Source organism: Hypanus sabinus, chromosome 10 (genome assembly GCF_030144855.1).
Source record: "Hypanus sabinus isolate sHypSab1 chromosome 10, sHypSab1.hap1, whole genome shotgun sequence".
NCBI lineage: Eukaryota > Metazoa > Chordata > Chondrichthyes > Myliobatiformes > Dasyatidae > Hypanus > Hypanus sabinus.
Genome location: NC_082715.1, coordinates 80,391,292 through 80,522,333, shown reverse-complemented (window position 1 = coordinate 80,522,333; position 131,042 = coordinate 80,391,292). Strand labels below are relative to the sequence as shown.

At 43.2% G+C, this 131,042-nt stretch overlaps 1 protein-coding gene and 1 long non-coding RNA gene across 7 annotated transcripts; both read left to right on the top strand.

The window, feature by feature from the left end:
- Positions 1-9,858: 9,858 nt before the first annotated feature.
- Positions 9,859-75,269, top strand: spast (spastin). Of its 2 annotated transcripts, XM_059982198.1 has the most exons (17): positions 9,859-10,224; positions 15,607-15,690; positions 18,833-18,916; positions 36,698-36,888; positions 44,692-44,828; positions 47,607-47,700; positions 51,329-51,403; positions 60,820-60,906; positions 61,175-61,246; positions 61,793-61,868; positions 61,969-62,060; positions 66,444-66,523; positions 67,892-67,934; positions 69,132-69,211; positions 71,615-71,685; positions 72,463-72,503; positions 72,694-75,269. In XM_059982198.1, the coding sequence occupies exons 1-17, from the start codon at positions 9,903-9,905 to the stop codon at positions 72,820-72,822; spliced, it is 1,758 nt and encodes a 585-aa protein (XP_059838181.1). In that variant the 5' UTR covers positions 9,859-9,902; the 3' UTR covers positions 72,823-75,269. The 2 variants fall into 2 exon arrangements, with proteins under 2 accessions (XP_059838181.1, XP_059838182.1); XM_059982199.1 differs by lacking the exon at positions 60,820-60,906.
- An 18,392-nt stretch (positions 75,270-93,661) lies between these two features.
- LOC132400807 (uncharacterized) lies at positions 93,662-113,804 on the top strand. Of its 5 annotated transcripts, XR_009514384.1 has the most exons (5): positions 93,662-94,984; positions 96,482-96,538; positions 97,122-97,203; positions 106,607-106,776; positions 107,861-113,804. It is a non-coding gene; the product is annotated as an uncharacterized LOC132400807 (long non-coding RNA). The 5 variants fall into 5 exon arrangements; XR_009514383.1 differs by having other exon boundaries at positions 96,482-97,203; XR_009514381.1 differs by having other exon boundaries at positions 93,662-96,538.
- The last annotated feature ends 17,238 nt before the right edge of the window (positions 113,805-131,042 follow it).

Below are 131,042 nucleotides of genomic sequence, written 5' to 3'. Positions count from 1 at the left end.
AGCGTATAACTTGACTCAACTTCACTCGCCCCATCATTGAAATGTTCCCGCAACCTATGGACTCACTTTCAAGGACTTTTCATCTCACGTCCTTAATACTTGTTGCTTATTTATTTATATTATCATTTCTTTTTGCATTTGCAGAGTTTGTTATCTTCTGCGCTCTGGTTGAACGCCCTAGATGGGTGATCTTTCATTGATTCTATTACAGTTATTCTATAGATCACATCAAGCATTTTAGATATTATATCATTTATTAATCTAGTTAGTAACATCACCAACATTATTTTGTGAAATTACAGAATTACCCTTTTGCTGTAATCAATCAAGCAAGCAATTTCAAGGAGTGATCCTAGGAAAAGATTTTCCTCTGGTGGGAAGTCCAGAACATGGAAATACAACCTTACAAATGGAGTTAAGTTTTCGGAGGTAATGTCAAACAGGGGCAGAGGAAAGCCAGAACCACATGAAAACTGAAATAGTCAGATTCAAGGTGAATGAACCAAGGTAGATAAATGAAACCATTGTACAATTCAAATCTCTCCCTCTCCCAGTGTAGAGTGCCCTCCTGCTTCAAAACATCCACCATTGTTCCTGTAGTTAAAAAGACCAAGGTAACATGTCTGAACAACTGGTGTCCTGTCGTACTCACCTCAATAATAAGCAAATGCTCTGAGAGGCTGGTCAAGGACTACATCTGCAGCTTACTACCACCCAGAATGGACCTCCTACAATTCGCCTACCGACACAACCGATCAACAAATGACACATTAGCCACAGCTCTATACGCTGTCCTTACACATCAGGAGAAGAAGGATGCTTATGTGAGAATGCTGTTCTTGGACTACAGTTCAGCATTCAAAACTATAATTCCCTCCAGGCTCGACAAGAAGCTCACAGACCTGGGCCTTCACCCTGCCTTGTGTAGCTGGATCCTGTCAGGTCGCCGGCAGGTGGTAAGTGTGGGCTCCCCCACCTCTGCCCCTCTGACCCTAACACAGGTGTCCCTCAGGCTGTGTCCTTCACCCCCTCCTTTACTCTCTGTATACCCATGACTGTGTTGCCATCCAATCTGCTAGTTAAATTTGTTGATGACACTACACTAATTGGCCTAATCTTAAATAATAATGAGACAGCCTACAGAGAAGAAGTCATCACCTTGACACAGTGGCATCAAGAAAGCAACCTCTCCTTCAATGTCACAAAAACAAAGGAGCTGGTTGTGAACTACAGGAGGAATGGATTCAGGCTAGCCCCTATTGACAGACAGACAGACATACTTTATTGATCCTGAGAGAAATTGGGTTTCGTTACAGTCGCACCAACCAAGAATAGTGTAGAAATATAGCAATATAAAACCATAAATAATTAAATAATAATAAGTGAATTATTCCAAGTGGAAATAAGTCCAGGACCAGCCTATTGGCTCAGGGTGTCTGACACTCCGACATCAATGAATCTGGAGTTGAGAGGGTAAACAGCTTTAAATTCCTTGGCATAAACATCGCCGAGGATCTCACGTGATCTGTACATACCCGCTGTGTGGTGAAAAGGGCACAGCTGTACAGACGGTTGAAGAAGTTTGGTATGGGCCCCAAATCCCAAGAACTTTATATAGTGGCACAATTGAGAGCATCCTAACTGGCTGTATCACTGCCTGGTATGGGAACTGTACTTTCCTCAATCACAGGACTCTGCAGAGGGTGGTGGAGATAGTCCAGTGCATCTGTAGATGTGAACTTCCTACTATTCAGGACATTTAGAAAGACAGATGCGTAAAAAGGGCCCAAAGGATCTTTGGGGACCCAAGTCACCACAACAACAATCTGTTCCAGCTGCTACCATCTGGGAAACGGGATCACAGCATTAAAGCCAGGGACCAACAGGTTCTGGGACAGCTTCTTCCATCGGGCCATCAGACTGATTAATTCATGCTGACACAACTGTATTTCTATGTTATATTGACTATCCTGTTGTGCATAGTATTTATTATAAATTACTATAAATTGCATATTGCATTTTTAGATGGAGATGTAACAAAGATCTTTACTCCCCATATATATGAAGGGTGTAAGTAATAAAGTCAATTCAATACTTTCAAAATGAGGTATCAAGAAAGCACTGAATAATAGGGTAATGAAAGTGAATATATTACCAACAGTCCCATCAACCTGCACCTGGACCATAACCCTCCATACCCCACCCATCCACTAGCACAGTGCTTTCAGAGCCAGTAACCTGGGTTCAATTTCTGCTGTTGTTAGCAAAGAGTCCTACCTTCTCTCCATGACCATGCGGGTTTCCTCCAGACACTCTGATTTCTTCCCATGGTCCAAAGATGTGCCAGCTGGGAGGCTCATTGGTCACTGTAAATTGTCCCGTGATTAGGCTAGGGTTAAATCGGGGGGTTGCTGGGTGGCATAGCTGGAAGGGCCAGAAGAATCTATTCTGTGCTGTACCCCTATAGATAAATAAATAAGCAAACAAACTGGACAGGTACTTGATAAAGTATATTTATGGAACTGTTGGGAAAAGAAGCTTGACTCACAGAAGGATTCTTCGTGACTTTCAACAGTTACAGTAGTCGAAAGGGCTTTAATGAAATACCAACTACCCCACCTATCAGAAATTATTTTTTTTAAATGTTTAAAGAAATTTGTGAAGAATTGTTGTCTAATCTCATGTTTCTGTTATGTTCTGCTCCCCCCTCTTTCATTCATTCTCTTATTCTTAACCTCTAAATTCTCTTTATTTGCTCTCTTTATTTTTCATTGATTCTACTGTCCTTCTTCATTTTACTGTGAACACCTGCAATAAAATTAATCTCAGGGTAGTATTTGGTGATATATATGTACTTTGATAATAAATTTAATTTGAATTTTGATCTTTGAATCTGATTCATTTTAGTTCTTTCTTCACTCTATTTGCTGTATACATTTTTCCATCAACAAAACACGCAAGCAGAAGGCTTACATTCAAAATTTAAATTTGCTTTAAGATTTCTAATTAGGACAAGAAAACCTTTACACAGTCAATGAAATGACAATTCTTTAAATCAGTGTGCTTACCTTCTTATGTGTATTTACATTTTTGTGCAGTAATTTCGCGGTGGAGCAGACTCCAGGGGCAGAATGGTTTACTTCTATTTCTATCTTCCTCTAACAGCATGGGGAACATACTTCAAGTAAACACCCTACATAACAAGAACCTGTCCATTGGGATTAAAGAGCTGATATAACGTGGAGTCCTGCTGAATATCTGATACTGTATGGCTCTGATTAGGAAAATTAGTAATTCTGGCTATGTTTTGAATAATTATTTTATAACCATATAACAATCACAGCACGGAAACAGGCCATCTTGGCCCTCCTAGTCCGTGCCGAACCCTTAATCTCACCTAGTCCCACCTACCCGCACTCAGCCCATAACCCTCCACTCCTTTCCTGTCCATATACCTATCCAATTTTACCTTAAATGACACAACTGAACTGGCCTCTACTACTTCTACAGGAAGCTCATTCCACACAGCTATCACTCTTTGAGTAAAGAAATACCCCCTCGTGTTTCCCTTAAACTTCTGCCCCCTAACTCTCAAATCATGTCCTCTAGTTTGAATCTCCCCTACTCTCAATGGAAACAGCCTGTTCATGTCAACTCTATCTATCCCTCTCAAAATTTTAAATACCTCAATCAAATCCCCCCTCAACCTTCTACGCTCCAATGAATAGAGAATAGATTTTGCTTAATTAAGTGGTGCAATAGGAGAATATGTGTTGTAGCTGGAGAATGATTCGGTGTAAACATGCCAGAAATTAGTTGTGAGTTTTATGGATTAATGTTTTGTACCATTGCTGGTGATCTGAAATATTTTTCCCCACAGAAACCACATTTTCTTTATTTTTAATTTTATATTCACATCTGCAAGTATTTTTTTTTCATTTGTTTAAACTGGAGATTGACATCTACATCATTGACCAGGGAGTGGGTGCTTTAACAATAACTAGCTACAGTGCTTTGACCAATAGCTCTCTAACTGGAAATCCATCGAGTCAGATTTGTACAGCACAGAAACAGATCCTTCAGCCAAGGTGCCTACCTGAGCTAGTTCCGTTTGCCTGCATTTGTTTTATATCCTTATAAGCTTTTGCTATCTACAGATCTGTCCAAATGTCTTTTAACATAATTGTACTCACTTCTACCACTTTCTCTGACAGCTCATTTCCACCACTCTGTATAGGACAATTTTGCTGCTCAGCCCCTTTAAATCTTCCCTCTCTCACCTTGTACCTGGGAAAAAGACTGGGATAAATCTCCATTTATTCACTTTTCAGCCGCCAGCGCTGGAGAGAAGCCATCCAGCCATGCCTTATAACTCAAGACATCCGGTTTCAGCAACAGCCTCGTGAATCTTTTCTGCATCATCAGACATAGGAGCAGAATTAGGCCATTTGGCCCATCAAGCCTGCTCCACCGGTGATATTAAACCTGGTTTGGATTCTGATTCTCTTAATCCCATTTTCCTGCCTTCTCTCCATAACCTTTAACAACCTTACTAAACTGTTGAACCCCTGCTTTAAATATACTCAATGACTTGGCTTCCATAGCTGCCTGTGGCAATGAATTCACCGATTCACTACCCTCAGGAATTTCTTCATCATCTCTATTCTAAAGGGACATCCTTGTATTCTGAGGCTGTGCTCTCTGGTCCTAGACTCCCTCACTATTGGAAACATCCTCTCAATGTCCACTATATTTAGCTCTTTCAATATTCTTTAGGTTTCAAAAAGATCCCTCTCTTCTTCTTAACTCAAGGTGGGTCTCACCAACATCTTGTAAAACTGCAACATGACACCTCAGTGCCCTGAATGAGAAAGGTATGAGTGCCCTGTGTCTTTTCACCACCCTGTCTACCTCTGTCTCCAGTCTCTAGGCACTCTACACATGTGCTGTCTGACATCTCTTCTCCCACTGTGTATGTCCTGCCCTGGTTTAACTTCCCAAAATACATCACTTCATATCTGTCTGAGTTAAATCCTGTCAGGCATTTCCCTTGCACCCTTTCCCAGTTGATCCAGATCCTGTTGTCAACTTGGACAATCTTCTTCACTGTTCACTGAACCACCAATTTTGGTGTCATCTACAAACTTACTAAATCGTGCCAACCACATACATGCTCATCCAAACTGCAGTTTTTCAGAATGTAACCATATCTCTTCTCTCAATCTGTAGACTTAGGATGGGAATCCCAGCTAAATACATAATATTTTATTTTAAAAAAGGGGCCTGGTCAATAAACAATCTGTGCAAAATTGTACAATCGGAGCAGCACAGTCACATAACACTTTACAGCACCAGCAACCTGGGTTCAATTCTCCTGAGTTTTAGGGAGCGTGAAACCAGCTGAAGGGCTGTGATTCTGTATTGCTTGTCGTTACCTAAAAGAGAATCTTTATTTTAATGCATCATTGACAGATTGTAAACAGTAACTACAAGTAAAGATTAGCTTTATTTGTCACAAGTACATTGAAACATACAGTGAAATGTGCTGCTAGAGTCAACGACCGACACAGCCCAAGGATATGCTGAGGCTGAGCGCAAATGTCGCCTTGCTTCTGGTGCCAACATAGCATGCCCACGATTTACTAACCCAAACGTCTTTGGAAAGTGGGACGAGACCAGAGCATTCAGAGGAAACCCATATGGTCACAGGGAGATATAAACTCCTTACAGATAGTGGTGAAATTGAACGTGGGTTGCTGGTACTGTAAAGTGTTAGCGCACCATGCTACTCCAATTATGCACATTGTACAGATGATTTTATGTTGGGGGAGCAGTATCAGTCCTGGTGATGCAAAAGGACTAAATAAACTAATCAAAAAGGCTGGATCTGTGCTTGACTACCGTGGACAATCAGGCACATCCTCTCCATGAGCTACTGAGTAAGCAGCGGAGCACCTTTTCAAACAGACTCATTCAGCTCCGCTGTCACAAGGATCATTACAGAAAGTCTTTCCTATCAAATGCAATAAAGATATACAACAGTTCATCTCTGCACAACAGGAGAACACACTTCATAGTATAATAGTCTCTGTTTTATTATTTTGTACATTATTACTACACATTGGTAAATTATTGTGTATATTAATATTCTGTACTTTATTATTAGTCGAGTCTGCACATTGCTAAGTGTTTTTAAATGTTGCTGCTGTAATGAAAGAATTTCCCACTTGGGATCAATAAAGTACTTATTACTTCTACTTAAAGGCAATTTGTTTCTTTACTCAAACCTCAAACACTTGCCAACCTATATTATTCTTTCCCCATCTCTCTCCTCATTTGGCTCATTTTTAAAATGCTGGTGCCACTCTATAAATCTATCTTTGCAGTTCAGAAAAAGGGGAGGGGAATTGATTGATGCAATCAAAGTGAGGCATCTTGACAGCATGAATGTGATAGGATGTCTTTTCCTATGGGGAGAATGTAAAACTAGGGTGTCTGAAAATTAGGACTTGCCATTTAAGACAAAATTAAGTTGAATTTTAAGTAACAGGTCCTTCCAGCCCAATGAGCCTGAGCCACCCAATTATACCAATGACCAATTAACCCACTAACCCACACATCTATAGAATGTGGGAAGAAACAGAAGTACTTGGAAGAAACCCACATGGTCATGGAAGAATGTAGAAACTCCTGTTAGGCAGTGGTGGAAGTGAACCCAGGTCACTGGCACTGTAATAGTGTTACACTAACTACTACGCCACCATATCACCCACAAATCCAACGCAGTGTTTGTGACCCCGACATGATTCAAACATGCAGCCTTTTGATCTGGAGTCAGACCTACTCACATTATGTCAAAAGGTCTGGATTCACCTGTTGTAAGCCTTTGCGAATATGCTTTGTTCACATTTTGAGGAAGAGAGAACTTGAATTTTTAAAGGCAATGGGAGATAGATTCTTGATCATTACTCCAGGCTGTTCAGGAATGAGGAGTAGAGATGCTATGAGACCATCTATTGTCCTATTAAATGGCAAACTAGGCTCAGGAATTAAGAGGCAGATCCTAATTTGTATGTTCTTGAGATACCAAAATTCGGTGGACTCATTTAGATAACATTCAGGTTTCAGCTGATTTGTGGCATATGTATCATTTGCAGCTTAAGCACCAGGGTGTGAACATCCTCAAGAGTAAGAGAAATTTTGTCCACCTCCCATTCACATTAAAGATCTTTACCAAATTACAGGTATCTCACTGACAAAAGTTTCAGGCAACAAGAGAATCTAACTTTTTCTTGACAACCTATTCCTGTCCCTCAATAATGTCTTGGAGTCAGGATTCACTACAAACTAAAGTGGACTGGTCACAGGTATTGTAGCAAGACAACAAGAAAGAGTCTAGATATCCTGCTGTGTGTCTTGCCTCCTGAAATGGAGAGATCATTTCATCATCAATAAAACACAAGTCAGGGGAGTCACTTGCCTGGATGAACAGAACTTCAACATTATTCAAGAACCTCAAGACAGCCCAATGATTTGCAAAGTATCCACCACCCAGAATATTTACTCCCTCCACTAGCACGCTGAGTTCTACAGTTACTTTCCCAACTATTCCAGCATCACTTTGTAAACATGTGAGCTCTGACACCAGGAAGGACAAGAGCACCTAGCACATGGCACACCACTGCATGCAGGTTCTCCTCCTGGTAGGCATACCACTCTGATTTGGAAGTAATATCATCATTTCTCCACTGTGACAAGACCAAATCCTGAAATTTCCTACCTAAGCAGCATTTTGCAAGTTCCTTCATGTGGAGGAAAGGGGTTAAACTTGAGGACTGGGAGATTGACATCACTTCACTAAATAAGCAAAGCAACCCACCATTGACTTCTGCAATTAAGTTTGGGCCATTAATTCTGACTATGCTAAAAGAGTCCATATTCTCCTCCAAAGCACGGTAGTGCAGTGGTTAGCACAAAACTTTACAATACAGGTTCATTTCCCGCCACTGCCCGAGTTTCCTCTGGGTGTTCCTGTTTCCTCCCACAGACAAATTTATCAGTTGGTAGGTTAATTGGACATTGTAAATTGTTCCATGATTAAGCTAGGATTAAAGCGGGGCATTGCTGGATGGCACAACTCGAAGGGCCTGGATTAAACTGTACCCCAATAAATAAATGAATAAAATTGAAGCAACCAAACAAAACGCCTCATTATTGATCCAAAACAAAACTGAAAACCCACGTCAAGAACTATGGACACAAGACAAGTAAAGGAAGAAGTACTGCAGAAAATGACCTATCTTCTAAATATTTTCACCATTTATAACTGGATAAATGTCATGCTAACAACACTCATTAAGTCTGACTCCATTTGGTTAGAGCGGGTCTTCATTTCTTTCAAAAATTCTACAGTACAGTATTTGCTATCCACATGATGCATTACAGCCACTTGCTATGACTTCTTTGGAAACGCTTCCATTTTCACTACTTGAGACAGAATTAAAGACATTAGACGACTCAAGAAGGAGAATTTAAGATGGGATCTTAAATCGGACCAGTAACTCGTCCATTCCAGATGGAAGGTCTCGACCGGAAACGTCAACTGTCCATTTTCCTTTACAGATGCTGCCTTTCCTGCTGAGTGTTTCTTTTTATTCCGTGATGAGAACGTTACCTGACTTGATATTGCATTATCCTGCTGAAGGGTCTCAGCCCAAAACGTCGACTGTACTCTTTTCCTTAGATGCTGGGATCCTCCAGCAGTTTGTGCGTGTTGCTTGGATTTCCAACATCTGCAGATGTTCTCTTGTTTGCATTATCCTTTTCCGTTTGCCAGCACGTTAAACTTTGTCACCTTCAAGACAGAAGTTAATCATTAGACATTACACCTACGACTGCGCTGACACACACAGCTCCAATCTGCTGATGACACGACCTTATATCGAGCGGTGATAAGACAGCCTACAGGGGAAAGGTTAACACCCTGATACAGTAGCACCAAAATAACAACTTCTCCCTCAATGTCCGAAAACCGTAAGAGCTGATGGTGGATGACAGGAGAAACGGAGACAGGCTCGCCCCGATCAACATCAATGCCGTCGAGAGGACGAAGTTTCAAATTCCTCGCTATGCACATCACCGAAGATCTCACCTAGACTATACACACCGGCTGTGTGGCAAAAAAAAAGCACAACAGCGTCTCTTCTACCTCGGGCGACTGAAGTTCGGCATGAACCCCCAAATCCTCAAAGACATTCTACAGGGGCACCTCTGAGAGCATCCTGACTGGCTGTATCACTGTCTGGTATGGGAAATGCACCAACCTTGATCACTGGGCACTGTAGAGAGTAAACACAAAGTACACTGCAGATGCTGTGATCAAATCAAGACATACAAAAAAACTGGATGAACTCAGCAGGTCGGGCAGCATCCGTGGTACGGACAGCCCAGCACATCTGTGAATGTGAACTGCCCTTCACTGAGAGCATTGACAGCACCAGGTGCGTAAAGATGGCCTGGGAGATCATTGGGGACACCAGTCACCCCAACCAGAAACTGTTTCAGCTGCTTCCGTCTGGCAGCATTAAAGCCAGGACCAACAGGCTACGGGACAGCTTCTTTCTACAAGCCATAAGACTTATGAATTCACATGTCTGTACATTGCGTCGGAGTCATAACGCAAACACTTTTACTCCCGCAGGTTATGGGAGGGATGTAAGATTTAAATAAATTCAATTGTTTCTCCGAATGGCCAAGTCTTAGCTGGAGGACGCGGCCTCCTCCTGATTGGACAGCAGCATCGAGCCTGGGCTGTTGTGATTGGTGGGAGGCCGGACAATGCCGAGTTGGGTGTTGGCGCAAGCGCACTGCCTTGCTTGTGATGGCGGAGAGAGGGCGGGTGAATGAATTCTCCCGGAGGACGAGGCAGGAAGAAGAAGGGACCGGCCCGAGATCCGCCCGAAGGCAACAGCGACAGGCTCTCGCTGCACAAACGTAACCTCTACTACTTCTCCTACCCGCTGGTCGCTGTCTTCACCTTCCTGCGTTTCCTGGCCTTTCACCTCTGGCTCTTCTTTGCCTACGTCTGCCAGCGCCTGGCCGAGATGGCATCGCGCAAGAGCACCCCGACCGTGGCCACGGCCGAGCCCGAGCAGATCCGCCAGTCCCACCGGCTGGCCTTCGAGTACATCTCCACGGCTCTCGGCATCGACGAAGACGAAAGAGGTGAGGAAGAATCAGGAGGGGGTTGGCTTTTTGTTGGTCCATTGCAAGGGATGTTGGGTATGTCCACTGCCCCTTTAAAGATGAGTCAAAAGCACTGCATTTTGTTTTTAATTGGAGTGGGTCGGCATGGCATTGTAATGTTGTGCAATATACGCTGGATTGTAAAGTAGGCTGTGGTATTCGTTTGTCGCCGCGTTGCCAATGTTCCGCGTATTGTCGTTTTGCTGTGATGTACGTGTGGTATAAAACACTTTTTACTGTATTTTTTGTACTATACAATGTACATAAATTGTGAACAAGTGCACGCTTGTAAAAAGCTGATGCGTTGTCTTACATTTATTATGCACTGAAACTGAAGTTGGAGTAATAGTTTGCTTACTCCACTATCAGTTGGTCAAAGTCATGGTTAGTTTCCCTTAACACTTGATTCCCAAGATCCAAGATTGAGAAAAGACATAAGAATAGACTTGGGCTAGCCAGCCCATTGAGTCCAATCAATCATGGCTGAATTATTTATTTAATGGTACAGAGCAGCGTATTCCTTTCCAGGACAACCTATAATGACCGATTAACGTACCCAGTACATCCCTAGACGGTGGAAGGAAACTGGAGGGCCCGGAGCAAACTTGCGCATCCACAGGGAGACTCCTTGCGGATGGTGTCAGAATTGAACCCCGGAATGCCCCAAGATGACAGCTACACTACCGTGGCACCCAAAAGTCTCTGGTTGCCCACCCGATCTATTCCTCTTTTGTTTCGAGATAGTGTGGAACAGCCCGTCTGGCCCAATGGGCTCCACCACCCATCAACCCATCTATTTAACTCTCGCCCAATCGCAGGTCAATTTACGATGACCAATTAACCTACTAACTTGTACGTGGGAGGTGATTGGAGCATCTGGAGGAAACGCACGTGGTTACAGGGAGGAACATAAACATTTATTTTCCTTCTTAACCCGGTTCTCTTGCTTTCTCCTCTCTCTCCCCCCCCCCCCCATCACCTTTAATGCCCTTACAAATCAAGAACGTGTTAACCTTTAATTATACCCAGTGACTTGGCCTCCATTGCCATCTTTGGCAGTGAATTCCACAGATTCACCAGCCTTTGACTGAAGAAATTTCTCATCTCTGCAGTAAATGGACATTCTTGAATTCTGAGGCTGCCTTCTGGTCCTAGACTCTCCCACTGTTAGAAACATTCTACTTATCAGCACTTAATTCATAATATTCTATACCTTAGTCATTTATGTTCATGCCCAGGTAGAGCAGTTCAATAATTTGCCCTGCTTCAGCTGTACTGAGAAGAGATTCAGTTGGTGACCTGTGGTCTGAAACTGTCCCGTGGTTCTAGATTCCCACAACCAGTAAATACATACACTCATAATCTATCTTGTCAAGCTCCAGCAGAACCTTGTATATTCCATTAATATCAGTTCTCATTAACCAAAACACTAAGCACAGGGTGAACATACACAAAATGATGGAGGAGCTCAGCAAGTTTCAAAGGTACATCCTGAAATTCTTTTACTTCGCAACCATCCATGAAAACGGAGGAGTGCCCCGAAAGAATGTAAATGCTAGAACCCCAAAGCCCCCCCCCCACTCACACATAAGCAGCAGCAAAGCAATGACCCCACCAAGCACTCAAGCATGCAGCAAAGCCTCAATAAAGACAGAGGCTTGCAGTACCCAAAGACTACTCGCTCACTCGGTAGTTTGACACCCCACAGGCTCGGTCTTTATTAGGGAAAAAGAGGTGTTCCCCTTTCACAGCGAGAGGGGAGACATGACAGACAACTCGCTGGTTTACGATGTTAAAAGACCGTTGTGTCACTTTTTCTGAGCTCTGTGCTCAAAGAACTGGGGTCTCTGAGCACACAGCCAGCAACCAGCTCACTGCTTTTGACCTTCCGTGTACTCCCATGACACACCAGTTTTCTGCAGAGACACTGACCACGAAATCCTGGAACCCTGAAGGCGTGCTAGTCTTCTAGGCCACGTACTCGGTATTTCGAATAGCAGCCAGTCGTGAGACCCTGAGAGCCAGTCCCATTCCTGCAAAGAACCAAAGTCAGCATTTAACTCCAGGTCAGGGTCTTCAAAAGAACCCTGAAAGGGAAAAGTAGAGATATTAAAGATAGAAATAGAGCTGTTACCGAAGATGCAAGCAAAGGAGTTGCCGTTAGGTGTCATTGTCCTCCCAGCTTCTTACTTCATCTCCACCCCCCCCCCCCCCCACCCCCTTCCCTCTCACCTGGTCTCACCCGTCACCTCCCAGCTTGTATTCCTTCCCATCACCTTATTCTGGCTTCATCCCCCATCCTTTCTAGTCCTGATGTTATTTTCTCCATAGATGAGTTCCTCTAGCATTATGTGTGTGTTGCTCTTGAATTCCATCATCTTTGGAATCTTGTGTTTAAGTACAGGGGAATCTGTGGGACTTTCTCTCATTCTGTAGCTCTTCATTCCCAGGGATCAACCAAGTGAACTGTGCCTTCCTTCAATGTCATTATACCCCTCAAACTAAATCTATGCTCAGTACTCCCAGGAATTTGCCAATACTCAGCATAGTGCTAATAAGACTTTGTAATTGAAAAGGAAATCTGAACGAAAAGCATAAACTGGTGAGGAGTACTCAGTGGGGTCAAGTAGTGTCTGCGGCAAGACAGAAACGGTTAAGGTTTTGGGTCAATTACCCTTTTTCAGAATTGGTGAAGTAGCTGTTATCCAATTTTCAAAGGACCCATGTGGATCAGTCTGTTTATGACTATAACTACCAAACTTATTTGTATTGACTTTAAAACTCCTTGTACATGCTCTCCCTTATATTCTTCATTCTAATGATCTTATTATTCCTTGTACTTTGCAGTTTGCCTGTTAGTTTACATTTTTGCATCCTTTACTTGTGTATAGCTTTATCTTGGATTACTTTTCACTCAGTAAGAACACTTTTCATTCCTTGATGTATGAGTTGCTTCTGTATTACATTAAAATTCCTAAAGCTCTCCTATCAGTCTGTTGCTTGCCTATTATTATTGATCATTAAGGACCCTGATCATCTGGGACATGCCCTCATCTCATTACTAATGGGAGGAGGATTTGGATACATCCATTCAATTTGAAAATGTGCAGATTCCTAATAGGCAACTTTCCAAATCTGGCGTAGCAGCTCGCATAATGCTTTACAGCACTGGCTGTAAAATCAAGGTTCAATTCCCACCATAGTCTGTGAAGAGTTTGTATGTTCTCCCCATGATCGCATGGGTTTCTTCAACTTCCTCCCACATTCAGAGTTGGGATTAGTAAGTTATGGGCATGCTATGTTGGTGCCAGAAGAATGGTGACACTTGCGGACTGCCTCCAGCACATCCTCTGACTCTGTTGGTTGTAGCTGCATACAACACATTTCACTCTTTCAATGTACATGTGACAAATAAAGCTGATCTTCCTTTAATCTTTTTCGTTTCATTCTTTCCACACATCAATTGTTTGCCTGCTGACATTTCAGACGGCAACTCTGCCGTTATGTTGGCTGTGCAGAGTTACTGTCAAATGTATAAGGGGAGAAAGAAAATGTGTGTGTGGCAAAAAATTGCAGTTGTGCACTTTAACTTTTCTGCTTGTTGGGACCATCAAATCATGGAAGCACCTTTGCAACCTCCCACAGCCCCAGATGACCTTGTAATTTCAGTCTCTGAGGCCAATGTGAGTGTGTCCTTCAGAATGGTGAACCCACAGAAAGTGCTAGCCCAGACAGTAGCTGGTCAAATATTGTGGCTAGAATGTTCACCGATATCTTTAATTTTTCACTTTGGTGGTCTGAGGTATCCACTTGCTTCACACAGGCTTCAGTTATACCTGTGCCTAAGAACATGGTAACCTGCCTGAATGACTGCCATCCACTAGCATTTTCATGCAATGTGAAGTGCTTTGAGAGGTTGCTGATGAAACCTATCAACTCCTGACTGAGAAGCGATTAGAATCCTTTCCAGTTTGCCTACTGGCACAACAGGTCAACAGCAGGTGCCATTTCACTGGCTTTTCACTCAACTCTACAATATCTGGACAGCGAAGATGCATACATCAGGATGCTCTTTACTGAATACAGCTCAGCATTTAATGCCATCATTCCCTCAAAACTAATTAAATCGGTTTCATAACATTGGCTTCAATACCTCCTTGTGCAGTTGGATCCTTAATTTCCTCACTTGCAGACCCCAGTCATTTTGGATTGGCAACAACATCTCCATAATATCGCTCAGCGAGGGTGCACCACAAGGTTGTGTGCTTGGCCTCTGCTCTATTCACTCGACACCTATGACTGTGAGGCTAAGCACAGCTCAATTACCCATTTTAAGTTTGTTGATGACAGCACTGTCGTTGGCTGGATCAAGAGTTGTGACGAATCAGCATCTAGAAGCCACACCAAGAACCTCTCACAATGTCAGCAAGACCAAGGAGATGATTGTTGACTTCAAGAGGAGGAAACTAGAGGTCCATGAGCGACTCATTGGGGAATCAGAAATAGAGAGGGTCAGCAGGTTTAAATTCCTCAGTGCTTTAGTTTCAGAGGATCTCTGTTCAGGGTCCAGAATGTAAGTGCAATTACAAAGAAAGCACAGCAGTGCCTCTAGATTCAGCATGTCATCTCAAACTTTGACAAGTTTCTATGTCAGGAACATAACATGCTGTGATAAAAGTTGGAATGTTTGCCGTAAAGTCTACAAAGAGTAGTAGATATGGCCCAGTCCATCACAAGTAAAGCCCTCCCCACCATTGAGCACAGCTATACGGAGCACTGTTGCAGGAAGGCAGCATCCATCATCAAGGGCCCCCGCTATCCAGACCCATGCTCTCTTCTTGCCGTTGCTGTCAGGAAGAAGGTGATACAGGAGCCTCAGGACCCACACCACCAGGTTCATGAACATTTATTACCCCCCAGCCATCAGGCTCTTGAACCAGAGGGGATAATTTAACTCAACTTCACTCACTGAATTGTTCCTATTGAACTGGGCTCACTTTCAAGGATTCTTCATCTTGTTCTCAATATTTATTGCTTATTTATTATTTTTTATTTTTGTATTTGCACAGTTTGTGGGTTTTTTGCACATTGGTTCCTGTTGGGTGTGGTCTTTCATTGATTCTGTTTCATTTATTTACTGTAATTGCCACAAGAAAATGCACCTCAGGGTTCTATATGGAAACACATACCTTTCTTCAGTAATAAATTTACTTTGAACTTAAACTGCAAGTAGGCTTCTGTTTCTAACGGCATGGCTCGTGGGTAGTCAGTAGTGGGGGGGGGGGGGAGGAGGTGTATAATCGGCAGGTTATGTTCATTGCTCCAAAGGGCTGATATAAATGTTTTCCTCTGTTTGAATAGGACAGAAGAAAAAAGCTGTGGAGTGGTACAAGAAAGGGATTGCAGAACTCGAGCATGGGATTGCAGTCCAGATCTCTGGAACAGGTAAGATCTTAATGAATGAAAACTTGTTCCTGTTGATGCCAGTGCAGTGTTTTTTCCATTCAGGTGGTTAAGAGAAATTTAGCATAATAAGTGGATTTAAAATGGATTTGGTTGGGGAATGGATGGTATTCAGAGAAGAGTGTCACAATAAATTGTGATCTAGAAAAGAAATACAAGTTACTTATAGGAATGAAAATCATAATGGCCATTTAGATAGCACTTCACAATCAAGATATTGCAGAGGATGACTCACAACTGTACAGTACATCATTTTCCTCTTAGCTGGGTTATATTGCACCACATCCAATGTGCTATTATGTTTTCTGCCACTTGCTTTATTCTTGCCCTGCAGGTGAAGTTCTGGAACATGCATTTGAATCTCACAATGGCAGCTGAGAAAGTTGAATTCAAATAATCACTTTTTTTTGCAAAATCAAGTCCGTTTTGTAAAATGCTGTTTGTAAAGACTCATCAAATATCCGATCTGGATGGAAAGTGAGACCCAATAAAAGCAATTGTGAATTAAGGGGTGAACGATAAACACTGGTCTTTTTCCAGAGTTCTGTCTGTTGCATGAATGAAATTTAGAAGTCATGAGGATTGCAAACAACAAAGAGCAGTTAGTGGTGTTGATGGGCAGGCTTAGTCAGTAATATTTCTGCAGCACTGTGGTATGCAACAACCATCGAGTACAACCATCTACTGTTGGTGGCCTGTGATATTGCCAGGACCAAATCTCCCACCATGAATATTTTGGATGGGCCATTTAAATACTAGAAGAGGCGATCAGAGGCTGGGCAATCTGTGGCCCAATATTTAGTGCAGTTACTCCCAGCTCAGAGGACCTAGATCTAACCCTGACCTTAGTTGCAATGCATGTCCTCCCTAGGGAGGCCACTGCTGTGGTTTCCTCTCATCTCAAGTGTGTGTTGACATGTTAATTGGTTACTGTAAATTAAACTATTATGTAGTTAAGTGCTAGGAGTACCAAAGGGTACCTAAGGATATTTTCTCATGATAGTCATAAGACAGAGAGAAAGTTGCTGGATTACAGGAGAAGAGAGTGGGTCTGGAGATTACTTTGAGCTGGTGTGCATCGAGGTTCTTCAGTCAAGATGGCTACTGTGCTGAACTGCAAGGTTCATTGGAGTCGTGGCTCGGACTCAGTTGTTTTTGTGTGGTCTGCTATATCTTCTGTCCAATGGGAGGCGGGAGAGGAGGGAATGACTGGGGTGCGTAGGATCTTTGAATATGCTGGCTGCTTTACTAAGACAAGGAGAAGTATAGACAGTCCATGGAGGGAGGCTTGTTTCCGTGATGAGTTGAGCTGAATCCATAACTCTGCAGTTTCTGGTGGTCACAGGCAGAGCAGTTGCCATACCAAGTTGTGATACATCTGGATTTGGATGCTTTCCAGGGGCATATGAAAGTTAGTGAGGGTTAAAGTGGATATGCCAAATTTCTCCAGCCTCCTGGGAGAATGGAGGCTGAGTAATGTTTTGGGGCACCAGTGTTGAGGGTAGTTGGGTCTGTTGGTCAGGAAGTCAGGGATCCAGTTTCAAAAGGAGGTGTTGAGTCCCAGTTCTAGGAGCTTGGAGATGAGTTTGCTTGGAATTACAGTATTGAAGGCCCAGCTGTAGTCAATAAACAGTCTTCTAATGTAGGTGTCTTTACTGTCCAAATGCTCCAGGGATGATTGTAGAGTTAGGAAGTCTGCCATAGAAGGCAAATGAATTACAGTGGGTTGAGGTTGGCTGGAGGTTGGAGTTGGTGTGTCATGAAGCACTTCACGGTGATGGAAGTCATTAAGGCACTTTGTTATTTTAGGTACTGGGAAGATGGTGATTTTCTTTAAAAAGTTGGGATCCTCAGATTGAAACAGGGAGGTGTAAAATATTTGCAAGTCCCCTGACAGTTGATTTGTGCAGGACCTATGAATGTGGCCAGGGATACTTGAGGCTAAATTCCTTTTGCAGTTCACTGATCTTGCATCCATGACAGTAATTGTGGGTACAGATGCATTGGATGCTAATTGGATAGTGGTAACATTCTAATCTCTTATCGACATTTTGAACAAAGTACACTAAGCTCGTCTGGAAAGGATGCACTGCTGCCTGACTTGTAGTTCGATATGGCTTATCAACCCTGTTGCAGCTGATGGCTGGTCTGGGACTTGATTTTTGGATTAGTATTGTCTCTTGATATCCTTGATGGTTTGACAGGGATCATATTGCAATTTCTTGTAAAGGTCAGGATCACCTGATTTGAATGCTGCGCTCCTCGACTTCAGGAAGGAGTGGATAGTGGATCACTGAGTTCATCCATGCTTCCCTTTTCGGGAACACTCGGATTGACTGGTTTGAGATACTCTGCAGATCTGCTGATGAAATCTGTGACAATGGTGACATGCTCATTTCTGTTGGCTGCTGAGTCTTTGAACGTAGACCAGTCTTCTGACTCAAAGCAATCATGTAGAAGCTCATCTGTTTCCTCAGATCAGCAGTGTATGACTTTCTGTATTGAATCTTCATATTTCAGCTTCTGTTTGTAGGCAGAGAGGAGTACAGCCTGGTGGACTGATTTACCTAATTGTGGGTGAAGAGTGACTTATTAAGCATTATTGATAGTCATACCTTATTGAATGGTGGAACAGGCTCGATGGTCTACGCCTGCTCCTATTCCTTGTGTTCTTGCATACCAATTGTCAAAGATATTTCGGCCCCTGCTGAGACGAGATAAGTTAACAAAATACTACCAGCTCATTTTTTTTTTGAAGGTGGCCTGGTTGAAGTAACTAAGATACAGGAGCAGAAGTAGGCCATTTGGCCCATTGAGTGTGCTCTGTCATTGCATCTCGACTGATTTTATTATTTGTCTCAACCCCAGTCACCTGCCTTCTCCCTGTGACCATTGACTCCTGTCCTAATCAAGAAGCTATCAATCTCCACTTTAAATGCACCCGATGACTTGATCCCTATAGCAGTTTGTGGCTGTGATTTCCACAGGTTCACCAGCTATAATGAAGAGTATCTTCTGCATCCTGTCACAACTGGTGACTGATCTGAATCTGCATGCTACATAATTAGATCTTTAGTAGGCTTGCTTTTGTTGCTAAATATTCACTAACCTCCCATCTTGCCAGGTGAGCAAGTTGAGCGAGCCAAGCGACTGCAGAGCAAAATGACAACCAATTTGATCATGGCTAAGGATCGTCTAGAGCAGCTAGGTAGGTACTGCAAATGCTGGCCACTGATTAATGGGATTATTGCATATGACTGTGCTGTTGTGGGCAGTTTGCCAAGGTCAGGTGTTTTACTGTTGAGCATAGAAGATGAGAAGGCTCGTAAGCTCAAAACTGTTCCAGCAATCAAGGTGAGTTATGATCAAGCTCTACCCACACAGTTCCCTCATCCTCTTTCCCTTTCCCTGCTTCTAAATGTACTTCAATAAGTTTTGAACAAAATTTGTCTTGGATTTAAATTTTTAACAGCATTGGTTGCCTTTTTTTCCTAAATTTCTGCATTGTTTACATAGAAATAATACTTTGTCGTACTCCAGTCTTGAAAATGTTTGCTTTGAGTGTTTTGAGGATTAATCCTTGACTCCTCAGTCAAAGGAAATACTTAATTTTTGCTGCCTCCTATCAGTTTACATTTTAAGCAATCAACTTAAACTCATCACCCCTACTGGGACATTATGCTCTATTTGTCAGATCCTCGACTACTTGTTTAATCCTTTCTATGTTTTGTTATGGTGTCCATATGTCCTTTTCAGCTCTATTTCAATCTCTCCTTCCTCTAGAGAGACAGCTGGGGTATGTAATCTGCGGGTGTACTTTCATAATGTAATGATTGGTTAGAGTCCTGAAGCATAGCAATGGACCCTTCAGCCCACTGTCTGTGCCAGCTGTTAATTACCTAATTGCATTTATGGCCTGAGTAAATGCCTTCTGTGCCATGGTTCATATCTAAATATGTAAATGTTCTGCGGCTACCAGGTTCTACCTCAGAGAGGGTTTTCCAGAAATCAGCTGCCCTCTTGATGGACATACTTTTCCTTCAAATCTTCCTCGAAATTTCCTACCCATGAAACCAATGCCATGCGTTAATGGGTAAAGTTTCTTGCTGATGACCCTATATGTGCTCCTGCATAACCATATATTTATTTTATTTATTAATGGGTCTTTCTGGCCCAATGCAGCCGTGCTACCCTTGTAACCACTTAACCTAGTAACCAAAGCGCCCTTGGAATGCGTAGGGAAATTGGAGCACCCAGAGAAACCCGCGCGTCACAAGGAGAATGTACAAGCTCTCTACAGGCTGTGGTGGGAAATGAACCGGAGTTGCTGGTGCAGTAATACCTGACACTAATCGTTATGCTACTGTGCTGTGCCAAACATGAACTTCAACCAAGTTTCCCCCTTCTGCCTTCTTTACTCCAAGGAAACAAACCCAGCCTGTCTAGACTTTTCTCACAGCTGGAACATTCCATCCTAGCCAATACCCTGGTGAATCTCCTTTGCAATCTTTTTAGTGATTAACGCAAGCATAAGCTAAATGCCAGGAATGATACAGTTATTTAAGTAGGTGTGCATGCCTTTCTGTGCTTTCTGAGATACTTGAACAAAACAAAAAGGAAACAAAAGTGGTCTCTTCAATGCTGTTACAACTCGGGGTGCTGGAGTTCTAAGTTCAATTCCAGCGTCGTCTGTAAGAAAGTTTGTACGTCCTTCCCATGTGCGAATAGTGGATTTCATCAGTCTATGGTTTCCTTCCGTAGTACCAGTTAGTTGGGTGATTGGTCATTGTAAATTTTCCTGTGATTAGACTAGGGTTAAATCGGTGGGTTACTGGGTGGTGTGGCTCAGTGGGCTGGAAGGACCTATTCTGCGCTGGTATCTCTTTCATATAAAAAAGTTTATATTTTTCTGCTTTGTATAATATTAAAAGTTAAATATTCATTGTCTATTATGGAAGCCCTAGATTCTAAGCTTATGTAATGCTCCAGTGTTTATATTTTGAATTATTAATATTAAAAATACAAATCCCTTTTCACAAGGGAATTAATTAGATGTCTTAATACTGTAGTAAAATATTGATATCTGGACCTCTGTTTTTAAAATGCATACTTCCTGGTATAAAACTAACACTTAATGTTGTATAATACAATATTCTGTAAAATTGTTTTCTAATGAATTAACAGCGTCAACTGGATTGTTATTCCTATGGGGCATTCCTGTTGTAATAACACAGTGAGGTAGCAGTTGGCTGTGTTCGTGCAATGAGGCGATTAGTGGCTGCCTTCACTGAAAGGTAGTTCCTGAGGTTCTGGAAGAAATCCACATTGTCCAGGTTTTATTTTTGCAGGCTTTCTTATAATGAGGGAGGTTGGGTGTGTTGTGTAGAACATTAAAGCACAATGCAGGCTCTTCAGCCCACAATATTGTGCTGACTTTTTGACCTACTCAAGATTAATCGGAACTTTCTCTTCAATGTAGCTCTCAATTTTCTATCATCCAAGCCCCTATCTAAATATTTCTTAAATGCCCCTAATGTATCTGCCTCTACTGCCACCACTGGCAGGGCTTTCCTCACACGTACCCTCTGTGTGTAATGTGAACCTGTGACAACGCCACTTCACTATCTACCAATTACCTTATGCCCCCTTGTATTAGCCATTTTCACCCAGGGGTAAGGTCTTTGGATATCCACTCATCTGTGCCTCTTGTACACCTTGTTCAGAAGAAACATTTTGCAAAGGTATTTTGTTTAGTGGAACTTGAGTGCGAGGCTCCTTCTGTTGTGTCTCTTGGTGAATGAATTGATGCTGGTGTGGAGCTTGGTCTTTAAATGGCTGAGGTGACTTTGATTGTGGACTTGAGTTAACTTAGGTTAAATAGTTTCCTTATTGTTATTTAAATTGGATGCACTTCAGTATGAAACTTGAAGTTAATGCACATCATTAAGGTGAGGAAAAAGTGAGATGACACAGCCTTGTTTGACACTGGTCTCCCACATCTTGTGACTGGAGAAAATAATTTGGACCTCACGGAATTGGAGGGGAACCAAGTCGATCAGGTTGCTTCTTAATGGCTCTCCGCATGACTTTAGACCACCTGGACAACGCAGATACCTATGTCAGGATGCTGTTCTTCGATTATAGCTCAGCATTTAATACCATCATTCCCACAATCCAGATTGAGAAGTTGCAGAACCTTGCTCTCTGTACCTCCCTCTGCAATTGGATCCTCGACTTCCTAACAGAAAGACCACAAGCTGTGCAGATTAGTGATAACATCCCCTCCTCGCTGACGATCAACACTGGTGCACTTTAGGGGTGTGTGTTTAGCCCACTGCTTTACTGTCTATATACGCATTACTCTGTGGCTAGGTGTAGCTCAAATGCCATCTATAAATTTACCGATGATACAACAGTTGTTAGTAGAATCTCAGGTGGTGATGAGAAGGTGTACAGGAGTGAGATATGCCAACTAGTGGAGTGGTGTCACAGCAACAACCTGGCACTCAATGTCAGTAAGATGAAAGAGCTGATTGTGGACTTCAGGAAGGATAAGACGAAGGAGCGCACATCAATCCACAGAAGTGGAGAGAGTGAGCAGTTTCAAGTTCCTGGGTGTCAAGATCTCCTAAGGATCTAACCTGGTCCCAAAATATCAATGTATTATAAAGAAGGCAAGACAGTGACTGTACAGGTAGTCCCCGAGTTACGAACATCTGACTTATGGACAACTCATACTTACGAACTGAGGAAGGAGAACGCAGTCTACCATTTAAAGTCGGATGGTGACGCTGTCTGCCATTTTAAGTCGTTGCCATTGACACTGAGTGTTTAACTTTGTATTTGGCTTAAATTTTTCTCAGTAAGATTCACCCCTGACCATGCCCCCCCCCCCCCCCCCAGTTCCGGTCAGCTGGTGGCGCAGTCAGATCAGTGCCAGGCTAGAGAACGGAGGGTCCTGAGTTCGATTTAGTGACAGACCACCCCCGTGCTGGGTTGATGTCGATCCAGTGACTGCTGTACCATCTGTGCCGGGTTGATGTTGAGCTTGCAACTTGACCTCGTTTTAAAAAAAAACACAGTTTAAATTCCCACGTGGAATATTGTGGAGCATCAAATACCCAAACCCAGCACAGCCCCCACTTTCCCACTTAACCTGTCTCAGTGCGGTGCAGTTTAGGACCCAGGGAAATCAGTGCGGTGGTCCTTGGGACCCGGTGGACCTCAGGAGCCGGCGCACGTCAGGACCTGCTGCCCGCAGTGTTTCTGTTTCATCAACGGGAAGCAATCGCGATTCAAAACAAAGTGGAAATACTAAAGCGTTTGGAAAGAGGTGAAACGCCATCAGTCATTGGAAAAGCGTTAGGCTACAGTCGGTCAACGATCGGAACAATATTAAAGGATAACGGATAAAGTGAGAATAATGGAGCATGTGAAAGGCCCTGCCCTGATGAAAGCTACAGTTATTACTAAGCAACACTAATTACTGGAATACATGTGTTTCTGAAGTGTTTAAATGCATAGAAAGGTAAAATATATACTAAGACAAATGTTTGACTACCTGACGCTAAATAATACCGGATGTACTTGTTCTGACTTCCATACAAATCCGACTTAAAGACAGACTCAGGAACGGAACTCGTACTTAATCTGGGGACTGCCTATACTTTATTAGGAGTTTGAAGAGATTTGGCATGTCAACAGATACACTCAAAACCTTCTATAGATGCACCGTGGAGAGCATTCTGACAGGCTGCATCGCTGTCTGGTATGGAGGGGCTACTGCAGAAGGTTGTAAATCTAGTCACCTCCATCTTGGGCTCTAGCCTACAAAGTACGCAGGGCATCTTTAGGGAGCGGTGTCTCAGAAAGGCAGCGTTCATTGTTAAGGACCTCCAGCACCCAGGGCATGCCCTTTTCTCATTGTTACCATCAGGTGGGAGGTACAGAAAAGCCTGAAGGCACACTCAGTGATTCAGAAACAGCTTCTTCCCCTCTACCATCCAATTCCTGAATGGACACTGAACCCTTGGACACTACCTCACTTTTTTTAATGTACAGTATTTCTGTTGTTTGCACTTTTTAAAATCTATTCAATATACGTATAATGTAATTGATTTACTTTTTTTTCCTCTTCTATATTATGTACTGCATTGAACTGCTGCTGCTAAGTTAACACATTTCACATCACATGCTGGTGATAATAAACCCGATTCTGATTCTTCTCGCCTCCAACCTGTCCCCCAATCTCTGAGGAGCTGCCTGAGAGTAAGATCCTGACATTGAAATGTCCAGCTCAGTTTGCTTTATTGTTACTGGGTCTAAGGATAACAGCAGTCTGGTGCAGCAATCAGTCAGCTTTTTGTAGGCAATAAATGGTGCCATCGCCATGACGCCCATGTTCCTGAGTACTAATAAACAATAGTTTTAAGTTGCAAGCTTTTGTATGTCGTATGTGAAGCAGATAAGGCACAAGAACTTCCACAGATGTTGGAAATCCAGAACAACTCACTCAAGAATGCTGAAGGAACTCAGCAGGTCAGACAGCATCTATGGAAATGAATACACAGTTGATGTTTTGGGCTATGATCCTTCATCAGGATTGGAAAGGACACGACTTGAGATTTTGTCTTCTAAGGACCATCAATAAGATTACAAGTTTGTGGGTTATTATAAGCTGGTTCAGGAACAGGATGGATTTTTGAGGGCAGCCAAATTTGAGAGTCAAAGGGCTTTGTGCCTCTGGAAAATTGAGGGCTAAGTAGGAAGGAATAGTAAGATTGCTCTTAGTAGGTTAAAAGGGCAGTACAACATCTGAAGATGGGCTTTCCTTGTTTGTAAGGTTGTTCGCTGAGCTTGGAGGTTACCACCAGTCGAGGTGACGTAATTGGAGTATTGTTAATGCCGAGTGCTGGAGTTTATATTGTTCTAACTCATTCTTATTGGTTCAGTAGTCTCTGGGGCCTGGCCATCCGGATAGCCGAGTGATCTCTGCTGGCGCATGTTACTGGTTATTGATCTTGGTTTCCTCCCACATTTGAAAAATGTACAGGGTAAAGATCTTTTTTTTAAAAAAAGCTTTATTTGTTACATGTACATTGAAAAATACAGTGAAATGTTGTTTTGTATTAACAATCAATGCACATGTTGAGACTGTCTTGGTTGTTGGTACAAAACAATGCATTTTGCCATGCTTCTGATGCCAGCATAGCATGCCTACAACTTACTAATCCATGTGTCTGGAAGATGGGAGGAAACCCATGCAGTCACAGGGTACGTACAAAACTCCTTACAGAGGGCAGTGGGAATCAAACCTGGATTGGCATTGTAAAGCGATTGCACTAACCTATGGTGCCGCCCATTATGAGTATTATGACCATCAGGGAGGAGGCTACATGGCATCCATGCCAGGACCACTAGACTCAAACAGTTACTTTCCCCAAGCAGCAAGGTTGATCAACACCTCCACCCACTAACTCACTCCTCCACAACCCCAGCTACTACTGCGTTATCACTTCCTGTCAGTCACCTGATGTACAGATACTCCTTTGCCTAGCATTGCTTTATGGACATACCATTACTCTATGTATATAAGCTATCTTATGTACTTGTTTTTCAAAGTACATTTATTACCAAAGCATGTGTACTATATACAACCTTGAGATTTGTTTCCTTACAGGTAACCACAAAACAAACAAAAGCGATAGAACCCATTAAAAAAGACTGTAAAACATTCAAAGTGCAAAAAACCCCAAATCATACAAACAATAAAAGAAACAAACAACATTCAGAACTAAAGTTCATGAAAATTAGTCTTCAGCCATGAGGCCAGTTCATCGCTGCAGCCAGTCCAGGAGCCCATTAGTTGCAGGCTACAGCTTCAGTTCAGCACAGAGATGAGTAAACCTTGCCGAACGACGAGCCCATACCTTTCCTCTGCCCTGACACCGTGGCCTTTTCAATCTTTTCTGGCACTTAAATTTATCAAGCACGAGCTCATTCCTGGCTCTTAGGCCTGGGTCTACCGTCTTGCCTTGGATGTGCTGCTTTGAATTGGCTCCAAATCTGCTGCAGCGATTTCCAAACATTGGCTCATTCCTCGCTCTTGGGCCCAGGCCTCGCCATCTCCATTCGGCTCGTACATTATATGCCACAACTGTCCTGAACCTTTTGAAGCTTTCAGTTCACACTCAAAAATGCCAGGTTGTTCAGGCAGTTCAGAGGCTCACTCTGAAAGGGAAGTTGCAGGCTATTGATTGTGGTGATTGTTGTCCAGAAAGTGATTAATAGTATAGTTAAGTTTGATTTGCTGCCAGTAAGGTGTCACAGTATTTCTTAAGTGCCATCTTAAACTGGAAGTTCTTTATCTTACTGTTTTTTTTTGTTGCATTGGATGCAGGGTAATAATTATTTTATTCTCCTTTACACTTGTGTACTGGAAATGAATCAAACAGTTTTGAATCTTGTCGTGTGAAGGACCCACCAGAAATCATATCTTGCATCCCTTCCAAGCTAGGATGATCAGTTTGTTTCTGTTTGATATGCAGACGAAGATTCCATTCAGGGTTAACGTAGAAAACCTCTGCACTTGGAGCTTGCGTTCTAATGACTATAGCCTATTTGTTCTGTGTTAGTCAGCCAAATGGTCCTAATATGCTCTTTATTTCGGCATACAGTTTGCCGAATTATTATTGCATGAGGCTGAGCTAACCGGCTTTTTGTTAATTTAATTTGTGGTGTGGTATTGGGCCGAAGATCCTTTGCTATCTGTTAATGAGAATTTGAAGTCATAGTTGTGTGGAAAGCACTGGCAGAATGGCCAGCGGCAATGTTTGAGTGGAGGCTTCGGCTGTTAAGGGAAATTGAAAACTTTTTTTAAATTTAGAGTTACAGCACCAATGAGCCCACACCACCCAACCACCCAATTACACCCATGTGACCAATTAATCTACTAACTCCTATGTCTTACTGTCTTAGGAATGTGGGAGGTAATCAGAACACCCGGAGGAGATCCATGCAGTCATGGGGAGAACAGGGAAAACTCCTTGCAGACAGCAGTGAAAATTGAACCCCAATCTTTTGTGCTTTAAAGCATTGTGCTAACTGCTACGCTAAAATACCACAATTAAACCATCAGAATGTTGAGCTAAGTGGCATACTATTTGTGCAAAATTCCTGCCAGAGTGAATTTTGCAACTAAACCTGCCCCCAAAATCTGCAATTTATTATTTGCAACTGCACAATACATGGCTCCATACTCCTGTCTGTATATGTGGATGTTTCTGGTGTCTTTTTTTCCCAGCCCAAGCATTGCAAAGTATCTTGTGCTTCAGATTTCCTCTCTTGGGTTTGTGGGAGGGACGGTTTTGCAGTTGATATTTTTTGCTGCTTGTGTTCTGAGTTGTTCTGCTGAGCATTGTGGGCATGCAGTGTTTGGTGCCAGAATGTGTGGTGACCCTTGCAGGCGAACTCCAGCACAACCTCCGGTGTGTTGATTGACACATTTCACTGTTTCGACGTGCACGTGATAAATGTACATATTAGAATGTAAACAGCATTGCTAACAGTGGATTGAAGTGTTTACAGTGCAGTGTGTGACTGAGGTTTTAGATAGAAGGGGATAGGTTTTTTAACCAAAGGGAAAGAAATAACTTTTTACATGTATATCCGAACACCCTCAGCTGATACCGTGTTTCATTGAGCAATGAGCACTGGGTGTCTTGCCTAAGATATTAAAATATGATTGCGACCCCTATGCAGGAGAAAAAGAGTTGGATTTGAATGCTGCTTCCCATCACCATGGAATCTTGCGAGTCTTTAAATTTAGCCGTTGTGGAAAGAAACATGACAACATGGTTTACTAAGTGTTTTATTCGCAGTGGAAGAGGCAGCAATGAATAAGAATAGAAAAATTTCCTTTATTTGAAGAATCTTAGATCTTTTGCATCCACTTGATATGATAGTGCAGTAGCTCTGACATTACAATACCTTATCTGACCCATCTTGTGTATTGTATTGGCATCTGTAAGTTAGTTTTGTCCTGATTATGCAGTTGTTATAAACAATGATCCTGTCTGCCTGTGCAGGTGGCCAATGATCGTTCAAGGCACAGAATGAGGTTTGGGTGGCCAGGACCTCAAAACTTCCCAAAAAAAAGGATTGGATCACAAGTCCAGTCATCTGCTTTGTTGACTGCAGGATTGCATCTGTTACAGTTTTCCTACATAACATCACTAAATGTAAAATGCCTTGAGCCATCATGAGGAGGTGCCATATATAATGTGGCCTTTCATGATTTGTATTTCTAAAGACTGTTTTCCACAGTCCAGAGTGTCCTTTGTTATTCTTGTACAGAATGTGAGTGTTGTTGGTTAAACCACATTCATCATTCATTGCTATTGCTTCTGAGCTGAATGGATTGTTCATCCATTTCAGAGAGTAGTGATCACTGTGAACCTGGGATCGCAACTCTGCCAGAGCAGATGTGGATACCGTATTTCCCTTCCTGAAGGACCCGAGTGGGAGCTTCACAATCACCATAAGTAAATGCTCAGATTTAATTAATTCCTTACGTATAAATTTCACAGTTACATTGATGGATCAGGACTCCAGACAACTGGATGTGAGTGCAGTAGCTTGATTAATTCTCTTAAAATTCTCAGCCATGGGTTATTAATCCATGCACTCTTCTCATTACTTCCAATAGAGAGGAGGTGCAGGAGCCTGAAGACCCACACTCAGTGTTTTAGGAGCAGCTTCAATGCCTCTGGCATCAGATTTATGAATAAGCCATGAACGCAACCTCATTATTTTGCTCTTTTTGTGTTATTTATTTATTTTTATATACACCCAGTGTCACTTTATTATGTATCTCTGTACCTAATAAAGTGGCCTCTGAGTATTCATGGCTGCTGAGGTCCATCCACTTCAAGGTTTGACATGTGTTTTCAGAGATGCTCTTCTGCACACCACTTGTAACGTGTAGTTATTTGAGTTACTGTCACCTTCCTGTCAGTTTGAACCAGTCTGGCTACTCTCCTCTGACCTCTCTCATTAACATAGCATTTTTGCCCACAGAACTGCCACTCACAGGATGGTTTTTTTTGGACCATCTCTGCAAACTCGAGACTGTCATGTGTGAAAATCCCAGGCAATCAGCAGTTTCTGAGATATTCAAGCCACGCTGTCTGGCACCAACAATCATTCCAGAGTCAAAGTCACTCAGATCACATTTCTTCCCCATTCTAATGTTTGGTCCGAACAGCAACCAAACCTCTTGACCGTGTCTACATGCTCTTGTGCATTTAGTCACTGCCACATGATTGGCTGATTAGATAATTGTATTAATGAGCAAATGCACCTAATAAAGTGGTCATTGAGTGTACATCAGTGATAATAACCAGATTCTGATTCCATGGTGCAGTTGACTTTGTCAAACGTTTGTGGGTTTAAACCCACTAAGGTATTCAAGTTCAACTGAAGCGGTTTTATTAGCTCGGTATTTGAATGCCATTTGCAGGAAACGTGCTCATACCATATCATTGCAGATGCTGTATTACCACACTACTAATCTGGTTAATCTTGCAGTCTTTTTAGAGTCTCCCTTAACCAATGACTTCTAGTTGTAGCCTTGCCCAATCTGAAGGGAGAAAGCCTGCTTGAGTTTACATTATCTCTCATTATTTTGTATACTTCTATCATTCTCCTACACTTCAGCCTCTATTAAATTCCATCTGCAATTTCTCTAACTGACTTTGTAAGCAAATATTAATGATAACCTACTACCATCGGACCGGTCAACATCTGCAATTTCTCAATCCACTTTTCAGACTTTTTGTGTTCGGACTTTCCACGTAGGGAGAATTTCTCTCAGAAAGGAAGTTCTGATTAAAGTATCAGACACTGTCTTTATAGTTCATAAGGTAGAATCCTTCTTTGATATTTCTCAGTCACAGTCATACAGTAGAGAAACTTGCCCTTTGGGCCACTAAATCCACATCAAACATCAAGCTCTACATACACCAAGTCCATTTTATTCATCCCATATTCAAAGGAGGTTCATGAAAATTATTCCAGGATTGAATGGCTTGTCATATGAAGAGTGTTCGATGGCTCTGGGTCTGTATTCACTAGAATGCCTGTATTCAACTATGAGGAACCCAGGGCATATTCAAAATCTGGATTCCAGCACCATCACCGCATGTTCCAACGGCCATGGATTGGCCTCGGCCGTCGCTCTCGGCTGCCCCAGCGACCCAGGGCATATTGAAAACCTGGACTCCAGCACCATCACCCCGGGTTCCAACGGCCATGGATTGGCCTCGGCCGTCGCTCTCGGCTGCCCCAGCGACCCAGGGCATATTGAAAACCTGGACTCCAGCACCATCACCCCGGGTTCCAACGGCCATGGATTGGCCTCGGCCGTCGCTCTCGGCTGCCCCAGCGACCCAGGGCATATTGAAAACCTGGACTCCAGCACCATCACCCCGGGTTCCAATGGCCATGGATTGGCCTCGGCCATCAATCTCGGCTGCCCCAGCGACCCAGGGCATATTGGAAATCCAGATTCCAGCACCATCACCGTGGGTTCCAACGGCCATGGACAGCTTCAAAGCGATTGCGCAACCACCAACTGCGGCTCCAGCCTTGAACTCCAGGCCGGGTCTTCACATGCTGCGATTGTGACTCCCGTCTCCCCTTCCCCCACCACCACTCTGCAATCCCCTCTCCCCCAGATCCCATCGTCAGCTCCTGGGCCCTGAGGCTCCATCTTCCTCTCACCCCAACCCTCCCCTCTCCACTGACACCACCAGCCTCCCTCCCCCCTCTGATCCCATCTCTCGTCTGTGCTGGGTCTTTACCATTCCCTCTGACCTTCAACTCTGAGGCAGTCCTCAGTAAGGGCCTCAGCTTTGTCCCCCTTCGCCCACACCTCAGCGAGTTCCGCATACGCCATGATGCTGAACTCTTCTTCCGCTGGCTCTGTCTCCGAGCTTACTTCTTTGACAAGGACTCTCCTATACCCACCGATGACCCCTTCTCCCGTCTTCAACCCCCCTCCTCTTCATGGACACCCTGCTCTGGTCTTTTGCCTGCTCTGAATCTCTTTATTGCCAATTGCCGACGGGACATCAACCATCTTGACTTCACTACACCCTGTTCCAATTCCAACCTCACTCCTTCCGAACGCTTTGCTCTCCGCTCCCTCCACACCAATCCCAACCCCACTATAAAACCTGCTGATAAGGGAGGAGCTGTTGTTGTCCGGCGTACTGACCTCTACCTGGCTGAGGCACAGCGACAACTCTCTGATACCTCCTCTTATTTACCCCTTGATCATGACCTCACTAAGGAGCATCAGCTCATTGTCTCCTATACCATCACCAACCTTATCAGCTCTGGGGATCTCCCATCCACTGCCACCAACCTCATAGTTCCCACACTTCCCATTTCTACCTCCTACCCAAGATCCACAAACCTGCCTGTCCAGGTAGACCTATTGTCTCAGCTTGTTCCTGCCCCACTGAACTCATTTCTGCATACCTTGACACTGTCTTATCCCCCCACTTGTTCAATCTCTTCCCACCTATGTTCGTGACACTTCTCATGCTTCGAATTTTTTCAATGATTTTAAGTTCCCTGGCCCCCACCGTCTTATTTTCACCATGGACGTCCTGTCCCTATATACCTCCATCCCCCACCGAGATGGTCTCGAAGCTCTTCATTTTTTTTGGATTCCAGACCTAACCAATTCCCCTCTACCACTACTCTCCTCCGTCTAGCAGAATTAGTTCTTACTCTCAATAATTTCTCCTTTGGCTCCTCCCACTTCCTCCAAACCAAGGGTGTAGCCATGGGTACCCGTATGGGTCCCAGTTATGCCTGCCTTTTTGTTGGCTTTGTGGAACAGTCCATGTTCCAAGTCTATACGGGTATCCGTTCCCCTCTTTTCCTTCGTTACATCGATGACTGCATTGGTGCTGCCTCCTGCACGCATGCTGAGCTCGTCGACTTCATTAACTCTGCCTCCAACTTTCACCCTGTGCTCAAATTTACCTGGTCCATTTCTGTCTTTCTGTCTCCATCTTTGGAGATGGCCTATCTACTGATATCTACTATAAGCCTACAGACTCTCACAGCTACCTGGACTATTTCTCTTCCCACCCTGTCTCTTGCAAAAATGCTATCCCCTTCTCACAATTCCTCTGTCTCTGCCACATCTGCTCTCAGGATGAGGCTTTTCATTCCAGGACAAAGGAGATATCTTCCTTTTTTAAATAAAGGGGCTTCGCTTCGTCCACCATCAACTCTGCTGTCAAATGCATCTCTCCTATTTCCCGCTCATCTGCCCTCACCCCATCCATCCGCCACCCCACTCGGGATAGGGTTCCCCTTGTCCTTATCTACCACCCCACCAGCCTCCATGTCCAACGTATAATTCTCCGTAATGTCTGCCACCTCCAACGGGATCCCACTATCAAGCACATTTTTCCCAACACCCCCCCCCCCCCCCACGGTTTTCTCACGGATCGCACCCTACGCAACTCCCTTGTCCACTCGTCCCCCCCATCCCTTCCCACCGATCTCCCTCCTGGCACTTATCCTTGTAAGCGGAACAAGTGCTACACCTGCCCTTACACTTCCTCCCTCACCACCATTCAGGGCCCCAGACAGTCCTTCCGGGTGAGGTGACACTTCACCTGTGAGTCGGCTGGTGTGGTATACTGCGTCCGGTGCTCCCGGTGTGGCCTTTTATATATTGGTGAGACCCGACGCAGACTGGGAGACCGTTTCGCTGAACACCTACGCTCAGTCTGCCAGAAAAAGCAGGATCTCCCAGTGGCCACACATTTTAATTCCACGTCCCATTCCCATTCTGATATGTCAGTCCATGGCCTCCTCTACTGTCAAAATGAATCCAAGCTAAGATTGGAGAAACAACACCTTATATACTGGCTGGGTAGCCTCCAACCTGACGGCATGAACATTAACTCCTCTAACTTCAGTTAATGCCCCTCCTCCCCTTCTTACCCAATCCCTGATATATTTAGTTTTTTTCGCCCTCCCTTTTTTTCTTTCTCTCTCTGCCCATCACTCTGCCTGTTCTCCATCTCCCTCTGGTGCTCCCCTCCCCCTTTCTCCCTAGGCCTCCCATCCCATGATCCTTTCCCTTCTCCAGCTCTGTATCACTTTCGCCAATCACCTTTCCAGCTCTCAGCTTCACCCACCCCCTCCGGTCTTCTTCTATCATTTCGCATTTTCCTCCTCCCCCACTACTTTCAAATCTCTTACTATCTTTCCTTTCGGTTAGTCCTGACGAAGGGTCTAGGCCCGAAACATCGACAGCGCTTCTTCCTATAGATGCTGCTGGCCTGCTGTGTTCCACCAGCATTTTGTGTGTGTTGTTGTTTGAATTTCCAGCATCTGCAGATTTCCTCGTGTTTGCGCTTTTCCAGAAAAACCCCATTTCCAGAAAAGTTGGGATATTTTCCAAAATGCAATAAAAACAAAATCTGTGATATGTTAATTCACGTGAACCTTTATTTAACTGACAAAAGTACAAAGAAAAGATTTTCAATAGTTTTACTGACCAACTCAACTGTATTTTGTAAATATACACAAATTTAGAGTTTGATGGCAGCAACACACTCAATGAAAGTTGGGACAGAGGCATGTTTACCATTGTGTTACATCACCTTTCCTTTTAATAACATTTTTTAATAGTTTTGGAACTGAGGATACTAATTGTAGTAGATTTGCAATTGGAAGTTTTGTCCATTCTTGCTTGATATAAGACTTCAGCTGCTCAACAGTCCGTGGTCTCCGTTGTCTGATTCTCCTTTTCATGATGTGCCATACATTTTCAATAGGAGATAGATCTGGACTGGCAGCAGGCCAGTCAAGCACACGCACTCTGCGTCTACAAAGCCACGCTGTTGTAGCCCGTGCAGAATGTGGTCTGGCATTGTCCTGCTGAAATAAGCATGGACGTCCCGGGAAGAGACATCGCCTTGATGGCAACATATGTCTCTCTAAAATCCTAATATACGCCTCAGAGTCAATGGTACCTTCACATACATGCAACTCACCCATGCCGTGGGCACTGATGCACCCCCATACCATCACAGATGCTGGCTTTTGCACCTTTTGCTAATAACAATCAGGATGGTCGTTTTCATCTTTGGCACGGAGAACTCGACGCCCATTTTTTCCAAAAAACTAGCTGAAATGTGGACTCATCTGACCACAGCACATGGTTCCACAGTCTTTTGGTCCATCTGAGATGAGCTCGGGCCCAGAGAACTCGCTGGTGTTTCTGCATAGAGTTGATGTATGGCTTCCTCCTTGCGTAATACAATTTCAAGTTGCATTTCTGGATGTAGCGACGGACTGTGTTAAGTGACAATGGTTTTCCGAAGTACTCCCGAGCCCAGGTGGCTATAATTGTCACAGTAGCATGACGGTTTCTTAGGCAGTGCCGCCTGAGACCTCGAAGATCATACACATTCAACAGTGGTTTCCGACCTTGCCCTTTACGCACTGAGATGTCCCTGAATTCTCTGAATCTTTTCACAATTGTTATGTACTGTAGATGTTGAAAGACCTAAATTCTCTGCAATCTTGCGTTGAGAAATGTTCCTTTTGAACTGACTAACAATTCTCTCACGAATTTTGGCACAAAGGGGTGAGCCACGACCCATCCTTGCTTGCAAAGACTGAGCCTTTGATGGACACTACTTTTATACCCAGTCATGATACCTCACCTGCTACCAATTAGCCTGCTTAATGTGGAGTCTTCCAAAATGGTGTTATTTGAATATTCTGTGCACTTTTCAATCTTATTTTAACTCTGTCCCAACTTTTGTTGATTGTGTTGCGGCCATTAAATTCTAAGTGTGTGTGTATTTACAAAATACAATTAAGTTGGTCAGTAAAACTATTGAAAATCTTTTCTTTGTACTTTTGTCAGTTAAATAAAGGTTCACGTGAATTAACATATCACAGATTTTTGTTTTTATTGCATTTGGGAAAATATCCCAACTTTTCTGGAAATGGGGTTTGTATATATTTAAGGTAGATGTTGATAGATTATTGATTGGCCAGGGCATGAAGGGACACGGGAGGAGGCAGGAGATCGGGGTTGAGAGGAAAATTGGATCAGCCATGATGAAATGGAGCAGACTCAATGGGTCAAATGGCCTGATTCTGCTTCTATATCTGGTGATCTAAATGAAAACTCCATGATCAGGAGTGATTTGCTTTGCTGGAGTTGAGGCAGCAGCTCTGTAGCTGCACCACAGTGCCACCCAGAGATTTCCTCCAGTTTTCACTGCCTTGGCTGGCTTCAGAAGATAGCAACGATTAACTTTATTTGCCATATACATTCACATGTACATTCTGGTTAATTCAGCCATCAGTTAGTCGGGGCAGCCGTTTATTTGGGGCAACACAAATGACAAAAACTAACTCAAGAAAATAGCCAGGATTCCCTTAGTTTACTTAGGCACTCATGCTGCTTAATTGGGACAGGAGACTGCTGCTGAACAGTTTCTAACTAATGTCAGTCGCCTGTAGCTGCATGACTATTAGACACTACTGTATGCTGGGAGCAATCAGTTTGTAAATATCACCAGGTGCTTGTGTTTGTGTTCAAAAAGCGGTGATTTTATTTTAGTAGTTGGTGGAAAAATAAGCAGCAAGACAGTTCAGCACTGTTTTGCTCAGTGTCGTTTCAAGCATTCAGGTTTGGAGCTACCAGAAATGGCCAGGAGTTAAAGTGAAATGATTTCACTACTTAACATTAGGAGTTATGAAGATTTTTCAGCCATCATCTTGAACAAAAATGAAGATTTGGAGGATGCAGTTGTCTAAAACATTGTGTGAAGGCAGTCCACTAGGTACCTCAGAATCAGGTTTATTATCACCGGCATGTGACGTGAAATTTGTTAACTTACAGCAGCAGTTCAATGCAATACATAATCTAGCAGAGAGAAAAAAATAATAAATAAAATAAAACGTAATAAACAAGCAAATCAATTACGTACATTGAATAGATTAAATGTGCAAAAACAGAAATACTGTATATTTTAAAAAGTGAGGTACTGAAAGCTTCAAAATCCATTTAGGAATCGGATGGCAGAGGGGAAGAGGCTGTTCCTGAATCACTGAGGGTGTGCCTTCAGGCTTCTATACCTCCTACCTGATGGTAACAGTGAGAAAAGGGCATGCCCTGGGTGCTGGAGGTCCTTAATAGTGAACACTGCCTTTCTGAGACACCGCTCCCTGAAGATGTCCTGGGTGCCTTGTAGGCTAGTACCCAAGATGGAGCTGACTAGATTTACAACCTTCTGCAGCTTCTTTTGGTCCTGTGCAGTAGCCCCTCCATACCAGACAGTGATGCAGCCTGTGCTGATTTTGTTCATTTACAGTCAGTCAAAAGACATGACAGATGAATTCCTCTATTTGTAAATCTTAGGAGCTAATGCATAGTTTCATAGCATTGGAATAAAGAGCTGACATTTCAAGAGACCCTTTATCAGTTGCCTCTTTATTCCTCGCCATAGATGCGGCTTGACCTGCTGAGTTGCTCCAAGCACTTTGCGTGTTACTGAGAATTTTAACAGTGAGTCTCACCTTGGTTTTCAAATTTCAAGCTCACACTGATGAGCATACAGAACTTGGTTGGTATGGGTAAAGTTAGGCCAAAGTCTAGTTTCCAAGTTGTACAATTCTATGACTCTATCGAAATTTAGAACCGAGCAACACAGTACAGGCCCTTTGGCCCACAATGTCGTGCTGACCCTTTAATCTACTTCCAGATCAATCTAACCCTTCCCTCCCACACAGCCTTCAATTTTTCTTTCAACCATGTGTTAGATTGGACGTGGATGGACAACCAGTGTTGTGGAGCATTGTTTAATATGTTGCTGGTTAAGTAGTCTGTTCTGACACTAGTTCTCTCTTGACACCAGTTCTGTTTTAACTATAGAAAGTGGAGCTGTTCCAAAGAAAAAGGATCCTTTGACACACACAAGCAATTCTCTGCCCCGTTCTAAGTGTCCAACGAAAGCTGCTTCGCCGGGACAGGGTGGTCATCACAGGGCCCAGAGCTACAGTGGAATCTCCAATGTCACTGGTGCATCCCGAGCACCTGCTCAACCCAGTACCTCAACTGCCAAGGTATCATTATCTTTATCATGTGCTGTGTTTACCACTACAAGTGATCTCATGTTACAGTGCTGATGCATTGCATAGCATCCCTCCCATCTACCCCACAACCTTTGACTCTTTACCATCAGGTAAGAGTTACCATAGCACTAGGACAAGGACTGTTAGGATGGGAAGCAGCTTCCTCCCCCAGGTCGTGGAGCTTCTAAGCTCCCTGCCATCATCCAGGTCTCATCACATATGAAATGCCAGTACAGTAATGTTGTACTTTTAACCTGTGTCGTATATAGACCTTTTGTTAAATATTGATCTTCTGGAATAAATGTTATTATGTTAATTTACTTTTAATATTACTTTGTGTGTGAGTTATATGTACTGTGTTGTACACCTTGGCCCAGAGGAATGTTGTTTCGTTTGGCGATACCATTGAATGACAATATGATATATGCCATGATATTATTCCATTTCAAGATTTTGGCCTGTGATTCCTAAACTGTGTAAGATTCTATTTTTGTAGTCTAAACAGCCATAATGTGGGTGTTGCTTGTATTGTTGATTCACTAATGAGGCATTGGAAGGTAGTAGAAATCCATATGTTTTGGCCTTTTTTGTGAAGCCCTATAAATAACCATGTGTTCACAGATGGAGAAGTACCTGTTGGCTTAATGTATTTTGGTAAGCCTCTAAGAGAAGTTGCTGTGAAAGCAGGGTGGTGGTACTTTCTAAAATTTAATTTGGATCAAAGGGGATTAAATAATTTTGGGCATCTATAAGTTCAAGTTATTGAAATGTCATTATTTTAATATAGTTCCTGAGATCCTGATGAAGAATTGAGATAAGTGGAATCAGTGTGTTTAAATGTGACAGTAAAATAAAATGGCAGTGCAGGTTGCTGCTTGTGGGTGATGGTGCTGGCCAGCAGGAAACTGGTTAAAAGCCAGGAGACTTCATTCATGATAGAGGTTAAAGGAAGAACACCAAGAAGAGGCATGGGTTTGAAACCTGCCTCAGAGTGTGAGCAAGGCAGGGCCGAGTGCCCCGGGCAGGGCAGAGCCGCGCGCCCCGAGCAGCGAGGGCAGGGCAGAGCCGAATGCCCCGGGCAGGGCAGAGCCGAATGCCCCGGGCAGGGCAGAGCAGCGCACCCCGAGCAGCGAGGGCAGGGCAGAGCCGAGTGCCCCGGGCAGGGCAGAGCAGCGCACCCCGAGCAGCGAGGGCAGGGCAGAGCCGAGTGCCCCGGGCAGGGCAGAGCCGAATGCCCCGGGCAGGGCAGAGCAGCGCACCCCGAGCAGCGAGGGCAGGGCAGAGCCGAGTGCCCCGGGCAGGGCAGAGCCGAATGCCCCGGGCAGGGCAGAGCAGCGCACCCCGAGCAGCGAGGGCAGGGCAGAGCCGAGTGCCCCGGGCAGGGCAGAGCCGAATGCCCCGGGCAGGGCAGAGCAGCGCACCCCGAGCAGCGAGGGCAGGGCAGAGCCGAGTGCCCCGAGCAGGACAGAGCAGCGCGCCCCGGGCAGCGAGGGCAGGGCCGAGCCGCGCGCCCCGGGCAGCGAGGGCAGGGCCGAGCCGCGCGCCCCGGGCAGGGAGGGCAGGGCAGAGCCGCGCGCCCCGGGCAGCGAGGGCAGGGCAGAGCCGAGTGCCCCGAGCAGGACAGAGCAGCGCGCCCCGGGCAGCGAGGGCAGGGCCGAGCCGCGCACCCCGAGCAGCGAGGGCAGGGCAGAGCCGAATGCCCCGGGCAGGGCAGAGCCGAATGCCCCGGGCAGGGCAGAGCAGCGCACCCCGAGCAGCGAGGGCAGGGCAGAGCCGAGTGCCCCGAGCAGGGCAGAGCAGCGCACCCCGAGCAGCGAGGGCAGGGCAGAGCAGCGCACCCCGAGCAGCGAGGGCAGGGCAGAGCCGAGTGCCCCGAGCAGGGCAGAGCCGCGCACCCCGAGCAGCGAGGGCAGGGCAGAGCCGAGTGCCCCGAGCAGGGCAGAGCAGCGCACCCCGAGCAGCGAGGGCAGGGCAGAGCCGAGTGCCCCGAGCAGGGCAGAGCGGTGCGCCTCAAGCGGGGCAGAGCCGACTGCCCCGGGCTGAGCAGAGCAGCGGGACATAATTCAGCGTTTTGATCGTGGTGAACAAAGTAAAGATACTGTGCATGTGTTGAATTTGCCTTTGTTAGTGTAACTACACTGTACATACATTATTTCTACTTTATATAGGCTGGGTATTTATCATATCATTCCTGCTTGTACTATATGTTAGTGTTACTTTAGGTTTTATGTGTTTTGGTATGATTTGGTAGGTTATTTTTTGGGTCTGGGAACGTTCACAAATTTTTCCCATATAAGTTAATAGTAATTGCTGCTTCACTTTACGCCATTTCGGCTTACGAAAGGCTCTACTTCTGGATAGCGGGGGAAACCTGTATTTCTCTTTGGAGAGGAGGATGAGAGCTGACTTGATAGAGGTGTACAGGATGATAAGAACCATCGATTGAGTGGACAGCAGGAGACTTTTCACATAGGGAAAATGTCTGATATGAGGGGCACAATTTTTAGATGATTGTAGGAAAATGGAGGAGTTATTGGCGGTCACAAACAAGTGAAATTCTGCAGATGCTGGAAATCTGAGCAACACATACAAAATGCTGGAGAAACTCAGCAGGCCAGGCATCATCTATGGGAAAGAAAGCCCAGTCAACATTTTGGGCCAAGACCCTTTGGCAGGACAAGAGAAAAAATGCTGAGGAGTAGATTTGAAATGTGGGTGGAGGGGAGAGAAAAACGCCAGACGATAGGTGAAACTTGGAGGGAAGGGATGAAGCAAAGAGCTAGGAAGTTGATTGGTGAAAGAGACAGAAGGCCATGGAAGAGAGAAAGGTGGGGGGAGCACCAGAGGGAGGCGATGGGCGGGCAAGGAGATAACATGAGAGAGGGGCAAGGGGATGTGAAGGGGGGGGTTGGGGGAGGCAACTGGAAGTTTGAGAAATCAACGTTTATGCCGACTACTTACGTTTAAGCCACTCAAATGGAATATAAGGTACTCTTCCTCCAATCTAAGTGTGGCCTCATCATGACAGTGGTGGAGGCCATGGATGGACATATGGGAAGTGGAATTAAAATTGGTAGCCACTGGGAGATCCCGCTTGTTTTGGCAGATGGAGCGTAGATGCTCAGCGAAGTGGTCTCCCAATCTACGTCGGGTCTCACTGATATACCAGAGGCCACACTGGGAGCACCAAACACAGTATATGGCCCTAACAGACTCACAGGTGAAGTGTCCCCTCACCTGGAAGGACTGTTTAGGGCCCTGATTGGTAGTGAGGGAGGAGGTGCAGGGACAGGTGTAGCACGTCTGCTTGCAAGGATAAGTGTCAGGACGGAGATCAGTGGGGGGAGGGAACGAATGGACAAGGGAGTCAGGTAGGAAGCGATCCCTGTGGAAAGCAGAAAGTGGGGTGGGGGGGTGGGGAAGATGTGTTTGGAGGTGGTGGAAGTTCGGAGAAGTACGTGCTGGACATGGAGGCAGGAGGAGTGGTAGGTGAGGATAAGAATAACCCTATCACTGGTAGGGTGGTGGGAAGATGGGGTAAGAGCAGACGTGCATAAAATGGAAGATGTGGTTGAGGGCAGTGTTGATGGTGGAGGAAGGGAAGCCTCTTTCTTTGCAAAAGGAGGACATCTCCTTTGCTCTAGAATGAAAAGCCTCATCCTGAGAGCAGATGTGGCAGAGATGGAGGAATTGAGAGAAGGGGATGGTGTTTTTTTTACAAGTAGCAGAGTGGGAAGAGGTATAGTCCAGATAGCTGTGAGCTACTCCTCAGCTTTTCTTTCTCCAGTCCTGCCAAGGGATTCAACCCTAAATGTCGACTGTGTTTTTCCAAAGATGCTGCCTGGCCTGCTGAGTTGCTCCAGCATTTTGTGTGTGTTGCTTGAGTTATTGGAGGTAGCGTTTTTTTTTACGCAGTGGTGGGTGCAGAATGTGCTTTCAGGAGTGGTGGTAGAGGCACGGACATTAAAGACATTTAAGAGACTCCTAGCTACTTTATTGATCCCAAAGGAAATTAGTGTTACAGTGGCATTACAAGTGCTCAGATATACAAATATTAGACAGGTAAGGAAGAATAAAAAGTTACCTTAAGGACTGATGTACAGAGATATTATGCAATAGTGGGTGCACATTCACACCTGTAAGTTCATGGATGATAGAAAAATAATGGAGGATGATGTAGGAGAGAGTACTTGTAAATCTGCACTATGTTCCCTGAAGGCCAGTAAATATATACACATGCATGTGTCCAGAACTTCTCTCACTAATGTAGATATGGCCTCACCATGGTTTGTAACGCTCATGGTATTCCTATCAAACAGATCAGCTTGCTTGTTTTTTTTTGTTCATAATATTTTAACATTAAGGTTACCATATATTCTGGAGTATAAGCCGACCCCCCCATTTTCAAGGTTGAAAAAGTGACTTTTTCATGTTACCTTTGTATAAGCTGACCCCTTTTGTACAGATTTTTGATTTAACCAGAAACAATCACAAGATCTCACACGTCGGGTACTCAGCTTTGTCGGACCAGGACCCTGGAAATTTTGTGAACCAGTACCTGCTAAGAAAACAGGTCTACATATTGTGTAGAGCCTTATAGGCGAATTCTTAGTAAATAAATCAGGGAGAGAAATTTTGGATTAGGTTTCCAATGGAAAAGAATCCTCTGAAATGTAACCCCCGTGAAACCATTCAGAGCCCATCGTAATCTTGTTAAAACATAACACGGGGTGGCGGAATCAGTACGAGTTTGTGACCACCACATACAAAAGATTAAAACAAATGCGATATGATGCTGGCTTCAAGCTGAAGGTTGTTGATTTTGCTAAAGGAACAAATAATTCTGCAGCTGCTAAGAAGTTTAGTGTAAACGAGAAACAAGTGAGGGAGTGGAGAAAGGCAGAGGACACGCTGAGGGAAATACCAAAGACGAAGTGTGCAAACTGCGGGAAAACATACCAGTGGCCAGAACTGGAAGAAAAAGTTTTAGAGTGGGTGAATCACCAGCGATCATCTGGATATACTGCTACCAGAGAAATAATTTGAGTTCAAGTGTTGAAATGGGACGAAAAACACCGTAAGGTCAGCGAAAATTTCAAAGCTATGCGAAGTTGGTACACCTGATTTAAGAATAGACGTGATCTTGTGTTGAGACAAAAAACAAAGATTGCTCAGAAAATTCCCGCGGGGTGGTGTTGTTTATGTTCAAGAGCGCTGCTGGATGGATGAAGTGGGCTATAAAGGTGTGGCGTTGACGTCCTGAAGGTTTCAGGAAGGAAAAGTCGCTACTGGTCTGGGACATGTTCAAAGCGCACTTGTCAGGTGAGACAAAAGCAGCTCTGAAAGCTGAAAATACAGACATTGCAGTCATCCCCGGTGGTTTGATGTCCGTGCTCCAGCCACTAGATGTGAGTTTAAACAAACCAAAGAATTCAAGTGTCGACAGTGGAACCAATTTGAATCAAAAACAGCCAATAAATGCGACCTGTCTTCCGTGTATTCGTTTTCCCAAAGTTGGCACCCTCTGTACAAGCTGACTCCCTAATTTTAGGACCAAAATTTAGGGCCAAATTCTCGGCTTATACACCGGAAATTACGGTACATGGATCCCTGACTCTCTTGGATTTCCATATTTACTAACCAGCATTTAAAGCATGGAATTCGCATTTGTTTTGCTATCAAGTGTCACTTTGGTATTAAGACCGTAAAGCATAGTGGAATTAGGCCATTTGGCCCATTGAGTTTCTCTGCCATTTAATCATGGCTGATTTATTAACTCTCTCAATCCCATTCTCCTGCCCTCTCCCTGTAACCCTTGATGCCTGTACTAATCAAGAACCTATCAACCTCTGCTTTAAATATACACAATGAGTCGTCTTCCACAACTGTCTGTGGCAGTAAATTACACAGATTCAAAATAAATTCCTGCTTGTCCCTGTTTTAAAGGGAATCTTGAAGTGAGTTTCCACCCCTGATCCTAGTCTACCCCACGTTTGAAAACATCCTCTTCATGAATTATTTTTGTTTCAGCAACCTAATTTTAACTTTGAGGATGTTAGTGTATTAAGGAGGAGAGTGAAATTAAGAACTAGGAACTAGATGAACAGTTTCGTTTTAACTGTTTAACTTCTGCAAATGAATGTGTGGAATCAGAGCATGTGAGGAGACAATTTGATGCATACACTTGTGACTGCTTCCTGAAAGACCTGTTAGTATTGCAACTGTACTATTTCAGAACAGCTCTGAAAATGTTTCCTTTAAAGTATTGTCCAAAACGGTCAATCTTTTTGAGGATTTTGAACTTGCTGCTGCTGCTGGCCTGAAACATGCAGACATGTTAATTTTTAAATTGACCAAATAAGTAACAGATGCAGTTTGTTCACTAAGCGGACTAATAAACTGAAAAACCAATCTTTAGAGGCAATAGTTAAGCTACCATCCATGTCCAGGATCCTTCTGAAACATCTGTCACTGGAAATGTCAGTCTCCTTGCTGTTTGCTGAGAATTCCAAGGCACTGTGGCATACGGAACAGACTGTTAATGGCAAGGAATCCTGCAAAGATCACCACCATGTTGTTGTGGAGAAGCTTGAGGGTTCCTGAGATCCAAAGAGCAGTGTCTTCTGTAGCCTAGCCCCTAGTAGTGTCACCCATGGCGGTAAGGTCAAGGGGGAGGTTCCAGACAAAAGTGATCCAATGAAGACCTCAGCAGTGGCGCTTGCAAAAGATCACAATGGCAGTGTAGGTGGAAGAAGGCAGTCATCTTGTATTCCATGCCTCTGGGCTCTGACCTCAATCTGTCAAGGACCATCTGTATATCAGCCTCATCATGTGTGTGACTTTGTTTAACAAGGGTTCTTCATTAAGGGAACAGCCCTTGAGAAGAACATCATACTTGACTTGTGGTTGCACTGTACCTACTATAATTTGTTCTGTACATGTAATACGTACCGCATTGCAGTTAATTGGCTTTGGCTTTGATTTTTTTTCTGCCTCTTTCTGAGCTGATTTCTAATGTTTCTAGAAGCTGGAAAGGATTACCTTTTGAGAGAACTCTTTTCTTCAAACCCTAGATATCATCGTGAGGTTCTGCAGAAGCGGGAGGAACTCAGCAGGCCAGGCAGCATCGCAGTAGAGAAATAAACAGTGAACCTTTTGGCTGAGTCCTTTTATCAGCTCTGATGATGGGTCTCGGCCCAAAATGTTGACTCTGAATGATGTGGAAGTTGGCTACTATATTTCTCACATCAGAATATTGCCCACATTATAACTAATTGGCTTTAACTATTATATTTCAGGTGACATGAGGCTGTATTTAAAAATAAGACTGCTGTGGAATTCCAAGTCTTTCTTTAGGTCATTAGAGATTTAATGGCAAGAGAGGGAGAAAGGGCCTCATGGGCAGTCTGCATGGATGACATTTACTCCAGTGCCTATTGACTGATCTATACTGGTAATGCAAGTCTTTAGATTCTGACCTGTTCAGAAAGACTTTCCCAGTGTCTTGCATGCCATGCACACACCAATATATGTATGTTATAGACTCCTTTTAAAGAACATAAACCATTCAGCAGAGTACGTGCCCTTCAGCTCACAGTATTGTGCCATGGAAGCTGCCTGACCCAGTGGGTTCCTCCAGCATATTGTGTGTAGTGATTCGTAAGTGTTAGAATTTGAAGACTTAGGAGATAGCAAGAGGTTACAGATTTAAAAAAAAGATTGGCAAGATGGTAGAGAGTTTTTAATATATTTTGATTTGAAGGTTTATTTGATATGTTTTCTTTTTTAAAACAGGCCACAAGTTCAAAGCATAACAGACCGAACAAATCCACAACCCCTGCTGGAACTCCCCAGAAGAAGAAAGACTTGAAAAATTTCCGTAATGTTGACAGCAAGTTGGCAAACCTAATCCTGAATGAAGTGGTGGACAGGTAAATGTGAACATGTGGCGTAGATTTCAGTTGGATTGGGCATCCGGTTTAAAAACAAAACCTACAATCTTCATTATTGTTAGAGATAGTATTTTCTTCCCTGAAGCTCATTAATGACCCATTTGGAAGTTTTGTAAAATCCCACAGCTTTATTGTTACAGGTGTTGATTTTTTTCCCCCCAGAGCTTCGAAGCTGAATTTGAATTTGTTGACTGAGCTATGAATTTTCTTAATTGTTACTCTAGTCAGACGTATTAGTCTAGCCCAGTGCAGTTATGGTAGTAGATGGTACTGTATTAATATCATGGAGTCGTATCAGGAGAGTGCTTCTGTTTCATTTCCAAGTGACTAGAAAGGTGTTGTTTGGTATCAAAATGGTACTGACTTAGGCAGCTGTGTGTTTCAGCAGTGTTCGGTATTCCTGCAACTACAGAAAGTAAATATTCCTATGTTCAAAGTAAATTTATTATCAAAGTATGTATATGTTAACCATAACAGCCCTGAGATTCAGTTTCTTGAAGGCAATCACAGTAAATACAAGAAGCACAATGGAATCATTAAAAGGCAACACCCAATAGGGAGGATAACAACTAATGTGGGGGGGTGGGGAGACAATGGTCTATGCAAATACAAAAAGAAAGGGGAAACAAGTAATAATAATAAATAATAAGATTAAATTTACTTGTCATTCACCCATACACGACAAACCATAATACAGCCAAATGAAACAGTTTTTCTCCGGGGCCAAGGTGTAAACTACAATACCAATTGTCAAACACAGCACAAAGCACATTGCACACATAAGATGGCAGTAAAATAGTCACACAAAAAATATAGTCCAAATCCTTGAGTCCATGAATGTTGCAGCAGTCTGCAAACACAATACAGCTCGTCTTCTGCTGAGCAAACACTGGAGGGCAGCACCAACATGGCTGTTACACCACACTGCCTCTGGCACAAACTCCAGCGCCCCTTCCTGGGTGGCTGCAAACGAGCAACACTGTGGCTCGAGGCCTGGTCCTGGCTTTGACCAAGGCCATGCAACTGCTCTGTTGTGTGCCCGCTGTTTATCAGTGAACCGGACTTGCAGCATTCCACTAAGACAAACACTCACTGTTAGACTTCACACTGTCTTCATGCCTCTTTCAGTTTCTCTGCCAATGCACAACTCTCAGATGGGGTGGACCTGCAGTACTTTAAGTTCTTAATGTCCAGCAAGGTCTTGCAATCATAAAAAATCTTTAAAGGAAGATAATAGGCAATAAATATTGAGGAAATGAGTCCTTGAAAGTGAGTCCAGTTTAGAGGTGATGGTCAAGTAAAGTTAAGTGAAGCTATTCCCTGTAGTTCAAGAGCACAATAGTTGAGGGGTAATAACTGCACCTGAACATGGTGGTGCAGGTACTGAGACTCCAGTATCACCTTCCTGATAGCAGAGGTGAGAAGAGAGCATGGCCTGGGTTGCGGGGATCCTTGATGATGGATGCTGCTTTCCTGTGACAGTGCTCGAAGTAGATGTGCTCATAGTTAGGGAGGGCTTTACCTGTGATGATTAGGGCTGTATCACTGGTTTTTGTAGGCTTTATTGCAAACATCCACCCTTTTATCACAGTATGTCATGTTCCTGTCTTTTCCTTCAAATGGACAAAGGATTGTAATCAGGAACAGAAATAATATTTCAAAGTGCCTTGTCTCCCCTTATCCACTCATACCAATTCCCACATTGCTTGAGTTCGAATTGTTGGCTGGCTTTGACATCAGTTGTTGCTTCAGAAGTAATCTTTGGCTGAACAGTATCAGAATCAAGTTTATTATTGCTGATGTATGTCATGAAATTAGATGTTTTGCAGTAGCAGCACATTGCAATATGTAAAGGAAAACTATAAATTATAATAAATATATTTTTAAAAGTTTAAAATATAGTGCAAAAAGACAGCAAAAATAGTAAGGTAGTGTCATGGGTTGGTGCATTGTCCAATCAGATATCTGATGGAGGAGGGGAAGAAACTGCTCCTAAAATGTTCAGCATGTGTCGTCAAGTTCCTTTACCTTTTTTCTGATGGTAACAATGAGAAGAGGGCATGTCCTGGCTGGTAGGGGTCCTGAACGATGGATGCCACCCTTTCAAGATGTCCTTGATGCTGTGGCGGCTAGAACCCATGATGAAGCAGGCAAAGTTTGCAACCCTCTGCAAATTATTCTGATCCTGTGTAGTGCCCTCTCCGTACCAGTATATCATTAATGCATTCTCCCAACAACCTCCCATGGACATGGTGGAACATGGGAGAGAATTCTAGGTTTTTTTTTTAAAGAGGAGGGCTTTTGTTTATTAACAATATTTATTGTTCTAGTAGTTGTTCCTGTCCTACAGGCGTTGACAATGTGGGTAAAAGGGAACCAGGCACAGTAAACCTCCATTTAATCTGGTACCTATGGGACTTAAGATTTTACAGTCTGCTGGGTGTTACTCCTATTGATATCCCAAAACATGTTTATTAATTTTTTGTAATATGTTATATACAATAAAATTTTCAGTGAACCTGGTAAGCCTAAAGTTGGAGCAGGAAACAAGGTCCCAGTCAGTTTAAAGAGACCAGGGTTAAGGTCAGTTAAAATATCATCTTGTGGGTCACATCCAAATGGTGGGATTTCCAGCTGGTGGATTATTGGAGTCTTGCTGTAATTGGGTGTGTGGTTGTAAAGCAGTCGATTTTAAAGAGTCTGTATGGTCCTGGATGGCGTTGTAAGTAATGTTTATTAATGTCTCCCTTTCTGCAGTGCACCATCTGTCCGTTTTGATGATATTGCTGGGCAGGAGCTGGCAAAGCAGGCCCTGCAGGAGATCGTCATTCTTCCGACTGTCAGGCCTGAAGTAAGCAACGCTCGCATTGTGGCATGTTCCTTTCGCCTTGTGTATGCTAGTGTTGGACCAGAACGCTGAGTTTTTTTTACAGGGATCTGCATCAGGGTGGTGAGAAGTACTGAGGGAGTATGTTAATTATGAGAGTAATCTAGCAAGTAATATAAACACAAACAGCCAGAGTTGCCAAGGGTACACGTAAAGGAAGAGGATAGCTGAGGACATGTGTCACTTCTAGAGTGGGAGATCAGAGAGTTAGTAGTCTAAATTCAAAGTGACTTCATTATCAAAGAATGAGATTCATTTCCTTGGTGAAGTATACAGGAAAATAAAGAAATACAATAGAATTTATCAAAAGCTATAAATAACAAAGACTGGCAAACAACCAAAGTGCAAAAGAAGACAAATGTTGCAAATAATAATTTAAAAAAGTAAGTAAATAATGCTGAGTTGTGGAGTCCTTGAAAGCAAGTCCATTGATTGTAGTCATTTCAGCGTGGAAGTGAGTGAAGTTATTCATGCTGCTTCAGGTGCCCGATGGTTGTAAAGTAATAACTGTTCCTGAACCTGATGGTATGTACCTCCTGCCAGCTGGTAGTGGCATGAAAAGACCATGGCCTGGATGGCGGGGTCTTTGATGGATGCTGTTTCTTGTGGCAATGTACTCAGTGGTGGGAAAGGCTTTGCCTGTGATGGACTGGGCAATATCCACCACTTTTTAGTGAAATTGTGAATACATTTTTACACTCACTTGAGTAGCCTACTGTAAGAAAGGGTTCATATTATCTAATAAACTGGGCTCCCTGCCTATTGCCCTCGCCTTGAGTTGTCAACATTGCCGGGCTGTTTGTTTTCTCTACCAGTGAACGAAGAGCTCGTAAGAAGAGTGACTTCTCATCATTGAACTTGGCAGAGAATACAAAGTCATCTCGTAAAGATCAATTAATAAAGAGTGGCTTTTACAGTTAAGTGCTGGATGCAATTCAGATATCCTGCTGAATTTATCAATAATAACATCAAGGAAAAGATGGGAAGTCATTTTGCAAGAGAACTCCAAAGGAGGCAAAAGAAAATTTGAGCATGGGTCCAAGTAGTACTAAGATGGGGCCTCCATTTTTTTTATACTGAAAGCATTCTAAAATGCAGAGCAACCCACTCAAAAAGCTGGATGAACTCAGCAGATCAGGCAGAAGGAATAAACAGTCAGCGCTTCAGGCCAAGACCCTTCATCAGGTCTGGAAAAGAAGGGGCCAGAAGCCAGAACAAGAAAGAGGGGAGGGGGAGGAGGACCTGCTGGCAGCTGATAGGTGAGGTTAGGGGAGGTGGGGGATGAAGTAAGAAGCTGGAAGGTGATTAGTGGAGGAGGTGAAGAAGAAGGGTTCTAATAGGAGAGGATAATAGACCATGGATGAAAGTGAAGGAGGAAGGGAACAAGAGGGAAGTGATGAGCTCATGAAGAGAAGAGGTGAGAGGGGAACCAGAATGGGGAGTAGAAAGAGGTGGGGGGGGGGGGGAGAAATTTCCAGAAGATAAAATAATTCATGCCATTAGGTTGCAGTCTATTCAGATGGAATATGTGTTACTGCTCTAACCTGAGCAGTGAGGTATTAACCTGAAATGTTCACAATTCCTCATCCTCCACATATGCCACTCAACCTGTTGAGTTGCCCCAGCAGATTGTTTGTTCCAATTCCAGCATGTACATAACTTCCACCATATTGAATGTTAAGTTCCCTAATTCCCAGTTGCTTACTCTAGATTTACACATTAAACCTGGCTCTTTCTGCTTCAGTCTCTCTCTCCCCCTCTCCCCCTCTCCCCTCTCCCCTCTCCCTTCTCTCCCCCCCCCCCCCCCTCTCTCCTCCTTTTTGAGACCAGTATAAACCTGGCAAAGCCAAAGGATATTGCTCAGGTCCAAAGTTGGCAGGCTTTCTGGTGAAGATACGCCCACTGTTCTGTTTGTGAGGGTCTAGGATCTAGGCCCAGATATACCTTTTCAAATCAGGACAGTGTGCAGCTTGGAGAGGATCTTTAATCTGTTAATGTTTCTACTTTTGTTATTCTTGATGAATCTCAGTCCACTGGAGATGTCGGGGCTCTGTATCTATGAATCCACAAGTCTGCTGAAGGTGCCCTGTCCTGGGGTTGGAGGACTATGTGGATGGGTGAGAGGGAGGGAAGAGCAGGGCTGTGGTGTTGTTGCTTGGTATGTTCTGTTTTGCTGTGTTCTGCTGAGTTTTATCAGCATGCTGTGTTGGCACTGGAACATGTGGAACCAATTCCAGGCTTATGGTGTGCTGGTTGTTAACACAAATGATACACTTCACTGTTTTAATGTGCATGTGACCAATAAATCTGAATCTTAGATCTGGTTGGTGAAGTTGTGGGCAAGGGCAGTGCTGTCACCTGATCTATGAATTGCTTTGTATATTGTATGGTGTATTTTGTATCTTGTGCTGGAGCGAACAAATACTCAGGTCAATTAGGCCTTCATTCAGGTACGTTGATTTTCTTTGAAGATGTTGAGCTTGCTCAGTTATTGGAGCTGCTGTCATCCAGTAGTCCATCGATACCAGGCCCAAGATGGGAAGAATCTGTGATTGCATTAGTGCATCAGGAGGTGAATGTCCAGCTGCAGAATACCCAGCTTCTGATCTTATCTAGCCATGTTGTTAATGTAGTTGGTTGAGTTGAGTTTCTGGCTGATGATGACTCTCATTCCCAGGGTGGTGATGGTGGTGAATTTAGCAACAGTGATGTTGAAGGTAGACAGATCCACACTGGCCCTAAACAAAATAAGATTTTAAAAGTGTGAGTTTAAACTGTGTTGTCTGCCAATTGGGAGTGGGTAACAAGTTAAACCCCGGCAGTGACACTCGCATCCTGCAAAAAAGAAAAATCATTCATTTGTCTCAACTGCATATTATCCTGTAGCAACTCAGTTAGCCTTGTGTGGGAGCTATTTTCCCCCAAAGCCAAGCCTTCCTCAATAAATTTTGCCATAGGGTTCTGTGGGATGGAGCTTTATGGACCTTGCTATGCAGAGACTGGCTGCAGTATTTACTTGCATCGAGTCAGTGTCTTCAGGGAATGCTGGCACAAGAAAGCAGCGTTGATCATCCAGGACCACCACCATCCAAGCCATGTTCTGTTGCAGCTGTCATCAGGACAACTTCACTCACCCCAACATTGAAATGATCACTGCACACAACCTGAGGACTCACTTTCAAGGACTCTACAACTCAAGGTCTCAATATTAATTTTTTTGCACAGTTTGTCTTTTGCACATTGTTTTTTTTGTCATTCTTTGTGTATAGTTCATAAATTCTATTGTCTTTTTGTTCTACAGTGAATGTCTGCAAGAGAATGAATCTGAAGGTAGTATTTGATGACGGATATGCTCTTGGATAATAAATTTATTTTGAACTTTGAGTACATATATTTCTTTGTGTGCTTGCTATTTTGAACGTGCTGTGTGTATTTGCACCTTGACCCCAGAGAAACAGTTTCATTTGGCTGTATTCACATATGGCTGAATAATAATAAAAATTGTATTTGATACAGATGCTATTTAATGGCATTTTCCTGGCTTTGGGCATGATCCGATCTTTAATTTATTTTTCCTCTTTCTTTTCTCAAGTTGTTCACAGGGCTAAGAGCTCCAGCTCGAGGATTGCTTCTGTTTGGCCCACCTGGAAATGGGAAAACAATGTTGGTATGTAAATAGCAAATGCACCTGGGCAACCATTTTAAAACAAAACCAAAGCTATGATGCTTCAACATTAAGTCCTGACGAAGGGTCTTGGCCCGAAACGTCGACAGCGCTTCTCCCTATCGATGCTGTCTGGCTTGCTGGGTTCCACCGGCATTTTGTGTCTTGTTGTTTGAATTTCCAGCATCTGCAGATTTCCTCGTGTATGCTTCAACATTATCTTTGTTTTACTCACCTACTGCGTTTTTGTTTCCCTAATTGAATTTGTATCACTGAATGGATGTGGTTTATAATGTCTGATGAGGCTCAGTGGATAGAGTCAAATTGGAAGGAAGTGTTAGACACTATTGTTTAGGCCATCAAAGCTCTGTTGGATCAGAAATTGAACAGTGCCCTCTACTGGTTGTGGAGAGTCAGTGTTTTGAAGAACTCTGGTAAATTGATTGCAGCACATTTTGGCTGTATACAAATTGTCTTGACTTGATATTTATATTATAATAGTGATGAAATTTCAAAATTATTTGATAATTAAGCTCACATCGAAGCTAGGTAATAAAAAGGCCCTATAATTACAATATATTTTATCCGTATTAGTTATCTTCTATTCACTTCATCTTCAAATGAATGTGGCCATGTGCTTGGGGGATTTTACATTTTCAAAGAAATATAAGAAGTTTGCCTCCTGTGTTGTAAATATAGTGCTAAATATAATATAATACTGAGCTGTTTAAGACCATAAGACGTAGGAGTAGAATTGGGCCTTTTGACTAATTAAGTCTGCTCCACAATTCGGTCATGGCTGATTTATTGTTCTTTTCAATCCCATTCTCCTGCCTTATCTCCATAGCTTTTGATGCCCTTCTTAATTACATACCTATCAGCCTCCACTCTAAATATACCCATTGACCTCCACGGCTGTCTGTGGCAATGAATTCCACATATTCACCAACCTCTGGCTAAAGAAATTCCTCTTCATCTGTATTCTAAAGGGATGTCCTTATATTCTGAGACTGTGCTTTCCAGTCCTCGACTCTCCCACTGTTGGGAAAAGTCCTCAACTCATCTGTCTCCATTGAGGCTTTTCAGTATTCAATAGGTTTCAATTTTACTCTTCTCTCCCCCCCCCCCCCCCCCCCATCCTTCTAAACTCAGGTAAGTACAGCCAGAGTCATCAACTGCTAGAAAGTTATCGGTCATAAATTTAATTTTCATGACTAAGGGCTGATAAACACATTTATCAGCAGATGCTGGAAGTATTGGGGAACACATGCAAAGTGCTGGAGAAAGTCAGCAGGTCAGGGAGAGGAATAAGCAGTCAACATTTTGATCTTGATGAAAGGTCTCAGCTGGAATTGTCAACAATTTATAGATGTTACTGAGCTCCTCCAGCTCTTTGTGTAATTTATTAGTATTCCTCTCCTGCGGAGTTCTGTCACTTTAAGCAGGTATCATAATCGTAATCCTGAGGGTTCTGTACTTTCTCTTGCAGTGTACACACTACTGATCTCCCGCTGTGTGGCTTGCACAGACTCCAGCTGGTCCCTGCAGCTTACCAGGCTGATTTGTGCTCAACATTCTTGACAGGGTGCAAAGAAGCCTGTTTTCAAATGCAGTTTAAGCTGTTGAAGCTGATGCCTGATTCTCCCACACTCATTTTCTGCCCATGGTATACCATCCCCCTTGGAACAATAGCTGTCCAATTCACAGCACACAGTGGCTTTCACTCAGTGTTGGCCTCACTGTGACTGCAGATTCCAAGCCCTCGTGACAGGAAGACATAGGACTGGAGCGTAGTGGATACTCATGTTATTGTCTGCCAATAGTTGTGCCTGTGGTTATGTGGAACTGGCAACTCAGTCTGTAATTGGAATGACTGTTGGTTATCAGCTGCAATGTGTATAAGCTGCATTGTGGGAGATCAAAGATAGAAGTTTGTCAACCAAGGTTTTTTCCTTTTGATCTGAGGGATAAAAATTGAGAGGGTAGAAAAGCTACTCATTAATCCTTTAATAGAGTGATAGAGAATTTTTCCCAGGGCAGAAATGGCTAATGCAGGGGTTCATAATTGGAGGAAAATATAGGAGCTTGTCAGGTAAGTTCTCTTCAGAGAGGAATGGATGCATGAAACACCCTGCTGTGGATATTGGTAGAGGCCAATACGTTAGGGACATTTAAAGAACTCTTAGATAGGCACATGGTTAAGAAAAATTGGAGGTTATGTGGAGGGGAAGGATTAATTTGCTTTTGGTATAGGTTAAAAGGTCAGCACAAATTGTAGGCCAAAGGGCCTTCAGTATGCTGTAATGTTCTGTTTTTTTTTAAACAAAGGCTGGAACCAAAATGGGCAATTCAATGCAACTCATCTTTTTGGAAACCCTTGTTAAATATAGTTTACAATGTGAAATGTATATAAGGGAACAGTAAATGTATGAGTGGATTTTGGGGTTAGAGTAAATGAAAGATAACCAAACTGAAAGGAATAAAATTTGCATTCCAATAGAACTAGATGGATCTTGATGGGCCAAATGGCCTAATTATGCTCCTTTTTTCTTTGGAGCGACGATGAGAGGTGACCTGATGGAGGAGTACAAGATGATGAGAGGCATTGATCGTGTGGATAGTCAGAGGCTTTTTCCCAGGGCTGAAATGGCTAATGTGAGAGGGCACAGTTTTAAGGTGCTTGGAAGTAGATACAGAGGAGATGTCAGGGGTAAGTTGTTTTTTTTTTTACGCAGAGTGGTGAGTGTGTGGAATGGGCTGCCAGCAATGGTGGTGGAGGTGGATGCAACAGGGTCTTTTAAGAGACTCCTGGATAGATACATGAAGCTTAGAAAAATAGGGGGCCATGGGTAATCTTAGGTAATTTCTAAGGTAAGGACATGTTGGGCACAGCTTTGTGGGTCGAAGGGCCTGTATTGTGCTGTAGGTTTTCTTTGTTTCTAACCTTTAATCTGAGGAGATATTAACTTGCACTTTTCAGTACAAAACTGTTCTTTGTCTGTGACAAGGGAAGTCAGCTAGACTCTTTCTCCATAGCAAACTTACAATATAACAGTGCTAATGGCTATTGTGTTAGAAATAGTCTCTTTGGTCTTGTCTCCCATTTGAAAGTGGTAATCTTGATGGTTCAGTTCTCGCTTAGGATCATAATGGAGTTTCAGTCTGGATTTTACTTTTCCACGTTATCTAACTTGGTTGAGGGCTCACCACTACACTTTGGTAGATACTATTATTTTGTTTATTTCAACAATAAACTTTATTCATGATAAAAAAAATATATAAAAGAAGAAACAGTGCAAAGCAAAACCTTATCATCTATGGTTGTTACGTTCAGTAATATAAGCTGTAAAGAAAAATCAAAAACAGCACAGCATCATTTCCCCTTGTGTGGGTCTCTTGAGTTGATGCCCCTTTCATTGTTTGGGAGGATTCCTCATCCGTCTCTTCCTCCCAGCCCCCCTCCCAATGCAGCAGTGGAAGGAACTCGTACTGTAGTCGTTCCCTACAGTGCATTGGCTGCACCAAGATTTGGTCTGTCCTTCAGTACATACTCTTGCAGCCGGCAATATGCCAGTCTGCATCCCATAATCTTCTCGTGCTGGAAGACCAGCAGGTTTCAGACAGACCAGAGGGAGTTTCACTGGGCTGATGGCCTTCCAGCAGCGCTTATCTGGCTTGGTGTATGTGCCCAGAGATCAGAGTCCACTGTTACGCATTGCTGGGATGAATAGGTTAATGGACCCTTGCGTCCCCCTCCACATCCTATCAGCAAGTCCACAGTCTGCAGAGAGACAGAGATGCATGACCACCTCTTAAGCACCATAGCTGTCCTGAGTGCAGCACATGTTAGGGCTACATGTCTTCTCTAGAGGAAACCTCTGAGTGAGAGGCCACCTCTCACTGCTGGCCACGCAAGGTCTTGGTGCTGGTTTGTCAGATCCAGCAATACAACAGAATGCTTCATTATTTGGACTGTTTGCTCAGATGACAAACTCAAATCCATTGTGTCCCTGTCCCACAGTGTCTACAGTGCATTTAGTGCTGATCACTGCCTGATGGACTTGCAGTCAAAGGTGCAGCTAAGTCCAGCAGACTGGGGCATTGTGTGGTAGAGGAGACAAGTGAAGCCTCAGTGCTAAGACCATAAGAGAAAGGAGCAGAATTAGATAATTTTGGTCCATCGAGTCTGCTCCACCATTTCATCATGGCTGATCCAATTTTCCTCTTGGCCCCAATCTCCTGCCTTCTCCCCGTATCCCTCCTGACCAATCAAGAATCTCTCAACCTCTGCCTTAAATACGCATAAAGGCTTGGGCTCCACAACTGTCTATGGCAGTGAATTCCGCAGATTCACCACTCTCTGGCTAAAGAGATCCCTCCTCATCTCTGTTCTAAAAGGACACCCCTCTATTCTGAGGCTGTGTCCTCTGGTCTTAGACTCTGCCATCATAGGAAACATCTTCTCCACATCCACTCCTTCAAGGCTTTTCACTGTTCGATAGGTATTATGTATTTTGGATCCTCATTAACTGACACAGCCACACAAAGATAGTCTTCAGGATGAGGGCAATGTTGGGGACAGTTTTTCCCCTATTCTCAAGGGACTAATCCATCATGACCTGTCAGCCTTGTTCCATCTTGGACCCCCAAATAAACTGTGTGATTACCAAGGCAAAGGAGCAGGAATAGACCACACCTGCATCAGGTCACGAATACAAGAGATTCTGCAGGTGCTGGAAATCCAGAGAAAACCCTCCTTCCCTTTTTCCCTCATGGTTCACTATCCTCTCCTATCAGATTCCTTCTTCTGGCTTTATCTTTTCCCTCTATCACCTCCCAGCCTCTCAGCTTCTCTCATCATCCCTCTCCTTCCTCCTCACCTGCTCTCACCTATCACCTGCCAGCTTGTACTTCTAACCCCCCCCCCCCAACCCCAACTTGCTCTGGCTCCTTCCCAGTCCTGATGAAAGGACTTGGCCCAAAACATCAATTGTTTATTCCCCTCCAAGGATGCAAGGATGCCATCCACTGAGTTGTACCTGCACCAGGAACAGCAGCCCTGAGAGCATATTACACCTTTTGACCCAACTTCTTCCCAGTTAGACAGACAGACATACTTTATTGATCCTGAGGGAAATTGGGTTTCGTTACTACTTATTATTGTGATACAGTGTGGGACAGACCCTTCGAGCACCCCCCAATTTAACCCTAGCCTAATCAGGAGACAATTTGCAATGACCTACTAACTGATGCGTCTTTGGACTGAGGGAGGAAAGAAAAGCACCTGGAGAAAACTCACTCATTCCGCAGGAAAGATGTATAGACACCTTGTGGAGGACGGCAGAATTGAATTCTGAACTCCAATGCCCCAAGCTGTAATAGCATTGCACTAACTGCGGTGCCCAGTTATAGCTGTTACTTGTTGAATAACTTCTTTCATCGTTATAATTCATGGCAGGCTTAACTTGAATCACAGTTAAAATTCTCAGTGTAAAGGCACCACTCATGGTAGTGTCTAAAAACAATGTCAGAGCCCACCCGGTTCTCTTGCCTTTAAAAACAATGCCTGCTTTATGTTGTTGAACAGAGTGTTGTCTCAGCTAAAAAGCTGGCATAAAAGATTTGCATATTAATGTTATTATTAATAGCTATTTCTCAGCAAGGGTCACATTTGAAGCTAGTTAGTTAACAGGACTTGAGTATGGTGTGGTGGGAGGTCTCTGTCAGTAATGTAGACAACTCAAGTGGGAGAAGAAAATTTGTCGATGGGTACACTGCAGGGTGACAAGTTTCAACATGACTTGTTTCACATTGTGGGTAAAATCCACTTCCAGACTTGTCTGTTCGCTTTTGTATGAAGTTTTTTTGAAAAAAAGTGATGCATTCTTCTGTGTTTCGGTTTACAGAATCTTGTTTTGCATTTTTTCATGCATATGGTGTTTTAGGCATACGTTTTTAATTCTAATTTCTCAGCGGGGCTCTTTGTTGGGTGTTTTGGGTTTAAATCTCAAGACTTGAGCGCATAGTCAAAACTGACCCTGAGTACAGTGAGAGAGGGCGGCAGTCATGTTTTAAATAGATGTTGAAGTGAGCTGCAGTTACCATTCAATTGAATGCTAAAAATCTCAGTACAACTTATCAGAAATTATTGTCTTATTATGTTCTGTGATTGGTTCTGTTAAAGGTTCTAAATAAATGATTTGAAGATCAGAAAGTGTACCATTGTTTTGGCTTAATATTTCCCACATTCCCCTTCCCCCTCCTAATTGTATTTCTTTCTTGAAGGAACAAAGTACATAATTTTCAACTGTTTATCTAGTCTGTAAATTTATTAGGACATTTTTTTACAGCTGCAAATGCCTGTTCATGCCCTTTCCATTGCCTTTGTTGCTGTTGACTAAGTGGAACCACAGCTCTCTTGCATGTTGTTCTCTCTAGAGCAGGGGTGGCCAAACTTTTACATTCCATGTATCAGCTTTTTCACGCACGAGTTCAGAAAGGTGCCATACAACCCTTGTACCCCCATTCAATTCTTGTAAAAATATGTTAATATAGATGTATTTAGCATTTTTACATGATATATTGATTTAATATAAAAACAAGATAAACATTACTTAACAAGATTTTTAACAAATATATTTTGTCTTTTGATTTCTTTCTTTTTCTTAATCGCATATTCTTTCTGTAACTCAGACCCGAGTACTAGCTTCAGTTTTCCTTCTATTTAAGTCTGATGTTGTGTTTTATAGTGTCTATTAAGATCATGTCTTCTATTATGTGAACAAGTGTTTTCACAAACAATGTACAACGGTTTTCCTGATGTACCCGCTATAAATAAGAATCCATTTTCCCACTGTTCATTGTGCCACAGGTTAGCCATCCCTGCTCCAGTAGATTAGATATTTGTCATGTGTGCATTGAAACATATAGTGAAATGTGTTGTTTGTGTCAATGAACAACAAGACTGAAATGTGCTGGGAGCAGCTTGCAAATCTCTTCTGTTTTAGTGCCAGCATAGTATGCCCACAATTTACTAACCCTAACATGTACATCTTTGGAATGTGGGAGGGAACTGGAGCACCCAGAGGAAACCCATGTGGTCACGGGGAGAGTGTACAAATTCCTTGCAGGCAGCAGCAGGAATTGGTCCTTCATCTGTGCTGTCTTGTATCCAAGAAATGGAGATACCAGCATTTTTGTCAGATAGCTGTCTCAACCATTCACTTGAGAATTTGGTTGTATTGGGTAAACCAGCATTGAGTTCTTTGCTGAATCTAAAAAGTTTGGACACTTTTTTGGTGGTGATAAAACCATCCTTTAGCAGCGTCTCCTGCTTGTTTCCTTTCTTTGACCTCCTATGCAACATAGTAGCAATGCTTAGTGCAGTGCTTCACAGTGATTGGGGTTCAATTCCTGTCACTGTCTGTAAGGAGTTTGTATGTTTTCCCTGTGACTGCACGATTTTCCTCTGGGTGCTCCTGTTTACTCCCACATCCTAAAGACATACGGGTTTGGGTTAGTAAGTTGTGGGCACGCTACGTTGGCGTTGGAAGCATAGTGACATTTGTGGGCTGCCCCTGCACATCCTCACACTGTATAACAAACAACACTTCACTGTATGTTTTGATGTACCTGTAACATAAGGCTAATTTCTTATCTCTTATGAGATTGGACCTAATAGTCCTAACCATCAGTTCAAACCGCATCTATAAATTTGACAATGGCAAAACTATTGTTGGCAAAATTTCAGATGGTGATGGGGAGGCGTACAGGAGTGAGATCAATCAGCTGGTTGAGTGGTGTTACAGCAATAGCCTTAGACTCATTATCAGTGAGACCAAGGAATTGACTGTGGACTTCAGGAAAGGGAACTCGAGGGATTAGAAGTGGAAAAGGTGAGCAGTTGTAAGTTCCTGAGTGTCAACATCTCTGGAGATCTATCCTGGCCCAACATATTGATGCAGTTACAAAGAAGACATGACAGGGGCAGTATTTCGTTCGGAGTTTTGTGGAAAATTGATAACATCTTCAAAGGTGCTCACTAATTTCTGTGGATGTATTGTGGAGAGCATTCTAACTGATTACATCACCATCTAGTATGGAGGGGATTGGAAAAAGCCTCGGAGGAGGTACAGGAGCCTGAAGAGACAAACTCAACGTTTCAGAAACAGCTTCTCCTCCACCATCAGAGTTCTGAATGGACAATGAGCCCATGAACATTATCTCAGTATTTTTCCCCTCTCTTTTTGCACTACTTATTTAATTTAGTTTTATTTTTATATACTGCTTGTAATTTGTAGTTACTATGCATTGTAATGTAGTGCTGCTGCAAAACAACAAATTTCACTGACATATGTCAGTGATATTAAAATCGGCTATGAACCCTGAGCTCAATCTTTTTCTGATTTCATTCCATCCCATCCCTTCCTACTTGGTCTGAGATGAGCTTGACCCCAATCTCACTGAACAGTTGACCTTTCAACTTCTGTTCCTGATTGTGGCAACTGCTTTCTCTCCTCAGTTACTCCCATTAACTCTGGCATGTTCTGGCTTCACAGAAGATTCATCTATAAATCTACTGTTGATAAACAACCTCTCAAAGTCAAATTAAATGTATTATCAAAGTGTGTAGATGTCACAGTATACTACCTTGTGATTCATTTTCTTGCAGGCATTGACAGGAAAGTAAAGAAACATAATAGAATGTATGGAAAGCTATACATTAAAAACTGACAAATAACCAACGTGCAAAAGAAGACAAGTTGTGTGAATGGAAAAAAATAAATTATATGGAGAACAAGAATTGTAGAGTCTTTGAAAGTGGCTCTGTAGGTTGTGGAATTAGTTCAAAGTTGAGATGAGTGAAGTTACCCACGCCAGTTCAGGGGCCTGATAGTTGAAGGGTAATAACTATTCCTGATGCTATGGGTCCTGAAGGCTTCTGTACCTCCTGCCTGATGGTAACAGCAAGAAGAGAGCATGGTCTTGATGGTGGGGTCCTTGATGATGGATGCTGCTTTCTTGTGGCAGCGATTATTGGAGGGGAGGGCTTTGCCTCTGATTGACTGGGCTGTATGAACTGCTTTCTCTAGACTTTTTCATTGCTGGGCATTGGTGTTTCCATACCAGGCTTTCGCGGTTTTCTATGAATTTCCCATGGGCAGTTTGCTGTGTTAAACCCACATTATAAATATAAATAATTGGCTATCAAGTTTCAGCACTAAAAATTATTATTCATGCGTACAGACTCCTTTAATGGCATTTCACTGAACTTCAAAGAAATCTGATGTATGGGACACAGCAGGTCAGACAGCATCTATGGAGAGGAATAAAGAGCCGACATTTCAGACCAAGACCTTGATAAATGATATTTAACTGTTATTAAACAATAAATGCTGACTGTTTGTTCCCCTCCACAGATGCTGCCTGACCTGCTGCAATCCTCCACCATTTTGTGTGTCTTACTCTGGATTTCCAGCATCTGCAGAATCTTTTGTGTTTCTGATGTATGGAAACTGATTCGATCCACTAAATTAATCCAAATCATTTGTGCTCAGTTTCTGAAGTGGATGTAGTGGTCTGCTGGTTTGAATGAACTAGTTATTACCAGCCTTGTTCAAAGAAATAAATTTATTCCAGATTGATCTAGGGTACGATTGCATCTAAGTGGGATCTCTGATAAATAAGTTGTTTAAGGGAGTGGGCTTCTTCCATTCTATATGGATTTGTTGTATAATTAGCAATGTTTCTTATCAGCTTCTTTGCTTTAATTAGGCTAAAGCTGTGGCTTCTGAATCCAATGCAACATTCTTCAATATCAGTGCTGCGAGCCTTACTTCCAAATATGTGAGTAAGCATGTAAACTCAAAGTTAAAGAATTTATTTTTAATGCTTTTTTTGTGAGTGGCTCTGTTTTGGGAAGGGAATCAGAGGAAAGTGCTTTGTATTGGCATTGGCTGTGTCACAAGTTCAAGTTGATTGACGTTCAACCATACACATTTACATAGCTAAACAAAACAACCTTCCTCCAGGACCAAGGTGCAAAACATGATGCTGAGGGCTTTGCGAACGCAGCACTTCTGGTATATATCTTTTGTGTCATTAAAAAAAAAAGCTGAATTAGGATAAAGAAGACAAGTTTGCTGAGTCTCAGTAGTTTTCCTTAATGCCATTTATATTTCTCCATTCATACTAAAAGTAATACAAAAAAATTAATTGAGTAAAACAAATTGATGTATCAGGGATAAGTGAAGGCTTCCTAAGTAGTTGCATATTTAATTACAGTTTATGTTCTTTAAAGGCTTTCGGTTTTGGAGATGTTACGCCAAATTACAAATATTCCAGCAGAAGGCTGAATGAGCTGGTCTAATGAAATACTTGTTTCTGCTTCAGGTTGGGGAGGGTGAAAAGTTGGTGAGAGCTCTCTTTTCGGTCGCCAGAGAACTTCAGCCCTCCATCATTTTTATTGGTGGGTACAGCCTTAACGTTCTGTCATTCCTGTATCTAGCTTTTCTAAAGTGCTGGCATTTAGTGAGTTCTGCTTGTTAATGTGTTGATTCTTCTTGCAGATGAAGTAGACAGCCTCCTTTGTGAGAGGAGAGAAGGAGAGCACGATGCAAGCAGACGCTTAAAAACAGAATTTTTAATAGAATTTGATGGGGTGAGTGATTTGGGGGCAGCACAGTACCATAGTGCTTAGTATAACAGTGTCAACGATCATATTCCTGCCACTTTTTGCATGTTCTCTCCATGACTGCATGGGTTTCTTCCACATTCCAAAAGATGTATGGGTTAATAGGTCATGGACATGATTGGATGAGCTCATTGGGCCAGTAGAGCCTGTTACCCGGTTATATTTCTTTCTAAAGAGTATAGATTGTTTGTTATACAGCACAGAAACAGGCCCTTTGGCCCGACTTATCCATGCCAACAAAGTTACCTACTTGTGTTTGGAACATAATACTCTGACTCTTTCCTGTCCATGTACCTGTTTAATATATTCTGCTGTGTTATATAAAGTGGATAAATCTCCAGGTCCTGACAGGAATTTCCCTAGGACTTTGAGGGGAAATTAGTGTAGCAATAGCAGGGGCTCTGACAGAAATATTTCAAATGTCATTAGAAACGGGGATGGTGCCGGAGGATTGGCGTATTGCTCATGTGGTTCCATTGTTTAAAAAGGGTTCTAAGAGTAAACCTAGCAATTATAGGCCTGTCAGTTTGATGTCAGTGGTGGGTAAATTAATAGAAAGTATTCTTAGAGATGGTATATATAATTATCTGGATAGACAGGGTCTGTTTAGGAACAGTCAGCATGGATTTGTGCGTGGAAGGTCATGTTTGACAAATCTTATTGAATTTTTTGAAGAGGTTATGAGGAAAGTTGATGAGGGTAAAGCAGTGGATGTTGTCTATATGGACTTCAGTAAGGCCATTGACAAGGTTCCGCATGGAAGGTTAGTGAGGAAGGTTCAATTGTTAGGTATTAATATTGAAGTAGTAAAATGGATTCAGCAGTGGCTGGATGGGAGATGCCAGAGGGTAGTGGTGGATAACTGTTTGTCAGGTTGGAGGCCAGTGACTAGTGGTGTGCCTCAGGGATCTGTACTGGGTCCAATGTTGTTTGTCATATACATTAACGATCTGGATGATGGGGTGGTAAATTGGATAAGTAACTATACAGATGATACTAAGGTAGGTGGCGTTGTGGATAATGAAGTAGGTTTTCAAAGTTTGCAGAGAGATTTAGGCCAGTTAGAAGAGTGGGCTGAGCGATGGCAGATGGAGTTTAATGCTGGTGCTGGTGTGGTGCTACATTTTGGTAGGAATAATCCAAATAGGACATACATTGTAAATGGTCGGGCATTGAAGAATGCAGTAAAACAGAGTGATCTAGGAATAATGGTGCATAGTTCCCTGAAAGTGGAGTCTCATGTGGATAGGGTGGTGAAGAAGGCTTTTGGAACACTGGCCTTTATAAATCAGAGCATTGAGTACAGAAGTTGGGATGTAATGTTAAAATTATACAAGGCATTGGTAAGGCCAAATTTGGAATATTGTGTGCAGTTCTGGTCACCGAATTATAGGAAAGATATCAATAAATTAGGGAGAGTGCAGAGACGATTTACTAGGATGTTACCTGGGGTTTCAGCACTTAAGTTACAGAGAAAGGTTGAACAAGTTAAGTCACTATTCATTGGAGTGTAGAAGGTTGAGGGGGGATTTGATCGAGGTATTTAAAATTATGAGGGGGATAGATAGAGTTGACGTGGATAGGCTTTTTCCATTGAGACTAGGGGAGATTCAAACAAGAGGACATGAGTTGAGAGTTAAGGGGCAAAAGTTTAATAGTAACTCGAGGGGGAACTTCTTTACTCAGAGAGTGGTAGCTGTGTGGAACAAGCTTCCAGTAGAAATGGTAGAGGTAGGTTTGGTATTGTCATTTAAAGTAAAATTGGATAGGTATACGGACAGAAAAGGAATGGAGGGTTATGGGCTGAGTGCGGGCCAGTGGGACTACGTGAGAGTAAGCATTCGGCACGGACCAGAAGGGCTGAGATGGCCTGTTTCCGTGCTGTAATTGTTATATGGTTATATATATTCTGTTGACATTTAGAGACTTGCTGCCCCAATGACAGGTAAAAGTGTAGTAATGATACTTTGCAAGTTGGAGCAGAGAGGAGGTTCGTCAAGTGTAGTTAATCTGCTTGCAAATTAAAGGCAAGAAAGGATAATATTCCTCAAAATCCAGTGGTAAATATTGATTGAACATTGTAGTATGTTAATCTAATCAGACTTCCCATCGCTCATGACCAGGAACCTATTGATGAACAACATTTTGGTGCATAGTGGCTTGAGACTGTGACCCAAGACTCAACTTGTGTGTTTCTCTATCTTGTGAGAGGTAGCTTGATAATGAATGAAACAAGTCAATTGTAAAGCAAGGCTCTGCTTTATTTGTACAGTATTTAATCTGGATTCTACCTAATAGTGATAAAATGTGGTCCTTCATATCTGCTCCGCTGGTCCATCATGGCCGATTTATTATCCCTCTCAACCTCAATCTCCTGTTTATCCCTGTAATCTTTGACACCTTTACTAACGGAGAATCTATCAACCTCCTCTTCCCAAAGTTTCACCACCGTTTTGCTGAAGAAATTCCTCCTCATATCTGTTCTAAAGGGATGTCCTTATGTTCTGAGACTCTGCCCTCTGGTCCTTGGCTCCCCTCCACATCCACTGTAGATAGGCCTTTTAAGATTCGATAGGTTTCAATGAGATTTCTCCCCCCACCCCCTATTCTTCTAAACTGCAGTGAGTACAGGCCCAGAGCCATCAAGCACTCCTCATACATTAACTCATTCAGTCCCAGTTATGTTGCTAGATGAATAAATAAATTCAGGTTTCGTCAATCTGAGGATTTGAGTTTGGTTTTACAATTCCAAATGTGAGAAGCATTTAAACTGAATATGAAGTTGTCTGGTTGCTGTAGAAGTTGTACTGGTTCACTAATTTTCCTAGTCTAGGTCTGTGTGATTCCAGGCCAACACCAGTACCATATCTGTAGTGAAACAATGGGGCTCTTGTCTTAAAAACTATTAACAACTCAGTTCTATTGCTGGGCAGGAATAGGCAAAGAATAATAACCTTGCCTGTATCTTTTGTAATTCTAGAAGATGTATAGATAGATACTTTATTGCTCTCAAAGGAAATTAGTGTCACAGTAGCATTACAAGTGCACAGATATACAAATATTAGAGGAGAAGTAAGAAAGAATAAAAAATAAATTACCACAAACAGTCCAACAGGAGAGGTCATCACTTCTCTGGCTATAGGTTGAATCATTATAGGTGGCCCTGATAGCCCTCACTTCTCGGACTCATTATGGAGCCTAATGGTTAAGGGTAAAAATGACCTCGTAGCATTCTTTGGAGCAATGCACTTGACTTAGTCTATTACTAAAAATGCGCCAAAAAGAATCTAATTGAAAGAAAAACATGGGAACCTGGAGTACTTGTGTACTTTTTCTTCAGTGAAGCGCTCATATATGATATGGTGGGGTAATGACTTATGCCATTCATGTGTCATACATGAAATGCTGGAGGAAATCAACAGGCCAGGCAGCATGTATGGAAAAGAGTAAGCAGTCGATGTTTTGGCTGAAACCCTGCATCAGGGCCTGAAATCTTCCGGCATTTTGTGTGTGTGCTTGGATTTCTAACATCTGCAGATCTTCTGTTCATGCCATTCATATATGTACTATTATAGATAACCCATAATGAATTATGCATGCAAATAAAGAATGCTTAATTAAACAATATATTTACAATATTACTGAAATATTAAATACAGACTTCCGAGGCAAGTGGTTGCAGGTTTGGATCTGGCCAGCTCCTTGCATGCTTTCCATCTGTGCTGCGTTGAGCATCAAGCCAGCAATTCAGCCTTGTTTTAGAAAAAACAGACGAAATGCTAACGAAACGGCAAGGTTGTCGCCTGATGTGCCACAAGGCACAGAAAGAAATAATACATTGCCAACTGCATCCATGTCTCAATTCTGAGTAAGAAAAGCAAGTTCACAATGAATGTGTATTCCTTTGTAAGAAAAGTCCCCATGATGCAAACAGATTTGTATCTGGTAAATAAAAGCAAGTGGTGAGCTTTCCCCAGTTTTTCCTCTTGTTTCATTCCCACGTTCCTACCCAGCCTATTTTCCCAATTCATCGGAACATCCCAGCAGAGTGTCACAAGTCCTTGGGCTGGGATGTATCAACAAGAGCAAGGCAACAATCATGAGCATTGCAGTGTCCAAGCTCAGAGTTACAAGTTTGAACTCCCTGACAACTATCTTGTCATTGACTAGTTAAAAATAACCTTTTTTAAAACTGGACAAAAACTTGAATCTTGACTCTTTCACAGTTTGCTGCTGAATACTAAAATGGAATATGGAGGAATAACTTAAAAGAATAAAGATTCCAATTCTACATGCAAAGTCACCATCAATGTCAAAAAATCACTAAATATAAATTTTGATTTGCTTCAGGTACAGTCTGGTGGTGATGATAGAGTTCTAGTAATGGGAGCAACAAATAGGCCACAGGAACTAGATGATGCTGTGCTCAGGTTAGTAACCTCGACTTATAGCAGTACAGAAGTATACCTTGTCAAGCACTTTGACCTGCTCAGTGTTAGAGATACTATTCACCAGTCTCTAATAGAAATTTTGTATAGCAGAGAACACTGTAATGAAATTTTGATTTGGAACATTTGCTCATTGGAACTTGCTGATTATCAGAATTGCAGGAGAAAAGGCATAAAATAAAATGTTTTATTAGGCAACATGGTGGTGTAGTGGTTAGCGTAGCAATCACCAATTGGGGTTCAGTTCCCATTGCTGTCTGTAAGAAGTTTGTACTTTCTCCCCTTGACTGCATGGTCTTCTATGCACATTCTGAAGACATACATTTAGAGTTAGTGAGTTGGGAACATGCTATGTTGACACTTCAAATGTAACGATGCGTGCAGGCTGCTCAGTATAATCCTTGCTAATCTGATTTGATGCAAACAATACATTTCATTGTATATTTCAATGTACATGTGACATCTTTATCTGTACAAACAGCTAAAGTATCAGTAAATGTTTAAATATCTTCCAGCTTTTATTTCGGCAAGCAATTTTTTTTCCTTTTCTTGTCTGGAAAAATTAGGCAAAGATGAAGGTTATTTCATATTTCACTGTTTTAAAAAATATTTTGTAGATTATTCTAACTTATTTTCAATTTATATTTTTAATGACTCTGTTAGCGGTCTAAAAGCTTTTGAAAGCACCAGCAGCTTTGACAGGACAGACAGACAGGCATACTTTATTGATCCCGAGGGAAATTGGGTTTCGTTACAGCTGCACCAACCAAGAATAGTGTAGAAATATAGCAATATAAAACAAATAATTAAATAATAATAAGTTAATCATGCCAAGTGGAAGTAAGTCCAGGAGCAGCCTATTGGCTCAGACACCCAGAAGCTGGTTTTGTTCTGAGGAAATTTGAGTGCAAATTTAATAGTGTCTGAAATCATAAAAGGCTTTAGTTGGAGTAAGTGATTTAACTAGGAAACAAATTTGAGGTAATGGGCAAAAGGGGAAGAAAAGTTTACAACACAGGTTATGATTTGCATTATACTGTATTCCAAAAGGAAACCGCATTCAATAATAACTTTCGGAAGGGATTTGGGTAAGAGAAGTGTTTGGAGGGTTGTAGGGAAAGGGCAGTGGGATTGGACTGTTGGATTGCATCTCCTTGGCACAATAGGCCAAATAGCTTCCCCTAATTCTGTACACTACTATAATTCTGCTGGTATGGAACCAGGAGAACAGCGCAAGGGTATTTTGAAAGTTGCCATACTAATCAGTGTTTAGTATAAAGGTATAATTATACTAGTTATTCTGGTGATTTCTTGGAGGTGTGATTGTTTCATTGCTCTTCTTCCCTACAGACGCTTTATAAAGAGGGTGTTTGTCTCGCTACCAAACAAGCAAGTATGTGATTGACATTTAACAATTGGAAAACTTGCTTCAAAATATTTAATTGTCAGAGTATGCAACTTGGACATTACGATATTTCAAGACTCTGGGCTGTGAACTTTGTTTGTCTTGTGCCATCTGTTATTCTAATATAACAGAACCATTGGATATTACATTTTGGATTTTTAAAGTATTAACCTTACTCACTTCCTAAGTGAGTACTATTGTGAATTGCTTTATTAACCCTTTGCTGATTTACCTTCTCATATGCACTCTTGTACTTTTCATTTCTAGTCATTATAATAATACATCATAGTCCTTAGTCATTCTAATGGCCTAGTTGTCTTTTTTGGTTGACACAACAGACTGGTGTCATCCACAATTCAGTGCTGCCCATCTTTGTTCCTACAATCCCGAGTAATGAGGGAGGGCATGAAGGAAGAGCAGAGGGAAAAGAAAACCTACCCAGATGGTTGCATGTTCTTGACTCAATGCCTGGTATGGAATCACTAATGCCCAGGAACAGAACACTCTACAGGAAGTGGTGGATACAGCCCAGTCCATCACAGGCAAAGCCCTCCCCAGCATTGAGCACATTTACACAGAGCACTGCCACAAGAAAGCAGCATCCAACATTGAGGACCCACATCATCCAAGCCGTGCACACTTCTCGCTACAACTGTGGGGCAGGAGGTACAGGAGTCTGTGGTCCCACATCACCAGGTTCAAGACCAGTTATCACCTTTCAACCATCCGGCTCCTGAACCAGCATGGATAATTTCACTCACCAGAACTATGAGCTGATTACACAACCTACAGATTCACTTTCAAGAGCTCTATCTTTTGCACATTGTTTGTCAGTCAGTCTTTGTTTATGTGTAGATTTTTGTAAATTCTGCTTTATTTCTTTGTTCCTGTATGTGTCCACAAGGAAATGAGGTGTAGTTTATGGTGACATGTAGTTTGATAATAAATTTACTTTGACTTTGTCTCAGGGAAACCAATGCATGAAATGCAGATAAAACATTTGTCTTGCCCCCTCTTGCACATCTGTCCCTGATAACCTCTATGGTTTTCTCCTTCCAAAATGTCCTCTATATAAATTTCTCAATTTAATACCCTGCTAAAATGGCAGGGTAGCAGTATCTAATGTGATGTGCTGGGTTTCTGAACAACATTGAACAATGTTTGTTTTCTTTCTCTTATCACCAGACAAGATTGTTGCTTCTTACAAACCTTCTGGGCAAACATGGTAACCCACTGAATCGAAAGGATCTGGAGTATCTGGCCAAGTAAGTAGATCTGAATCGGGCTTCATATCACTGACATAAATCGTGAAATTTGTTGTTTTGTGGCAGCTGTACAGTACAATTCATTTTTAAAAAATTTACAATGAGAAATCTAAAACAAAATAGATGATGCAAAAAGAGAGCAAAATAGAGGTAGTGTTCATGGACCATTCAGAAATTGAATGGTGGAGGGGAAGAAGCTGTTCCTAAACTATTGAATGTAGGTCTTCAGGCTCCTGCATCTCCACCCTGATAATATGTATACACAGAGCAAGAACAAAAACAGAGCAGTAGGATTAAACATTTTTTACTGAGTCATGTTAGTCACTGCAGAAGATGGACAACTTACTACGAGCTATGAATTGAGCCCTCAAAGACAAAACCATGCGCACTCAGAGACACGCGTGAAAGAAAAGAGCCTTCCGCACGATCATTGGCTGTATGTGCACTTGCCACATTCTCGCATTTGATCCGATACTACCATTCAGAGAAGATACAGTAGCAAGAAAAAGTTTGTGAACTCTTTGCAGTTACCTGGTTTTCTGCATTAATTACTCATAAAATGTGGTCTGATCTTCATCTAAGTTGCAGAACTAGATAAACAATCTGCCTAAATGAATAACACACAAACAATTCTACTTTTCATGTCTTTATTAAACACATTTAATCATTTACAGCCCATGCTGGAAAAAGTACATTGTCTCTTGTATTTAATAACTGGTAGAACCTCCTTTAGCAGCAATAACCTCCACAGAAGTTTCCTATAGCTGTTGATTGGTAAAGAATTTTAGACCATTCCTCTATACAAAACTGTTTCAGTTCTATTTCTGGCATATCTCGCATGAACAGCCCTCTTCAAGTCATGCCACAACATCTCAGTTGGTTAAGGTCTGGACTCTGATTTGGCCTTTCCAAAACACAAGTTTTCTTCTTTTTGTTCTGTTGTTGATTTATTCTTGTGTTTCAGATCATTGTCTTGTTGCATCAACCAACTTCAGGTGATGGGCCACTACCCTGACATTCTCCTGTAGAATGTCTTGATACAATTTTGTGTTCCCTCAAGCTGTCCAGCAAAGCAGCCCCAAATCGTGACGCTCCTTCTACCATGCTTCACAGTTGTGATGAAGTTTCAGTGTAGGTGTGCCTTGTCCTTTTTCCTCCAAACATGGAGGTGTGCATTTCTGCCAAGAAGTTCAACTTTTGTCTTTATCGGTCTACAGAATGTTGACTCAGAAATATTGTGGAACATCCAGGTGGTCTTTCACAAACTTGGACGTGCAGCAATGTATTTTTGGAGAGCAGTAGTTTTCTCCATGGTGTCCTTCACTGAACACCATTCTTGTTCAGTGGTTTTCTTATAGTGGATACATTGACAAACTTGAGCAAGTTCTAGAGATTTTTGCAGGACGTGAGTTCTTTTACATCTCCTTCAGTATTGCATGTTGTGCTCTTGGTGTGATCTTTGCAGGGCATCCACTCCTAGGGAGAGTAGCAACAATACTGAATTTCCTCCATTTGTAGACAATTTCTCTTAATTTCTCTCAATTTCATGGTCAGATGAACACTCAGATCTTTAGAAATGCTTTTGTAGCCTTTTCCAGCTTCATGCATCCCTCCAGTTCTTCAAAGGTCCTCTGAAAGTTTTGATCAAGGCATGGTACACATAAACAGATCTTTCTTGAGGAGCAGACTCAGTAAATTAACTTTGTATTTCTTTATAGGGCAGATCACCTCTACAACCCACACCTCCAATCTCATCTCATTGATTGGACATTTGTGTTTTGTTCTACTGATTTAATTCAATGAGGAGTTATGTTTTTTGACAGTGTAAAAATGAAAGCCAGATCTTTTGGAATGATTAGGAAATATTTTTGTATGGAAAAGATGATAGTTTCAGTTTTTACCTTGTGTGATCTGCAGTTGGTTTTATGTCAGTTGATTTAACCTGAGTTAGATGGACCTTTGTTTACCAAAGGCATGAAATGGATATGGAACAAAGACTGGTATTATAGATTTAAGTGTCATAATCGTGTTGAATGCCAGAACAAGCCCTTTGATATGCTATGTCATTTATGTTGCTGCACTCCAGGGATTCTACCCAAGTGTAATTGTTACTTCACTCCTAATTGTTACTGCATTCCTTGAGTACAGAATTTTAATACATTTTTGGCAGTAAAAAAAAAAGTACCATATGAAAATAGAACAAACGTTTTGAGTTGAGGAGTTTTATGTTGTCAGACTAACTGCTGGTAGTTTATGGCAGCAATGTGTTACTGTATCTCTTCCACTGAAATTCTTGTTAAGCAAGTCATCCTTGTTGATTACTGCCTGCGTTCTTTCAGTAGGTGTTCTATCCTTTTATGTACATTGGCAAGATGAACTTTAATGTTGAGACTTGTTATTCAGGCAGACGGAAGGATATTCGGGAAGTGACCTGACTGCACTGGCAAAGGATGCAGCACTGGGTCCAATTCGAGGTAGGTGATTGCACAGAATCAAAGACAACTATTCAGCCTGTTGACTGAATTGACCAAATGCATTTATATTTCTGCTTTTTTTCCTCATTATTCTTGCCATCTAACATGCACTCACTGGCTACTATATTAGGTACAGGACTGGCCGATTAGATATTTGCATTAATGAGCAGGTATACCTAATAAAATAGCCACTGACTGTATTACAAACAAGGAGGAGTTCACTGAGCCCTAGTCACAGGTATCCATTCACAAAAATATCTAAGTCAATGGTGTGAAGTTGGAGTTGTCCTTTGGCTCTGATCATTTAAGTAGATTTTAAAAGATTAGCTTAATTTGTCACATAAGCATCAAAACATAGTGAAAAGTGTAGTTTTATGTTAATAACCAACACTGCCTGAGGATGTGCTGGGGGAAGCCGTGAATATTGTCACAGGTCTGGTGCCCACAGTTCACTAAGCCTAACCCGTACACGTGTGGAATGTGGGGGAAATAGGAGCCCCCCCAGAGAAAACCCATGCAGTCTCAGGGAGAATGCATAAACTCAGTGGGATTGAACCCCAATTGCTGTTGCAAAATTGCTGCTGCTGTTGAGCATCACACTAGCCACTACACTGCGGGGCCACCCTAAGGTAAGACCGACAACAGACTGGCTTTTACCAGAATCCATTAGCTTTGTTGTCACTTTCAACAAACGTTCTGAACTATGCATATCCACTGTTTCTAGACTTCCTTTGGTTTGATGTCTTTGATCTAAATTACATTTTCCTTTTGCTGTAGAGCTCAAGCCGGAAGAAGTGAGGAGTATGGCTGCTAGCGAGGTATGGCTCATTTCTCTTGTATTCAGAACATTTCCCTGCGTTGCCCCATTGTGTTTGTACCACCACAGTGTATCGAGTTGCAGTTCAAAAGCACTTATTTTTAATCTCAATCTGACCTTTCTTCTGTATTATTAAACCACGCACGCTATCTGACCAGCCCTGACTTGTGTCTTGTATTCTGCCTGTCCAGGTGAGAAAGATCCGACTTTCTGACTTCGAGGATTCATTAAGGAAGATAAAGCGCAGTGTTGGCCCTCAAACCCTTGAGGGCTACAAACGTTGGAACGAAGACTATGGAGACACTGCTGTTAATTCATGACGGATCAAACCAATATCCGGCTCCAATCCTTGCTTTAATGGACTTGGCTTGATTGGGGAGCTAGCGGTAAACAACATCCAAAGTTGTTTCAGCACAGGTTCTAACTGGAATCAGGAACACAAAAGCTGACGGGATAAGTTTACATAACTGACTCTTTTCCATGATGTGCTGTATCCTTTAAACCAAGTTTTCCGGGAGTCTTGTGCTCTGAATTTCTGACCGCATAACTGGCAGGCAAAGAAGAGTTTGTTTAGGATCTAGAAATACTCAAGTATATCATCTGTATATTTTGTTTCTGATGTAAAGAAGTTGGTCCCTGTTCAGAGTCTACTCAGTAGAAGCACAATAGAAAGAATCGTGCCTTAAGTTTGCAGTACACTTATCTTCGGTCCTTTTGCTCTGAGAAGTAATCAACTTTTTTAAAAAAGTGAAACGTTAACGTTATTCATCTATTACAGGTAATTAAATCTGTTCAGTGCCAAATACATTACTAATTGTGCACTAATAAAGTGGTACCTTGTAAAATATTTTTGGTGCACATCGGCTTTCAAGAGTTTCTCATTTATTTTGGGTAACTTGATTTATTTTTTGACCATTCTACCACTAATTAACTTGGCCTTGGTCTTTGGATTTTTCAGCGCAATGTTTATCGGATAGACTTGGTACGAAAGACTTGAACCTTGGAGGAATAGTAAAATTTTGCCTGTAGAATTCAGCTCAGTATGTCCCCCCACCCCCTATATTTTTTCCTTTATTTGGCTGAATCCTTTGAAAATATTGTTGTGGGGTGAGTAATATGCAATTTCATAATGTTGAGGTATCTGTGATCATTGGGCTGCCCATTAATTGTCTTCCGAAGCTCTTCGTATCTTTTTGATATAACATCTGAACTCTTTTAAATTCTCTTCGCTTTCTTGTATCCCTTTTTCTGGATCCTGAGTTTAATTTCCATTAATCTTCCAGGTTTTACTATTATTACTAGAATTATCTATAGAAATTTCCTTAGCTGTTGTACAGGTGATTTGGTAGTCATTCTCCAAGAAGTTCTGGAGAGAATTTCCTGCTCATATCATTTGCTATTGTTACAGTTCACAGCAAGGAGGCAGAACAGGATGAAGGGATATCAGAGTGTGTATATATAAAAAAAATAGGTTCCAGGAAAGTAAATCATCAGAGGCAGAATGCTGTTGGCTACAATCTCCATTGAGGAAGCACTGGATGAGGACACTCAGTATGCTTAGAATTAAATAGCAACAGCTTTATCATTGACTCCTACGTGAACCATATTTATACTGTTTTGTTGCTTGCCCAGAAGGTTGTATAGCTACATGTTATCACCGTGTTCCTGATCTTACAACAACCCATGAGATTTCTCTTAACGTTGACAGAATGCTATATACTAATGTTATATTTTGTTAATTGTACAAAATAATTTTTATAGAACACAGTGACTGTGCTTAAAACTTTTAATTATTTGTCGTTAAATGCCCATTATGCAAATTGCTTTTTTTTAAAAAGGAAGAAATGATCACCCTGGAATTTCGGTTTATAATTTCCTTTCTCCAGTGACTGAAAGTGGGGACCGTTCATTCCAAGCCTTTCTATTTGAATTCTAGTTGAGGGGAAGCCTGCTGTGTGTCTCTTTTGGGTGAGGTGGGCTCTTAGAGGGGTGGGTGTAGCCTGATGATCGAGAACTGAAGAAGGAGGTTTTAAGCAATTCTTTGTACCGACTCTACCTCATTGAAAGTTGTGCTGTGCTCATGTTCCTGATTGCTTACAGCTTTCTTATGCGGTGCGCACTTAGTGGTTTTTTTGTCCTTGAGATGCATCTGAATAAACTGAATCGGCAGAGCTTTTAATACCCTGTAACCATTAGAAGGTCTTGTACTGCAGACTATCCGAATGCGAGACGTGTGTTGAAAGGCGATGACTGCAGACATGGAGTGGGAATGAAGTGTCCTCGAATTCAGCAAGCACTGAAATAGTAAAAGGTCTGAACGTAAATACTAGGTACCTTTGTTGTTCAGTGTGATCTGTGCTTTGAAACTCTCTTCCAGGCTTTCTAGCTGTTTTCTGTGAATCTATACTGCCAAAACTCCTATCAATACGACCATTAACTCATGCAAAGTAATTAATTGAAGTGTGAATTCTCTGACTTTGATTACTTTTTAAATGATCCTTTAACAGATTTTTACATCATTGCATTGAACTTGATGTGAGTAGACAGTTTAGTTACGCGCATGGATTAGACAGTGATATTGTTTTATTCTAACACTCGTAACTCCAACACTGATACTGCTGAAAATGGTGTAGAGAAAGGTGAAATGTCCCAATTAGTAAATATTGTATTTTTGAAACTTATTTTTTTTTGTATAGATATGCATGAATGATTTATTTTTTGTCTGTTTATTATGTCTAATATATTGATAAATAAATTTTTAATTTGAGTTCTGGGATTTGTGAAACCTGTGATTTTATTTTTACAGAGCTGAAGGCCAGTGAGTAGGAAGGTTTGTATTATAATGCAAGCACCTAGATATCACCGGTACCAATCTACCCATCATCAAAGATGTACATCCTGTGGCCACTTGATTGGGTACCTCCTATACCTAATAAAGTGGCCACTGATTGTACGTTCATGATCTTCTGTTGCTACAGCCCATCAACTTCAGGGTTCGACGTGTTGTGTGTTCAAAACTGCTCTTCTGCACACCACTGTTGTAACGTGGTTATTTGGGTTGCTGTCCCCTTCCTGTCAGCTTGAACCAGTTTGGCCATTCTCCTCTGAACTTTCCCATTAATAGGATGTTTTGCCCACAGAACCGCTGCTCACAGGATGTTTTTTGTTTTCTCGCACAGTTCTCTGTAAACTGTAGAGACTGTTGTGTGTAAAAATTCCAGATCAGTTTGAGATACTCAAACCATCCCTTCTGGCACCAAAAATCATTCCACTGTCAAAGTCACTTAGATCACATTTCTTCCCCATTCTGCTGTTTGTTCTGAACAACAAATGAATCTCTTGACCATGTCAGCATGTTTTTAATGCATTGAGTTGTTGCCACGTGATTGGCTGAGTGTATGTACAGAAAGGTGCCAGAGAAAGGCCAGTGATATCATGAAGGATCTCACCCACTCTGTTCATGGACTGTTTGTTCCAGTCCCATCAGGGAAGGGGCTACCCAGCACCCACGCCAGGGCCATGAGAACATAGAACTGAATGGTACAGAGAACAGGCCCTTCAGCCTGCAATGTTCTGCCACCAAATAATTAGTGATCAAATCTCCAACTAAACTAATCACTTCTGCACAATGTCCGTATCCTTCTATTTTCCTCATCTACCAATCTGAATGTCTCTTTAAAGCCTCTATTATATCTGTCTCACCAGCAACCCAGGTAGCACATTCCTCACACCCATCACTGTATGTATATATAAAAAAACTTGCCCCTCACATCTCCTTTGAAATCACCCCCCTCTCCTTAAGTGCACGCTTTCTGGTTTTAGACATTTGAACTGTGATACTGCCTGTGTATCTGTGTTTCTCATAATCTTATAATTCTCTATCAGATCTCAGTACTGCTCCAGAGAAAAGAACCCAAGTTTGTCCAACCTCATTATAGAACATGCCCACTAATCCAGCCAAATCCTAGTAAAACTTCTGCCCCTTCCAAAGCCTTGACATCCTGATGTGACCTGACTACAGCTTTATAAAGCTGTAACATAACTTCCTGACCTTTGAACTCAGTGCCTCGACTAATAAAGGGAATCATGTCATGTGCCTTTTTAACCATTCTATCAACCACTGTAGTCAGTTTCAGGGACTGTGAACTTGAACCCAAGATCCCTCTGTTCTTCAACAATATTAAGGGTCTTGCCTTTACAATGTACTATCTCTTTGCATTTGACCTACCAAGGTGCAACACCTCACATTTGGCAGAGTTAAATTCTGTCTGCAGTTTCTCCACCTATTATCTGCATCTAATGTATATCCCACTCTATTCCTTGCCGGTCATCTACACCATCTACACCACCACCAAACTTTGTATCATCTGTAAGAATGCTAACCCACCCATCTACACTTTTATCCAGGTCATTTATCTGCATTACAAACTACAAAGTTCCTAGTGCAGATCCCTGTGGAACATCACTAATCACAGACCTCAAGCTAGAATATATTCCTTTGATCACTACCCTCTCTTCCGTGAGCAAGCCAGTTCTGAATCCGGACAGTCAATTCACCACGGATCTCATGCATCTTAATCTTCTGGATGAGCCTTCCATGAGGGATCTTGTCAAATACATTACTAATTCCATGTGGACAACATCTACTTTCAATCACCCTTGTCACCTCATCAAAAAGTGCAATGAGGGTAGCAAGACTCGATTTGCCCCACACAAAGCAATGCTATGCTGGCTCTTCCTAATTAGGTCATGGCTTTCCAAATGCTCAAATACTATCCTGAAGAATTCTTTCCAGTAACTTCCCTACCACTGACATGAGCCTCACCTGTTTGTAGATTCCAGGGTTATCCCTTGAATAATGGAGCAATATTTAAAATTCGCTAGTCCTCTGTGACCTTGTCTGTGGCTAGAGAGGACACAAAGATATTGGTCAAAGCCCTGGCAATCTCTTCACTTGCTTCTCTCAATAACATATCCTAGCAAACCCTGGGAACATCCTCAATGATGGATGCTGCTTTCCTTCAGCATCCTTCAAGAATCTCCACCACCCAGGCTATGCTCTCTTCTCACTGCTGCCACCAGGAAGGAGGTAAGAGCCTCAGGACTCACACCACCAGGTTCAGGGACAGTTATTTCCCCTCAGCTGTCAGGCTCTTGAGCCAGAGGGGATTATGTTACTCCACTCAGCCCCATCATTGAACTGTTCCCACAACCTATGGACTCATTTTCAAGGACTCTACATCTCGTGTTCTCAATATTGCTTATTTTTATTATTATTATTTTTCTTATTGTATTTCCAGTTTGTTGTCTTTTGCACATTGGTTCTTTGCCCATCTTGTTGGGTGCTGTCTTTCATTGATTCTATTGCGTTTTTTTGTATTTAAAGTGGAATCCCACAAGGAAATGAATCTCAGGGTTGAATATGGTGACATACAGTGTATGTGCTTTGAGAATAAATTTATTTTGAAGTTTAAACTTATTAATGTTTTTTTTTAAGAGACCCAACGCTACCTCCTCCTTAACCTCGTAATTCCATGGCTTATCAACACACTGGGCATTGATCTCCCTATCCTCCACGTACTTTTCCTTCGTAAATACTGATGTAAAGTACTCATTAAGGACCTCACCCACTTCCTCTGCATCCAAACAAATGTTCCCCTCGTATCCTTGAGTGGTCCTACCCTCTCCCAAATTTCCTCTTGATCCTGATTTTTGTTTTAAGTTTCAAATGCCTTGGGATTCTCTTTAACCCCACTTGCCAAGGACTTTTCATGGGCCCATTGGTTTTCATAATTCCTTTCCTGAGTTCTTTTCTGGCTTCTTTATAACCCTCCAGGCTCTGTTTGGTTTTAGCTTCCTAAGATTTACATACTTTTCCTTTTTCTTCTTGACCTTACCATCCTTGACCTTCCTTCTGATGGGAACACGTATGCCCTGTCCTCTGTGCAGTTGGTCTTTAAACATCCTCCACATGTCGGATGTGGATGCCCAAAAATAGCTGTTCCCAATTAACTCTTCCTAGTTCCTGCCTAATGCTCTCATAGTTTGCCCTGTTCCAATTTACTACCCTCCCACAAGGTCCGTGCTTATCTATAGCTGCCTTCAAATTTGAAGAGCTGTGGTCACTGTTAGAGAACAGTCACTTGGCCAGGCTCATTATCCAATACCAGTTCCAGTACAGCCCTCCTCTTGTTGGACTATCTACATATTGACTTAAGAAACCCTCCAGAATGTGTCTTACAAATTCTGCCCCATTTAAATCTCTTGCATTAAGAAGGGCTCAGTTTATATTGGGGGAAGTTGAGGTCCCCCACGACAACAACTCTGTTGTTTTTACACCTTATTCTGCTTGCATATGTTGCTCAATGTCCTGCTGGCTACTGGGGGGTGGGGGGTGTCTGTAGTACAATTGCATCAGAGTGATTTCACCCTTCCTGTTTTTGAGTTCCACCCATACAAACTCAGTGGGTGAGCCTTCCTGTATGTCTCCTCTGAGTATAGTTGTGATACTGTCTTTGGTTGTGCAATTCCCCCATCTCTTTTACCTCCCTGTCTAACTTTTCTAAAACATAGAAACCCTACACCATATCTGTCTCCCTCTCAACCAAATTTCCACAACATCATAGTTCCAAGTGCTGATCCAGCTTTAAGTTAATCAAATTTACCCATCGTACTCCTATCATTAAAGCAAAAACAAGCTCTGGCTCTCACTCTCCTCCATCCCCCCCCCCTTCTGAACTAGTTTAAACCCTCCCGACTGGGACCAGCAAACCTCCTGGCCAGGATATTGGCTCTCCTCCAGTTTAGGTGCAACCATCACTCTGGTACAGGACACCCCTGCCCCAGAAGAGACTCCAGGGATCCAAGAACCTGAAACCCTGCCCCCTCTGAGGTCCTCAGCCACTCATTCATCTGTACTGTCATCCTGTTCCTGCCCTGAGAGTGGCACTGGGGGTAATCCAGAGATTACTACCTTGGAAGTCCTCTTCAGCCTCTTTCCTAACTCTCCTTGTGCAGACCTCTTCCCCTTTTCTACTTGTGTCATTGATGCCCATGTGTACCACAACCTCTAGCTGCTCATCTAGATCATCTGTCCTCCCCCCTTGAGAATAATCTGCAGCTGCTCTGAGACATCCTGGGCCCTAGCACCTGGGAGGCAGCAAGCTATCCGGGCGTCTTTCACAACTACAGAATCTCCAGTCACCATTACTGTCTGACTTTATCCTTCCCTGCTGTGCCTTAGAGTTGACCATAGTGCCACTAGCCTGACATCCCCACCCCTACCAGCAGTATCCAAGGGGGTATACTTGTTGCTAAGGGGAATGGCCACAGGGAACCCAGCTTATTCGTCTTTCTTGTGGTCACCCATCTACTAACAGGGAACCCTGCACTAACAACTTATTCGTCTTTCTTGTGGTCACCCATCTATCTGAAGCCCGCACTCTGGGTGTGACCGCCCGGATAAAAGTTTCACCGATGAGGTTTTTAGCCCTCTGGGTGGTCCTGATTGCATCCAGCTCCACCTCCAGTTCCTTCACCTTGTCATTCAGGAGCTGAGGTTGGGTGCACTTCCTGCAGATGCAGTGATCAGGGAGACCGTGAGCTGCCCTGCAATCTGTCATCCCACAGGAGGAGCATTCCATTCCCTTTACCATCATGCCTACACTGAACTGACGACTAAGGATTTACAGACAAAAAAAGCTTTGCCTGTTCTTAAACATGAGAAATTCAGTAGATGCTGGAAATCTAAAGCAACAGGCACAAAATGCTGAGCTCCTCCAGCAGTTTGTGGGTGTTACCTGTTCTAACTTGTGCATTCTCTCTGAAACCTTTGGGTTTTTCACTCAACCAGGTCACTTCCTCGGCCTGCTCTGCTTGAGCTTGTTATACCTTTGTCTCCAACTTCTCAAGCAGAAGTTTCACTGTCCAAACCAAATGACTCGGCACCTGAGCCTTGGTCTGTCGTCACCGAAGCCTGTGAACCAACACCTGACCATTCTAACGCTGGCTAATTCCTACTTCTGCTCCTATATCTTAAGGTTTTATAGTCAATGTAGTCATGTTTGCTGATGTCAGGAGGCGTGGGGAGGGAGTGTAAAGCAGGTGTGGGGTTCAGCTGATGTCCAGGCAAGGATAATTTACAGATAGTGAAGAGTCTGCACAGGCAAGAAGGATCTTTTAAGAAAGGCCTTTAAAGTACAAAACTTCACTTTGTGCGGCAGGTGTGACTGGAACCATTTGGCATAAGGAGACAAGATGAGGATGTAACAAAAAGATGCCAGACACCCTCACCAACCAGTGGACAATCACTTCACAAACTTCAAAAGTGTCATCAGTTGTTAGCTTGTAGTTTCTATTGACCTTTGCATTGTGATTGGAGATTGATGATGCAAATAAAGTGAGATTGTTTATTGTCATTCTTCAATATAGAAGTATAAAGGAGAATGAAATGAATGTTGGTCTGGATCTGTTGCAGTATAAGTAACTATAATAGAGAGGATATACCTAAAATGACACTAGATGATGTGTGTGTAGTGATGGTGTGGTGGGTTAATGGGTGGAGGTGTCAATCAGCCAGATGGCTTGGGGAAAGTAGCTATTTTAGTGTCCTGGCATGGATGCTGTGTCAACTCTTCCCTGATGGGCGTGGGACAGTAGTAGATTAAGTGGTTACATGGGTGTAATTGGGAGTGCAGGTTCGTTGGGACTGGAGGACCTGTGACTGTGTTGTATCTTAAAATAGAATAATGTTCAGCCACATTACCTGCAGGTTCAAGCTCAGTTGAAGGTGGTGTTTTTTTTTAATTTGCACCTCCACAGATTTCCCACTAGGTGTCACCATACCCGTATCTGTAAAGTGAGGGAAACCAGTGAATGAGAACAATCAGATGTTATTTTAGTATCTCTCTTCTCTCCCCCCCCCCCCATTCCTTTCACTTCCCTAACCTGCAGATAAGGATTAATCAGAATAAAATCCACAAAGTGGAGTGTGGAGATGTAATTGTTCAAATGTGTATTGCAAGCTAGTTCAAAGTAAATTTATTATCGAAGTACATGTATGTCACCATACCCTGAGATTCATTTTCTTGTCATACTCAATAAATCCATAATGGAATCAATGAAAGACCATACCCAAAAGGAAGCACAACCACCAATGTGCAAAGAAAAGCAACAAAGTGTGCAAATATAGGAAAGAGAAAAATATAATAGTAAATAAATAAGCAATAACTATTGAGATCGTCCTGCTTGGTGGTGCAATAACATCAGTGCCGGACTCCGGAGTGAAGGTTCCCGAGTTCGAATCCAAGTCGGGTTGAGCGTTGGGCTAGCAACTCAGCCTCGTAAAAACAAGAATAGCTTGTGACGGAAACACCGTCATGACGGTGGCCCCGATAACTCCACTGCTGAGTTAAGGGCTATTTTTCTTCTATAGAGTTCATGAGATGAAGAGTCCTTTGGAAGCAGGTCTATGGGTTGTGGGAACATTTCAGTGCTGAGGCGAGTGCAGTTGAGTGAAGTTATCCCCTGGTTCAAAAGCCTGATGACTGAGGGGTAATAAGTGTTCCTGAATGTGGTGATGTGAGCCCTGAGGCTCCTGTACCACCTTCCTGATGGCAGCAGCGAGAGGGAGCATGCCCTGGGTGGTGAAGTTCCCTGATGATGGATGTGACAACACTCCGTGTAGAGGTGCTCAGTTACCCAGAATGGACTGGACTGTATCCACTACTTTTTGCAGGATTTTCCATTCACCAGCTTCAGAGAGTGGAAAGGACACCTAAATAAGGGAGTGTGTTAGAAAGGGATTGTAGGTGAGATCAGGGAAAGAATTCTGAACATGAGATTCTGCTGGTGTTGGATATCCAGAGCAACACCCAATTCTGACTGGAGATCTCTTCCTCAGTTTTAAATAAAAAATGGAAGTAGACACATTAAAACTTCTTAAAGGGCTTGATAAAATTGATCCTAGCAGTCTGATTCTCCAGGCGATGAATCTGGAATTGGGAACAACTTTCAGCATGAGGGGCTACATAGAACAAAATGTGTTAGTGTCCCTGATTAACTGGACTCTGACAACATGCATTCGTTCCTCAATTACACTTTCCTTGTGTACAAGGAGATCAGCCTGTCACCACACTGCACAAAGAAATGTCATTTTATACTGAAGTAGACTAGTTGTAAACAAATGGTGATCCAATAGATGCTCTGTGCACTTCTGAATCCCATTATTTGTATCTTTAAGTACAATCATATTTTAGATATTAATAACCAATTAAATCCACATGTTAAAACCAATAATATTTGAAAATCAGTAAAATAACTGTCCAATGGTAAGTGTTGCCCTGGAATCCTTTGTTTGCATCTTTGTCTTCCTAGGTTTGATAATTTTGGTTCCCAGGCTCAAGCTGTACAAGAATTGGGCTTTCAAGGACCATATTCAGGCTGGGTGACTGTACTATGTCTGCACACTCTTTCTGTCAGCTTATCAAGACTGTAAAAAGTACCTGCACTCTGTTTGCTTGCCAGATATTTTAACCCTTGCCTTTCTGTAATTTCCACATTACCACCACAGTGGGCTCTTCAGCCCGCTGAGCTTTCTGTAGGAGTTCCCATTCACAGGCTTAAACTAATCACTTCATCCTGCCCTTGATCCCTGTCCCTGGCCCTCCATTCCCTGCATCTTCATGTGCCTATCTAAAAGCCACCACACCCTTTCACCTTAAAGCTTAAAGGATATCGAATTGTGTAAGGTAAGGGAAGCAAGTAGGGTAGTTATGGAAACTATGATGGTTAAAGAGGAGGAAGTACTGGCGCTTTTAAGGAATATAAAAGTGGATAAATCTCCGGGTCCTGACAGGATATTCCCTTGGAGCTTGAGGGATGTTCATGTAGAAATAGCAGAGGCTCTGACAGAAGTATTTCAAATGTCATTGGAAACGGGGATTGTGCCAGAGGATTGGCTTATTGCTCATGTGGTTTCATTATTTAAAAAGGGTTCTGAAAGTAAACCTAGCAATTATAGGCCTGTCAGTTTGATGTCAGTGGTGGGTAAATTAATGTAAAGTATTCTTAGAGATGGTATATATAATTATCTGGATAGAAGGGTCTGATTAGGAACAGTCAACATGGATTTGTGCGTGGAAGGTCATGTTTGACAAATCTTAGTGAATTTTTCAAAGAGGTTACGAGGGAAGTTGATGAGGGTAAAGCAGTGGATGTTGTCTATATGGACTTCAGTAAGGTCTTTGACAAGGTTCCGCACGGAAGGTTAGTTAGGAAGGTTCAATGGTTAGGTATTAATATTGAAGTAGTAAAATGGATTCAGCAATGGCTGGATGGGAGATGCCAGAGAGTAGTGGTGGATAACTGTTTGTCAGGTTGGAGGCCAGTGACTAGTGGTGTGCCTCAGGGATCTGTACTGGGTCCAATGTTGTTTGTCATATACATTAATGATCTGGATGATGGGGTGGTAAATTGGATAAGTAAGTATGCAGATGATACTAAGGTGACATTGTGGATAATGAAGTAGGTTTTCAAAGCTTGAAGAGAGATTTAGGCCAGTTAGAAGAGTGGGCTGAGCAATGGCAGATGGAGTTTAATGCTGATAAGTGTGAGGTGCTACATTTTGGTAGGAATAATCCAAATAGGACATACATGGTAAATGGTCGGGCATTGAAGAATGCAGTAAAACAGAGTGATCTAGGAATAATGGTGCCTAGTTCCCTGAAGGTGGAATCTCATGTGGATAGGGTGGTGAAGAAAGATTTTGGTATGCTGGCCTTTATAAATCAGAGCATTGAGTATAGGAGTTGGGATGTAATGTTAAAATTATACAAGGCATTGGTAAGGCTGAATTTGGAGTATTATGTACAGTTCTGATCACTGAATTATAGGACAGATGTAAACAAAATAGAGTACAGAGCAGATTTACTAGAATGTTACCTGGGTTTCAGCACCTAAGTTACAGAGAAAGGTTGAACAAGTTAGGTCTTTATTCTTTGGAGCGTAGAAGGTTGAGGGGGAACTTGATAGAGGTATTTAAAATTATGAGGGGGATAGATAGAGTTGGCATGGATAGGCCTTTTCCATTGAGAGTAGGGGGGATTCAAACAAGAGGACATGAGTTGAGAGGGGGCAAAAGTTTAGGGGTAACACGAGGGGGAGCTTCTTTACTCAGAGAGCGGTAGCTGTGTGGAACGAGCTTCCAGTAGAAGTGGTAGAGGCAGGTTTGATATTGTCACTTAAAGTAAAATTGAATAGGTATATGGACAGGAAAGAAATGGAGGGTTATGGGCTGAGTGTGGGTCAGCGGGACTAGGTGAGAGTAAGCGTTTGGCATGGACTAGAAGGGCCTGTTAACGTGCTGTAATTGTTATATGGTTATATGGAATGGGGGAGCAGACTTGATGGGCTGAATGGCCTGATTCTGCTCCTATTTGTTAAGATCTTAGAAGGTGCAGGACTCTGAAGACACAAACTCAATGTTTTAGGAACAGCTTCTTGCCCTCTGCCATCAGATTTCTGAGCGGTCCATGAACATTACCTCACTATTTTTTGCTCTCTTTTTGCACTACTTGGTGATATATATTTCTTTTTATAGTATATTTTAAGTATTGCTCTGACTCTCCAGAGAAAACAACCCAAGTTTGTCCAAACTCTCCCTAAATTTAACACCCTCTAATCCAGGCAGCATCCTGGTAAACCTCTTCTGCACCCTCTCCAAAGCCCTCGTACATTTCCTGTAATGAGGTGACCAGAACTGTACACAATACTCAACGTGTGGTCTAACTAACGTTTTCTACAATTCCATCATGACATCCTTGACACTTGTACTTTGTTCCTAGCAATGAAGCCATCTCTATCGATCTCTGAGAGAGGTATGGGCTTGGTATAAGAGGAGACTTAAATGTATACAAAATTAGGGAAAATAGAAATAATCAATAAATCTTAACTGTTGAGGGGGGAGTGGCCCAAGATTAGGACCAATACAAATCCTTTGATCATGTTGGGAATCTCTGGGATATCTTACCCTGGAGGCTCTCATTCAGTGTATTCCATGGATTCTTCGATTCTGGGGATTTGAAGGTAGGGTTGGAAGGCGGTCAGAATCATAGAAAGCCCATTAATGCCAACTGGACAGGAGTTGAGGGGAAATCCCCGGACTCATCCATTCACTTTTAAAATTGTGATCCCCTCTACTCTACTCTTGATGAATTATTTTTCTGACTACTCATTGGTCCTTCCACAAAACAAAAATCATTTCTATTCACTCTGTCAAAGACTAACAATTTTGTGTACAATTAAATTATTCCCATTCCCTTGTGCTAATGTCTGGAATTTATTTTATTGTTGGTTCAGGAATGGCGGCCTGCTGGAGAGAGCACTATTCAAACCACAGGCGTATCATTCAACAGCTCTAAAAGTAAACACTGTATTCCAGTTAGGGGTTGGGCCAAGGCTTTCTGCAACTGATTGTGGAATGGCCACGGCAAATGAAGAAACTAGCAACCTGGATTCATTGCTGACCTCCAGTGCAGCCCGTGGTGGAGTCTGTGCTTGTACCCTGTACTCTGGATTCTCTCCCGATTCTCCAATTTCCTCCCACGGAGCTTTGGAACACTGCAGAGCAAAGCCTGGGGTCCACAGAAGAACTTGCTTTGCTTCTATCAACAGGGCTCAGATTGACAAAGGCTGCCAGGATGAGTTTTGCATCCTAGGAAAACTGGGATAAATGATAGCAGCTTTCAAATAATTTTGGTGTAAAGACCCAAATACATGAGTAAATGCAGGTGCATTAAAATACTGCACAATACTCATATTTAATTGCAGCGCACAGCGTTCTAATAATGCTTTTAACGCATGCAGATTTGTTTTCTTTCCCAGCCCAAATACCAGTCAAACCTTAACAAGCATCAATCACGCAGATCAGAATGAGTCAAACGAGCTCCCTTCCCCCATTTACACACAAAAACACCTGGTCTCCAAATCTAGCCAGCAGCAATTGATAGAAAAATGAATTTAGTATCATGTTTCTTCCATTTAGTGATGTGCAAAATGAGTAATTTAGATTGTAAGATAAAAATACACTCAGTGGCCACTTTATTAGGTACACCCATATGTTAGCCAATCATGTGACAGCAACTCAATGCATTGTACTCCTGATGAAGGGTTTCAGCCCAAAACGTCGTCACTACCTCCTCCCATAGATGCTGTCTGGCTTGCTGAGTTCTGCCAGCATTTTGTGTTTTTATTTATTTCCAGCATCTGCAGATTCACTCGTGTTGCCTTTGTAGACACGCTAAGGAGTTTTTGTTCAGACTCAACATCAGAATGGGGAAAAAATGTGATCTCAGTGACTTTGACTGTGGAATAATTGTTGGTCCCAGAAAGGGTGGTTTGGGTATCTCAGAAACTGCTGATCTCCTGGGATTTTCACACACAATAGTTTCTCGAGTTTACAGAGAACGGTGTGAGAAACAGAAAGAAAATCTAGTGACTGGCAGTTCTGTAGGCAAAGACACCTTGTTCAGGAGATAGGTCAGAGGAGACTGTTCAAGCTGATGGGAAAGTGACAGTAATTTAAATAACCACACAGTGTGCAGAAGATCGTTCCTGAATGTGCATTGCATCAAAGCCTGAAGCAGATAGGCTGCAGCAGCAGATGACCAGCAGGAGGCACGTAATAAAGTGGGCACTGAATGTATATCCCTTCCAATGGATGTCTCTCCAGCACCTCCATTACCTCATCACCTTTCCAGTATGCCCCTTCTTAGTGGTCTGACCTTGCCTTGACTCAAGAGCAAGCGTCTGTCTTTATTTCCCAACACAAAGCAACCAACAGCCGCACACCGGGACGAGTCCTGGCAGTTCCCTGCCACAGCCTGTGATGCAACGTCACTCTTCCTAGTAACCGTGAGCCAGAACCTGCCCTGCAAACCCCAAATCTCCCAAATGATTCGAGACCGTGCCCAAGGTGTCATCGACTGTTTACACATGCTGCTGGCTTGAGTTCCTCCTGCATTTTCTGTGAGTTGCTGAAGTTCTCCAGCATCTGAAAAATCTCGTGTCCCTGGTGTATCTCAAGCTAGAGATAAATAATCCAGACAAACTTCTCTGTGTGCTGTCATCAGAGTACTGTCTATCCAATGAGACATTAAACTAAGGAGGAGAACGTGTGAGGTGCTGTGGCACTATTTTCAAAGCAAGTGATATAATTCTCCACCCTTCTTCCACAGCCATTTTTATCTGAGCTCTGCCCAGCAACCAATCCAGACATCGGAAGTTTGTGAGGAGGGGATTTCACTCAGGTCTGGCAGCACCGGATCATGGCAGCTTATCCGGACTTCCGGAGTGAAATTCTTCTCGTTAAGATGGTGCTACTGAATGCCTGCAACCGCTTCTGGTAGTCAAAAAGCTAAGAAATTTGACTAAAAATTTCATGCAAATAGCTTTACTGAGGTAAATTGTTTTAAATTATTGATGCAAACAGTGAAGAGGCGAGTTCAGGGGTTGAGCCAAGATGACGTGTTGCAGTTGGAGTTCCAGCGCCCGTATGACTGGCCCAGGTGTGAGGTTGGATCACTCTGGATACCAAAAGGAGAAGTTGGGGCCCAGAAAGAGAGCATTTGTTTTTTGTTCCACTGGCCCGGGTGCAAAATTGGATAGCTCTAGGCACTGAGCTGATCTGAAGATCCTGGAAGCGGCTTTGGGCAGGATGATGGAATCTGGGCCTGGCAGCAGTGTCTGGGTCCTTGTGCAAGGTACAATTCGCTGTTTAAGCTATTTAAACCCCAGCTCAGATTGGAGGTGACAACCGATTTCGCTCGCTCTTCGCAATCTTTACTCCTCTCTCTAGGGCACATAGCCTCTCGCAGCCTGTTGTTTGGTCAATTTAAACTGGTACAGATAGACTGAATGGGCAGGGTATCGGCCGGGATGAGAGCCAATTTCACTTGTTCTCCGCGATGGTCTATGGAGACCACCCCACTTGCTGTGCTGCTTGCCTGCTGATGTGATGAACTGATAAACCTGCTCCGGGGTTCGGATCTGAGTACTCAATGTTGGTTTGGAATGCTGTTGTCATTCACCTCAATTTTTTGCCTGTTTTTTTCTCTCTTGGTGTTGGTTTTTTAATTTTATTTTCATTCTCTTTTTTTCTTTACTTGGGTTCTTTGCGATTGCCTGTAAGCAAGCAGGTCTCAAGGTTGCATCATTTAAACATTCTTTGATAATAACAAATGAATCTTGAATCTGGACATCAGATGTTTGTGAGGAGGGGATTTCACTTAGACCCACTGCCCAAGTTGAAAGAGCTAGCGCCAGATCATAGTTATCTATTTGAGGTCTGACTCACAACCAGTCCTGATGTCATTGGAGTGTTCAGAGTTAGAGTAGTGAGGCTTTAGCTCTCTGAGGCTTCAGTTCAGAAAAGTCAAAAAAGAAAAGCTCTGGGTAAGATTTTTTTCCCCTTCCCTTCTTTACACCTGGTTAGTTAGGATAGTAGAGGTGCCAGGCAGTATAGTTGAAATCTCCTCTTGCGGGATGTGGGAAGGCAGGGAGACGTCCGGTGATCATGACAACTACAGCTGCGAGAAGTACAGCCAGCTTCAGCTTTAACAATCCGTGTTAAGGAGTTGGAGGTGGAACCTGATGAACCCCAGATCATTTGGGAGGCTGAGGGTGTCATAGACAGGACATAGAGAAAGGTAGTTATACCCAAGGTACAGGACACAGGAAACTGGGTGACAGTCAAGAAGAGGAAAGGGGTTAAATAGGAAGTGTAGAATACCCCTGTGGCCACCCCCCTCAACAACAGGTATACCACTTTGGATATTGTTGGGGGGTGGATGAAAGAGGCAGGTTGTGGTGATAGGGGATTTGTTAGGGGAATGGACAGGGGGTTCTGTGGATGAGAAAGAAATTCCCGGATTGTATGTTGCTTCCCAGGTGCCAGGGTCTGGAAGATTTCGGATGGAGTCCTCAGTATACTAAAGTGGGAGGGAGAACAGCCAGAAGTTGTGATCCGTTATAGAGAAGTGTGGCACAGAAATGGGCCTTTCAGCCCATCTTGTTCATACCAAAACCATTTAAACAACCTACTCCCATCGATCTGCACCAATGATATGGGTAGGGCGAGTGATAAGGTTCTGCATAGGGAATTAGGTGCTTAGGTAAAGGGCAGGATCTCCAGGATTGTGATCTTCAGATTGTTATCAATGTCACGAGCTAGTGAGGCCAGAAATGGGAAGATTTTGCAGTTCAGCGCATTGCAAAGGAGTTGGTGGATGAAGGAGGGCATAAGATTTTGGGATCATTGGGCTCTTTCAGGTAAGGTGGGACCTGATCTGGAGGTGGATAGTAACCTAGCAGGAAGCTTTGTTAATGCTGCACAGTGGGGTCTAAACTGGAGTTGCAGGGAGATGGGAACCGGAGTGCCAGAACGGTTAGTGGAGGCAGATGTTGATAGGACCTCAGACAAAGTCAGGAATCAAAAGGTTGAGCATGGTATCATAGGAAAGGTGGATGAGCTCAGGCCATGGATCAACACCTGGAATTATGACGTTGTAGCCATTAGTGAGGCTTAGTTGCAGGAGGGGCAGGATTGGCAGCTCATTGTTCCAGGGTTCCATTGTTTTAGATGCATAAGGGTGGGAGGGAGTAAAGCAGGAGGGGTGGCGTTACCAGTCATGGAAAATATCACAGCAGTTCTTGGTCAAGATAGACTGGAGAACTCGACTAGTGAGGCATTATGGGTGGACCTGAGAAATGAGAAAGGTATAACACATTAATGGGGCTATGTTACAGACCACCCCACAGTCCTAGGGATTTCAAGGAACAAACTTGTAAAGAGATTGCATATTTGTGAGATCGCAAGGTTGTTATAGTAAGTGGTTTTAACTTGCCACATATTGACTGGGAATCCCATGCTGTAAAAGGACTCAATGACATAGAGTTTGTCAGATGTGTTCAGGAATTTTCCTTCATCAGTACAAAGACAGGTCAGGTGTCAGAAGTTTGTGCAGAGGAACACTTTGGATCCAGTGACTACAATGCCATTAGTTTCAAAGTAAGTAAGGAAAAGGATAGGTCTGGTCCATGGGTTGAGATTCTAAATTAGAGAAAGGCCAATTTTGGTGGTATCAGAAATTACGTGTCTGGCAAGTGTGGATTGGGACGGGATGGTTTCCGGCAAAGGTGTGCTTGGTAAGTGGGAGGCCTTCAAAAACGAAATGTTGAGAGTACAAAGCTTGTGCGTGCCTGTCAGAATAAAAGATAACAAGTGCAGGGAACCCTGATTTTCCCCTAGAGATATTGAGGCCCTGGTTAAGAGAAAAAGGGAGGTGTATAGGCAGGTAGGAACAAATGAGGTGCTTATGGAGTATAAGAAATGCAAGAGAACATTAAGAAGGAAATCAGGAGGGCTAAAAGAACGCATGAGGTTGCTCTAATAGACAAGGTGAGGGAGAATCCTAGAGGATTCTACAGAATTCTAAGATCCTGAGAGCAAAACGACTGCAAGAGACAAAACTGGTCATCTGGAAGATCAGAATGGTAATACATGTGTGGAGCCAAAAGAGATGGGGGAGATCTTGTATGAATTCTTTCTATCTGTATGTACCTAGGAGATGGACACAGTCTACAGAAGTGAGGCAAAATGGCATCAACTTCATGGATCCTATACAGATTATAAAAGAGGGTGGTGTTTGCTACCCTGAGTCAAATCAGAGTGGATAAACCCCCAGGGCCTGACAAGGTGTTCCCTCAGATCTTCTGAGAGGCAAGTGCAGACTTTGTCGGGTGCTAGCAGAGATAGTTAGATCATCTTCAGTGACTGGGGAGGTACCAGATGATTGGAGGACAGTCAAAGTTTATAAATATAAACCAAGAACTTATAGATCAGTAAGTCTGACATCAGATGTGGGAAAGTTATTGGAAGATATTCTGAGGGTCTGGATATAATTGGATGTGTTTGGATGGACAGGGACTGTTTAAGGATAGTCACCATGGCTTCATGCATGGTGGGTCCATATCTTAGAGAGTTATAGAGTTTTTCAAGGAAGTTAGCAGGATGAGTGTGGCAGTTGCTTTGGATGCAGAAAAAGCATTTGATAGATTGGAATGGGATTTTTTATTTAAAGTATTGAAAAAATATGGATTAGGAGTATCTTTTATAAAATGGATTAAAACCTTAAATATTAATCACAAAGCTGAAGTAGTGACAAATGGTCAAATTTCAACACCATTTCAGTTAACAAGATCAACTAGGCAAGGTTGTCCATTATCACCTGCTTTATTCGTGTTGGGGATAGAACCATTAGCTGAATTAATTAGAATGGACCCAGATATTAAGGGTTTTAGAGTTAATCAGGAAGAATATAAGATAAACTTATTTGCTGATGATGTTCTGCTTTATTTAACAAACCCATTGCACTAGTTGCGTAAATTATCCTATAGATTAGAAGAATATGGGAAAATATCAGGTTATAAAATAAATTGGGATAAAAGTGAAATTCTACCTCTTACTAAAGGAGATTATAGTCAATGTCGATTAATAACTCAATTTAGATGGCCGACAAATGGTATAAAATATTTAGGTATAAGAGTTGATAATGATATAAAGAACTTGTATAAATTAAATTACTTACCATTACTGAAAAAAATTCAAGAAGATCTTGATAAATGGATGGTACTACCAATAACATTAGTAGGTAACATTAACTTTCCTTCCAAAGTGAGCGACCTCGCATTTACCAGCATTGTCCTCCATCTGCCAGACCTTTACCCACTGACTTAACCTCACTCTGCAGACTCTCCGTATCTTCTGCACAATTTGCTTTTCCAATCAATTTAGTATCATCAGCAAACTTAGATACACTAAACTCAGTCCCCTCTTCCAGATCATTAATGTATATCATGAACAGTTGTGGGCCCAGTACCGACCCCTGTGGCACACCGGTCACCACTGATTGCCAACCAGAGTAACACCCATGTATCCCCACTCTCCACTTTCTATTAGTTAACCAATCCTCTATCCATGCTACTATATCACCCCCAATTCTACGCATCCTTATCTTCTGGATAAGTCTTTTATGCTGCACCTTATCGAATGCCTTCTGGAAATCCAAGTAAATAACATCCATCTGTTCCCCTCTATCCACTGCACTCATTATATCCTCAAAGAACTCCAGTAAGTCTGTCAAACAGGATCTGCCTTTGCTGAATCCATGCTGTGTCTGCCTGATGGATCCATTTCTTTCCAGATGCCTCGCTATTTCTTCTTTAATGGTAGCTTCAAGCATTTTCCCAACTACAAATGTTAAAATAACTGCCCTATAGTTTCTTGCCTTTTGCCTACATCCTTTTTTTGAACAGTGGCATGACATTCGCCGCCTTCCAATCCACCGGGACTTGCCCAGAGTAAATTATCACCAAAACATCTACCATAACTTCTGCCATTTCTTTCAGTACCCTGGGATGCATTCCATCAGGACCAGGGGACTTGCCTATCTTCAGGCCTACAAGTTGCTCAGCACTAGTGATAAAGAGTTATAAGGAAAGATTGAATAGGTTAGGACTGTAATCTTTAGAACAGAGAGGATTGAAATGAGATTTGATAGAGGTATACAAAATTATGAGGGGTATAGATAGATTAAATGCAAGTAGGCTTTTTTCCACTGAGGTTAGGTGGGACTACAACCAGAGGTCATGGGTTAAGAGTGAAAGGGTGAGAAGTTTAACCGAAACTTGAGGAGAAACTTCTTCACTTGGGGGGTTGAGAGAGCATGGAATGAGCTGCCAGTGGAAGTGGTGTGTCCGAGCTCGATTTCAATGTATAAGAGCAGTTTGGATAGGTGCATGAATGGTAGGGGTATGGAAGCCTATGGTCCTGGTGCAGGTTGATGCGAGTAGGCAACTTAAATGGATTCAACATGGACTAGATGGGCCAAAGGGCCTGTTTCTGTGCTGTACTTCTCTATGACTATATAACAAACACTCAAAATGGTTTACACAAGAGACTACAGATGCCTCAATCTGGAGCAAAGCAAAATTGAGATGCTGGAGGAACTCAGTGGGTCAGGCAGCATCTATGAAGAGAAATGGACAGTCGATATTTCGGGTTCAGCCCCTTTATCTGGGTTAATCCCAGATAAAGGTTCTAGACCCGAAACATCACCTGTCCATTTCCTTCCAGAGATGTTGCCTGACTCAGCATTTTGTTCTTTGCTCGTGATCTGGTTTTTAGCTGTTTGCAGAATCTTGCTGTGTGTTTCTGTGGTGTCCTGGGGTTGTGAAATGCAGGTGTGTGTTTCTCAGGGAGTGTTAGCCGGGATTAGTGAAGGTCTGTTTCATGGGGAAGAGATGAAAGTGATGATGTTGGAGTTGCGCAGCGTGGAAACAGACACTGGCCTAACTCATCCATGTCAATCAAGGCGCCTTACTGAGTCACTCTGATGGGCCTGTATCCGCTAAACCTGAGTCACTCTGGGCCTGTATCCCTCTAAACCCGAGTCACTCCTGATTGGGCCTGTATCCCTCTAAACCGGAGTCACTCCTGATTGGGCCTGTATCCCCTAAACCTGAGTCACTCTGGGTCTGTATCCCTCTAAATCCGAGTCACTCCTGATTGGGCCTGTATCCCTCTAAACCGGAGTCACTCCTGATTGGGCCTGTATCCCTCTAAACCGGAGTCACTCCTGATTGGGCCTGTATCCCTCTAAACCTGAGTCACTCCTGATTGGGCCTGCACCCTCTAAACCTGAGTCACTCCTGATTGAGCCTGAGTCAGCCTAAACCTTTCCTAATCTTGGCACTGGCACAGATGAGGAATGGCAGGTATGAAGTGGAAGACATTTTAAAGTCTTCACATCTAGTGGGCTAAAAGAGCAACCAAAACCATGTTAAATTCATTAACTCTTCCCCATACAAGATCCTAGTCAGTAAATCTAACTCATGGTTAACACACCAGCTGATTAGTTATAAGTGAAGCCACAATAGATTAACATTCACAGCGAGGAAGAAGCAGCTCCTGACTCATTGAGTAGGGTCTTCAGGCTCTTGTATCTCCTCCTCAATTATAATCATGAGAAGCGAGTGGTGAGGGTCCTTAGTGAATGACGCTGCTGCCTGGAGGCATCGCCTCTTGTACATGTCCTCAGTTGTGGAGAGGGTTGTTCCTGTGATGGAGCTGGTTTAGACCATGGACTCTCCATCCTATTGTGATCCAATGCATTGGAGTCTCTATACTCCCCAGGCTGTCTTGTACTGACATTAACACATTTTTCCCTTTCATTCCAGGAGTCTCTGTTCTACACTTCCTGTGTATCCCATGTCACTGGGTGTGCTCAGCAAGCACAGATCTGAAATCCTCGGTCTTCAAAGCTGCAGCTGAATCCTCTATCCCTCGTATTTTGGGGATGTAATTACAGATATCCATCAACCTCCCTGTTATTCCAAACTTCACACCTGGAAACCTTTAAGATTTAGGTATGCAGTGCAATAATGAGCACGTGCTGACCCATTACACCCATAACCTACCAGGAACCCATGCAGCCATGGGGAGAAAATACCATCTCCTTACGGAGAGTGGTGGGATTTGATCCTGGATTGCTGGCACAGCGATAGTTAACCACCTAGTTAACCCTGATAGTTAACCACAGCTAACCACCACACTACCATGCCATGTATGCTCATCACTGCAATATTAATGATATTTAAAAATTTATTTTAAAATATTTTTTTCTAAAGTTGGAGATACACCTCTTCACTGTCATTAGATATTTCGCCATTTAAATAAATCTTCGCCCCACCAGCTGACATTCCTCAGATCCAGGCTGATGAAACTGTTAAAATCGATGAACACATAACACACATTCCTCACCGATAGTTCAAGCGATTGCAAGTACAGTGTTAATTCATTTCTGGAGCTTTGTGAGATTAGCAGTTCCTCAGGCTGTACAGAAATGTTAACCGTTGAGAAATGTCCCCTTCCCCCATCACCTGCTTACCACAGATAAAAATGACAGTCACACCTCCCCTCAGATGAATGAGTTGGAGCATTCGAGAGAATCCAGGTCTGACTGAGCATCCGAACCACAGAAATGGATATTGGGTTGTTCTGACAGGCTCAGGGATCTGCGTGCATGTCGTTCAGTGCTTTATTTCTTCCCCTTTTTATCCATCTTTCAATCCCACTTCTGACCACCTAATTGTCCTTCACATTTTGTGTGCCAGCCTTTGTTGTAGCATCAGCCACAATACTAATAAATCAAACACTGAGTGTGTGTTTGTGGGACTGCTTCTATGGCCCATCCACTTCAAGGTTAATGTATTGTGTTTTCAGAGATGCACACACACCACTGTTGGAACGTATAGTTATTTGAGTTACTGTCACCTTCCTGTCAGCTTGAACCAGTCTGGCCATTCTCCTCTGACCTCTCATATCAACAAAGTATTTTTGCCCACAGGACTGCTGCTCAATGGATGATTTTTGTTTTCAACACCATTCTCTGTAAACTCTGGAGACTGTTGTGTGTGAAAATCCCAGGAGATCAGCAGTTTCTGAGATACTCAAACCACCCCATCTGGCACCAACAATCAATCCACTATCAAAGTCACTTAGATCACAAATTTTCCATTTCTGATGTTTGGCCTGAATAACAACTGAACCTCTTGACCATTGTGTTCCTGCCAGATGATTGGTTAATCAGATATTTGCATTAACGACCAGGTGTACAGGTGTGCCTAATAAAGCGGCCACTAAGTATATATGCTGGGTATCCAAATACCCCACAACACAGCTTCTTTTATCCCCCCTTCCCTCTACCCTCCTTCCCTCTCCCCCTCCATCTTCCCCTCCCCCTCGTCTTCCCCTCCCCTTCCCTATCCCCCCCACCTGCCTATTGTGTTCTCAAAGAATTCAATCAAATGTGATTACCTTTCCATAAAACTATGTTGAAATGGTTTGATTACATTTCTCTAAAGGACAAGTTACTTCTACCCCAATTGGACTCCAGCATCTCTCTAATAAAAGTCGTTAAGGTAAGTGACCTTTAACTTTGTTTCCATCGCTCCTTTGGAGATTAGCTTTATTTGTCATAGGTACAGTGAAATGCGTCATTTGTGTCAAATCAAAGCAGTGAGAATGTTTCTGGTGCCAACATAGCATACCCGCAACGCACTAACCCTAACCTGTACGTCTTTGACATTTGGGTGGAAAGCACCTGGAGAAAACCCACGTGATCATGGGAAGAAAAACTTCTTACTGACTTTTGTGGGAATTGAACCCTGATAGTTGATCACTAGTGCCGTAAAGTGTTTGCGCTAACTGGTACGCCCTTCTTGAGCAAGGGTATTCAGGATTTTCCATTCCATTGGTTCCTTCCATTGGTGAATCTGATAAATTTTTAACAGGTAGTTCTGCTATCCTCTTAAATACTGGGTGCAGCCCACTGTGATATGGTGATTTGTTTCTCCTTAGTTCCCCTAGTTTTTCAAGTACTTTATTCCTCATGAAAGAGATTGTTGCAAGTACTTCAAGCTGACACTTTGGTTATCCTTGGGACATTTTCAGTGTCTCTACTTTGAACCAAAGTATTATTTAAATTATCTGCTATTTTCTTAGCTGCTACAACAAGATCAGGCACATCTGCAAGGAACACGGCCACAAGAAAGCAGGATCCATCATCAAGGACCCCACCATCCAGGTCTTGCACTCTCCTCACTACTATCATGTACTCAATATTTATTGCTTATTTATTTATACTTATTTCTTTTTGTATTTGCACATTTTGTTCTTTTTCTGTTTTACACGTTGGATGTTGTCCACCCTGTTGGGTGTGGTCTTTCATTGATTATATTGTGTTTCTTGTATTTACTGTGTATGCCCACAAGAAAACGAATCTCAGGATTGGAGATGGTGACATACAGTATGTACTTTGATAATAAATTTACTTCGAACTTTGATCTGATTCCACAACATTTTGGGATTAGTCCTGATGAAGGGTCTTTGTCTGAAAAGTCAAGTGTTTTCTCTTTTCCATTGAAGCTGCCTGGCCTGCTGAGTTCCTCCAGCATTTTGTGTGTATCACTATACTACCACGCCATCCCTATCTATCAGTGTCATTGCGTTTTATGTATAAGCTGGGGCTTCATCCTCCTCCCTGCAGCTGAGCTCACACTGAGAGCTGTGCTTATGCAAACTTCTAAAAGGTTAACCAAGCTCAAGCATTAATGGAGGCTTTGTACAGGCCACCCAATACACCATGGAGTCTGATCAAGACCAATGGTGGTGTTACTTCTGTAACAGGTATCTTTGAATGGAGCAGATTGTTGAAGAGATTACTGGCTCATTGCTGTTTGTTAGCGCAGTATTTTAAAATCAGAGAGTGAATGCTTGAGTGATTACTTGCTAAAGCTTCAATGGATATTACAGGCATGTTCTCACTTAGACTCAGTAAGAGCCATGCCAGCAGCCGGTACGTACAGTAGATGATTTATGAGAATCTAACATCTCGTCTCAGTCTTCATTCCTCTCTGAATTCCTCACGACACAAAGTCATCATGAAATATTTTTCTTTTTTAGTTGTTGTAGATGTGATGTATTGCCCCCAGATTAAGTGCTCTGACTGATCTAAGCTGTGAAATGTTGTCTACACCCTCCGCTTTTCAGCCAGAAGCAAGAATTTGATCTGCTCAGTAGAATTCGCTTCACACCAGCTGAAAGAAAGACTTTGCATTCATGAAGTCCCTTTCAGCAGCTCAGGATATCCCAAAGCTCCCTTTGGCAATGGAGCACTGCTGTGTCTAAGGAACTGCTGCAGATAATTTAGAACATAGAACAGTACAGGCCCTTCAGCCCACAATGTTGTGCAGACCCTTTAACCTACTCCAAGGTCAATTTAACAATTTTCTCCCACATCGCCCTCCATTCACGTGCCTATCTTAAAGTCTCTTAAATGTCCCTAACATATCTGCCTCTATCAGCACCCCTGGCAAGGCATGCACCCAGTGTTTTTTTTTAAAAACTACCTCTGACATCTCCCCCCTATACTTTCATCCAGGCCACCTTAACATTTTGCCCTCTCCTATTAGGCTTTTCTGCCCTGGGAAAAAGTCTCCGGCTGTCCACTCCATCAATGCCTCTTATCATCTTGTACACCTCTATCAAGTCACCTCTCATCCTCCATCACTCCAAAGGGAAAAGCCCTAGTTCACTCAAGCTGTCCTCATAAGAACTGCTCTCTAATCCTGGCAGCATCCTGGTAAATCTCCTCTCATCCCCTCTAAAGCTTCCACATTCTTCATATAATGAGGCGACTGTGATTTAATGAGAGGTTTATAGAGGTACAACTTTATTCATCTCAAATTGCACTCGGCAAGATCCCACAAGCAGTAAAAAGGCAAGTCACCAGCCAGGTGGGTTGAGAAATAAACATTGTCCTGGACAGAAACATTACTATTTTTCAATTCAGGCCTTGAAACACAGGACAGGGCAAGGCAAGACTTCCCATCATTGTTCAGTTCTGATTAGAATACGTGTTCACTTCTCCGGGGTAATGGTTGGACCCGTGACTCCTGACCAGGGTCCATTGCATTCTCCAGTGAAAAGTATCTGGCCAAACATCCTCCTGATCTCTAACCGTGTCCATTGCAATAATGGAGATGCAGGAGACTAGAAATGCTGGAAGCTGGAGCAACACAAAGTGTTGGAGGAATCACTGAGTCAGGCAGCGTTTATGGAGAGCAATGGGCAGTTGCCAGTTTGAGCCCCAACCTGAAATTCCGACTGTCCATTTGCCTCCATAGATGCTGCCTGACCGTAGAGTTCCTCCAGTGCTTTGAGTTCCTACAGTGCTCCACTGTAGAATGTACAGGTACGGACAAGACGCAAGGGGGTCAGGCAAGTTGTGGCTCTTCACAGCCTCTCTCCGGGATAATCATCTCAACTTTGTAGCACCAAAAGAGCATTCCCTCACATAGCACAGTCCCTAATAGAGTGTAATGTCACAGTTATACTTCACAACCCATAGTATGTCCACTACACCCACTGAGTCACCCTTGACTCTAGATGCCTATTCCCCATAGCTTTATCCACCCAAACAATGGCTGCTATGCCATCAACTAATGGAATCTCCATAAATCCCTCTCTATTGGAAGGATTTGAGGAGAAATATTCTTACCCAATGTTTGAAGGACACAAGGCCTGAACTGTCCACACTTAAACTAGTGTTGGGGATTGGCTGACAGGAACACAATGGGCCAAACAAACTGCTTCTCATTCATATGGTTCTCTGAAAAGATGTACAAATTAAGAGCAGGATTGCCATTTAGCTTTTTGAGCCTGTAATGCCATTTATCAAAAAGATGCAGGATCTTCTATCTGAACATTTTCTCCAGCATTTGTTTTACATGTTCAAAGTTCAAGGTACAGTAAATTTATATCAAAGTAAGTACAGTGCCTATAAAAAAACATTCACTCCGCCTTGGAAATTTTCATGTTAAAACAGTATTGAACAACATTGAATCACAGGAGATTTAGTTTGGCTTTTTTGACATGATCAACAGAAAAAGGCTCACGTCAAAGTGACAACAGATCTCTACAAAGTGATCTAAATTAATTACAATATAAAACACAAAATAATTGATTGTATAATTACTCACTCCCTTCAAGTCAGTATTTAGTAGATGCACCTTTGGCAACAATTACAACCTTTAGTCTATGTGGATAGGTCTCTAACAGCTTTGCACATCTCGATGCTGAAATTTTCCCTCATTTTTTTTTCCCAAAACTGCTCAAGCTCTGTCCAAGGGCATGGACATCATGAGAGAACAGCCTTTTCAAGTCGATCCACAAATTCTCAAAGGGATTGAGGTCTGGACTCTGTCTTGTTTTTAAGCCATTCCTGTGTAGGTTTGGTTATATGCTTCAGGTTGTGGTCTTGCTGGAAAACAATTCTTCTCCCAAGTCGCAGTTCTCTTGCAGACTGCATCAGGTTTTCCTCCAGGACAGCCTGGTGTTTTGCTGCATTCATTTTACCCTCTACCTTCACAAGCCTTCCAGGACCTGCTCCAGTGAAGTATCCCCACAACATGATGTAGCCACCACCATGCTTCATGGTAGGGATGGTGTATTTTTGATGATGTGACGTGTTTGGCTTACGCCAATCATAGCATTTAGTCTAATGTCCAAAAAGCTCAATTTTGGTTTCATCAGACCATAGAACCTTCTTCCAGCTGAATTCAGAGTTTCTCATATGCCTTCTGACAAACTCTAGCTGAGATTTCATGTGAGTATTTTTTTTAACAGTGGCTTTCTCTTTGCCACTCTCCTATAAATTTCCCGTGAACCAACCAGGCAACAGTTGTCGTATGCACAGTCTCTCCCATCTCAGCTACTGAAGCTTGTAACTCCAAGGTCTCTTGGCCTCCCTCACGAGTCCCCTTCTTGCACGGTCACTTAGTTTTTCAGGACAGCCTGCTCTAAGCAGATTTCTTGATCATTGACTTAACTGCACTCCAAGGGATATTCAGAGACTTGGAAATTTTCTCGCATCCATATCCTGCCTTGTGCTTTTCAATAACCTCTTCACAGAGTTCCTTGGGGTGTTCTTTTGTCTTCATGGTGTAGTTTTTTTCCCAGGATGCAGAATCACCAGTAGTTGGACCTTCCAGATACAACTGTATCTTTACTGCAGTCAATTGAAACACCTTGTCTGCACATGGCAATCTCTATTTAGCTAATTATGTGACTTCTAAAGCCAATTGGCCGCACCGGTGATAATTTGGTGTGTCATATAAAAGGGGGTGAATACTTATGCATTTAATTATTTTGTGTTTTATGTTTGTAATTAATTTAGATCACTTTATAGAGATTTATTTTCACTTTGACCACAGAAGAGTCTTTTAAAGACCACAAGACCTTAAGATACAGAAGCAGAAGCAGGCCATTTTGGCCTATCGAGTCTGCTCCACCATTCAATCATGGGCTGATCCAATTCTTCCAATCGTTCCCACTCCCCTGCTTTCACCCTATACCCTTTGATGCCAATGACTTGGCCTCCACAGCTGCTCGTGGCAACAAATTCCACAGATTTACCATCCTCTGACTAAACTAATCTCTCTGCATCTCAGTTCTAAATGGGCATCCTTCGATCCTGAAGTCATGCCCTCTTGTCCTAGAATCCCCTACCATGGGAAATAACTTTGCCATATCTAATCTGTTCAGCCCTTTTAACTTTGGAATGTTTCTATGAGATCCCCCCTTATTCTCCTGAACTCCAGGGAATACAGCCCAAGAACTGCCAGACGTTCCTCATGCGGTAACCCTTTCATTCCTGGAATCATTCTTGTGAATCTTCTCTGAACCCTCTCCAATGTCAGTATATCCTTTCTAAAATAAGGAGCCCAAAACTGTGCACAATACTCCAAGTGTGGTCTCACGAGCGCCTTATAAAGCCTCAACATCACATCCTTGCTCTTATATTCCATACCTCTAGAAATGAATGCCAACATTGCATTCCCCTTCTTCACAACTGACTCAGCCTGGAGGTTAACCTTTCGGGTATCTTACACAAGGACTCCCAAATCCCTTTGCATTTCTGCATTTTGTATTCTCTCCCCATCTAAATAATAATCTGCCTGTTTATTTCTTCCTCCAAAGTGCACGACCATACACTTTCCAACTTCTGAAGGAAGTAGCTGGAGAGATTGCGGAGGCATTAATGATCTTTCAAGAACTGATAGATTCTGCCATTGTACTGGATGACTGGAAAATTGCAAATGTTACTCTGCTATTTAAGAAGGGTGGGAGGCAGCAGAAAGGAAACTATAGACCTGTTAGCCTGACATCAGTGGTTGGGAAGTTGTTGAAATTAATTGTTAGGTATGAGATTATGGAATACCTGGAGGCACATGACAAGGTAGGTCAAAGCCAGCATGGTTTCCTGAAAGGAAAATCCTGCCTGACTAACCTACTTCAATTCTTCGACAAGCAGGGTAGACAAAGGAGATGCAGTAGATGGGGTGTACTTGGATTTTCAGAAGGCCTTTGACATGGTGCTGCACATGAGGCTGCTTAGCAAGATAAGAGTCCGTGGAATTACAGGGGAGTTACTAGCATGACTGGAGCATTTATTGATAATCAGAAAATAGAGAGTGGGAATAAAGGAATCCTATTCTGGCTGGCTGCCAGTTACCAGTGGAGTTCCACAGGGTTTGGTGTTGGGACTGCTACTTTTTACGATGTATGTTAATGATTTGGACTACGTTATTAATGGATTTGTGGCTAAATTTGCTGATGACACAAAGATAGGTGGCAGAGCAGGTAGTGTTGAGGAAATGGAGAGCCTACAGTGATAGGGGACCCTATAGTTAGGGGGTCAGACAGCTGATTCTGTGGACACAGGAAAAAAACACGAATGGTAGTTTGCCTCCCAGATGCCAGGGTCTGAGATGTTTCTGATCGTGTCCATGATATCCTGAAGTGGGAAGATGAACAGCCAGAGGTCATGGTACATATTGGTACCAGTGACATAGGTAGGAAAAGGAAGAAGGTCCTGAAAGCAGACTGCAGGGAGTTAGGAAAGAAGCTGAGAAGCAGGACCACAAGGGTAATAATCTCGGGATTACTGCCTCTGCCATGTGACACTGAATATAGGAATAGAGTGAGGTGGAGGATAAATGCGTGGCTCAGAGATTAGCGCAAGTGACAGGGATTCATATTTCTGGATCAATGGGACTTCTTTTGGGGCAGGCGTGACCTGTACAATAAGGATGGGTTGCACTTGAATCCCAGGGGGACCAATATCCTGCAGGGAGGTATAAGGCTTGTTGGGAGAACTTAAGCTAGAATTGCTGGGGTGGTGTGGGAACTGAACTGAAGAGATGGAGGAAGGGGCAGTTGGCTCACAAATCAAAAAAGCTTGGAGACAGTGTGAGAGGGAGGATAAACAGGTGATAGAGAAAGGACGTGCTCAGACCAATGGTTTGAGATGTGTCTATTTTAATGCAAGGAGTATTATGAACAAAGCAGATGAGCTTAGAACATGGATCAGTACTTGGAGCTATGATGTTGTGGCCATTACAGAGACTTGAATGGCTCAGGGGCAGGAATGGCTACTTAGAGTGCCAGGCTTTAGATAGTTCAGAAAGGACAGGGAGGGGGGCAAAAGAGGTGGGGGTCTGGCACTGCTGATCAGGGATAGTGTCACGGCTGCAGAAAAGGAGGAAATCAAGGAGAGATTGTCTGCTGAGTCTCTGGGTGGAAGTTAGAAACAAGAAGGGGTCAATAACTCTACTGGGTGTTTTTTATAGACCATCCAATAATAACAGTGACATCGAGGAGCAGATAGAGTGACAGATTCTGGAAAGGTGTATTAATAACAGGGTTGTTGTGATGGGGGATTTTAATTTCCCCAATATTGATTTGCATCTCCCTAGAGCAAGGGGTTTAGATGGGGTAGAGTTTGTTAGGTGTGTTCAGGAAGGTTTCCTGACACAATATGTAGATAAGTCTACAAGAGGAGAGGCTGTACTTGATCTGGTATTGGGAAATGAACCTAGTTAGGTGTCCAGTCTCTCAGTGGGAGAGCATTTTGGAGATAGTGATCACAATTCTGTCTCCTTTACCATAGCATTGGAGAAGGATAGGAACAGACAAGTTAGGAAAATGTTTAATTGGAATAAGGGAAAATATGAAGCTATCAGGCATGAACTTGGAAGTATAAATTGGGAACTGATGTTCTCAGGGAAATGTACGACAGAAATGTGGCAAATGTTGAGGGGAAATTGGCGTGGCATTCTGCATGTTCCAATGAGACAGGGAAAGGATGGTAGGGTACAGGAACCCATGATATACAAAGGCTGTTGAAAATCCAGTTAAGAAGAAAAGAAAAGCTTACAAAAGGTTCAAGAAATTAGGTAATGATAGAGATCAAGAAAATTATTAGGCTAGCAAGAAGCAGCTTAAGAAGGAAATTAGGGGAGCCAGAAGGGCCATGAGAAAGCCTTGGCAAGCAGGATTAAGGAAAACCCCAAGGCATTCTACAAGTATGTGAAGAGCAAGAGGATAAGATGTGAGAGAACAGGTCCAATCAAGTGTGACAGTGGAAAAGTGTGCATGGAACTGGAGGGGATAGCAGAGGTACTTTATGAATACTTAGCTTCAGTATTCACTATAGAAAGGGATCTTGGCGATTGTAGGGATGACTTGCAGTGGACTGAAAAGTTTGAGTATGTAAATATTAAGGAAGAGGATGTGCTGGAGCTTTTGGAAAACATCAAGTTGGGTAAGTCACCAGGACCAGACAAGATGTATCCTGGGCTACTGTAGGAGGTGAGGGAGGAGATTACTGAGCCTCTGGCAATGATCTTTGCATCATCAGTGGGGATAGGAGAGCTTTGCAGAAGTTGTTTCCTTATTCAAGAAAGGGAGTAGAGATAGTTCAGGAAATTATAGACCAGTGAGTCTTACTTCAGTGGTTGGTAAGTTGATGGAGAAGATCCTGAGAAGCAGGATTTATGAAAATTTGGAGAGGCATAATATGATTAGGAATAGTCAGCATGGTTTTGTCAAAGGCAGGACGTGCCTTGGGAACCTGACTGAATTTTTTGAGGATGTGACTAAACATGTTGATGAATGTAAAACAGTAGATGTAGTGTATATGGATTTCAGCAAGGCATTTGACAAGATACCCCATGCAAGGGTTTTTTAGAAAGTAAGGAGGCATGAGATCCAAAGGGATTTTGCTTTATGAATCTAGCATTGGCTTGCCTCCAGAAGCAAAGAGTGATTGTAGATGGGTCATATTGTGCATGTAGGTCAGTGACATGGTGTGTCTCAGAGATCTGTTCTGGGACCCCCTACTCTTTATTATGTTTATAAATGACCTGGGTGAGGAAGTGGAGGGATGGGTTAGTAAGTTTGCTGATGACACAAAGGTTGGAGATGTTGTGGATGGTGTGGAGGGCTGTCAGAGGTTACAGTGGGACATTGATAGGATGCAAAACTGGGCTGAGAAGTGGCAGATGGTGTTCAACCCAGATAAGAGTGAAGTGGTTCATTTTGGTAGGTCAGCTATGATGCCAGAATGTAGTATTAATGGTAAGATTCCTGGCAGTGTGGAGGATATCAGAGGGATCATGGGGTCCAAATCCATAGGACACTCAAAGCAGTGTGCAGGTTGACTCTGTGGTTAAGAAGGGGTGCGGTGTATTGGCCTTCATCAATCGTGGAATTGAATTTAGGAGTTGTGAGGTAATGTTGCAGCTATATAGGACCCTGGTCAGACCCCACTTGGAGTACTGTGCTCAGTTCTGGTCGCCTCACCACAGGAAAGATGTGGAAGCTATAGAAAGGGTGCAGAGGAGATTTACAAGGATGTTGCCTGGATTGGGGAGCATGTGCCTTATGAGAATAGGTTGAATGAACTTGGATTTTTCTCTTTGGAGCAATGGAGGATGAGAGGTGACCTGATAGAGGTGTACAAGATAATGAGAGCCATTGATTGTGTGGATAGTCAGGGGCTTTTTCCCAGGGCTGAAATGGCTAACCCAAGAGGGCAGAGTTTTAAGGTTCTTGGAAGTAGGTACAGAGAAGATGTCAGGGGTAAGTTTTTTACTCAGGGTGGTGAGCATGTGGAATGGGCTGCTGGCAACGGTGGTGGATACGATAGGGTCTTTTAAGAGACTCTTGGATAGGTACATGGAGCTTAGAAAAATAGAGGACTATGGGTAAGCCTAGGTAAATCCTAAACTAAATACATGTTCAGCACAGCATTGTTGGCTGAAGGGCCTGTATTGTGCTGTAGGTTTTCTATGTTTCTATGACTAATACAAGAGGATATAATTTTTAATTATGAGATTCTGCAGATGTTGGAAATCCAGAGCAATGCACACAAAATGCTGGAGGAACTCAGCAGGTCAGGAAGCATCCAAGGAGGGGAACAAGCAATCAACATTTTGGGCCAAGTCCCTTCATCAAGTCTAATTTGAAGGTGGTTGTAGGTTAATATCTGGGAATGTCAGAGTTAGGTTTTTTTTACACTGCAAGTCCAAGGCTAGATTCCAGGCCAGCTCACTCTCTCACTCTCACCTCTTCTTCCTCCACAGATCCTGTTTGACCTGCTGAGCAATCCAGCAAGGTTTTCAATTTTCCATGAAGACACCTCTAGCTGCTCAATCAGAAAAATAATAGGAACAAACTTTAAAACATTCTCATTATGGGTGGTTGAAAAGCCATATGGGGTGTTGAGCTTCAGTAGGAATTCAAGGGCCACGAGGTAATGTTGCAACTCCTTAAAAGCTTTGTAGATGTTGTGTTCGGTTCCGGTTGCCTCTTTATAGGAAGGATGTGGAAGCTTTAGAGATGGTGCAGAGGAGATTTACCAGGATGCCACCTAGATTGGAGAACATGTCTTATGAAGAAAGATTGAGTAAACTAGGGCTTTTCTCTTCAGAGCAAAAGAGTATGAGAGGCAACTTCCAATACCTTCAGTTACACACAGTGTAGTGTCAAATAACACTGTTATTTTAATCTCAAATTATCTATTTTGTGCTTGTATAGTTAGCCAGCATACTCTTGTGAAATTCAACTCAAAAGGACTTGTATAACAGTTCGAGTGTTGTGAACGTTTTGTACCCAAGCTAAAAGATCTACTCCCTTTAGTTGGTTAATACCAACCTGTTAACAAAGAGTGGTGAGAAGGAGAGAAAATTGTAACACGATTTTCCATCCCTCTCCTTACACCTTCCTTATCATGACACTTGGTAATTTATCCAAAGTTAACTTTGAATCCAGGCCTATTTGTAGCCCAAGGAGATGTTGGAACTTGTCTTGTGCTGATTGATGTCCTTTCCAGCTTCACTCTAATTACAGCACCAGGCATGGTGATTGTTCCTGGCTTACCCAGCCCCACGGCAGCAGTGCAATGCATGGGGGAAGGAGGGAGGGGTGATGGGTGTGTAGGAGGAGGGAAGTGAAGGCTGGTGAGTGAGAGGTGGGGAGTAATGTGCTGATGATTGTAGGTAGGAGGTGGAGAATGAGGGAAGGGGAGTGAGTAGTGGTGGGTGAGGGAGGAGGGGAGTGAAGGGTGGTGGGTGAGGGAGGTTGGAAGTGATAGGGTGCTGATGGGAGTGGGAGGAAGTGAGGAGGTAGTGAGGGCAACTGAACCTGCATACTCTGGTTCCACTGGCAGCTTATTCCACACTTCCACCCTCTGAATGAAGAACCTCCCCCTCTGGTTCCCCTCAAATAATTCTCTGTTCTTCCTCAACCTGAAACTTAATGTGTGTTGCTCAGCATTTGCAGAATATCTTGCGTTTGGGACTAACTTGTGGATATGTTTTGAGTGTTACCATGTTCAGCCTCTGCAGCTTGCAAAAGCAGTCGGCCTCGGTCCCTGAGGGTTTCACTTAATCCCTAGAGGTTCGAAGGAAGATGCTGTGAGAGGGAGAGCCCATTCACCGGCATTGTCCTGAAGGACAGGGAGCAGACGTGGCAACTGCAACAGGCTGTTCTGTGGCAGACAGACAGACAGAGCTGGGGATGAAGGTCAAAGGCAGCTCCTTACTGCCATTTTTCACTTGCCGGCAACCTCCAGGCTTCTGTCTGCTCAGGACTGAGCAAGATAAGACAGGATGGAAGGAGAAGATTTAGATCATAAAGGAATTGCAGGCAGCTGTCAGGTGAGATATCGTACGTTGGAATGTGAGGGGCTGTGGCTGTGTGAATCCGATTGTTCCTGTCCATATTTTTCATGCGTTACTGTGTGGACTTATAAAGGCCCCATTCATCTCTTCACTGTCACTTTCTCCTCCTGTCATGGCCTCCCCCGAGATCATCTCCAGACCTGCTCCATGTGCCCAGTTCAGTTACTGCCCCCAAGGCACAGTTCTGCTTTCACTAACTCTGACAAGTCAGAGAGAACCTGCAGCTGTCTGTCTCCCCGCATCATCAATCTGCACTCTGTTCGTGTTGATGTACACATGCACAGCATGTGTACAATTCTATAGTAGCTTGTACACACGTGACACACTTGACATGCAGTACAAGTTCATCAAACAACGTTACTGAAATTATCACATGCTGCATCTGAATAAGACACACAAAATACGGGAGCAACTCAGACGGTCAGGCAGCATCTGTGGGGAAAAAGCACAGTTGATGTTTTGGGCTGAAAAACCCATCGGCAGGACTGAAGAGAAAAAGATGAGGGGTGGATTTAAAAGGTGGGGAGAAGGGAGAGAGACCCACCAGGTGATAGGTGAAACTTGGAGAGGGAGGGGCGAAATAAGCTGGGAAGTTGATTAGTAAAAGAGATACAGGACTGGAGATGGAGGAGTCTGATAGAAGATGACAGAAGGCCATGGAAGAAAGAAAAAGGGGGAAGAAGGTCCCGAGGGAGATGCTGGGCAGTGTTCGGTGCCCCCGGTGTGGCCTCCTGTCCATCGGTGAGATCTGATACAGACCGGGAGACCATCTACGCTCCGTCTGCCAGAACAAGCGGGAACTCCCAGTTGCCATCCACCCAACTCCACCTCCCATTCCCACTCCAACACACCTATCCTTGGCCCCCTCCACCATCGCAAAGAGGCCATGGCCAGCTCAGAGGAACAACACCCCACACTCTGCCTGGGCAGCCCCCACCCAATGGCATGAACGCCCCACCGCCACTGCCCCCCTTAGAGCAGTTCAGCACAGTACAGACCCTTTGGCCCGTACTCAAAAATCCACACAGCCCTTCATTCCTGCGGCCCAAAAAATTGACTGTTTATTACTCTCCATAGATGCTGCTTGACCTGCTGAGATCCTGCAGCATTTTGTGAGTGTTACTCTGGATTTCCAATATCTGGAGAATCTCTTTTCTGTATGATTTGCTCCTCCATGTTTTCTTTCATTCATGTGCCCAGTTAAGAGTCACTTAAATGTCCTGAATCTATCTTTCTTTACCACCAACCCCCACAGGGGATTCCACACATTTACCCCTCTCTGTGTGAATAAAAAGCATACCTCTGACATCCCCCTGTACTTTCCTCCAATCACTGTAAAATTATACCCCCTTGTATTAGCCACTTCTGCCCTGGGGAAAAATGCACTGGCTGTCCATTTAATCTATACATCTTATCATCTCATACACCTCTATCAAGTCACCTTCCACCTTCCTTCACTCCAAAGAGATAAGCCCCAGCTCACTCAACCTCTCCTCACAAGACATGCCCTTTAGTCCAGCTGGCATCCTGGTAAACTCCTCTGTAGCCTCTCTAAAGCTTCCACATCCTTTCTATAATGAGGCAACCAGAACTGAACACAGTAACCTAAGTTTTGACAAATTAAGAGCTGGAACTACAGTGATACATAACGGTATTCAGGGCTCTGGGGAAAGAGAAGGGGGAGTGGGATTGATTGGAGAGCTTCTACACGCTGTCAGCTCCACCCCCAGAAGTAGTTTTCACCAAAATAAAAAGAGAATCCATGTGAGGATGTTGGGGAGCAAGTTCTCTGATGCCTGCCTGTCCCTTCACAGTTCATTGATTTGGCTCTCCAACAGCTTCCTATTAATAGCCCCTGTGAGGTGTGTTGTCCTAGTCCAGTCAAGGTGGCCATTTGCGGATATAAATGGCAGCCATTCGAAGGTCCTGCTTGTTTTTTTTAATATATTTATTTGTAACTTATAGTAGTTTTATGTATTGTGCAGTACTGCTGCTGCAAAACACCAAATTTCATGACACAGAACAAAGAACATAGAACATTTCAGCACAATACAGGCCCTTCAGCCCACAATGTTGTGCAGACCTGTTAACCTGCTCTACGGTCACGTGATAACACACTCCTATCTAGTCAGAATGCACAGAAGTATGAGTGGTGCCAATTTGTCTTGGAAATTCCCCATTGGAGTCAGTGTGCTCCTTCTCCAGCAGGTGATTGGCTCAAGTAGAACCCTCAACTGCCCACAGCCTTGGCCCAAGAATTGCCACTTTGGCCAGGCTCAGGAGCAGAGAATCAGGAGATCCACCGACCAACCCACCCTTGCCTCCCTGCACCAGCTGACTGAAGGTGAGGGGTGTCAAGCTGAAGTGCGGCCCATACCTGGGGAACAGCCCCTCAGTTACTCAGGCTGCACCTTCTCGTGCTCGATTACACCAACTCCCCCTAGCTGCAGAAATGACAGGCAGGGGTGGGGAGTCCATAAACCGATCAAAGTATCTTGCACAGTAATGCTCTGTGCAACATTTGGCACCCCAGATCCCCAATGTGAATGGAGTCCTCCACCGGGCACTCTCCTCATTGCCAGTGGTAAGACAGACAAGGCCAAAAATGTGTACAGTGTCCAGGAGGACACCCATATAAAACTGCCTCACCCATCACAAAATGGGCAAGTAGCTCCTGTTGTGCGGGGCTGGCTCCCAGGTGAGATTTCAGGCCTTTGGTCGGATGAATAGCTCTGACTGAGCAGGGGTCAGTCAGTTACCCCTGACTACCCCTAACTGGCCACTGTGACAGAATGGGGTTCCATAGAAAGCTTCTTATCTGGATGCACGATGACTGCAAGAAACTGCACAGAATTGTCACAGGAACCAGCCACCCCTCTAAAGACTCTATCTATACTTTCCACTGCCTCAGTAAAGCAGCCGTTGTAATCAAAGACCGCCACCCCCCCCCCCCCCCCCCCAACCATCCCAGGCATTCTGTCTTCTCCCCTCTCCCATCAGACAGAAAATACAAAAGCCTGAAAGCACACACCACCAGGCTGAAGGACAACTTTTATCCCACTATTATCAGACTCTTTAATGATATGACAGGATAGACTCATGACCTCACAGTCCACCTCGTTATGATTTACTCTTTATTGTTTACCTGCACTGCTCTTTCTCAGTAGCTTTTATGTTTTATTCTGCATTCTGTTATTGTCTTGCCCTCTTCTAGCTCAAAACCCGGTGTAATGGTTTGTATAAACAGAATGCAAGACAAGCTTTTCACTGTATCCTGAAAAGTTAAAGATTAGCTTTGTCACATATACATCAAAACATAAAGTCTGGCACATGGACGATAGAAAAATGGAGGGCTTTGGAGGAGGGAAAAGGTTCGATTGATTTTAGAGTAGGTTAAAATATCAGCACAACATTGTGGGCTGAAAACCCTTATTGTGTTGTAGTGTTCTGTGTTCCATGAAGAGCATCAATGACCAACAGTCCAAGAATGCGCTGCAGGCACCACGATTCCTCTGCCAACATTTATTAATCCTAATTTGCATGTACTTTTGGAATGTGGGAGGAAACGAGTACATGAAAGAACCCCATGCGGTTGTGGGAAGAACGAATTGAAGCCTCTGTTGGAAGTTGTAAAACTCTGTTACAATGCAGCCTTCATGTGACAACAATAAACCAATATCAGAATTTCCTTCACAGCCACTGCACCATTTTCTGCTGTCTCTGATGTGGACTAACTGGATTCTAACAACTTGCACTTGTACCTCAATCACACCTGGTTTACTTGCTTTGACTGTCTTCTTAGTAAGCTTTGACTCAGAGAAAGGTTGTACAAAGTGCCTGCTCTGTTTGGTTAGCACACTTTTTAACACTTGCTATGTCACCATTCCCACAGAGGTGAGAAGCCACTTACTGCTTAGCTCTGCTCTCCTTTCTTCTCGGTGGTCATATTCCTGGCTTTTACATTTGTGAAACTTCCCTTTCATGTTTTCCAGAACAGATAATGTATTTGATTTTGTTCAGATGATCTTACAGCAGCAAAATGAGCGATTATTAGAGTGGGTGGGCAGCTCCTCACCCACCATGATTCACATGGGGCAGGTAGAGGGGTGGGTGTTGGGAAGAACAGATTTGTCACAAACTTGCCATAATGCTGCATTAAAAAACGTAAAAACAACTGCCTTTTGATCACAGATACATTTATCATTACGTATTGGATTCAGTGATGTTGATCCCAGAGTTCTTCAGAAGTTGTCAATCTTGGTGCTTGTGGTTGGTTTATTAACTTTTATTGACCCACTTTCAAGGACTCTTTATGTTCTCAGTATTGTTTTATTTATTTGGACAATTTGTTTTCTTTTCAACTTTTGTTATTTGTCATATTTTGTGTATGTATGAATTGTTTTGTATTTCTTTATCTTCCTGTAAATGCACCGTCTGAGATATTTATCAGGAGCGCTGCGTAACAGGGTCCTTAGCATTGTCAATAATCACTCCCATCCGTCCAACCATCTCTTTGACCCCCCACCATCAGGCAGGCAATAGTACAAGAACTGTTAGGATGGGGGGGGAACAGCTTCTTCCCCAGGCTGCAGACTACTGAACTCCCTGCCACCCCCAAGTCTCATCACTAATGAAGCTCCAGTAGTATTATACTTTCTAACTTGTGTTGTAAATGCACCTTATTATTTGTTAATTTATTTCTGGTAATATTGCTTTCTGTGTTATGTGTAAGTTACATGTTCTATGTTGGTCCAGAGTAACATTGTTTCGTTTGACAGTACACATGTACGCCATTGAATGTGTTACGTACTCGTGACACATGACAGTGGAGCCCTTGTCATGTGACTGGGGTTGAAGCTGTACTGGACTTGAGGTGATGGTCTTGTGATGGTGGAATGACGTCATTTTCCCGCCAGTAGAGATCATGTGACGGGTTTTTTTTACAGGTTATAAAAGGTAGACCCCACCCTGTGAGGAGGGGCAGTTCGTGGCTGGATTTGCCAAGTTGACTTCATGCCACTGCGTGTTTGAAGTGATGACGCAGTTTAGTTGAAGGATGAAGTTTTTATTTAATGTCTAAAGTTTAAAAAGGTCATTGCCAGCAGGTTCTTTATGATTCTGTTAGTTTGAGAATTAGAGGAGAGTGAAGATTCAAAGTTGGAAGTTAAAGATCGAGGAGAATCGCTTTCTACGGTGAAACGGGGGCGACCTTTGCTTGTTCCTTATTTGGAAGGATTTCGTTGACTATCTTCGTGTTAATCCCTAGGTTTACCTAGAAAGGATTGAAGGTAGTGGAGAAGGAAAGGTCAGTGCCTTTAAGCCGTTCTGTTTCGTAAATTCTTCGTGGGAAGTTCGACGTCGGGGATCGAAGCAAGCGACGTGAAAGAGAACCTAAATCGTCCTGTAAAGTCTCTCCTTTTAAATGGACTGTGAGCATATCGAACTTTTGGCAATACCACTTTAAAGAACTGTTTTGGAATATCACTTTACGAACTGTTTGAACAGCCGCTCAGCAGCTGTTTCCGGTTACGGTAGTGTTTGTTTACTTTTGGGGGGTTTGTTTTCTGTGTTTAATAAACGTGTTGTTTGTTATAAGAAACCCTTGCCGAACTCATATATTTATTGTTGCCTGAATACGTAACAAATGCCTGTGGGAAAATGAATCACAGGGTATTATATTGGTGACACATGCATACTTTGATAATAAATTTGACTATGACTTCTTTGCCTATAAACATGAGGTGTTCGTGGCAGCGTAAATCAAGGCTGTCCTTGTCGTTCACAGATTGTCCCCATCAGAGAAGATACTGTTGGATCCTGGCAGTTTTCTGATCCAAATGTTCTTTGGAAGTCAAAAATAAACTGCTGTAACCACCAAGTTTTAAGTGTTATAAAAACAAAAAAGATGAGGAACAAATAAATCATGGTGATATATAAAAAAAAATAGCTTTTGACATCAGTGGTGGGTAAATTAATGGAAAGTATTCTTAGAGATAGTATTAATAATTATCTGGATAGACAGGATCTGATTAGGAGTAGCCAGCATGGATTTGTGCGTGGAAGGTCATGTTTGACAAACCTTATTGAATTTTTTGAAGAAGTTACGAGGAATGTTGACAAGGGTAAGGCAGTGGATGTAGTCTATATGGACTTCAGCAAAGCCTTTGACAAAGTTCCACATGGAAGGTTAGTTAAGAAGGTTCAGTCGTTAGGTATTAATGCTGGAGTAATAAAATGGATTCAACAGTGGCTAGATGGGAGATGCCAGAGAGTAGTGGTGGATAATTGTTTATCGGGATGGAGGCCGGTGACTAGCGGGGTGCCTCAGGGATCTGTTTTGGGCCCAATGTTGTTTGTAATATACATAAATGATCTGGATGATGGGGTGGTAAATGGATTAGTAAGTATGCCGATGATACTAAGGTAGGAGGTGTTGTGGATAATGAGGTGGGTTTTCAAAGCTTGCAGGGAGATTTATGCCGGTTAGAAGAATGGGCTGAACGTTGGCAGATGGAGTTTAATGCTGAGAAGTGTGAGGTTTTACATTTTGGCAGGAATAATCCAAATAGAACATACAGGTTAAATGGTAGGGCATTGAGGAATGCAGAGGAACAGAGAGATCTAGGAATAACAGTGCATAGTTCCCTGAAGGTGAAGTCTCATGTAGATAGAGTGATGAAGAAGGCTTTTGGAACACTGGCCTTTATAAATCAAAGCATTGAGTACAGAAGTTGGGATGTAATGTTAAAATTGTACAAGGCATTGGTAAGGCCAAATTTGGAATATTGTGTGCAGTTCTGGTCACCGAATTATAGGAAAGCTATCAATAAATTAGAGAGAGTGCAGAGACGATTTACTAGGATGTTACCTGGGTTTCAGCACTTAAGTTACAGAGAAAGGTTGAACAAGTTAGGTCTATTCATTGGAGCGTAGAAGGTTGAGGGGGGATTTGATCGAGGTATTTAAAATTTTGAGAGGGATAGATAGAGTTGACGTGAATAGGCTGTTTCCATTGAGAGTAGGGGAGATTCAAACGAGAGGACATGATTTGAGAGTTAGGGGGCAGAAGTTTAAGGGAAACACGAGGGGGTATTTCTTTACTCAGAGAGTGATAGCTGTGTGGAATGAGCTTCCTGTAGAAGTAGTAGAGGCCAGTTCAGTTGTGTCATTTAAGGTAAAATTGGATAGGTATATGGACAGGAAAGGAGTGAAGGGTTATGGGCTGAGTGCGGGTAGTTGGGACTAGGTGAGATTAAGAGTTCAGCATGGACTAGGAGGGCCGAGATGGCCTGTTTCCGTGCTGTGATTGTTATATGGTTATAAAAGAAGAGAACAGCATTCCAGTGATAACAATTAACCCATAAAACAGCCAGATTCAAGTGGTATGGCACCCACTGCAAAAAAACTGAATCGGCCTTACTACAATTACTAGAAAATGTATTGAACAATGACACTTTCAGTATATACTGTAGGTAATTATATAAAATTATTAGCAAACATAGGAAGGTTAAACTACAAGAAAAATACTAATAAAAATAAAATTCTACACCCTAATCTAATGTGATGCTATTGCCACATTACAAATTTCTGTTCAATGTACAATAATACTCCAATAATCCTGTACAACTGGGGCTTGCAGTTTTCTGGACTGTACTCCGAAGTTCTTTTGGCTGGAGGCTGAAGGCAGCCTCCTGTACTAGGGTTAGAGGACTGCGCGTGTGTCTTGGCAGAGAGGAACAGGGCTTGTTTTGCTCTTGTTGTTTGGTATGTTCTGTTTTGGTATGCTCTGCGTTGTCCTGTTGATCAGGGGTGCAGTGTTGCTGGAGCTCACCGGAGCAGCACTCCAGCACCTCTGTAAAAAAAAAGTCAAAATAAACAAGCGGGGAGTTTAACAGTGGCTGCATATTAAATAGAGGGAATTTTACAGAAGCGAGGGTTGGGGAAAGGGGGTGATGGCTGGTGTGGAAAATACCACATAACATTAGGATATTTGATCGTTTTTTGTGAAATCCTGGAGCTGTAACCGTTTTGTGAAATTCCTCCTCGCTCGACCCGTTGTCCCAGCATACCCTGCTGTAGCCTTCCACCATTTCACAGATCTTCGGTCTCTCTCCAGCACTCATTATTTGAGCATTGTTTGCAGAGAAAATAAAAATCTTAGATCTTCTGAAAAGTGGCATGTCGCTTGCCAAAGTGGGCCATAAGGCTGGTAAGGACCAATCGAGCTTTCACACAATAAAGCAGAAAGAAGCTGAAATTCGTGGAAATGTTCGTGCTACCCCTACAACAGCAAAAATGGTCTCTCTGGTTCATGATAAAGTGCTTGCAAAGACTGAGAAAGCATTGTGTGTGGCTAAAGGACATGTCACAGAAGCATATCGCTGTTGATGGCAAAATTATGCGTGAAAAAGCACTTAGCCTCTCTGAGCACCACTGTGAGGGGATTGAGGAGATCGAGAGGAAGGGGTTTAAGGCTAGTAAGGGATGGCTGGCTAGCTAGGTAAAGTGCTACAGCCTCAAGAACTTAAAGATCACGGGAGAATTGACATGGCAGATGTACCAAATATCCTATCATGGAGCCGATCAAAGTACACGCTTGAAGTCTCTCAGAAAAAATTGTTGATCACAAACTATCAAAAGCTCGCACTGCTGCTCTAAGTGTTGAAAATATAGCTAGTGAAGATGCTCTTGGAAAATTATGTGACACCACGAATGCTTCACATCTAAAGGCAACTTGTTCAATTTTTCATTCTGCTTATTATTTAGTTAAGAATGACAGACCATACTCTGATCACTTTGACTTATTGGAACTTCAGAAACAAATGGTGTTGACATTGGAACTGGACTGCATTCCTGCGCTAGTGCTACAGAGATAATTAATCACATAGCCATTAATATGAAAAAGAAAATGCTTTCATATCAAGCAGATAAATGGCAAATTTTCTGTTCTCATTGATGAATCAAAAAGCCTGAGCATTAGGACCGCTCTAATAGTTTATTTGAAATGTGGAAGGTGATCCCTATTTTGTTTTTAGATCTAATTGAACTGCCTGATCAGAAAGGTGCAACTATTGCTAAGCATCTATTGAACTGTCTCAATAACCATGGGTTTGATGACTCTTATTTGAAACAGAACCTTGTAGCATTTGCTAGTGATGGGGAAAGCGGAATGCTTGGTGTCAAATCTGGTGTCGCTACAATTCTCAAGGAACATTACCCTGATGTGTTAATTTGGCACTGTCTTAATCACAGATTAGAACTTGATTAATTCACTGAGAGAAGTTCATGGAATAAATCATTTTCAATCATTTATGGACAAATTGTACTCTGTTACTACAGTAGATCACCTCTAAATCAAAAGGAACTGTCTGAATGTGCCTCTCAACTAGAACAATAAATTTCCAGAATAGGCCGTGTTCTGGGCACCAGGTGTGTAGCTAGCTCATTTCAAACAGTTTCAGCAGTGTGGCAAAATTATGAAGCACTGTGTTTTCATTTTGAAAAAGCAATGAAGGATGAAACATGATATGGGAGTGACAGAAAAACCTGTGAAGGTTTGTTGAAAGGACTCTCTTCAGAACAGTTTCTATTGGACTTAGCTGTAATGTATGACATGTTGCATGAACTTGGTTTACTGTTAGAGTGTTTACAGAAACACACTACTACGATTTATTATGCAGAAGATCACTGCATGGACTGAAAGAGCAACCTGGTGCAAAAACTCTAGAAGCTCAAGAGGCAGTTGAATAGGGGAAGTTTGGAGAGATTACCTTAACAAGCAACAATAAAATTGTCTCCATCAATTATCTACAGTTTCTTACTAGTCTTATAAACAGTTTGCAGCACCATATGTTCACGGCAACATCCTTGAAAGGTTCTCAAACTTCTAAACCTCGAAGTATGTATAAATCCCTGCTAAATGAAATGTGGGTCCTTGATAAAGATAACTGGCCTGCTGAAATACTGCCTAATTATGGAGAAGCTGCAATATCGTCTCTCTGTTAGAGGTTTAAGCTTTCTTCCTCCTCTGTAATAAATGCCTTCAGAGATCATGTGGAAGATTGTGGCCGTCGCATCCCCCAAGATTTACGCCCATTACTGAGCTGTTCACAAGTTATTCCTATTAGTACTGCTGAGTGTGAGAGAGGATTCAGTCACATGAACTTGATAATAACAACAATACGCTCAAGAATTCTCATAAATCATGTATCAGCACTTATGTTTGTTAAAATACACGGACCTCCCCTAGTTCAGTGGAATCCTGAGCCGTATGTCACATCATGGCTGCGGTATCACAGATCAGCAGATGAAACCAGGACTAGAGTTGCTTCAGACCCCCGAACACTTATTACACCTGACCCTTTGTGGAAATTATTGTGAAACCTCTCATTGGTGACATTTGGTGAGTGGGTAATTTCTTTTAAATTGGTAAAATACGTGATTACTTTCTTTTTCTTTACTTGATTATATTTTATGATAATTAGTGAGTGCAACTGTGCAATACTTTGTTATATAGTTAAATTAAGTATTATATGTTTTATTGTACCAGTTATACACCAAAATGTAATGACAGGCGATAATCTTGTTAATGTCTTAACTGTCACTATATTTCTGTGGAGCTTTGGAATTCATATATTTCTTTCATCTTGGTTTAGTGCTTGACGTTATAAGAAGCCCTATTCAGATATCTATGCCACACCCAATTTGTGTGCCTGCTCATTACATGAATGGGGCAAGGAAATTGTCCAGTACATGAAATGAGCAGGTACACAAGTTGGGTGTGACATATATATTGAGAGCATATAAGAAATGGCAAGCATTTTGTCAGCTCTGGCACCTGAAAGATTAGCACTGCGCCCCTGGGGCCCACTATGTTGGGACCAGAATGTGTGGTGACACCTCCAGCCTGTCCCCAGCACAGCCTTGGGTGTTGTATGCATGATAAATAAATCTGAATCTTTTAATTCATTTTTTTTAAAAAAATTGCTTAGTAACTAACATTTCAACAAACCTGGTAATTTTCAAGGGAATAGGATTGATAAGAGAAGGTTAGATTAAAGGGTGTGATTCCAGAGAGAGGAAGGAAGAACAGGAAATGGGACTCTGGAAACTGGAAGATGACCCCTGGCGGTTAGATGGGGAAAGCACTGAACATCACCTGGTGAGCCACTGGGAATTCAAAGTAAATTTATTATCAAGATGTCTATATGCTACCCTGAGATTAATTTTCTTGCAGATGTTCACAGTAAAACAAAGAAATACAATAGAATCAATGAAAAACCACACACAGAGACTGATAAACAACCAATATGCAAGAGAAGACACTGTGCAAATACAAAGAACAAATATTGTAATAATAAATAAATAACCCTGTGGACATGAATCGTACAGTCTTTGAAAATGAGTCCATAGGTTGCAGAATCAGTTCAGCGTTGAGGTGAGTGAAGATATCCATGCTGATTCAGGAGCCTGATAGATGTAGGATAATAATTGTTCCCAAACCTGGTGGTGTGGGTCCTAAAGCTACTTGTAGATCCCTGTAGCAGGTTATTGGAGATTTACTGTCAAATCTTGGATAATTCAATGACTTTAGTAATCAGTCTCTGCAACTTCCTGTGCTTCTGAGGCTTGGTGTGTTTTCTCCTGTTTGCAATGGAATTTGATGTGTGTTTTCCATCTGGTGAAGTAGATTTTGTGTTCACACCTGCCATTTTTCGTTAGAATTTGACTTCAGGAGGGGGCGGTGAGTCTGCCTTGTCTCAAAGCATTGCTCTACAAAGTTTTCAGGATGTGGAAAACTCCTCACAAGTTTGTAGGCTGCATTGAAGTTACTGAAGCAATTTGAAGGAAATGACAGATGAGAACAATGTTTTATAGGGATTATTTCTGCAGATTAACGAGGCAGTGCTAGGTGTTGTGACAGAGTACACGTTAGCTTTGGCTGGTTAAGTCTGGGACAGAGGCTGATGAAACAGTAAGTTCTCGGTTGCAGTCAGACCCACCTCACACTGCCTGTGGGATGGCTGTAGTGGGAAATGTACAGTTGCTCACCTCTTTGTAGGCTGTGGGTTTATGAAGAGGGTGTGGGGAAAGATACAAGGGCGTGTGTCATGGTTCAAGCTGATAAACTGTGTGACAGAGGACCCTCTGACCTACGGGCTTTTTCCACAGGGACGGGCATCAATTGCTGCTGGCAGACCATCAACCCGGTGAAAGACGCCCTTTGGTCTGCCCGAAAGCTTTTGGTGTGGCAGTACTTGGGAGATGTCCGTGGAGGAATGCTGCCAACTGGCTGCAGGAGTACTTGCCGAGGGACCCACTGAAGCTTGGTTCAGCCACCTCAAGGGCTCGGTGGGGAAGGACCACCCGATACAAATTACAGCGTTCTTCTGCTACTGGAGAGGGAGGGGCCAGGTTTAGTGAGGAAGCCCCTCAATTATTGTAACAACATACCACCCCAGAGGGCCACAAGTGCCAGCGGTGCTATTGATATGTAGGAATGGATGAGAACAGTACAGAAAGCATTGGCTGTGAATGTAAAGGATGAAAAGGCATTGTGCAGTTTATTCTTGTAAATATTTTTTATTGTTATGACTTGTTTGTTTTGATTTTTAAAAAGTCCTGTCTTGTAAAAGCTTTGAAAAATAAGCAGCCAACTGACATTGTTTCAGTGAAATGGTCACTTCGATCAATCCGGCACTCACTGCTCTAACACGGTTTTTGTTTGATAAGTCTCTCAAATTTCAGCCACTATTTTATTCGTTCTGAAGCTGCCTGCATTCTCATGTTTACAGATTCCTTTATTTTGTTCAGTCAGTTTGAAGTTGTCTTTAAGCTTAGTTCACTCCAGCAGTCTCAATGCCCGGATTCTGCCAGATGTTGTACAGAGTTTGAGTTTCAGGCTGGTGGTGGAGGAAGACTCCAGTGGAGTAGGCAGCCATGTGGGTTCTTGGACAGAGCACATGCTTCACTGACCGCAGATCTGTTGTAAAGTCATTGAGTAACGCAGCTTGGATCAGGCCCTTCGGTCTGACTGGTCCATGGTAACCACAGCATTAGCCTAGCTAATCCTAGTTACTCGTGTTTAGAGAGAGGTTAGCTTTAATTGTCACATGTACATCGAAACACACAGTGAAACGTGTCATCTGCATCAATGACCAACACAGCTCCAGGACGTGCCGGGGGCAGCCCACAAGTATCACCATGCTTCGGGCACCAACATAGCACCCCACAACTCACTCATCCTAACTCCAGCCATATGTCTTTGGAATGTGGGATGAAACTGGCGCAACTGGGGAAACCCTCACGGTCACAGGGAGAATGTATAAACTCCTTTCAGACAGTGGGGGGGATTGAACCCCAATCTCCCTGTAAAGTGCCACACTAACTGCTGTGCTACTGTGCTCCGTAACCCTCCATAGCACTCTCATCCCTGTCCAAATTCCTCTGATGTTACAATTGTATGCGCCTCGGCCACTTCTTCTGGCAGCTCTTTCCAAATACTCTCTGCCATCTGTGTAAAGAAATTACATCTCAGGTCTCTTCACTCTCATCCCGTATCTGTACCCTCTGGTTTTGGGTTTCCAATCATGAGGACAAGCCTACGACCATCCACCTTATCCACAATCTCATTACAATGTGCTCTGAGCCTTTATCAAAGTTGAAAGTAAATTTATTATCAAAAAACATATATGACTCCATATACGACCCTGAGTTTCATTTTCTTGTGGGCATTCACAGTAAAACAAGAAAATACAATAAAATCAATGAAAAACCAGACACACTCAAAGACCCAAAAACAACCAATGTGCTAAACTCGTACCAGGCCTTGATGCAACCAAACAGGATTCTCTCCATTGTGCATCAATTGAAGCACCTTTACCAGCAAACACAAGCCCACATTGACAGGACTACTGGGCTCTAATCATCTACGGTGTCAAAGCAATTTTGCACCCGAGTCCGCTGGAGGCTGCAGGCCTGTCCTGGGGTTAGAGGTGTGTGTGTGTGGGGGGGGGGTGGGGGGGTTGGGGTGGGTGTGTGTGTGTGGGGGGGGGGGGGTTGGGGTGGGTGTGTGTGTGTGTTGGGTGGGGTGTGTGTGTGTGTGTGTGGGGGGTTGGGGTGGGTGTGTGTTGGGTGGGGTGTGTGTGTGTGGGGGGGGTTGGGGTGGGTGTGTGTGTGTGTTGGGTGGGGTGTGTGTGTGTGTGGGGAGGTTGGGGTGTGTGTGTGTTGGGTGGGGTGTGTGTGTGTGTGGAGGTTGGGGTGGGTGTGTGTGTGTGGGGAGGTTGGGGTTGGTGTGTGTGTGTGTGGAGGTTGGGGTGTGTGTGTGTTGGGTGGGGTGTGTGTGTGTGTGTGGGGAGGTTGGGGTTGGTGTGTGTGTGTGGGGTGGGTGTGTGTGGGGAGGTTGGGGTTGGTGTGTGTGTGTGTGTGGGGTGGGTGTGTGTGTGTGTGTGGGGAGGTTGGGGTTGGTGTGTGTGTGTGTGTGGGGAGGTTGGGGTTGGTGTGTGTGTGTGTGTGTGGGGTGTGTGTGTGTGTTGGAGTGGGAGTGTGTGTGTGTGTGGGGAGGTTGGGGTGTGTGTGTGTGGGGGGGGTGGGGGGGTTGGGGTGGGTGTGTGTGTGTGGGGGGGGGTTGGGGTGGGTGTGTGTGTGTGTTGGGTGGGGTGTGTGTGTGTGTGTGTGGGGGGTTGGGGTGGGTGTGTGTTGGGTGGGGTGTGTGTGTGTGGGGGGGGTTGGGGTGGGTGTGTGTGTGTGTTGGGTGGGGTGTGTGTGTGTGTGGAGGTTGGGGTGTGTGTGTGTTGGGTGGGGTGTGTGTGTGTGTGTGTGTGTGGAGGTTGGGGTGGGTGTGTGTGTGTGTGTGGAGGTTGGGGTGTGTGTGTGTGTTGGGTGGGGTGTGTGTGTGTGTGTGTGTGGAGGTTGGGGTGTGTGTGTGTGGGGAGGTTGGGGTTGGTGTGTGTGTGTGGAGGTTGGGGTGTGTGTGTGTGTTGGGTGGGGTGTGTGTGTGTGTGTGGGGAGGTTGGGGTTGGTGTGTGTGTGTGTGGGGTGGGTGTGTGTGTGTGTGGGGAGGTTGGGGTTGGTGTGTGTGTGTGTGGGGTGGGTGTGTGTGTGTGTGGGGAGGTTGGGGTTGGTGTGTGTGTGTGTGTGGGGAGGTTGGGGTTGGTGTGTGTGTGTGTGTGGGGTGGGTGTGTGTGTGTTGGAGTGGGAGTGTGTGTGTGTGTGGGGAGGTTGGGGTGTGTGTGTGTGGGGAGGTTGGGGTGTGTGTGTGTGGGGTGGGTGTGTGTGTGGGGGGGTGTGTGTGTGGGGGTGTGTGTGTGGGGTGGGTGTGTGGGGTGGGTGTGTGTGTGGGGGTGTGTGTGGGGGTGTGTGTGTGGGGTGGGTGTGTGTGTGTGGGGAGGTTGGGGTTGGTGTGTGTGTGTTGGGGTGTGTGTGGAGGTTGGGTGTGTGTGTGTGTTGGAGTGGGAGTGTGTGTGTGTGGGGAGGTTGGGGTTGGTGGGTGTGTGTGGAGGTTGGGGGGTGTGTGTGTGTGTTGGAGTGGGAGTGTGTGTGTGTGTGGGGAGGTTGGGGTGTGTGTGTGGGGTGGGTGTGTGTGTGTGGGGAGGTTGGGGTGTGTGGGGTGTGTGTGTGGGGGTGTGTGTGTGTGTGGGGAGGTTGGGGTGTGTATGTGGGGTGGGTGTGTGTGTGTGTTGGAGTGGGAGTGTGTGTGTGTGGGGAGGTTGGGGTGTGTGTGTGGGGTGGGTGTGTGTGTGTGTGGGGAGGTTGGGGTGTGTGGGGTGTGTGTGTGGGGGTGTGTGTGTGGGGGTGGGTGTGTGGGGTGTGTGTGTGGGGTATGTGTGTGTGGGGAGGTTGGGGTGTGTGGGGTGGGTGTGTGTGTGTGGGGAGGTTGGGGTGTGTGTGTGTGGGGAGGTTGGGGTGTGTGTGTGTGGGGAGGTTGGGGTGTGTGTGTGTGGGGAGGTTGGGGTGTGTATGTGGGGTGGGTGTGTGTGTGTGTGGGGAGGTTGGGGTGTGTGTGTGGGGAGGTTGGGGTGTGTGTGTGTGGGGAGGTTGGGGTGTGTGTGTGTGGGGTGGGTGGGTGTGTGTGTGTGGGGAGGTTGGGGTGTGTGTGTGTGGGGAGGGTGGGGTGGGTGTGTGTGTGTGTGTGTGGGGTGGGTGTGTGTGTGTGTGGGGAGGTTGGGGTGTGTGGGGTGTGTGTGTGTGGGGAGGTTGGGGTGTGTGTGTGTGTGTGTGTGTTGAGGGGAAGAGAAGAACAGCGCTTGTTTTTGCTGGTGGTGCTTTGCTGCTTGTTGTGTTCTATGTTGTTCTGCTGAGCTTTGCCAGCATGCTATGGAATGAGGGGTGACCCGGCCCACCCTCGAGTGTGTTAACAACAAACAACACGTTTCACTGTATGGTTCAATATGCACGTGATAAATAAGCTTGAATCTTGTGCACTATCTTGCATTTTCCAGTGGCGGGAATGGCTACAACGAAGGGGTATAATTTTGAGGTGATTGAAGGAAAGTATAGGGGTGATGTCAAAACGTAATGTTTTACACAGAGAGTGCTGTGTGTGTGGAACACCTTGCCAGGGGTGGTGGTACAGGCAGATACACTGGGGACAATTTAAAAACTCATTGATAGGCACATGGATGACAGAAAAATGAAGGCTATGTAGGAGAGAAGGGTTAGATTGATCTTAGGGTGTATTAAAAGGTCAGCACATCATCTACTGTGCTGTAATGTTCTACTTTCTATGTTCCATGGCTCATGTTCAAACATAATTACTCAAGGACCTCAGCAGGTCTGGTTGCATCTATGGAGGGGAATAAATAGTCGACACCTAGGGCCAAGATCCTTGGTCTGGAAAGGATTTTGACTATTTCTATTACTAGTATTGGGAACAAAAAGTTGTTTGCCAAATCTCTCTCTCCTTCATTAAGGTGTTCCTTCAGACCTGCCTCTTTGATTGAGGCGATGGTCACCAATCCTGCTATCTCTTTAATGTCAGAGTGCGTTTGATTAGTGTGTCTTGGGATGTTCACTGTCTTAAGTACAGAATAAGTACAGGTTTTGACATTGAAATGGCCGGATGGCAGGGGATAATGTGACAGAACCTCCAGGTAAACAACCTGTCAATATGCAAGGCTTATGTTCCAATATCTGATAGCACTGATATGTTTAGCCTGGGGATTAGTTCCATTCAGTGATGTAGAGTGGTACACTGTTCAATCTTGCATGATTCCTGACATGCACATTCTTGGTAAGGCAGCAGGGCTTGTCCTGTTCGTATATTGCATGGGCTTGAATTCTGTTCGAGGGGAATAAAACTAAATAACTCTATTGCAGACAGTTTGAATATCGATCACACAGCTGCCTTCATCACAAAGGGCTGAACTCAATTTCAGGAACAGGCCTGTTCCCCTCTGTTAATCTGCATCTTAATTCCATCTGCTTGTCTTGGTTCTGTAACCATTAGTACTCCCACCTCACTAACTCCCATGCTGCAGGTGGTACGGTAGTGTAACACTATTACAGCACCAGTGAACAGGGTTCAATTCTTGCCTCTGTCCGTAAGGAGTTTATACGTTCTCCTCCCCATGAACGCATGGGTTTCCTCTGAGTGCTCTGGTTTCCTCCCACATTCCAATGACATGCAGGTAGTAGATTAATTTGTCACAAGGTGAAGTGGGCTCATTGGGCTGATAAGGCCTGTTACTCTACATGAAGTCAAACCTGTCTTATAAGGAAATGTGCGAGCCAGACCTCTCTTTTTGGAATTAAGTAAGATGTAGGGTTGCTTGATAGACGTGTTTAAGACGCATGGAAAGAGAGGACAGCTAGCATGACAATGGCCAAAACCACACTTTTAAGGTGAGTGGAGCAAAATTAAGGGGCAATGTTAGAGGCTGGTTTTGCAAGGAGTGGTAAGTTTGGTCGCAGTCATGTTCTCCCGACCTGGAACACTTAACAATTAAGTGCTGACATTTCTACTTACCAAGGGAGTTCTCTTCCGTGATCCTGATCGCAGTTTGCATACTGCCAAAAGCCGATGTTATTCAGGCACTCGAGATATTGATTGCTGCTGTCACCAAACAAGAAACAGCCCGCCCTGTGCATTTCAAATCACTGTCAGGGATTTCAATCAGGCTTGTTTGAAGGAATCTCTGCCCTATTATCATCAGCATATAACCTGCAGCACCAGGGCCTCCCATCACTCTAGACCACTGCTATACTACAATAAGGAATGCCTTCTGTTCCATCGGGAAATCCGATCACTTGGCTGTCCTTCTCCAGACGCTAAAGAACAAGGTTTAGAGATTAGGACAACAAGAGGTGGTTGCAAGAGGCAGAGGATTGCAGATGTCATCCAAGAGGAAGCAGAGTTTAACCTGGCTAAATTACAGAGGCTTGAGAGGGGAGCTGGCCAAAGTTAACTGGAAGGGGATACTAGCAGGGATGACAGTTGAATGGCAAAGGCTGGAGTTTCTGGGGACAGTTCAGAAGGCGCAGTATAGATACATACCAAATATGCAGAAGTATTCTAAAGGAAGGGAGAGGCAACTGTGGCTGACGAGAGAAGTCAAAGGCAGAGTAAAAGCAACATATAATAGAGCAAAAATTAGTGAGAAGGTAGAAGACTGGGAAACTTTTAAAGACCAACAGAAGGCAACTAGAAAAGCCATAACGAGAGAAAAGATTAAATGGAAAGTAAGGCTTGCCATTAGTATAAAAGAGGACACCAAAAGTTTTTTTTCCAGATATATAAAGAGTAAAAGAGAGGTGAAAGTGGATATCTGATTGCTGGACAATGATGCTGGTGAGGTAGTAATGGGAGACAAAGAAATGGCGGACGAACTGATTAAGTGTTTTGCGTCAGTCTTCACTGTGGAAGATACTGGCAGTATGGCAGAAATTCAGGAGTGTTAGGGAGCAGAAGTGAGTGTAGTCGCTATTACTGAGGAGAAGGTGCTTGGGAAGCTGAAAGTTCTGAAGGTATGTAAATCACCTGGACCAGGTGGACTACACCCCAGGGTTCTGAAATAGGTAGCTGGAGAGATGGTGGAGGGTAATGATCTTTCAAGAATCACCAGGTTCTAGAATGAGTCTGGAGGACTGGAAAATTGCAAATGTCACTCCACTCTTTAAGAAGGGAGGGAGGCAGGAGAGCGGGAATTGTAGGCCAGTTAGTCTGACCTCTGCGGTTGGGAAGATGTTGGATCCGTTATTAAAGGTGAGATTCTGGGGTACTTGGAGGCACATGGTAAAGTAGGCCAAAGCCAGCATCATTTCCTTAAGGGAAATCTTGCCTGACAAATCTGTTTGAATCTTTTGAGGAAATAACAGGCAGGACAGACAAAGGAGAATTGGGGGATGTTGTGAACTTGGATTTTCAGAAGGTCTTTGACAAGGTGCCACACATGAGGCTACTGAACAGGATAAGAGACCATGGTATTGCAGGAAAATACTAGTATGCAGAGAGAACTGGCTGACTGGCAGGACACGAAGAATTGGAATGGGGGGGCCTATTCTGGTTGGCTGTGGTATTCCACAACAGTCGGTTTTAGGACTGCTTCTTTTCACGATTTGGATGGTGGAATTGATGGCTTTGTGGCGAAGTTTGCAGACAATACAAAGATAGGAGGAGGGACAGGTAGTGTTGAGGAAGCAGGGAGTCTGTAGAAGGAGTAAGACAGATTAGGAGAATGGATGAAGAAGTGGCAGATGGAATATACGAGTGTAGTGTAGGGAAGCAGACGGTCATGCACTTTGGTAGAAGGAATAAAGATATAATCTATTTTCTAAATGGGGAGAAAATTCAAAAATCTGAGGTACAAAGGGTCTTTGGAGACATTGTGCAGGATTTCCCAAAGTTTAACTTGCAAGTTGACTCAAATGAGGAAGGGAATCTCATTGAAACCTATCGAATATGAAAGGCTTGGATAAAATGGATGTGGAGAGGATGTTTCCTGTTGTGGGAGAGTTTTGGACCAGAGGGTGCAGCTTCAGAATGGGGATGTTCATTTAGAACAGAGAGGCGGGGCAATTTCTTTAGCCAGAGGGTGTTGAATCTGTGGAATTCATTGCCAAGGATGGCTGTGGAGGTAAGGTCATTGACTATACTTGAAGTGGAGGTTGACAGGATTTTGATTAGTCAGGACATCAAAGATGATCGGGAGAAGGCAGGAAAATGGGATTGAGAGGGAAAATAAATCAACTATGATGGAGTGGCAGAACAGACATGATGGGCCAAAAGGTCTCATTCTGCTGCTATGACTTATGATCCAATTGTGAAATGTTGCACTTGGTGGGTCAAATGTAAACATCGCTAAGGGCAAGACCTTTAATAATGTGGAGGGATTTTCTGGTCTTTGAAAGTTGCTGTACAGGTTGATAGGGTTGGTTAGGACGGCATATGGCATGCTTGCCTTTACTTGTCGAGGCATTGAGTTCAAAAGTCAGGAAGTTATGTTTATAAAACTCCAGTTAGACTGGATCTGCTGTACTACATATAGTTCTGGTTATAGGAAGGATGCCGAGGCTTTGGAGAGGGTGTAGAAGACATTCACCATGATGTTGCCTTGATTAAAAGGCAGGTGCTATAACAAGAGGCTGGACAAACTTGGGTCATTTTCTCTGGAGCAGCAGACGCTGAGGGAATATCAGAGGTTTATCAGATTATGAGAAGCATGGATAGAGTAGACAGGCAGTATCATTTTTCCAGGGTTGAAATATCGTATACCAGATGGTATGCATTTAAGGGGAAAGTGGGATAATTTGAAAGGAGGCATGAGGGGCAAGTTTTTGCAAAGAGTGGTGAGTGCATGGAACATGCCTCCTGGGTGGTGGTAGAGGCAGAAACATTGGGGATGTTTAGAATTTCAGTCAAGTGAATGGATATGGACATTGTGTAGGCAGAAAGTTTAGTTGGCCATTTGATTACCAATTGAATTTGTTCGGCACAGCAGTGTGGGCTGAAGGGTCTCTACTGCTCTATGTTCTGTGTTCTGTCCATTTCCATCAGTAATTCCTCTTATCCTTGGTACATCTCATAGCGCATTTATTTCCTCGAGCTCACCAGCTATTGCCAGCCCCCGGCTCAGTTCAATCATGTACTGGCAAACGTGGAATGAAAGGCTCTGACTGACCTATGCCAGGTGTGTGGGGAGAGATCTCACTAGTAGAGGTGACACACACTAAATACTGGGGGAGCTCAGCTGGCCAGGCAGCATCTGCAGAAAAGAGTAAACAATGTTCAGGCTGAGACCCTTCATTAGAACTGGAAAAGAGGGGAGGTCAGGATAAAAATGTGGGGTGAGGGGGAAGGAAGAAGACAAGGTGGCAGGTGGGAACTTTGGGAACTCGACTGGCGAGAGATAAAAAAGCTGGAAAAGGGGGAATCTGATAGGAGAGGACAGGGAAGAAAGGGAAGGAGGAGGAGCTCCGGAGGGAGGTGATGGCCAGGTAAGGAGATAAGGTGAGAGAGGGGGATGGTGAAGGGGGGCAGTGCAATTACCGGAAGCTCGAGAAATCAGTGGTCATGCCATCAGGTCGGAGGATATCCAGATGGAATACAAGGTGTTGCTCATTCAACCTAGGAGTCCATGGACTGACATGTCAGAATGGGAAGTAGAGGTGAGTTACACTCATCAGGATGTAGGATATTAACTGAGTGACAAACTCAATGCTGGAGGAACTCAGCAGATTAGAAAGCATCTATGGACAGCAATAAAAAGTTGGCGTTTCGAGCCAAGACCTTTCATGGGTCCAAAGTTGAAAGTACTTTTATTATTCAAGTATGTATATCATGTTCTGTACGATCTTGAGATTCATTTTCTTGCAGTCAGCCACCAAACAAAGAAATGCAAAGAAATACATGAAAAACCCTCAACACATAGGCTGACACACATCCAATGTGCGAAAGAAGAACAAGTTGTGCAAACAATAAAAAAGTAAGCAAATAACACACAGACCACGTACATGGAGACAGGTCAGCACTGAGGCAAGTGCCTCTGGTCCAGGAACACGAAGGCTGCAGAGGATCCTGGTGGCAAGACTCCTGCGCCTCCCAGCAGATGGTAGCAGTGAGAAGAGGGAGGCAGGTCAAACACAGGCAGAATGGGCTCCTGGCAGACATGGAGAAGCGTGTTGAACACTGGTTCGTCCTCTGCCCTCAGCCTCTGATGCACCATCAATAACTCACTCTGAGATGTAAAGGTGAGATATCGGCTTTTATTGACTGGAAGAAGGAACAAGCAGTGGTTGACCACCACACTACATCCTGGAGACTGAGAGGCCGGGCTCAGGCCTTAATTGCCTTTATACCGGGGTCTGTGGAAGGAGCCACAGGAGCAGTCAGCAGGGGGCGTGTCCAGACAGATATATGTAGTTCACCACAGCCTTGACGTCTGAATCTTCTTAATCTGGGTCAGTGTTTAAATCGGCTAAGCATCGATTCGTTTTTTGCCCACAGCCACAGCGATGGGTATACCTACATTCACAAGAGCCCAGTTCGCTGAATCCTGAATCAGGAGACTGCAAAAATGCTAGATCGTTCAGACGGTTCAAAAGTACAACTCACAAAGGGAAATTACAGGCTGCTGACGGCAGAGATTCCAGTCCAGAAGTATATTTAGCAGAATAGTTAGTAGTTGTATTAGCTTCGTTTTGCTAGCGGCCTGCAAAACCTCGCCATATATCGCCAGTGCCATCTTAGAATGTTAGGTGTGTGTTACTCTGGATTTCCAGCATCTGCAGAATTTCTAGCATTTCGATATTAACTGAGGAAAGCCTTGTCAGCTAGAATTCAGTTCCTATTCTTTCATCTCAGGCTTGATGTAGATTTCACTGTCCCTGCAGGAAATTCCAC

Coding starts and splice junctions, on each gene's coding strand:
- spast (XM_059982198.1), top strand. CDS start 9,903: ATGAATTCTCCCGGAGGACGAGGCAGGAAGAAGAAGGGACCGGCCCGA. Junction 36,889..44,691: donor CCAGTACCTCAACTGCCAAG/GTATCATTATCT, acceptor TTTTTAAAACAG/GCCACAAGTTCAAAGCATAA. Junction 66,524..67,891: donor CTAGATGATGCTGTGCTCAG/GTTAGTAACCTC, acceptor TCTTCCCTACAG/ACGCTTTATAAAGAGGGTGT.